Source organism: Molothrus ater, chromosome Z (genome assembly GCF_012460135.2).
Source record: "Molothrus ater isolate BHLD 08-10-18 breed brown headed cowbird chromosome Z, BPBGC_Mater_1.1, whole genome shotgun sequence".
Lineage (NCBI taxonomy): Eukaryota > Metazoa > Chordata > Aves > Passeriformes > Icteridae > Molothrus > Molothrus ater.
Genome location: NC_050511.2, coordinates 46,416,493 through 46,560,671, shown reverse-complemented (window position 1 = coordinate 46,560,671; position 144,179 = coordinate 46,416,493). Strand labels below are relative to the sequence as shown.

General features: G+C 39.0%; 2 protein-coding genes across 4 annotated transcripts; one reads left to right on the top strand and one right to left on the bottom strand.

The window, feature by feature from the left end:
* Positions 1–6,011: 6,011 nt before the first annotated feature.
* On the bottom strand, positions 6,012–55,189 carry LNPEP (leucyl and cystinyl aminopeptidase). Of its 3 annotated transcripts, XM_036403432.2 has the most exons (20): positions 54,948–55,027; positions 54,064–54,203; positions 34,539–34,645; positions 31,858–32,698; positions 29,337–29,475; positions 26,630–26,761; positions 24,356–24,476; positions 23,567–23,721; positions 23,121–23,234; positions 20,561–20,692; positions 17,740–17,871; positions 16,437–16,597; positions 13,827–13,915; positions 12,927–13,107; positions 12,062–12,218; positions 10,516–10,700; positions 9,696–9,857; positions 8,721–8,861; positions 7,666–7,747; positions 6,012–6,661 (listed from the first exon to the last, which is right to left on the bottom strand). In XM_036403432.2, the coding sequence occupies exons 4-20, from the start codon at positions 32,673–32,675 to the stop codon at positions 6,530–6,532; spliced, it is 3,033 nt and encodes a 1,010-aa protein (XP_036259325.1). In that variant the 5' UTR covers positions 32,676–32,698; positions 34,539–34,645; positions 54,064–54,203; positions 54,948–55,027; the 3' UTR covers positions 6,012–6,529. The 3 variants fall into 3 exon arrangements, with proteins under 3 accessions (XP_036259325.1, XP_036259326.1, XP_036259324.1); XM_036403433.2 differs by lacking the exon at positions 54,064–54,203 and having other exon boundaries at positions 54,948–55,070; XM_036403431.2 differs by lacking the exons at positions 34,539–34,645; positions 54,064–54,203 and having other exon boundaries at positions 54,948–55,189.
* A 28,901-nt stretch (positions 55,190–84,090) lies between these two features.
* SHB (SH2 domain containing adaptor protein B) lies at positions 84,091–142,982 on the top strand. Its single transcript, XM_036403555.2, has 6 exons — positions 84,091–84,945; positions 97,659–97,776; positions 119,825–120,040; positions 126,136–126,307; positions 130,518–130,637; positions 139,618–142,982. Exons 1-6 carry the CDS (start codon positions 84,358–84,360, stop codon positions 139,799–139,801), a joined length of 1,398 nt encoding a protein of 465 aa, XP_036259448.1. The 5' UTR covers positions 84,091–84,357; the 3' UTR covers positions 139,802–142,982.
* The last annotated feature ends 1,197 nt before the right edge of the window (positions 142,983–144,179 follow it).

The following is a 144,179-nucleotide window of genomic DNA, read 5'->3' as shown; positions in this document are numbered from 1 at the left end:
CTTGGCCCCGGAGCTGATGTCACAGAGGGACTGGTTCCATGTTCTGGGCATGGTGCTGGCCTCTGGAGGTGGTGGGGGGAAGGGCAACGTAGAGCCATAGAACAGAAAGGTCTGGATTGGAAAGTACCTTAAGGACCCACTAGTTTCAAACCCCAGCCATGCACATGGATGCCTTCCACTACACCAGGCTGCTCAGAGTCCTATCCAAGCTGGCCTCAAATGGTAACAGGAATGGGGCATCCACAGCTTCTTTGGGCAGGCAGCCTGTGCCAGCACTGTGACAATGATACAAGATTTTACTTGTCATCCAAAAATCCTACAGAATTTGCAGCAACAACAATTAAAAGCAACACACATTCAGATTTTTAAAAACAATTTGTGAAATTGTTTTCATTTTCTTTGCTTGAGACAGAAAAATCAACTAAACAAATGCAACTTGAGGCCTCAAGGAAAAAAAAAAGTTTCAATGCCTAAACTCTTTTGGGGTTGTTTAGAAACTAACTGTGAAAAATTCTAATTGAAAGTAATTTTCTTTCAATAAGCCAGAGCACCTTTACAGTTGAGCCTGTTCATTTAGTTGTTTCCATTGGACTGCTGAACAGCTTACCCCTATTTCGAGAGGTACAGCAGAGGCTGTGCATTGGACTGCCATTTCAGTTACTGCTAACAGGTTCCTCTCTTTGATTACCAAACTCCAATTTTCTTAGCTTTCATTTGATGAAGTTCAGGGAGGACCAAGAAGATGGAAGGTTTCTGCCCAGCTTTCCAGAGTCCAGTTTCAAGTTCCCTGGTGTGCTTACAGCACACACACAGAAGGATCAGATGTCAGAAGCCTAAGACACTGCATTTCCAGCTGCTGTCTCCAAGACCTGAAAACCCCTAGGATCTGCATTCCCTTATTACACTGAACCCTTGCCCTCCTCTCTGAGTAGGCAGTTCCAGCCTTTTGGAGGGACCTTTTCCCTTTGGGCATAACTTGCCTGCCCACAGCTGGATTTTGCAAATCCCAGCTCAGGGAGGCCTTGGCTCACACAGGAGAATGAGTGGGACTGCACACATGGCTATCTGTGAAAATAGGCCACTTTATTTCTACAGTAACTAAGTCACCATTGGCCATTGCACACATGTGGAGGAGTGTGGGCAGGACACAGTGGGCCTTTGGCACTGAGGCTACCTTTGGATCAGCAGGCCCCAGAAGGAAAAAGCTGTGGTCCACTGCAGCCTGAATTGCAGCCAATCAATCCCTCCCTAGCATGCCTTAGGCTCCAGGCTGCCTGCCTTCAAGCTGCAGTTTGACTTAAGCCCGAGATGAGGCTGGGCTTTTGTTTCTTAGAACTCAGTAAATCTGGTAATCCCTTTCCCCTGCCTTGGTTACAGGGGAAAAAGGAAACAAAAATATTTCAGTTTGTTGCTGCATTTCTTTGTCTTTTAAGGCAGAAATGCTCTTCATGTCATGCCAGCAGTGGTATTTTGGGCAAAGTGGGCATGAGTTTGATGCCTTTGGCTTTTGCAAAAGGAAAAGGAGAAAAAGAGGAAAAAAAAAGAAAAAATGAAAGAGAAAAGAGAGAAAAGAGAGAAAAAAACAGATACAGAGAAAAAAGGAGAAAAAAAATAGGATAAAGGTTTTCCCTGGAAAGTGTGTTTGTACCAAGGGAAGCCTGAACATCACGTGGTACCATTTCACAAATTTCACTTTTAGAGGTTCTTGAGGGCCTTTGTTGTTGATGGCCACATCCCATGGCCAAGTGTGATCTAAGGAGGTCTGCAGCTGTCACCTTTGCACATTGAAAGTTGCTGTGGTCAAAACTGCAGGGTTTTAGTTTTGCTTTGATATTTCCCCCAGTTTGGAAATTCCCCCTCCCCCCCTGCTCCTCCGTTTTTTTCCCCCTTAGGAACAGGGCAGGAAATTTATTTTTGGTCTGAAACTCTCAGCCTCTCTCTCTGTAATAAATACTTTCAGGTTCCCACTGCATTCAACATAGGTGATACTAAAGGGTGTTTTATATGGGTATGGGAAAAACTACAAGCCTGTGTTTTTAGAACTGCGCCTGGAGGAGAAGCCATGCCGAGGTGTGATGGTTATGGATTGCATGGAGGCAGGAGTGGATGATGCTTGGGAGGACATAAGAGAGCTGTACACCCCCAGCCCCAGCTTGTACCTTCCCCCTGCTATACAGATGAAGAGGCAGCAACTAACTGGGGAATGATGAGCAATGCTGTCAATACTCAGTGTGAGAAGTCAGAAGGGGGTGTCTACTAAAATCCTGTAGAAGGGCCATCAGTGTTGTGGGTCTGTCCATTGCACAAAGTCCCTGCACCTGCTGCACAGTGTTACAGCATGTGCAGCAAAATATGCTGTGATGCTACATTAATAAACAGCTATTTCCACAGGCTTTAAAAATATCAGATCTTTTAAACCAAGGGGGAAAGCATCTCCAGAAGCTCTGGTGTGAGCCTTCACCACAGGGCTGGACAATTCATAGTTGGATTTCTCACAAAGGCTGCTCCTAACTTGGAGAGGTCAGAATGATGTGATAGGGTGCAGACATTCTTCTATGATTTTTTTTTTATTCTTGAGCTCATCATCATGGGGCTGATTTGATCTTGTCACTTTGTGCCATGCAAAGATTTTTAAAAAAACCTGAATTTTTTATTTAATGAGTCATGAACAAATCAGAGTTGTTCAGCCAAAGCTGAAATTTGAGAAGAGGTTTCATTTCAGGAACACTTGCTGCCTGCGCTTGTTGCAAAGCTGGAGCAAAATGGACTTCGAAGAAAGGACAGGACTGCACCATTAAGGGATACAATAAAAATGAAATCAAGAGAAGTTGGTGTTTCCTCCTTGGATGGATTCACTGATTTAACTGTGGTTTCTGCATCAGCTGGCTCCCCAGTATCAAGAGCATGCCACTTTTTTGCAGACCTCTGAATCCTGTGCAAGGGTGTGCAGATACCACTGATCAGGCACAACCACTGGCATCATGAACCCCACAGCTGAAAGCATCAGAAAGAAGAGGCCTTTGCTCCAACAGAGCAGGACTACAGCAACAATCCACATCACTCACTAATCTCCTGGGGGCTATGTGGGCACTATGTGAGTCTTCTGCAGGCAGGTCCATGTGGCTAGTTCTTGTGAGGGACAAGTGGCATTGTTTAGCAAGATGACCTTTTTCCAGACTTTTTTTTTACATTTAGGGCAGTTTAAACACATATTTTAGCTAAACACAGCTTCCTTAGAGGGATCCTGCCTTTAAAAATCGAAGTGTGGGGAAGAAAGCAGTCTATCCTTACGCAGAGGTGAAATAGATGTTTCTCTCCCATGGCTCTGGGCAAGCCTGCACAGACCTAGGGGTAAGGACCTAGCACAATAATAATGGCTGAACTGGTGCACATCTGATGCCCACTTTGAATGTGAGCACAATAGCCACAGCAACAGGATGGAGCTTTGTCTTCTATCCCCAGGCACCCCACTCCAGTGGGTATAGCTCATCCTCAGGACCAAGTAGGATGAGCAGCATATCCCTCATGACTTGTTCTCTGAGCTGGATGAGAGCTGTATGAGAGAGGCTGAAGATGCTGAGTGGAAAGAAATGGCAAGGTAAATCCCTGCTGCTGCCTGTGATGGGAGAGAAGTGCCCACACTGGCAGTATCCTCAGGCTCTGCCTTCTGCTCTCTGAACACTTTCTGCAGCTGCAGGTGCTTGCTGATCTGAGCAGCCTTCTGCTCTTGCCACCACAGAAATTTAGCAATGGAGTTGGAGATCTGGAGCTGAAGAGGAAGTAAAAGACAGTATCAAGTGCAGGATCAAGCCCTGTGAGGCCACTCTGTCCTTGCAGAGCCTCTGAGTTGAGGAGCTGCACCACCAATGAAAGGGTGCTGCTCGACAATTGTGTCAATAGTATCAAAGACACTGATGGTAATGTGCAAGCCACATTCCTCTGGGAGTAGCCAAGCGTGGTTTGTCACACAGCCCTTCTCTCCCAAATCAACCCTGCCCCAATGACAATATCCTTTTTTGGAAGTCCTCCTGTATCTTCAAATTCTGTAGTCATCCCTCTAGCATTGCTAAGGCTGGCTCATTAAGTAAATTCCTAAGGTGTCTAAGGAAACATCTGCTTACTACACTTCAGCCTATTAGTCTGCATTTTGTACAGCCCCTAAAAGGTGGTGTCCTACATGTGGTAGTCTCACTTACTAAGTACTACTTATCTATACTGAGAATTCCATAATCCTGCATTACCTGGGTGACCCTGAACAGTTCAAGTTTTTGTCCTGCACCTATGGCTAAGCTTTATTAGCCTTACTCACACTACCTCTAACCAGAATCCAGCCAATGGGACATCCAACTCTCTCTGGCTCTCAGGGTGGAGTGGCAGTCCTCACCTTCCCTTGGAGGCTTTTTCACAGTCCTCCTAACACTGGGTTTCTGCTCACTGTCCTGCACTGACACCTCACCCTTTTCCTAACCCTCACACTGCCCTAAGCCATATCCAACATGAACTTTGCCAGCAAAGGCAGTCTGCCTTGCACCAGCTCTTCGATATTTCAGTCTTCATCAATTCCCAATACACTCAAAAAAGGACAATTGTATTTAAGCATTTCTCATGGAAGGAGGAATTGACTCCACTACAACTGATTAATAGGGCTGGAGACTCCCTAACAGAAAAACAATTTTAAAACCTCTACAACTGACATAACAAAAGTATGCATATGCTACAAATGGTAAAATGAAAAAACCTCCCCAACTTTCCAGATTTTCTTAGTACACTTTCTTGTCTAAAACTCAGCTCCATGTTATTGCTTCATACCTGTCACTAAAGCATTTTAATAGAATAGTGACAATTTTTAAAATTCCAGCGCAGAAATCAGAAGATGGGATCCTCTTCCACAGTTTTGATTTTAAATTTTTAAAGACTCAATACTGTGGCCAGGAATGAAATAAAACACATGTGGCAGTGCAGCAGAGATAGAAAAGTGGAAGTTTACAACTGACTTCTAATTTAATTTAAGAAGTGACTAGGAAGAAAAAGATGGCATATATATGTACATATACATACAAACACACACATTATATATATATATATACACAAATATTCAAAGACGGAAATAGTATTTCTGTAGAATTTGAAAGATTTAAAATACAGAAGGAATCAAAGTAATAACACACGGAGTATAAAAATTCCAAGAATATACTTAATTGCTATTCTCATTCCATAATTTAACAGTTAAAAATCGGCTAGCATGAAACCAGAAAACATACAATGGTAGTGAAATGAAAAGATAAAAAGTATGTTTACTCTTGCATGTATTGAGTATATATATGCACTGTAACTCCAAAATGGCTTTTTTCACCACTTCTGAAAGACACAGATTGCACTGCAGGTATTGCATCTTTATAGTGTTGCACATTAGGGTTTTAGCTCCTATTCTTTAAAAGATTTTGAGGATTTGTCTCACAAGATTTTTTATAATAGTAGAAAAACAAATCGTTAAGATCTAAAATAGAAGCTTTCCTAAAACTAAGGCCATGAAGAGAGAACAATGATGACAAATTACACTGTGATTTCCAAGTTATCAGGCAATGAAAGACCAGAAGCTTACAAAAATGAAGTGACTGACTAATCATCAACTGCAAATGCTCTGCATCAAGTGGTGAAATTGAAAGTCAGTAGTCAAAAGGGCACAAATCAGTATCAGTCTAACAGATGAACTAACCTGAAAAAATACAACTCTGTGCAGCTGTTGCAGAGACCAATACTGCAAAATCAGTTAAAGTTCGACAATTAATGATGAGATTCTGAAAACTATCTGATCAATTCAGAGTACAAGTTCCAAAGCCACACCACTGTTTCGGGAAATCTCATCTCTAAAATGCTTGGCTTTGTTGTTTCTTCTTTTCCATACTACCATCCAGCCACTTTTACATATCAAATTGTATATTATTAGTATAAGATTTTTTTAGTGTGTAATTCCTAAAGAACACCATGAAAATAAAAAATTCAAACTTAAATTGAATTGGAATTGTATTTATTTCGCCTCTTAAACTTCATAACATTCACTACTACTTAACATATCTGAAATATAATTCTGTTTCACAACAGCTTCTATATCTACAAATGTGGAAACCACATACAGTTTTGCATTAAGAAAATATCTACTGCTTAATGGAGCAGCCTGCAAAGAAGTCACGGTAACTCTTTCTTTCTTACCTGTCAGTATTAACCCTCTGCCAAGAAACTATTACACAACTCCAAAGGAAAGGGCATAAGTTTCACATATAAAATTATATTTAATCATTTGTGCAGATGCTTGGTCAATAGATGAAAACAGTTTAGGGTAAGTACTTATATATTGCTCCAAATGCTTCAAGGAAAATAAAAATTTATCTGAGACATGCCCTGAGCTATCTAGATTCCTTAATAGTGCAATGTTGCAGTGATGCCTCGTTTCACCCTGGCTTTTGCAAATGAAACACAATAACTGCTCACAGAGCTCCTAAATGGCTGACACAGCACAGTATTATATGCACTACAGCAGCTCTTGCAGCTTTGCCAAGTTTCTCTCCATCCACTGGATATTGAGCTGAATTGTGTCAATTGCCTCTTTTACACAATGCAGTTGAGAACTCTCTTCTGATTTTGACTCAAAAAATGACTTGACCTGCATAGCAAGAATAAAGAAATAAAATCTTAATTAAAATCAATACTAGCCACACAAATAGGTTCTGCAGCAAAGGCTATACACACATGTTGCAGCAAATCTGTTTTTGAGAATTGTTTGTATCAACGCAGTAAGCAAACCTCTCAAAGGATTTCCCAAAATGCAAGGAAAGCATTTTTCACAGATACAGCACCAATAACTAATTTGGTTTCAATATGTCATTTCACCAATAAACAGACATTCATTTACCATATCACAAAGCCAACAGAGAGTATGCAGAGTTCTGAAAAAGGAGTGCTATTCTGTGACAAAGAATTGGTTGTTGCAAGCAACCCTCTCCAGCATTCTGGAACAGCCCCCACACCCAATCATCATTATAACTATCAATGCTAACACCTAAAATATTATGGGTCAAACCATTAACACCAATCTCTACCAAATTATCTGAATGAAAATATTAGACTAAACCGTAAACAATTCTCGATACATTAACTTCAAGCCTTGTTAGAAGACAACAGAGCTTTCTGAAAGCTATTAAACAACTCTTGACTGATACTCAACTTCCACAATAACTCTTTGGGATTGATGATGGAAAAAACCAGCAAAAAGCAGTTTTTATGGCACAGTATCACATTTCAGAGATACAGAAAGCAAATCTTGTCTACAAAATCTAGACCAAAATTACATATAGATCAAGTCATTACTTTGTGAGACAGTGTGTTCCAGTGTAGAGGAAAACAGAGCAGTATAAACCAATAACTGGGTTCAACTCTGTAATGCAACTCTGTCACAGACTCAGTATATAATCTCCCAGTGTCTATGCATATATTTACCAAATGCGAAATAGGGAAAGCAACTGATAGGGAAAGAAACTGATATACATACTCTCAACAGTATGTCAAGGATATAAATAACATGTGAACATGTGTTTTCCTCATCCTTCAACTAAATGAAAACAGCATTGGCACTGGAAAATAACCCTTTCTGGCAGATTGTGCACCAACCTCAAGCAGATGTGCCTTTGTTGCAAACTGAGAAGTTGACCAGGTAATAATATTCTGGATAGTATATGAGCCTAGGTGAAACCTGTAAGACAAACAAACATTTTCAGCTAGGAGACACTTTAAGATGAAGTTTTGGTTTATGTATGCATTCTTTTCTACTATTTCTACTTTTTTGTTTAGTAGTTCGAAAATATTAAAAGAACTTAAATACAATACCTTACATTACAATTACATACCTTATTTTTCAAAAGAAATAAATGTTCTTAGAAATCCAAGCCTCTAGCTCCCTATTTCCTCTAAAATGTAACATCAGAGCAAAAGCCATGGATTCTATCACTGATCAAACAGTAAAGAACTGAGGATACCACATAGTGAATATCAAGATCTGTATTTGTGGTACGTATGTGTTCTAAAGCTCTACCAGAATTGAACTTGCAACCAGGTTTTCCTTCAAGCAAAGTAACTCTGTAATATTGGTTATAAAGAGCTTGCTAGAGCAGAAGTTTTTGTAGAGGAGAAACTTTTCAATCAGAATGAAACTATTTAAAATCAAAGCTGGGATTTAGAAACAGGTTTCTAGTATTGTTGGCTTTCTGAAGACTTGGGGAGCCAGCTTTCCTGCTGGGTATCCTTCAAGGACAGTGAAAGACAACATATTTCTGAAGCAAGTGGGATATTTTGATTACTTGGTTTTAGGAGTGCTGTGACAATTCAGAAAGTATAAATACTGAATTATTTCCCTGGATGTCCTTTTGAATCCATTTGATCCACATAAATATCTTTCAACTGAACCAATCATCTTAGAGACAGCAACCTTTCAAGAGAAATTAAGATCAAGATTGTTCAGAATTACTGTGAGGCTCTAGGATGATTGTTGAGAGTTCAAATTTTATGTAGCAAGTTATATTTGCAAACTCTGATTTTAAAACATGATTTAGAATTTTAATATGAATATTCTTATATGAACACTCATATTTATGGTCTTGTTTGAAACAAAGAAACAGGTGCTTTTGCCACTGTGAGGCTGAAAGTTTCAGCTGCATGAAAAGCCTTACTTTCGTGTAAGCTTTTCCCAGTTCTCTTTGACGAAGTCCCAGGTCAGCAAATATCCAGGCAAACTCTGGCTAATGGTTGATATGATATGTGAAAGCTCCTGTGACCTGATGATTTCTCCTTCAAGACTGTTCTGCATTAGCCTAGGAGACAAAGCATATGCAAAGACACAGGAAAAAACCCCATGATTCATATGTTCACACGTGTTTCCTAAAAGTCCTCAATTAGATGGAAAAAATGATATAACACATCAAGCAAGCAAATTCTGGTACCTGGAAGAAATCAATGTTACATTTTATTACAACAACTGTATTTACTTACATTTAATTTCCAGAAGTCAGAATGACCTTAGCTCTAATCCAAGTACCTGAATTTTCACTGGTGTTGGAAAAGATGAAGTAAATTCTAATAATTTGTAAAAGAAAAACAACACATTGAAGATGTAAGAGAGGGAAGCTGAAGACCAAATTAGCATGACAAGTCTGTGTTGTCCATGCAGTATTAAGATTTAATCTACAGAGAGGAACATAATGTAAAGTCAAATTGTCACCCAAATAAAGTAATGGAAAAAAGAAGAGCAAAAAAACCCAAACAACAAATATACCTCAATTAGCTATTATTTTGATTATAAATATTTATCAATCTTTTAAGGCTCTACAGAGCAGCCTGCAATTCTGCTACCTGCACTGCAAAATCTGAAATTCTGTGTTACCAGTAGTGCAAAGCCTGTAAGTTAAATTCTTTTCTCTTTATGCATATTCAGAATTTGGTTTTTTGTGTTGCTCTGTTACGTAAGTTATTTTTAAGTGAAAAATATCAGGTTCTTTGTGTGTATGGAAGGCTGTGCAAAACATTTGGATAGATTTTCTTCAGCAATCAGAAATTTTTTCAACAATAGAAAAAAGGAAATGCACTTTTCCTGGAAGATTTTATCACTTGTAATTTACACAGCATAGAACTTTTTGGTGCCTTCATACCAGATCAGCTTTCTGGCATCTTCTGTGCTGGCCAAGGCTTCAATCATTTTGCTTTTCTCTGCTTCAGAAACTGAAGAGAAGTACATCTTCAGGAGGAATTCCCAGCCATCATCAGACTTGGCTCCAACTGCAAATATGGCTTTCATAACATCACTAGGCAGACTACAGGGAAAACAAAAACAACAAAACAAATAAACACAGGGGGTACAAAAATGCTCACCTGAGGAAAGAAGAAGGAAGTCATAAAATTAAAATACTAACTTGAAGGAGATGCCTCTCTTTGGAGCAAATTGATTCTGTAGCAATTGTTAAGATTTGGCATTACTGAATTCATGCCAATCTAATACTTTCAGTCACTAGGAACAAGCAAATCATTTAGCCACATGAAAACAAAGTAAATTGTACATAAAATTGAGAATTTTCTACAGTTAAAAATGCACATGAATCCACAGCAGAAGGAATTCTGCACGATAAAAACGTGTGTTTTGGCTTTGCCACTAAGTAATCTTCTTTCAGCATGCAGCTCAGGAAATGTAGATGAAAAAATACTTATGGCTGGTTTTGCAGTAAAACTAAATGAGACTGGAGACAAGTCTGGCACAGTCACCCTCTCATTGTGAAACAGCAATTACTTCTACACATGGAACAGTTAAAGACAGAATCACATTCTTTATCAATACTAAGTCGATGGTGGTGGTGTGGTGGATTTTTTTTTTTTGATTGTTCTGTTTGCTGTTGGAGTGTTTTTCCCAAGTACAATGTGGCAATGTAACAGGAAAGGGGATGGGAAAAAGAAGTAGAAGCTCAGTTTTTGTGGTACCTTACTGTTCCATTAGACTTCATCCAAGTCTGAAACATCTTAGCAGCAGTTGTTCTACAGTTTCTTATATCATGGGTGCAGGCAAAAGCCAGCAGTGTTGACCGGAGCTCTCGTTCAGACAGGGTCCCATCATCTGTCCAGTGCTGTTGATCCATTTTATCTCCAAGCAAGTGCTCTATCCTACGCTAAAAGAGGAAAAAGTTACTAGCAATAGCTAATCCCTTCCAAGAGGATTTTCTATATAGAAAATTAGTTAAAGTAAGAAAAAAAAAAAATAAAAGGTTGAGCTTTTGAACTGTGGAAGCTAAACATGGTAGGTTTTCATCTATATATTACAACTTACACATGCTATTTCTTAACTGTAGGAATAAGTACCAGATACCACATAAATCTGAAAGACAGGCCAGATTACATGTTAAACTGCACATTGAAACTGAAGACTCCTCTCTGAGCCTCCTGTAATCAGCTTACAATCACAAGCACTACAACTTCTGGACGTTTAACTGCTTTTAACTTCACCAAGTCACAGTAAATACACCTTCATTTAGCACAAAGCAACAGCTTTTGTATGTCTATAGGCCGAACACCCTTCAGTTTTGTAATTCTGCAGCTTGCCAAAACCACAGCTGGATGCCTGATCAGCCAGCACATTTAATCTGAAAATTCTGAACTTAAATAAAACTGCATAGACACTGCATTGCAACCCAGAGCTTGGGCTGTTTATAGCAGATTCTTAACAACTTTGGGTACATTAAAACACTGCTTTTTTTCCTTGTGTTTCCTTAAGCACTCACAAATTATCCTTTCCTAGCATAAAGAAAAAATGTCTGCTATTTTATCTAATAATTTAATAATTTTCTTACAGACTAAATCCCTTTACTGATGCTTTACGCTGCAAAGCAGCAAAGGTCATTTTAAACCAGTAGATGAATATGGACAAGAAGCTCCATAATAAGAAGGTAAACAGAGAAATGAAAGATATATGCTCATCAAGAACTGAACCTACAATATTGATTTCACTGTCAAGTCTGTAGCATTACATTGTATTACTCCTTTACGCAACTGGAACAGGACAATGACAGTTTCTACTTCTACAGAAAACAGTTCCAGTTTTTTCTCTTGTCTCTCTACAAAGCAAATAGATCTATGATCTCTAGCCACTGTAACTTTTGAAAATAACTTTTCTGTACAAGAAAAGTATATGGAATCTGTTTAATTACATATTTTTAGTAAACTCACCTGTATGGGCACTTTAAGATAGCCCCAGACACCACTGCACCACACTCCCTACAAAACATTTTGGGGCATATGGGTATGGTATGGAAACAGGGGAAAGAGAGGGTAAGAAGCTGGTGCAAAAAATGTAGCATTTTGGTAAGAGACCATTAGAAAAAGCTGACAAGACTGGCAACTCTCTAGAATCCCCATCCAACTTAGTGAAATTAATGAATATGTTCAGCAGTCAACATGTAAAAAGAGAATGTAACTATAAAGAACATGATAGCTAATTATTTAGAATTATCATTTATGAAAACCTAAGACGTACCATGACTCGTGCTGCCAGTTGTTGTTCACCTTTTTTGTCTAAAAGGCTGTATATAAGACTCAGCTGGAACAAAGCTTGAGTAAGTGGTGCAGTGCTGCTCTCTTTCTTGAGGTAATCAATCAACTCAAAGGCCTTTTCCAAAGACTCTCTTCCTAGACTATGGGTCAATGAACACAAACATTAAAATGGATTACAAAACAAAAGCACTCCCTGAAACAAATCAGAAAGGATGCTTTCTATTACACTAACAGAGAGAGAAGTGAATAGAAGGGATGACATAAGAAAACAATTTACATGTAGAAATTTTCATATTTTAACTTCAGCAAGATTACAACAAAGCAACAATGGCCACTAACAGGCCTCCAGTTAACAAAAATTGAAAACGGGTAAGGAAGTGTGGCAAGGATGTCTGAAAATATTTATCATAAATAAGAGTATTCAGATAGAATAGCAGTTTCTGAAAAGACAATCCAGTATGTTCCACCTTGCCTGCTTCTGATAGTGGTGGTCAAACACATGAGAGGGCACCAGTAAAAATTTAAGAGGGAAATAGCTTACTTTTCTGAAGTGAAGCACTAGAGTACAGGAAAACAGTTAGCAGGCAGATTACTGGACATTAAAGAAAGCAGTATCTTCCAGAAATGGAAACTATCATGTGACTCTCTGTGATTCAAACAAATAGATGATGCTAAAAAGAAGAGGGAGATAGCATCTAGAGCATCAGTGAACAGTTCCAACAAGGCTATTGAAGACTGAGTTACACTTCCTCTAAAGCAGTTGTCTCTAGAAACTAAATCTGGTCTTCTCTGACTTGGAAAAAACTTGAAACACATATTAAATACCTTTTCCAATACCGAAGTCTTACCGTGCAAGGTTGAAGATATTGTTGATCAAATTCGCTCTGTCTTTAGGACTCAGAGCAGTGTGGTTTTTTTTCAAGAGATCAATCAGTGTCTTCCAGTCTTCAGCATAGTGTACTATGTAATAGCCATTCATGTCCACATTGAATTTTATCCATTCCACCTCTTCTGGAAGTTCAATGACATCTAGTAGACAGACAAGATGTTATCAAAAACATTTAACAACTGAAACAAACATTTAACAACTGTTTGTCCAAATCAAAGTCTATGAAGTAGACTAGTACCAGAGAGACAGCAAATTCTTTCCCACTATTTTCCCCTATAATGACAAAGGAAAAGCCAGTAAAAGAAGGTTTTGAAATACAGCTTAAAAATTCCAGGCTGTACTTCCTCATCCCTCTTCCTACACCTGACTGAATGAACATTATCACAGTCCACCCCAAGTTGCAGCAGTTAATTTTTCTCCTTTTGTCCAGTTGTTCTTTCAAACAGCCCCACCTACAGTTCCAAATACAATATTTTCCTACACAGTTAAATAAAATAAACATTTCAGTGGAAAGTTACTTCCTAACATTTCAGCAAACTGGCAGATGAACTTTCACATAACTTGCTCTCTAAAGAACATGCAGTTTGAGAGACTGTGTGTATGCACTGTGATGAAAAGCATAGGCTTTCACAAATTTCAAACCTATGATTCTGTTCCAGTTGCTGTCATGTATTTATACACAAAATGCTACAGAGAGCTCTCTGATGATGACAACATTGGCAGTGCTCTGCTCCAGATCTCTGAAATTATTTTGTACCCTGTAGGCCTTCAGCTTCACATCTTACTCAAGGGTGCTCTCAGAAAAATCATGTACCTGTAACACAAAATTAACTTGCTACCAAAGCTTTTAGTCACATACCTGACTTCTGATCCAGTAAATATGCATTAGTGCAATGGGTGAAGTTGCACCTATTTGTTATGTAAGTGAGAGGAATATGCCACAGGTAACTGCAAAGGAAAACAAATGTTTACTGACATGTTAGATACATATTATCTCCCTTGAATGGTTTGTTTTAACTTAATTTGTTTTAATATAATTTAATGTATATAATTTTGTATACTAATAGTACTAGAATCACTGAATGCTGGGTAGAATAATAAAGTATAAATCTCACATAATCAGAATATGATGAAAGAATAAATGCACAGCATGTACAGAAATTATTTTTTAAATCCCACCATGCTGAAAAATGAGTAAATTTTATAGAACAGACTTGATTCAAAGAGACCTTTTAAGGTCATCTAGTTCAGGTTCCCTGCAGTAAGTAGGAACACCTTCAACTAGATCATGTTGCTCAGAGTCCCATTCAACCTGGCCCTGAATGTTTTCAGGGATGGGGCATCAACCAACCCTCTGGGCCACCAGCACCACTGTCTTACCACCCTTATCATAAAAATACTATTCCTTATATGTAGTCTAAACCTACCTTTTTTTATTTTAAAACCATTATTCTTTGTCCTATCATGACAGGACCTGATAAAAAGTCTGTCCCCATCTTTCCTTTAAGTACCTGAAAGAATGCAGTGACGTTTCCCCAGAGCCTTTTGTTCTCCAGGGAGAACAGCCCAAATTGTCTGTCTGTCCTTGTATAGGAGAGGTGTTATGTCCATCTGATTGTTTTCGTGAACCAACTCTGGACTCATTCCAACGGTCCATGTCCTTCCTGTGCTGGGACCCTAGAGCTGGTTGCAGGGCTCCAGGTGGGCTCTCACCAGAACAGAGTGGAGAGGCAGAATCCCCTCCCTCCCCTGTTGCCCACATAGCTTTGGATGCAGCTCAAGATACAACTGGAATTCTGGGCTGTAAATGCACGCTGCTGGCCTGTGTCCAGTACCACAACTCCCCCAAGTCCTCCTTTGCAAGGCTGCTCTTGATTTGTTCATCCCCAAGCCTGTGTTGATACCAGAGGTTGGCCTGACCAAGGACCCACTGCTCGAACTTGTCCAGATTCCTCTGGACGGTATCCCTTCCCCCCACCACACCAACTGCTTGGCTGTTGGACCACTCGGCTTGGCATCACCTACAAATTCTCTGTGGGAGCACTTGATCCCACTGTATACATCATTGATAAGATCTGAAACTGCACTAGTCCCTGATGGATTCCACTTTTCCTAGTACCTCTTTCCCAGTTCCAGCATGCTAGCAGCTAGTCCAAAATCATACAGACAGTAAATCTCTGGCTGCATCAGAAATTCATCCAGTATGATTTTTACCTGAGTCCAACGTTGTTTTTCTGATCTTTTACAAGGTTTAACTAAAATTAAAAAATGATCCAAGTACCAGACTCAAATTCCAAATCATAGTATAGAAACCAAAATTCATTGCATAGCACAAAGACTTTCTTAAGGGAACTGCAAGCTGGAAGAAAAATGCTAAGGAGGCTCATAACGATGGTAAGGACTTGGCTATTTAGGGAAAAATATAAATCTGAGTGGGATGAAAGAAGCTGCACATATTAATCTGATTTTGACAGGGGTCCTCTCTATGTATGATTCACATAGACTACTCTTTTTCTAAACCTTTTCATACATGCCCCAAATTTATATCAACTAGAAGCAGAAATTACTTAGCTTAAAAATCCTTCCCTTCTTCCCTTACCTTTCAACCCCACATTGCTTTTCTTTCTCTGCACAACAAAAATAAAACAGAGCCCTCTAAATTCCTACATTTCAAGAGACAAATTTCTTTCAGAGACCTATTTTTCTGCAAGGTGATGCAATGGACATAGCTCTTGTTAAATCTAAAAAACAGAATAAAACCAGCAAAATATCAAAAGAATTCAGACTTACATATTTTTGTTAGAAGACACTGTCAAGGGTCATAAGGTAAGTCACATTTGCAGTAAACAAAATTTTAAAACTACCAACTGCCACATCTTTGCTTCTTCAGTATTAGCGTATGTATTTCCTTGTAGGTTTTGGTACAATAGATATTGCCTCTGTTGTACATTCAGTTATTTGCTGTCATGTAGTAGTGTCATCTTAAAATTTCAAAGCCAAGAAAGCATTGATTCTAGTTTCTCTACATTCTTGTAGCAAAGCCCAAAGTATACAACTGAATTTTGGGAGTTAGAAGCAGAGGCTCTAAAGTAAGATACATACATTTTTAACTTCTGTGAAACTTCTGCAGCCTGCTTTTCTTTAGAGTCTTGTTAAACACACAAAACTTTCTCTAATGTACTTATGAGATCTGCCTTTTGGTATTGAAAACCAACTCATGATTTCAAGCTTAAAAGTTTCAGGAAAAGGATGCATGTAAGAAATTCAGATTACAAAGGGTGTCCCTGATTTTTTACCAGTTGCTTCAGTGGAAATAGACATGGACCTTCAGGCAGATACTAGATGAATTCTCTGTTACTACCTGCCTTCAAAGTAAACACTAAAAGGCCTGAATACAAGTCAGAAAGATGTACAAACTTAAGACAGCAGCTTACTTTTAATGGATAAAAGGTATTAAGAAGGTAATAACCTTGCATCTGATGTCCAATTTTCTGGTTCCGCACAATACAGAAATTTCTCTTGTTGTACTGAAATAATCTTTCCCTTTCGGACAACCGTGACTAAAGGAAATCCTTTATGCACAATCCAAGTCTTCATCATTTTTTTTACATCTAGTGTTCCATTGGTAATCTGTAAAAACAATCATAACATAAAAAGCAAATGGAGAACACTTAATTTTCTTCTTAAGTTACCAAGTAAGTGGTTGCATGATTTTGCACCTGGAAACAATCTACCTGGACAGTGGACTTGAAAATTTCCCTCCACTCTCTGAGCCCCAGCCATCCAGACAGTTCTTAACCCAATAAAGAGTGCACCTGCCCAGGCCATGAGCTGCCAGCTTTTCTAGGAAAATGCTGTGGGAGACAGTATCAAAGGCCTTGCCGACGGTCAGGTAGACAACATCCACAGCCTTTCCCCTGTCCACCAAGTGGGTCACCTGGTCATAAAAGGAGACCAGGTTGGTCAGGCAGGACCTGTCCCTCCTAAATCCATGCTGGCTGGGCCTGGTTCCCTGGGTGTCCCGTATGTGCCCTATAATGGTACTAAAGATGATCTAGTCCGTGACCTTCCTTGGCACTCAGTCCAGGCCAATAGGCCTGTAGTTCCCCAGACCCTCAGTCCTTCCCTTGTCCTTCCTGACTTCTCTCCACCCTCCTTTCCCTGGCCTCCATGATTCCCACAGCCTTGCTGACTCTAGTCCTCATTCTCTTCTACCCAAGCCCTTGCTTTATTGATCCCTTCACACTAGTTTTAAAATTAGACACAGCCTTATGCCTGCCTTATAATTTGAGCGCTGCCTGTACAGTCTGCTTTCCTAAAATTTCATCACACTTTTTAAAACAGAAGCTATCACAAAGTTAGTAGAGAGTAACCCAAGACACAACACAACACAAGACCTCTGTGAGGCTGGATATAGCTATTCCTTGAAAGCAAATCTTATCCTGAATTTTATTGCTTTCACTCTGGTCTTAACACTACCCATGTAATTCTAGAGAGGATATGTCCATCTGGATGGACAAGCAGGGCAGTACGTACTCACTCATAGTGCTTTTTTGGGATAGTATGCAATGTAGCCCTAGAAGCTTCAGTAAACTTCTCGCTATCTATATGAAAGAATTTTGGAATAAAATGAGCAAAAAATTCAGAGTGCTTACCTGTAGTTCATTATCCTATCTTTTTAATCAACAAGGAAATAAATAAAGCCTATGATACTCTTTAGAGAAGTTGAGAAAAAAAAAAGAAAAGAAGAACAGTGCGTCCAGGATGGATACCTCATTCATGCTGTCCCACAGGTCATCACTCTGGGCAGTTCCATAGCTGTGATTACGCAAGTATACCTCAATGCCAGCTTGGAAAACATCCTTAGTGAGATAATGCTTCAGCATCAAAAGAAGTGAAGCCCCCTTTAGGTAGAAAAAAAAAGAAAATTAATCAGTAAATTGAAGTTACAGAACTTTTTAAAGCATATGCATATTATAGCTCTTTCACAGTACAGGAGTAAATCAGAAGCTAGCAGATTTTATTCCAAATAATAACCTTCAAATATTTACCTTTAAACTCAGTTTCCTTGGGAAAATATTCTTTTACTATTTCATAAACTCCAAATACAGTTACAGAAAACACTAATGTAGTTTGAAAATTTTTCCCAACTGCTTTGGGAAAAATATTTTAAAGGCTCAAACTACAATTACAAAATGGACTATCAGAATTTGACATTTTTTCCAATCAATATAATCTGAAAAATATTGCCTTCTTACTGATATGTCTCTGCTGGCTGCCATTTTTCATTACTAATACACATCTGTATGGTACAGAACTGCACTTGTGAGAAACTGTTTAACAGTCATATGATGTGCATTTGAATCAAAAGCCTAAAAATACAGGAAAAATGTAAGATACACTTGGTAGGCTGGAATTGACTGCAGAAGAGTAAGTATGTTTTGATGTGTTTAAATACAGCAACATCTTGGAAAGAAAAAAAAGAACGTATAGTTTTAGTATCAAAAGGGCTGTGAAAGTTTCTATGTGAAAGCCACCAATAAGTAAATTGCCTGAGGACCTTCATATTGTAGAACAGAACACAGAGGAGCAGCCATAGATCAAGAATAGTTTAAAGGTACTCTTTATATTTTTGGTACTATTTCTAGGAAAGAAACAAGAAGTAAAGGAGAAGATTTTATAGAGATAATGCATTGTTCTCACACATTCCAGTTGCAAATTCTGTAATGTGAGTAACGTCTTATCTGAAACTGAAGGTGGCCTGGTTATTCATTACTCATCAAATGTCAGGAATAGCCCTTACTACAGTTTTTAATAATATGGCCACAATTTCCTCTCCTGTACGCATCAATACTTGACCTACAGCTCTGCTTCTTTGTTTTTCCTACTGTCATATCCTTTCAGTTGGATCTTGTCCCACATACAGGTGTTAGGTTTACTGACAGTCTGCAAAACAGTCGGACTAAAAATAATATTGTACAATTATTTCTGTTCAAGACAGTACAATGCAGAGGTCACCTCCTAATCTGTGTCAGTTGGTAGTTCAGTAAAACAAATTACATTGTACAATTCAGTAACAGACAATCCTTTGCCTATCAGGGACTACATTACATGTGTCCTCTCACATGAATTGCCAAGAACTCTACCTAAGCTATAAGGACAAGAATAGTGTAATACAGGAACTTCATGCATGAATGAAAAGCTATGCAATGAAATCCTCTGAAACATAGAAAGCAGCTGTGAAAACACTATTTCTGACAATGTGCAAAACCTCTTTTGATCAGCTCTTAAAGGTGTAGGTTAGTACAATTGTATTCAAAATGTGCACATACTTATTAGTAGCAATGAAGTAATAAAATAATTATCCAAATATAATGTTATACTAATTGACTGCAACTCCAATCCAATCACTTAGGAAACTTTTCCATTAAAACTATATAGAGAAGTTTCAATCAGTCAAAGACTGTCATAATTTGTATCTCTAAAGTTAGTTGGCTACAGACATGATTGTGCCAAATGCATAGCTTCCAGAAGCTCACCAAAAAAGGAATTACTTGAGACAGCACCTCTGTAGCATTAACAACAGCCATGCCTTTTGATAAAAGGAGAGAATCCAAATTCATCTGGCAACCAAGGTAACCTGAAAATCACACATATCTGTTCTTGCAGCTGAGAGAGCAGAGTCCAAAATAAATGGAAGCACATCACTACTGTAAGTCTACTTGGCATCCCAGACTATTCAAGGATGCCAGACAAGACGTGTTGACCAGTTGAGACTTGCAAAAGGAAACAAACCAAGACTGTCATGGGAACTGCATTCCACTGAGCAGAGGAAGATGCAGTATTTGACTATTTTCTAGCAGAAAATAGATGTCCCCATGACTTCTAATTAGATGACAGTGATGGAAAAAAATGCCAGCTAATCTAAAATGAACAAAGAAAAGGCTTTCCTCCAACACTACCAAAATCTGGCATCTAAAACCTGAGACAATGTGAATAAAAATTTTGCAAATACAGGTATTTCTTCTCTCATGCATTTTTAAGCAAGGCACCAAGATGCTTTAATAACATAAGCCTCACACACAACTCTCACTAGACATTATAAATAATCACATTGCAGACAACCAAGATATGCAGTAAAATAATTTGCATTCAGAGGCAAGTGTCCACTCTAAAATACTGGAGTTTTTTTAAACCAGAGAGAGTATAAGACTGAGTGATTACTTTGGTGTTTTGTTTTCACTCTTTTTTTAAACCACTTGTTACATTCTGCTACCAGAAGAATATATGCCTAACCGGTTATGTTGCTTCATCAATTGGTTCTCCTCTTACATCTTCATGAGTATTATATTTAGTGCTCAAGCACTGAACAAGATGTTAAGTAAAGCAACAAATACATATACATAATATTTTCCTAATTAAATGCTACATAGACCTCAAAAACATTATTGAGAAATCCTGCATTGTTTGAGTTGGGTGTAAATAACCTCCAAAGGGCTGTCAGTACATGCCTATTTACTTGTGATTCCACATTCATATTTTCAATAGCTAATGTATCACTTTCCAAATATTTTGGAATATTTTTACAGTTACCTTGATGTAAGAAAGAGCATCAAACATTTCTTCAATTTGCTCTGAAGACTGAACAGAAGAAGAGACTGGATGTGAAGAATTCAAGGCATCCTTCATCATAGCCTTGAAAATTAAAGTAAGGAAATCTTCATCCTGGAAGAGAAACATTTTTAGCTGTTTAGGGAGCTGAAATGTACATGTTAAGCAGAAAAGTAAAAGTTGTCCCTGCTTTGCTCCTCCATTGCTTTAGGCAGCAAAAGAATTGTCAGGATATCTTTTATAAAAGCTATTTCCCTGCCACATTTTAGCCATGGAATCTCACTTTTGAGTTTGCATCATTATGCAGACCTTTAAGGCCCTGTCTCAGGCAAATGTGTCAAAGGCACTAGACAAAAATGCACCTTCTAAATAAGTGTATGTCAAATTTCATATTCAATTTCACCACTGTTTTCAGTTCATTTACAGGAGGTAGGGAATACAAAAATATTACTTTCATGTCATGAAGTCTAGAGAAATTATTCATTATAGTAATGTTTGGGAAAATGTAAACAGCAGTTTATCTAGTGATTACCAAAATCTCTTTACTTCTTTTCTTCTAGAATGAGGATATTAGAATTTAATACATTGGTACCAGAACAAGAAAACCACAAACACTGAAAAGAAGTTGATCACATTGGTATGTGTCCATTTCCTTTCATCAAAACAAGCAAACAATTCTCTGTACAGTAGAGAGTTAAAAAAACCCATAAAACCCAACAACAACAACCAAACAAACCCACAAAACCCCTCTGTGAAATACAATAAAAATAACTGTTAAAGTTTAAAATGTTAAGGCTACTCTTCTTGAATGGAGAAGTTCTGGGTAATGTCTTTTATTTTCACCAAAACACATTCTAGGACCATCAAACAATGAAATGAGATATTCGTAAAGGCAGCTTGTCAGAGAGCGTTTGGAATGAAGTACGTAGATGTTAGATGTGTCCTTGTTAAAAAAGAACACTACTTTTGTGTCTCACCCTCAGCACATATATACCCAACAAGCAGAATGGCCACATACTTTTGGTGACAATCCAGCTAAGCAACCAAGCTAGACCAAATGAAGAAGTTTTGAAACATCCAGTGCTGTAAAAGAATTCTACTGGACCAGGTTAGCAACTCAAGTTTCTTAATACTAATAAGAGTGATTTAAGAAGTCAAACTCACACTTCTCCAGAATGCTGAGAAGATGATGATAATTATCAGGCAGGAAACACTCAGTACAAATCAGGTATTTAATCCCATGACTAAGGTAAATCACGTAAACATTCCTAGAGGCTGATTTCAGGGCTCAGGTATGTCCTCTCCTTGGAGCTATCTCTACCCAGAATGAAAAATTAGTCTCTCCACTACCCTCTACATTTAATTCCACTAACCTTTGTTTATCTGCCTGTCATTCTCAGTGACAAGAAAGTTTTACAGCAGCAGCTGATATCCTTCCATTGGAAAAGAGAGACCAAATTTGAATCCATCATGTTTTCCAGTGTCTGAAAAGCTAGGTCACTTAGTACCTGAGTGAGTTAGTAAATAATCACTACATTATTATATCAGAAAGATTCTATCCTTCAGCTGTATTTGTAAACAGAAGTGCTTGTGGGAGTAGTGCTTTGTATTAAGTGTAACCCAATGCTATCAGAATCCTCTGTGGTGGACCATTTGGTATTTTTATGCCAGGTCTGCTCATTTGTGAAATTCAAACTGCTTCAGACATCAGCAAGAACCACAATGATGGGAAGACAGGAGTTACTTCATGTAGCGAAAGAAAACAAAGGGAACTTATAACAAAGAGCATTTAGTTAGAAAGAAAAGACGATTCAGTCAAGGCAGAAGAGATATAACAAAGTTTTTAAAAATGTAACAAGTAGCAGATGCACAGTAGTTTTCAGAAAGAACTACTATATAAGCATTTATCTTTAAGAGAAAAGTCTGATTTTGCTATTAGGGAACTGAATAATTGGTTAGCAAATTTATGAACAATTATACTATTGGCTTTCCAGGCTCACAATGTTCTAACCCAATGGTGAAAGTATTATAAAAGCTATGTACAGTTTTAATAAATGTAGTTATGCCATGACTGGCAACTGTGCTTCTTTCATGTGATTGCAACCTCAGGCATATTTAATAACCTAATGCTTCCTAGGTCTGTTAGGAAAAGCAGAAGTAGACAAACTTGTTCAACAACATGTCTGCACTTCTAAAAAGATTTTGAGTTATAATTTGACACATAGACATCTACATGTTTTAACACCTGCTATTTTGCACAGAATACTTTAACCTTCACAAAACACAGTAGACTGCCTGTAGGTTACTATAAAAAAAAATTTAAAACCCACAGGAACAATGTACCCTTCTCAAAGCCTTTATCACTTTTTTTTACCCCTTTTATCACTTCCAATATGACAAAATGCAAAAGCAGAGACGGGTGATCTCAATGGCACCCAAAATTAATTTTAATATCAGTTTATAAGTATCAATCATTTATAGGCAGCACTTAAAAACAGCTAATAGTGAAGGTACTGAAAATGTGACTATAGAAATTACTTACTGAACGTAATTCTGGAAAAACCTCCTCCATGGCGAAGTATTCCATGAATGTGGCAAATCCCTCATTCAGCCAGAGATCATTCCACCATTCCATAGTTACTAGATTGCCAAACCACTAAGAAAGACCAAAAACATCATTATTTTCTTAGAATTAAAATCAAATGAGAAGTACTCCATCCATCCTCTGCCTTATCTAAAATGAAGGTAAGGTAAAATGAAGGTCAGTCAAAATCACAGTGAAGCCTTTGCAGCAACATCTCCTTAAGCATGGCATGAGAGTTGAACTCTGCCTTGTGTGCTGTAGAAAATACACCTGCAGGTTGTCTAAACAGATACAATGCACTACCCAGTCACAGTGAGGGGAGGGGCGAATTTAAGAACAGAACTGCACTTAAAAACAAAGAAATTAAAAAAGAAAAAAAACCCAAAAACTTCCCAGACTATTACCTGATGGGCAAGCTCATGTGCTATCACTGCAGTTATTAGCTTTTTATCCCTTGCTGAAGAAGTGTTATTGTCAAATAAGAGTGTTGTTTCTCGGAAGGTGATCAAGCCCCAGTTTTCCATTGCACCAGACTGAAAATCAGGAATCGCTACCAGATCTGGAAAAGATTTGAAAGAAGATTTTGAAAATTGCTAGTTAAACCAGTACTATCTTTCAAGACTACCTATTTTAATTATTTAAACCCTGCAGTGTGGACACATACTCAAATCCCAAGTACAGATGCCCCATAGATTTATAATGATTTTTCTCTAGCAGTACTCTGACAAAAACAACTTAACAAGACCCTGCCTATGGATCCTGCATGAACAAAAGTAGCATGGAAATGAGATGGCCTGAAAAGTACACTACTGAAAAGCAGTGTCTTAGAAGACTGCATTTCACTATCTTTCCAGGCAAACTAATGCATGTAGAGGAGTCAGGCTGCAGATCTTGCAGTTGTGAACATGGTTCACAGATTGAGAATTTCCTCACTACTAAGGTGAGTAACACCAAAGAAATTCTTCTGTGTAAATTTATGTAAAAATATAAGCAATCTGTTTTCAAATGCTCACAAAAGCTTTCCAACTTGGGAATCACTTAATACTTGCAGCTAGACAAACATATATTTAGTTTTTTTATTTATCTAATAATTGTAATACTTTTTTAAAAAATGAAAATTCCCATGCATTTCTCAGATCAGAGCTTCTTCTTTTTTTTTTTTTTAATTAAAAAAAAAGTCCTAAAGAACTTACCTAATTTTTCAAGAGGGTATTTCATAAAAAAGTATTTTTGGTAAAATTCCAGAAGCTTCACTGCTGTGTCTAGGGCATACCCAACTTGGTTTAGATGCTGCGGTATGGCATAGACAGATACCTAGTCCAAACAGACAAGCGAAAATATTTTTAAACTTATAGCTACAAAAGATTTAGAAGTGAAGGAGGAGCTGGCAGGAGTTCCTGAAACAGATAAGACACATTTCTGAAAGTGAATACACAAATTACATAGAATAGTTATGAAGCTGCTCATAAAAAGCTGATTTTTCTTGTTAGAGCCTATTAACAGGTCAAAATACGGGGACACTGTCCTGTGTGTATGCAAGAACAATTCAAGGATGAGAGCTTTAAGGAATGTGTCCAAGAAGGGTCTACATGACACAAATTTTAAAATCCCTCCTGAGTTATTAAGTGACCCTCTCTGTACGCCTCAATCTTTACTCTATGATAGCATTTATATATAGTATGATAGCAGTAGTATAATCTGCAAGAAATTTTCTCTCTCAAAAAAAAAATTGGCATAAAGCTCATCCTTATGGCCACATTAGACACAATGTAAGAAGCATTTATATAAAAATTGAGAGATTACAATCTCCCCCTATTTATGTTGAATTGTCTGTATCAAGAAAACATCTTTGATTAGGTTACAGGTACGTTCATACACACCCTTCCATACACAAACAAAGAAATAAGTGGACAACCATACTCCAGTTCTATAAAAAAGGAGTCGCTCTTCCTGTGCTATAAATTAATTCAACAAATGACATTTCAAACAGATGGAAAAGGTCACCTTTTAATTTTTGAGTTTGAATGAAGCACTTATGAATAAGAATCCATTCCATTGTTCCTGGAGTACAAAAAGTATAAGCATGAAGCAACTTTACTTCAACTCTGCACTATCTTAAAGCTTTCATGACAATGAACTTCTTCTGTGGGAAGCTCAAATTCTTTGTATCTCCCAACCACAAATAGCTGGAAGCATTCTGGGTCTCTATTTCCTGCAAAATGCCAATATATGCTTCCTTTTTACTGACTTTCTTGGCCTGCTGGACACTCATGAGACTAGACCTACTAAAACTCTGGCCTTACTTGGTATTCTTATGCTTTCTCCCTTCATGGTGGCAAGTATTCTTAATAAGATTAAAATACTAATACATTTTTTAAAAAAGAAGAAATTAAAAATAATAAATTAAATATAAATAAGAAGTATTCTTATTAAGTTAAAAAGTTATCTGCCTCAAAGAGCTGACTGTATGGTTTCAGCAGTATACAGTTCAAATACAGACCTGAATAAAAGCCACAAGGCAAAAAAAAAAAAAAAAAGTAACAATCTGTTCTATTCATCTTTCATTAGAAATACTTGTCTAGATCAGAATCAAAGCCTATCTTGCATCTTTACTTGTGTTTATTTATGGGACTAAAGAGAGGGCTTCTCTTTCTACAATGCTACTAGCACTATTCCCTCTGGCATTTTCTTGGTACATAGGCACTTCTGACATTTCACCACAAAGGGGCAGTTTCCACTAACGAGTCATGCAAGTCGTTGCCTATATGAAACTTCTGCACTTTCTAAAATAAGATTAAGGAACATCTACTAATATTAACACGTTTATTCTTTAGTTTCTCTAACTGCACACATTACAGAAATAGGCCATACCCTTGCAAAGGACAAAGCTCAAGCAGGACCTACTCTTTGATGTTTGGAACCTTCGGAAAAACAAAATTAAATAATTGTCTTTAAGTGACTAAATGCAGATTTAAAGTCCACCTAAATTTGCTTTACTGTAGAGCATGAGTTTTTCAGGTATGTTATCTTGGCAGGTACAGAAAATTTTTGTGGCACTGCTTGAAGCCATGTGTAGGTGTTTCTAGAAACATGTCACATTTCTTTACATTCTCAGAACAACTCCTGGTTTGCGTGACATTACTGTTGACAGACAAAGCATTGAAGAGTTTAAAGCTGCTGGCTCCGAAAGCTCTTAAGAATTTTGCATTTTGTAAATTCCCACTTTTAACAAGACCTGATGTAGAGTCCCTTGTTGTAAAAGTGTATTCAGCCTGGTATCACCTCAGTCCACTTTATAGCATATGGCTTTTGTCCCCTACTTATGATGAGCATAATGAAACCAAGAAGATAAATAAATTTAAAAGAGACAGAGTTTGCTTTTTTGCTTGAGGATCTTTTTGTTTTGTTTAGTAGCCTGGTCAGCTTGGGAAGAGTGAAGCAGAACTTAAAGTGAAACAAACACATACCAGAGTCCCATTAGTTTCCCTGCTGACGTTTTTCAAGTCTGCAACAACAAAAGCTAGTAGATAGGTGCTCATCTTCAAACTCACAAAAAACTCATCCTGAACAATTCCATTTGTCACAGGAATAGTGGCTTTCTGCAGGGGAAATGATTATTAATGCAGACAAAAGAACACTAAGACATAAAAGAAACCAATGTTAAGTAATTATTTCATGCTACAGTTTATAGGCACACTTACATAATATCTTTGTATTTTTGTTATATTTCAGAGGGATTGATGATGCTTACAACAATGTAACAAATTTAGGAAACATGAAACATTCACACTTATATATACAAAAATTATTTGTTAAATTTTATTATGTAGTATTACCAAACTACTACTCTGTTGGAGAAACTAACCTAATTTGGATTGCATTTAAAGTCCCAGTATAATCCAAAGTCAACATATAGATCTGCATTGATTCAAGTGAGCATTAGGCTAGACCAGGGACACAGTTCAGCATACCCTACTGAAAACACTGGTGTTACATCAGTTAAGTATTTGTCTCTTTCCATAAGTCTCAGCAAAACTAGGTAACCAGACATACTTACTATTTTAAAATTGAACAAAATATTCATCAGATGCACTTTTACAAATCAAAAGAGAATGCATTTCAAAAACTGAGGAAAACCTAAGACCAGTTACTTCAAAGCAAAAAGATGCCCAGCTTAAACATACACTGACAAAAGTGACCGTCTGCCCAGTTTTCTGAGCACACACTAACATACTTTACAGAAGTAAGATACTGTACCTCAACTTACTGTCTGTGCAGTTTTCTTTAATACTAGTCCTAGAAAAGCATGCTATATGTCTTTAAGTACTTTTCTATGTATTCCTTCACAAACATGAAATACAAAAAGAACAAAGCAAAATTTTTAAAACCACTATAGTGCAGAATACTTAAGGTCTGGAAAGAGAGATGGCAGTTTATAAATTCTGAAACTTCATATATGATTTTATTTTCCGAACCCACAAACATTTAAAGAACAACAACAATATTAGTTTTAAACAAGACCATCTGAAACCAAACAATGTTTTGACATTTAACTGTCACTCAAAATTTAACTGTCAGCCTTAAAGAGAAATGGATTTTTAAACCTGAAGCCATAACCACTATAATAACTGACCATTATGTATGAGCAGAATGCCATGTTTCAATTTCTGTAGTGAATTCATAAATTTCTGCCTTTATTACAGCTTTTGCTTCATAAGGAGGTGACAGTCTGTTTAAGAAAATCTGCTGCAGCTGCAGATAAACTGGTTTAAAAATTAGTTGTTCTCATTAAAAAAAAAACAAGCAACACATCCAAACCAAAACCAGGACAAACAAAACCACAAAAGGTAGCTCCACAGCCCCAAAATACACAGTTTATTTCTAGCCTTAATCCATGTCAAGACACTGTATGTTGTCAAGTTAGTGATGTACACACTAGCTGACAAGGCCTACTTCTGAGATCTCTTGGTCACATAGGAATAGATGATTATTTCAGCAATGTCTGCTGCACACATAACAAAATATTTTGAGTTGGAAGGCACCTACAAGGACCACAGAATCCAAGTCCAAGTGAATGACCCATACAGGGCTCTAACCCACAACCTTGGCATTATTAGCATCTTGACCAGCTTGACCAGCACATTAACCACTTGCCCAGCTCCTAGCAGAGGAGAGTGAGTGAGTACCCTTTCTTTTTTACATAAAACAGAAGAGTGGTCCACCAGAGTTCATTTCTTCCTGTATGGCTAAGAATCACTACAAATCCAAATAAATGTTTGTACACTGTGAAAAGATACCTATTTCATAGGTTGCAGTTATTAGCTTGGTTTTCAAAAACAAGGCATCTGCATCAGCACCTGAGCTTTAGACAGCTTCCTGGAACTCAAGCTGCACAGTGTACATAAATGTACCAGAAACACCAAAGGTGCAATTTTCTCATTTACAGATTAGACCAATGTCAGTATTGAATTTCTGCTGGATGATAAATGGTGGTAATGTTTTGATGAGAGAAAAACTAGTTCAGACACAGACTAGGTAATGTCAGTCTTTCTCATCTGTCTAAATGAATTAGGCTTCCATAAAAGTTTGTCAAAGGCATAATGGCATAAACTATCACCATAAAATTCAGATAAGCTCCTAAAATATTTTGTCTGAAAAATTCTAGCTGAAGGAATGTCAGATTCCTTATTCACATTCTAGAGCTGACTCTGTGTTCATACCACACCTCCCCTCATTTAGCCACAGAAGCACATCCTTCAAGATCAGGCATATCTTTCACATAGACTGGTGCTAATTACACAAACTACTGCTGAAGGTACTCCAGTACTCTGCACATGTGCAGCAGCAGTAAACACAGAAAACTCAAAAGCAAACCTCAAGGGCTGTTGAGACCAACATCACCAACAACATAGCCTTTGCAAAATAACAGTTCATTTAATTTCAACAGAATCCTTCTGTCATTCAACTGTCTCTCAGTAACATCCTACACTGTGCAATGCATTGAACAAGTGTTTTCTCTACAAAGTTCAAGTCTTTGAGAACAAAACAGTTGATAAAGTCATACAGTTTATAGCTTACTCACTCAGGTAAATCCCCCAGACATTAATGCAATAAACACTGAAATGGATTACCTAGGCAGCAGCTCTACTAAAATGCCCCTACAAAAGCAGGTACCTTTGGCATATTTGACAGAGTGGAAAGCTTCTCATCCCTTTTGATCTTGATTAAAAAAGTAGCTTTAAGTGCTGGTTCATCAAAGCATGGAAAAGCAGACCTTGCTGCCAGAGGTTCAAACTGAGTTGCTGCAAACCACCTAATGGGAAGAGTGGAGAAGATCAAAATAAGAATTATTAAAAGCATAAATGTCAGTTTAGTTAGGATAGAAGAGTCATTTCCCTTCCAAACATTCTAAGAGATTGTTATGGGAATAACTTTTTGAAGACTGGCTGGGCCAGTCAGAATAAATGTTTCATTCACTTTCATTTTTTCTTTAAAACGCAGTAACATACTTATTTGAGGAGTAATCTTCTTGGTTATTTTTTGCTTTCTGAACAAAGAAGAATACACCTGAAATAATCCACTTACAAAACAATTGCCAAAATATAAGCCAGCCAGTTTCCAGAGAGCGGGAGCAAAAGGAAGATTGGAAAATTAAATTAGCAAGCATGCCTATTAAATAAGAGTGGAAACCTCTGCAGTAGATAGGACTGCAAGGGAGCTTTTTCATCTACTTGCCAGGCCATTTCCTGCAGATGTTCCCACAGTTCATCTAACTGTATGCCTGCTCCCTGTGCTGGCTAGTAGATAGATTCTGTCCAAGTTCATGTACTGTCTTGTCTCTAATCCAACAGCTATTAATACTGCAAGACGACTTCTCAGGAGTCTATCTTCCTTCTCCAGTATTTTTACACTAACTAGCCATGGAAATTACAGCTTTTGATGGAGGGCATCTCTGACTTGCACACCTGCAAGACAACACAGAGTTCAGCAAGTCTACTAATTGAAGTATTTACTGGTGCTACACGGAGAAGATGGTACACATTTTGGGTTTTTTCTTCCTTGCTTTTTTTTTTAACCTACTGCCAAACCACCCAGAAGAGTTTAGGTAGTTTATTTGTTCAGCATTATGATTCAAACATTTTTGGATATACAGCTTTTCTGAGAAGGCACACTGCTGACAACTCACAAGGTTAAACCGCATGTCTGCTATTAACTTCTTACTCTTTTCTTTCCTCTGACAAATTAATGCAGTTTCACTGCAAGATTGTGCAGAAGAAAAGCAAAGAATAAAGAACCATTCTGCATAAAAATAGAAATAAGGCCCAACTTTTTTATTTTTTATTTTGCTTTGGGCAACAAGTTAAGTGAGTTATTTTGCCATTTTGTATTTTTGTGATGATATAAAAAATACTCAAAAGAAAGTAGAACTAAACTAAAGAAAATATATTTTCTTCCAAAATCAATTGATAGTTTGAGTTTTATATAGAAATTACAGTAACAACAGAGGAAATCAGAGTAGTCTGCATTTGTAAAACTACAGACAACAGACAGACAGAGACAATGCCCCTGCAAAAGGAAAAGGCAGGCAAGGCAGTGAAAATGATGAAATCACTGAAGAGTTATCTGGAAAGGATTTACTGAAAAACATACAGGTTAAAACATGTTCAACCTACAGGTTAAAACAACCTGTTCCTGAACAAAAGCAGGTAGCACTGGACTGAAGGGGGACAAAACCTCAAAAAATTACTCACGGGTCGTATTTTTCCTCTTTGAACAATTAAGCATTCTCTTTCTACTACAGTAAATACGAAAAGAAAAGAAAGCTGCAGCTACATTGGAAAAGGAAAAAAATCCACTGAATTTCAATCACCTAGGCAATTTTTGCCTTCTGCACTTGCCACTGCACTCTTATGTGTGCTTACTTCATGGGAATTCATGTTTTTAATGCCTGCAATAAGTTGCTTAGCTGACCCACACTGCTCTTCCTGTCTCTTTTTTATTGCACCACACTGTTTCTAGAAGACCTGCATGGATAGTTACTTGCCTACAAAGGCATGAACACTCTTAAGTACATGACCAACATAAGGCCCATCTAAAGTGGGGAGGGAGGGCCAATTTTTAATAATCTTCTTGATAAAAAGCACTAATTTACTCTTTGTTAAAAAAAGTGTGATGTTTCCCTTTTCTCCAGTCATGTGAGACTGCCTGACTGCTGTGACTTTTTCATATATGATTGAGAGTGTCTTGGCACTGACATCTCTCAGTTCCCTAACGACTGTGTGATGCATCCCTTTGGGCCCCACTGGGTTCCTCTGGTGGTCTTGAACCTGGCATCTTTTTATGAGGACAGGACTTTGTTTCCTCAGTCCCTGCCTTGAGACTTAAAGGCTCAAGAAATGTGGGAAGAATTTCCAAAGAGAGAAATTAAAAATTTAACAAACCAAAAAAGCCACACTACAACCACCTATAACCTCCACACTGAAGTACATTTCACTGTAGGAGAGGCTGCCCTGACTTAAGGAACTCATCCATGAAAGACATTTTTCAGGTAGATTAATCAAGAGATAAAAGACCGATTTTTCTCAACAGGAATAAGTTGCATAAAATGTCCAATAAAAAAAGCAACCTTTTTACTTCTGTTACCAGAGCACAATCTAGAAGTGACAGAACAGAGAAGCTGTATTAGTGGGCATACCTTTGCTTAGAGTTCTCATCCTTGTAAGAAATTTTGTAGAAGCCATAGTAGGTGTCTGATAAATTAGATGAATATTCCATGTCAATAGTGTAATTCTGTCCTGCAAGGAGAGCCTCCGGTGCCATGAGTGCAATCTGGTCATGCAATGGATATTCCAGGAATTCAACTGGCTTTGCTTGCTGCCCTTGTGCCGAAGTAATTGCTGCCTTGGTGATATTAAGTCCTGAGCTGTGAAGTACAATCTTCTGAGTTACATGGAGGATGTTGACCACTATTTTTACAGAGCCTGTAAATTTCAGAGTAGTTAAATTTGGCTGCAAGACAAGATCATAGTGCAGTGGTACAACATCAGGAGGAAGTCTAATTTTTGCCCATGGAAATAGTTTTCCATTGGTTGCCAAAGGATATATTAGTTCCATTGTATGATTTTTTTTACGGCAGCCTTCTTTGGTAAATGTACACTTGGGAAGAAGATAAATCACTATTATTAATGAAAATGCAATCACAAAAACAACTGTGCAAACCACCAAGGTCCTCGTAGAGGGAACTGAGCATGATCCATTTGGATTTTGTCTATATGCAGACATGTTATTCTGCAGACTCGAGCTTCTGTTCATGAAGGACATCCCCAACAATTTTGCTGATGACTCATAATCCTCCTCATCATCATCCATTTCATGCTCTCCAAGGCCACGCACCAAGAGACGAGAGCTTCTTGGTTCATATTCCACTTCATCAGGCTCCAGTGGATGTAAACAAGGCTCTTTTGCCAGGTCAACCACATCGGGCTCCTCTTCAAACATACTATTTTCAATCATATTCCTGGGTAACTGGATTTGATCTGAAAAAGAAATGACCATATATTACATCATGAACAACAGGCTTGATTTTAACACCTCCAAGAAATTTCACGGAATTACAGAATGGGAAAACGTCTTTACAGTGTATACCATCAAGATCTCTTCCATTTTATCTCCTAAGTTTGTTTCCTGGAAATATTTCTATGCTTTTCTGCCTACACTAACTTTGCTTTCAGTATCTTCAAAAGGATGCTCTCCTTGGGCATAATCAAAAGCATCTTACACCATAACTGGAGGTCAGCTAGACCACTGCACTGCTCTCCCAGTCCACTGATGTCACTGGCTTGGCTGCATTTCCTCTACTTCAGTAAACTATATTTATACTCAACTAAATTCTTCAGGTTGGATTATTTCTTATGTTCCACAGTAAAGCACAACAGCCAATACAGTTCTTCTTGAAGTGTTTCAAATATGCTACTTTTTGAGTTCTTCAGCAGAGGAGAAAATCTGCCAATGTGAGGGCAGCCACACAAATAACACATTCATCAGACATTTTTAAACTTAATTTTTTCACAAACATTGCAAAAACAATAAAAATATTTCTCACAGAAAAATAGCAGTATAAAAGCCAGAGTTCTAATTGACATCTTCATTTAAGATAATCCTTGAAACAATCCACACACCTAAGAAGTCAAATCAGTGCCAATCAGACTGTTTGCCTCCATAAAATTTGTCCTTAATAGATAATGGACCAGTGAATATAAATGAGGAATTGAAATTCATACCAAATTTTAAAATCACATTTTTATAGTATGCAGTTACATTTTGATCAAACTTCTGATCGTATTTTCCGTATCTTTATTTATGCAAAAGGTTATCTTTTAGCTAATCAGTCTCCAGACACAGTTCTATCTATCCAAGGGACTAGAAAACACTCTTGCCCAACTGAAAGGGTTCAGAATTTAATCGAATCTCTTTTGGACACGTCTGTCTACAGTCAACTGACCAATATTCACATCACACCTCTATCTTCCACATTATTTGTTTCCAGAAGAAGAAAGCTGATTTTTGCTCTGCATGTAAACTTACTATAAAGTAGGCTAACTTGTATTAATTTCTGGTAAGAATGGAGTTCAGTAGCTGTAGCAATGAAAAGGCCTTAAAATAAGGTAAAAAGAAATTAAAAAATCCTTCCCCAAAAATCCAGTAAGAGAAAGGTACTAGCTAACCTGAACAGGAGATATAGCAAATGTATGAAAGCAGGGAGCTTGGTGAAACTTGGATCTACCTTCTCTAAGAAGGAAAAGGATCAGAGGGTCACAAGATATCTGAGACTGGAAGAGACTTCAGGAAGCCATCTGCTCCAACCTCTAGGCAAAAGGAGCTTCCAGAATTTTCTATTCTTATGCCATTTCCCAATACAGTGCTCACATGCCAGCCTTCAGGCTGTGATTGCATTCAGTGGTCTAGCACCATGACTTCTACACTGGAACATGTGCACTTGCATGTCAGACTGGGGGCCACACAGAATTGAGAAGACAGAAAGCTGAAGTTAAATTAGAAATGAAAACACATAGGCAAACTAGTGGAGGAAAAAAATGCGGAAAGAAAGTATTGTGCAGCAGAAACTCTTTTACAATTCCTCTCCTTCCAAGAACAGTTAATCAAGAATTCACTATAACTTTTAACAGAATTTCTTGATTACTCACCTCTGCTGGTTGCTTTCAAAATCTGCTGACTAGCTTCAATCAAATTTGAAAACAGGCTCAAGACCAAATTTCTTCAAGACCCAATGAAATCCCACCCCAAAACAACCAGCAGCTGGTAGGAGACACCCAAATCTGTATCTGCTATGTAGAAAAGGCAGGTATTAAAACTCACATCTTAACCACTCCAAAAGGTAGCAGTCAATCAGTGCACAGCTCCAACCCCAGCCATGGCATGTGCAGCTGCATGGCCAGCAAAAGAGGTAGAAGACAGGGGAGGCACTGCAGAGGGAAGGAGGAGAAAGATAAAGTGCATAAATCTAGCAGAAAGTAGGTTTCATCAGCTCTGAGGTTTAGAGTACAGTTTGCTTTTTGAGGAACTTATTCTCTAGTAAATTACTTCTAAAGACAGTATTTTCAAAGTCGCATGCACGTAGTAACAACTTTTTCAGTGAAAAAGAATTAAACTAAAAAATCTCAAACTAAAACTAAGATAGAAAAGTTAAACTAGAAGTTAGCTTCAAGACAATTCACAGTTTTAATACCTAGATACATTAATTTCTAGGAAAACAAGAATTATAGGCAATTTCTACAGAAATATTTGCACAAATTGGAAATAATCAAAATCTGTAAGATCAAAACTTTACTGCATATCAATAGCATCACCAGACTACTACTCTCCACTGGAAAGAACGTAGACCAAGTATCAAAAGCTTACTAGAGCTATTTATGCTGACATAAAATCTTTTTATCCTTTATTCACAGAACACATTTTTAGGAGATGAACCATAGAAAATTTGTTTAAAACTTTAACACTCAGATCAATTCTGAACTCTTTGCTTCCTGCTGGTTCACTGGCATTGATAACATGATAGTGTGAGTGAACTGAACTTTTATGATATTTCAATTTTAGCCCATGAGCTGTTACAATACGAGATAAACAGCCATAAACATGAAGGGGAAAACCCCAGTATTCTTAAACTGAAACATGTCACAAGGAATAAGAAGCATCTTGAGGAGCATGATTGCAAGCATCACATTTCACCATCACCTCTCATACCATGTATGGCCAAGCAGCAAACATTCCCATTTTAAAACACATACAAAGCAGATTAATTCATATTCCAAATATAACACAGGATAAATTATTATAAATTTAGGAGTAGGAAAATTAACCTGGAAAGAACTTGCACGGTTCCAGTGAGCTACCACTGTCATGCCAGAGGTTGCAGGTGCGCTAGAGGCATTTGCGGTCACATGAGTCCACAATAATGGAAGTACTGATGTGAGCTGCTAAAATGTGTTACAAAAGCCATCCGCCATCAAGCATGGCAACTTGAATCTAAATCTCTGCTAAACACAAGTCTAGTATGAGAGTAAACAAGGAGGTAAAAGAAAAAAGTCTTGGAAATGAGTCTTGCAGTTCTCTAAATAGTCCTAATAAAATGCTAAGAGCCCAAAGGTGAAAGCTTAAGCTTTTAGCTACATCAGCTAAAAGCTTAAACATACCCAAACAAAAGTGATTTTACACAATTCTTCTACAAATTTTTATTCTGAAAGCAAGAGACTTTAAACATCTTCCCCAATACATGATCTATTATCACATTTAATGGTGAATAATATGAATACTGACAGCTAGAAACAATTCTGAGAAAAGATGTGAGGTTAACTACTATATGATTGACAAATCCAGAAAACTAATCTTCCTTATAGTGAAAAAATGAAGGAAGGTGGATATTTTCTCAAAATTGATGGTTCTGAAAGTTTCTTTACAGCTGCCTCCTACAGCACAGATTCCCAAAAATCTATTGCAAGATATCTCCTCATTACAATACTCAGCGATGGTAAAAAGCTGGGTCTATTATTTTCTTTGAAGAGGACAGAATGCTTAGGATGAGAACTTCAAAAGCAGTTTGCGCCAAGACAACAGTACAACGAGCTTGCTGTATGTACTGTGGTCTTTGACCATGTAATCCCCACAGGCTCTGATAATGTGACCTAGGTGGTAAAGAGTGGTGTGAATTAAGGACACAAAGGCAAGCACACAGCTTGCTCCTACAAAACATAACACTCTTCACTTCTCACAAATCAGTCCTCAAACTTATGAAGCAACTTCACCACAATACTGATGTTCAGCATGACACATGATCCTACAGGAACAATCAGGTGTTGAAGTAAAACACTAGTCTAGAATTTGCTCCCAGTATTTATTCTGTCTGAAGTGGTCCAATCTCATTAAGGAGAAGAATGTTTTCCTGAAATTTAATAGAAAACACAAAGAAATTATTCCTTTATATTTCAGAGACAGTATCTTCCTGTAATACTACCGATATCTCTTTTTAGCTCTAGAAGCATGTACTTTTCCCTTGCAAAACAAAATCAGCAGTCTTTTGTCTATGTCCATCATGTCTGGGTATTCTACCTCAGAGCAGAAATCTCAATAGTCAAAAGTCTTATATGGATCTAAGTGACCTATTGAGTTCATTCCTTTTTAAAAGATATGCAGAAAATGCTCAAAGGCATTTTATTTTTCAATTTCTCAATTCTGATTAAGAGGCTAAAACTAAAAAAACCCTAAAAATCCTATTCAATCCTATTCAATTCAGACAGATTGTTACTTCTTTCTGAGACTGAAATTCACCACAATATGATCTTAAATTAGTGAGAAGTTATAATAAAATATTTTAACTGAAAAAATGTTAGAGGAATTACAGTAACACCTGACACATTGTAGCAGTCAAACTCCCACTGAAAATAAGTGAGAACCTTTCTGTAATTCTGGAATAACCTAAGAGCAAAACAACTATTGGGTAGCATGTACCAGCAGAAGTAGCAAAACCCAGACCAAACTTGTAAAGGGGTATAAAGTGTGGCAACCAATTGGAATAAAAATGATTCCCACTGAATGTAAACTACTTCAGCTACATATAAATAATAGGAGAGAAGGTGCAGAGTTAAGCCTGCCCAAAACAAGATATTCATGCCTTGTGAGTCAAGAAAGAAAAACAGAAAAACCATGAGCCAAGTTACCTGTTTTGCTCTCAAGCAACTCACTGATAGTAGGTCAAAGAATAATTTTGCCCAATGATTTCAGGAATAGATGTTTAACAATGCCATTAGCTATTAAGAGCTATAATACTGTTTTGCATACATAACTTTTATGTTCAAATTTAAAAGCATTGGCCCTTTTTTTGGCAGAAGCAGCTGCTGACAAAACAGCAAATTCCATAAACAAACCACATAAATTTGCTCCTATTAAAAGCCTGGTTGCTTTGGCTAAAGCCATTCAGCAGGGCAAAAATCAACTCCAAGATGGATTTTTTCCCTTTAAACATATTTTTTATCTTTATCTACCTGTCTCAATGCCACCTCAGCTAGAAGTAGTGGTGAAACACTTGCAAGGTTTCAGCACAGGTACTAAGATCAGAGCATGTTACTCCTAATACATGAATGAGTTTACCACCAGGACAGTAAAGTGAGTTGGAGGAGAAGATGCTGTCAGGCACAAATACTGTGCGACACAGCCTAAAACTAGAAGAACAAAGGCTCTACTAATACTTAGGAATCGGAGAATTACTTCTACAGTGTTAATGTTTGGCAAACGGCATAAAATTCTTTGTTTCCAGGACTCTGAGGCACTATCTGAAGCACTTATGAGCACTTGCAAATATTTTGTGTATGGCATGTAAGCATGCTCCAAGCAGAGAAACGCATGCTTGTATGTATGTTTAACTCATCAGTAAAAATAGTAAGACTGGTTAGAGTACATGGAACCTGACCTTCTCTCCCTTACTTGGTCTTTGGGACAAGCAGAAAGAAATGCGGTAGCTACGACTGAAGCAGGTCACTCATACATAGCCATGGATACAAAACTGAACAAATGCTACTCCTCTTTAAGTTGTTTGGTCCTTGTCAGTACTGACAGTAGGTCACTTGGAAAAGCCAGAGAAGGAATTCTGCAGAAATAATGACACATATAGAATCACTGCCTTCTCTCATATCAAAAGCAGTAAATTTAGTACAACTATTTCCCAGAAAAAGAAGAAAAAACAAAGGTTGAAAATTAGATATCAAAAAAATGCTTTCACTGTAACTTAAAATTTATACTTTACTTAGTGAAATAATAATTTCTCATTGCTTCAAAAAAAAAAAAAACGAACTAGAAACAGCACAAATTTAGAAGAACCTATTAGCCATGACAGATGTAGTGACGTTTTTTGCTACAATTGCACTGTCTTTAAGAGGTAATATGACTTGTGCAGGCATGGCTCCAGAAAGTGTGCAAATAATAGGTATACCTGCTACAGAATCTGTTATTTTAGGGAAAAGATTAAGACATTATTCACAGCACAGTACTCATTTATATTTATGAGAGGAAACCAAAAATATACCTATTTAGTGATATTTCTCACACATATCTTATGTCTGTAGTCATGTCAAGCTAGTGACCAGAACAAGATGAAATATGAGACTCAATTAAAACCAGATGTACTTGCATGGTACAGTTTGCATACAAGAAGGAACAAAACAAGCTATAGGAGAAAAGTACAATGAATATTCAAAAAGCTTTCAGAAACATTAAGTGTTTCTATTATTAGTTTCTATATGAATTTAAAATTACTCAATATTTTAAATCCATAAACCACTAAGGCTGTCACTGTAAGAAAAAAATCTTAATGCTCCTTTCTTTCCTAGAAAGACTAGACTTGACTGTAGAAACAAAACTGTGATTTTTTCACATTAAAGAGTCATCTAAAATGTGCTTAAGGACATCTGAGGCACTAAGGATTTGGAAACACTATTAAAGGTTTACACTTTTCTTCCTGAACTGTCTGATGCAAATCTGCACCTTCAACCTCAAATAGGAGGAGGGTAGAGACAGAGAAATGTTTAATACACCAAATCTCTGAATTGTCCTATCTAAAATTCCAGAAGTGTTGATGCGCTATGTAAGTACATAGAAGTACTATGGAAAAGCAACATAGCATATGGTATTCAGTCACCTCTTTTAAGTTTGGGGGATTTTTAAATTAAATTCAGCATAGACCAAACTTCCACATATAACTTATGTATTTATGCTGAGTTACTTAGTAAAAATATAATTTTAACAGAATTGTAAAAATTTAAACTATATCCTTGGGCTCTGCTCTTACTAATGGCAGTTCACCAGTTCTACTTTACAGGAAGCAGCAGATCAATCACCCCCGTTCCAAACTGCAAAATATTAATGTTTTTATAGAAGACAGAAAGGAACACGCACTGTAATTTGTGCACCTTATGCTGGACTCATAGCTTGAGACTTTCTCCAAATCTTACAACCTATCCTCACACGTAACTATTGTCCTGGTTATTGTTCTAAGTTGTCTGAGAGGAGAGAAGAGAGATGGACAGCCCAAAGGGGAGTTCTAAAACAGATTCATTGTCACAGATACTCAAACTGGCATACAAAGGCATTCTGAAGAAAATTTGGTTCCAAATACTACACTGGAAATCCAAAGTTGAGAAATATTTCAGAAAGTGCAATCATTTCCTCAATGGAAACCATAAATCACTAGTTCCAAACATCATTAGTTACGGGTTTTTATTACTGCAGATCAGCATTAGAGTTTTAAGTAAACAGAAATAAGAACATCCAGGGGTATAGATAAACACAATTGTCTATCAGATTAATTTTTCAACAGATGAGGAATAAAATGGCCAGCAAAGAAGAAGTTTAATTGACAGCTAAACATCTGAACTGGTAGACTTTGAAAATGGACACTTAAAACATTAATTATTAACATTTTCTTAGATATAAACTTCCATCTTTCTAAACCTAAAGATGAAATAAGGCTGGAAACTTTAGCTAATGCTGTTTATGAATTGCATAACCTAATATGACAAAAATGAGTTTCAAAAATCCAGCAGAGATGGAAACAACATTCTACCCTACCTAAGTACTTCAGCAAATGAAATCAAAAAAAACCCCCAAAGATTAAGAAACAGAAGTGACAACTTAGAAAACTAACAGTATTTTGTATCAATAGTTTTGCGGAAGATAAATATTTTAAGAATAAAACCCTCAACACATTACTGATGCAATATGGTTTTTTGGTTTTCAGAGTCACACTTCCCTATTTATTTAGGCACAATTCAAATCCATATATATCTATTATGTCCCATCTATATGCTGTATTGTAAGATATTTGTCACAGGATTTGAACACATAAATGACATTATCTCATCACTAGGTGACATCTATTTTTTTACCACAAAATTCTCGAAGAATACAAATAATTGGCATTGATTGACCTCTGGCAGTATATGCCGGTAAATGCTCAGTCTACAAATAAGTGCTTACGATGAGAAAACCTCCTGCTATCAAAAGCCTTCTGTTACGTTTGGAATGGAGACTCAGAATTTCAAAACCTACTGGTCAAATCCGAAATAACCGCAGCTCTGCAATAAAGCTTATGACAGGTTGCTTGCTCAGGCAAGCACTTCAAAATCTGAACAATTATACAAGAGACATTTAAATCAACTGGCTAAAAGCAACCATACTGGTATTTAACCTTTAAACTGTAATTTAAACAACTTCAGACAGTTGAAGCATCAGCAGCTAGGAAAAGCAAAGCCAGGCTTTCTCACTATTGAGTATTAATATGAAGCCTAAATTTTTAAAGGCAATTAAGAAAAAAGATAAACAAATATATGTACTCATATGCAGAAGTGATTGTCATCTTAATGTTCATGGCCAGTCCAGAACTATGGGTTGAAGCCTCTCAATGCAACTGAACACTAAGTACATCGAACCTGCATTATCTTTTGACATCTGAAAGCACATCATCTCCAAAAAGAGGAGAAGCAGAATTGCATCCTATCTCTGCTCAATCAGAAAATTTAACAGTAGGAGTACAGTACTGACTGGACCCAGACCGGAGCTATACAATACAGTTTTTGTCACAGACATGCAAAACAAGTGATGATCAATCAGAAAAACTTTACATGCAATTCCATTCCCCTCAAAAGCAAAAAACTATGAATCTCAAGCCGTATCTCACAACCTTTGCATACAAAAAAAAAGGCACACTGAAAAAAAAACATTTAGTAGCATCAGTAATGCTACAGACAGTCTTGGAAAGTTTCTGTAGTTTATTTGGTAGCAATATTCCATGCTCAGCATGCAATTACTCCCAGTACTGCTGGCTCCCTGCTACTACCTAGCAACCATTCTTTAAGGATTAAATTTGCCTTTTGTATGAACTGTTAATTGCTGTGGTCTAATGTCTTATTTTTACTTGATGAATTGTGTACATTAGCATAGTCAAAATCAGCACAGTGGTTGATGTAAATTGATTAAAAAAAAAAAGAACAAAAGTGTTGAAATCAAGCAAAAAAAAAAAAAAGGCAGACATTTTATACATTTAGCAGAAAATGGTAGTAATAGTTGATCAGACCTGTGCTTATAAACGTTTAGGAGAATTGCTATATGATTTTGTCTGAGAGGTATTTACTTTTGAAAGAACTTAGTTTTGAATTTTTCATTCATTGCTTGCTGATAAGCTCTTCTGGACAGTCTGAGCAAGCAGCATTCTATAAAAAAAAGAAAATCTAATACATTTAAAATTGCTTTTCCTAGTTTGCAAACTGTTTATTTCAGGACTGATGTAATTCCTCTAAAAATATTTGCTCTTATTTTAGCTGCATTTAAAGTAAGTTGCTCCAAGACAACCCTTGGCCTACAGGTTTAGTATGTAGGCCTGTAGCTTAGGCTGCAGTGAGAGTAGACACCTTCAGTGACAGCTGTTAAGCCAGAAGCAGCACTCAGAGGTTTGAGCAAAAGCTAACTGAACACAAAAGGCTTCTAGTGGCTCAATAGGTCTTGAAGTTGTAGAATAAGTAGCACAAACTTATCTTCACACTAGTGCTGAAAATTGCTGATGCAGACAATAAAAAAATAAAATCAAAGGCTGTGCTTAAAAACAGCTGTCTAATGATGATACCAGCTCTTAAAGACATAGGCCTCTCTTTTCTTTTTTAAAACAGAGGTTTAAAAAAGAGATAAAGGTGTTACTTGATAGTTCAACAATGATCTTTTCTGGGAGGAATTACTTTGAATCTCAGAAATCCAGCTGAAAACAGCATCTCATCTGAGCTCTCCTCTATGTAGCAGTTTTTTTGACGTCCTCAAATTTCTCCCAAAACAGTCATGCAGTGTCTTGTGTTCGTGGATCCTTTTTTCTTGGCTCATACAGCAATTTTCCCAATTTCATTATATGTAAACTCCAGATAAGGCCAACAAAAATACTCAGAAAATTATTTGTTACTGACATTTCCACTTTTCAGCTGGTCTGCTTTTGTAGCTGTCCAATTCAAAACTTGTGTGAAAATATCCATAACAATAACGATTCTGCAGTTCAAATACATTAAATATGGGTAAAGAATAGGTTATTTAAAAGAAAAAAACAAGCAAATGGAAGTCTAAAATTAATTTCTTGTTGAAAAACAAAAGCCACAATTTGGAGGCAATTTTTCCATTTGCATTTCTATAACCAGTTCTCAGAGAGACTGAGCTACTGTATGGGCTTGGGGGCAAAACACCTAAAGAAGTGTAGCTTAAACATTCAGTTGCTGTTACTTCTGGAAAAAAAATGATGATCAGTAAGCAGTTTCTCTTCATAGGGATAAAAACAAAGCAGAACTTTGGTTAAAGTTGTTACCTCATCAACTCACAGAGCCACTGCTGAATGATGAAGAACTGAGGTCAGGATAGAGATTTAATGTCTTCTATCCAGAAATTTAATTCCTATTTGGTTAAATCTGGTTTAGGATATTTCTTTTTTGTTTACTCTATCAATGGGTAAATCACTCTAAATCTAAGTGACTTGAAATAACAAGGGAAAATTTAGAGCCAAAATGCTGAGTTAAGTTACTTTACGCTAGTTTCTATACAATATAGAGAATTCCCATTTTTACACCAGATTTCAACTACACATTCTGGAGAAAAACAAAAACCACATAAAAACACAAATGACAGTTAAGCAGGACAGGAATTTTCCAAGTTACACAGTTTCTCTCCAACCTACTGAAAGTTGGCTAGTGAGGTGGGGTGTTGGTCTCTTCTCTCAGGTAGTAAACGACAGCACAAGAGGAAATGGCCTCAAGTTAGGAAAAATTTCTTCATCAAAATGGTTATCAAGCTTTGGAACAGGCTGGCCAGGGAAGTGATGGAGTCATCATCCTTGGAGGTATGTAAGGACACATGGAACATAGTTTAGTGGTAGGCTTGCCAGTGTTAGCTTAGTGGTTGTAATCCATGATCCTAAAGGTCTTTTCCAAAATAAATGATTCTATGATTTGATAAACAATTGCTTAGCCTGGGGACTTCTAATATTAGGTATAAATTCTATAAATCTAATCTAATTAAGTAAATTGTACAATTTGTAGACCATCTCAACTTATTTGCTGATGCCATACTGTATTCCTAGCTGTTGAAACTGCCAAAACATCCCTCTGAGCATTACTGAGCCTATTCCCCCACCCAGCTCACCACTTACTCTAACAGAAGGTACATCAACCCCTCAGCATATCCCACTATCCTTTCCCAGATACCAGTGTTGAGGATAATGCAGACAGTGTTTTGTTTTTCATCCTCTTCTTTTCTCTTTTTCTCCTTTCATAACAGCAGTTTTGGACATCCAGCTGCTGCTACCCAGCAGAAGATTAAATAATTAAAAATGTGAGCAAGCTCTTCCTACTCCTCCTCTGAGCACTACATTCACTAACTTACTGTAGGACTGTACGCCTATTTCCAGGAGCAGTTAACACAGGAATTAGTGTAGTTCCTTATTCTGAAAGCTTGCGACAGTCACAAACCCTTAACTACCGCCTTCCTTACCTTGGTTTCCATGCAAAGATACAAGACCCCCCTAGCTCTTCTAATTCCCAGCTCTCCCTGCTCTGTCACTGTATATGTCTTGTCTGGTCACAGCTTGAAAAGAAATGCCTCAAAATTTTGGAAGAAGCAATTAGGAAAAAAAAAAAAACTTTGAAGTGGAAAAAATACTTAACTAACAAATATTAATTTTTAAAATTGCTTTTCTGTTCTTCTAAAATATCACCCCACATAAGTTATATCAGTTTTGCTGAATTTTTCTCACATACAATTGTTTTACAGCACTGTCAGTAAATAACCCCTGTTGCCACCTGCCTGCTCTTTGGGACAAAGAAATTCACTTGCAGAAAGCGTATAAGGGTACTGGTACAGGCTGTTGATGAGCCCATGCCAAATGTCTGAGTATATCAAGAAACCCATTCAAAATCCTAACTAAAACCTCAAGCTTTCATGGGTCAGGCAAGCAGTGGTGTTTGTAGTCCTATCCTCCCTTTCACAGAGGAAAGGGAAGAGTGAGGAGGAACGTCAAGCAAAAAGTTATATTTATTCAAAGTCTTCATGAAAGCAAATTACTCATGGCATTTCTGGACCCTGAACTCAACATAAAAACTCTGAAGATTGGCTGCATGGATCTTAGAGGAGACCAGCCCAACTCCTTAAATTGAAGACATGCTCAAATTTGAGTTCACACATTTACAGGCAAAAAAAAAAAATCCTGAAGCTTTACTTATGAAATCTAATTTTTGAAAGATAATGTACTTTGTTAGTGAACAGTGTGTAAGTAAAACATAAGAGTAAAACAAGTAAAAATCTTCATGTTTTCAAAACTTTCAGCAAAATTGTGTCTAGAAGCAGTGAATAATGTCACTGTATTAACACTTAAATATTGCATTACACTATTTCATCTTGTGGGTAAGTATCAACAGATACATCACATCAGACATTAAAAATTACTGAATTGTAGAAAGCGGTGACTTTTGACAAGGCAGCTTTTTAATTTTATAATAATAATTATTATTATATAAATATAAATATATAAAAATAATATATAATGATATATAATATAATGATATATAATAATATATAATATAATAATAATAATAATTTCAGCATGCTTCAAGAATTTGTTTGCTTATTATTATTATTCCTTGTCATATCAATTTAGCCCTTCCTTCTATAATGTGAATTACTTCCTGCACTGTTATGCCCTGGGCTGTCTCCAACTCATCCGTTAAAAATTCTGTGTTTGGAGGGAATTAAGAAAAGCTTATCTTATCTCTTCCAACAAGCTTGTTCAGCAAACAAAGCCCATGTCCACAAACACATTAGTTATGCTAAGATTCTTACTAAAGATTTCCTTCTTTTCTACCACGTCTCCCTAATCATTCCATATATTATAAGTTCCTCCTGAGCAAGAAAATAATTCAATTCTACACAGAAAAATTATTTGCTCTTACTAAAGCAGGACAGTACACAATTACTGTACAGTCATTCATGTAATTTCAAACCTGCATCTGTCTGCAGTAAGAAAACAGTTATAACCTTTACTCAGCTAACAAAGACAAAGCAAGCCACTGGAATGTCACAGAAATCCCAAGTTCTACTGGAAAGCCCTTTGCCTTCATTTCACCATGGTTTCACTTACAACTTTGGAGCTGGGGCTTCTTTTTGCTTGCACGTACACAGCTTTTGCTTTCCTTGTCTTCATCTCCTGACTTTTGCCTTTTTTTACCCTTGTGATTCTTTCCTCCACCCTGCTGCAAGGAATTAAGCATTTGGGTACATGGGGATTAGCTGCCTATCAGGGTTTACCTACAACAAGAACATTTAAGCAGAATTTTTACTTACTGGTATAGTCAGTGTAAAGGGTAATATACAGCCACTCAGAGGAAAACACAAGTCTTTGCATTTAGGAACAATAACTGTCATGCCCGCAGTTATTTTAAATGTGTTAAACCTTACTTTAAGAACCTTTACAGGAGAACAATATTTCTGGGGAAAAAGAAAGGTTAGGCTGCTACAAAATAGATGTCACCATTTTTCTCTCTCAAATTACTGAATTCAGACAAAAAAAGGAAATAATCCAATGGCAAAAAAAACCCAAACAAATGAAGAAGTATTAGACAATATGAAGCACTACTTTCAGAATCTGAATTATCCACAGGATTTGCCTGCTCTTTAGAGACAGAACAGAAGGAATAGGTAAGCTAAGAGCAAGTTCTTAATTCCCACTATGCAGCAAGATTACATATGCATTGCATATTTTTAATAGACCAAAACTGGACACATATACACTTATATATACTTTTATATGCTGAATGCAACTAAAAAAACATGAAAGAAGAAATTTAAAAAAAGGCACAGACTCCAGTAAAACAAAAGAGGGTCTGTTGTTTTTTGTAGTATCAACATCTACATGCAAACAGATATGATGACTCCATATGATCTTAATAAATACTGTTATACTCTTTAATAAATACTCTTAAAAGACAGACAGTACCTAACATCTGCTCACGACTTGAACCACATATGCCACTCTGTAAGGGCTGATTTCAAGATACAAATAACTGGTAGAGGTTTAGAAAAATCTGTATAGTTAAGTATATATCCATCTAATGGACAGACAAAAGGTCTTCAAAACAGATGCTGGTTTTGGGAAAAAAAAAAAAAAAAACCTTCTTTCTCAAAAAAAACTCCTAACTTGAAAATTAGTAGATTTTCCTGTATTGCAAAGGCAGACAAATTTTGCTTTTCACTCCAAACTACACAAGGGAACTCAAGTTCCAAGCCTTACAAGGTCACTCGCCTCTTCAAGCTATACTCCAAGGTCTACTTCTGCTTTTTACTTGTTTATGTGGGTTTTAAAAATTAATGTGAGATAAATACTGCAGTGACAAGCTTCTGTACATAGACTGGAACAAAACCCTGCCAATTAACTGTATAACAGAAATTAAAACAATGTGTGATTACGCATTTTAAGACCCTCTCTTATCTGAAGTTGCCATAACAAATATGAGCGAGGAGTGTAATTTCAAGGAAGTCAGTGTTTATTAGTCTTGGGTGCTTCTAAAAACTAAGAACCTTCTAAAAGATTCTCTTCCTGATTTTTAAGCAAAGTACCATTGCATTTGCTTTATCAGGACCTCAGATTGAAGAATTACATGGATCAATTACATTTCACCATTTACCAGTTAGATTTAAATGTAAATAGCCAGGATACTATGGAGCCTTCTATGTTATCAGCAAAAAGAAAATATGCTAGAAGGGGAAAAAGTGAATAGATCATTTAGTGAATACTCCACCTATACAACTGGTAAAAATTATAACTTATTTTTGTCATAATTATTTATTGGACATGAAATTAACCGACAGGTGTTGTCCATTAGCAATGAGGAGCTATGAGGAAATAAGAGGAGAACTCAAGGCTAACCAAACCAAGGTTAGTCTGGATTTTGATATCCAACAGATGCAATATCAGGTCTGTTCACATTAACATAGATTTTCAAGTTTAAATCTGGTACCAGTTAGGTTTCCTATGAGAAAATGCAGGGGAAACGGAGGGAAGGAAAGAGGATGTAGTTATAAATCACATTTTCCTCTTTGGATACTTCTGAGAAGGAAAACCTTCCACAAGGTTGAGGCAGTGTTCAATCCTCAGCCACTGGTTGAACAAAAAATGGGATAGGAAAGAAGTTTCTGGCTTTAATTACAGAATATGGTTGCTTTAGTTTCCTGCTTCCAGTCTTACCAAAGGTGTATTCTGCAATTAAAATCACATAAAACGTTTAACCACAGGGGTCTAATGAAAAGGTCCTGAATCTTAAGAGACACACAGGAAGTTGTGTCTCAGATTTCTTGACCTACTCAACTCCCATATTCAGAACTGCTGACAATCCTCTTCACAACACCTGTCCATTAATTTCATGTCTGATAAATACCTCATTCATCACTGCTGAGAATACAAAACATCTCTCTGCTGGTACCAGTTGTTCTGAAGAAAAAAAAAATTTGAGAGTTTTCTGAAACATCTAACAGTTAGGTATAGAACCTGACAGACTATATACAAACTGATGCTTGCTTAATCTTTTCATTCTCTTGTTTGCTTTTAGCAATAAATGAATGGAATCATATCCTCTTGTCTTGAACACTCTCTACAGAGGCAACCCAATATGCCTTCTGGATTACTACTGTTACTTAATACCCACTTGACAACTCCAACCATCCCAAACTATCTGCAGTCACAAGCACACGTTACGTGTTCAATGCTCCGTAACTGGTAGTCCGGTTCACAGAAAGCAAGATGCAATAATGGCCAGAGGTTATGGCCTAACACACTAAGTTTTGTATCATCTTAATGGAGCAAAAATACATCTATCTACATTTTTCTCAGTCTCATAATACAACAAGACAAAGGGTATTGATAAAGAAAGAAGTAGCAGTGTGTCTGCCTGGTAGCTTAAGACATACTGAAATCTAGATTGCTCCAAAAGCCTATCCAGGTATCATATATCAGCTTTGAAATCATCATAACAACCATCACCATGAGGGGTGTGGGAAGCTCAGAGACCAGACACTTTTCAGGAGGTCCCTTGCAAACTAAATCATTCAATGATCCACAATTATGATTATTCCTTTGTTCCAAAAGAGACACTAAAGCCCTCATTAATATCTCCATCAATGATAAAAAGTGCAGATTTGGACAGCAACTGACAGTTTATATATGTTGTATTCACAGCCACATTTTTCTAAAAAGCTACTGTTTGTTGTTCTCTTATAATAGTTTACATGTCAGAATTATGAGGCCTCTAAAGCATATCAAAGCATTTTGGTCTCCCACTAACACAAGTCAGAACTTTTTCATGCATGAAAAATAGTAAAAGTGGTTCTACTAATGTGCTACCAGCTCACTGCTACTGAAGAAACTATATACAACAGAAAGGCTTAAATAAAAATCACCATTAGGCCCTAGAATAGTAGGTGAATTAGGCACATTCTTAGTTTTGAACACAATCAATTCTCCATAAAAGTCAATGGCACTGTGGTAGAAGTATTGTTACACAAGAACTCCAGTTAACAGAATATATTCCTTCAATGTCAGAGCGATTACAACCAAAGGAAAGCTCTCTGCACACAGTTATGCTTAGTAAAGCACGCTGAAACACTCCTCCAAACATCTTGGTGGGAGTTTTGATTGGAATAAAAAACAAACCCCAAAATCAAAACTCACCTTATTTCCACACGAACAAAACAACTGACTGAAAGCATCTTGTGTTTCAGTGGAATCAGGATTCCACTTCTTCACTCTCCACCTGATGTGGTAAAGAAGAGCTGGCTCTAAGGTCTTCCTTGAACATCTATTTTGAGACAACACTCATGAAGCAATAAAGGATCAGCTGTGCCCTAGGGACACGAACTGCCCAGAACCCAACACACCATATTACCCTGAAATTCCTGTCTCTTTGATCAACCAGATGAGTTTTCCCGACATGTTCCCTCCCCTCCTTACTCCAAATTTCCTTCAGGAGTATCCATCTTTCTGTGTGCAAGAAGGCACACAATTTTTTCGTGATTATTACATTTTAAGGTTAATATACTTCCACTATGTAAAGCAGTATCATAAATAGTCAAAACACAACTTCAAAAGGTATATATGTACTCTTTAAAATACTTTGAGGCAATTAAAACCCAGATCACACAAGATCTTGGTTTATTTTAAAAGTTAATATGATCTTATTTTAAGGTACTGTTGGATAGAAGTCTAAGCAGCAGCTACCATGCATATATTTCTCTGATAGACAAAGGAATAGTACTGCTCCCAAACATAAAGAAATCTCAATGTTTTTGCTCTTCTACACAATCTTTGCTTTTGTACTCAATGAAAAAAAAACATTGTGCAGGAGTACTGGAAATTCACTGGACTTTCTTAAATCACTGAGTAAAAGATGAAAAACTTGAATTCTCTGAATTCATCACTACTTTAATCAGAGAATACATTAAATAAAGATAAATTCTTTGTATGTAATTGTTACACCAATGCCCATATAATATGAAAAAGTATTCTGACTAGTGAAACAAACAGAGGTGGTTTTATCCTTGCTTTTATTTGTTTGTACTATTTTTATGGCAGTTGTTACAGGGCTTTATGCAGCATTCACGTAGCCCCAGCAATGTGAAACATGGTTGCTCAACTTTACATCATCTTCCCAAAAAAGATGACAAGACACTCCTGGAATACTTTTACAGGTAGATACTGAGGTCAGCATAAGCTTTCGTTGTTTTTTACTTATGAAGTCAACACACAGATACTCCATGGTTTCATTCTGCAAGTGTAAGACCAACTGCTTAATGGAAAAATACCAACAAATGAACAATAATGAGCACCTATACTCTCATCTTCAGACATTCTTTAACTCACTGAATTCCCCTTCTGAACATCCACTGCTTGGCAGCGAGTTCACAGAGAATCAGTAAAAGCAAACACATATCAAATACATTGAAAAAACAGGTTTCTGCTCAGCTGACACAGGAACACAAGCACAGATACTACAACATGGCTTTGCGGAAAACTACAACCCAGCACAATGCACTTGGATAACGTAAAACTCACACCCAGGAACAGATTAAATTAGTATTTTTTTCCAGTAATAACTGATGGGATAGGCAAACCACAGGGCAGAAAAAAAGACACTAAGAACAGACCTCTTTGATGTTTTCTATCTACCATTATACAAAAAAAATTAAATTATTCAATCTGCTGTTTAGGACTGAGTAACAATTTAAGACAAACAGGAACCCTTCTGCTCCATGACACAACACTGTAAAACATTGGCAGTCAAGGTATGCCTGCTGTCCCCAACAGAATTAAAGCTATGCACACAGGAACATGCTCCTGCAACCTCCAGTACACTTCTGTACTGAAAAAAATTAACACAAAGAACAAAAATATTTTAGAATTGACAGAACTACCTGAAATAACTAGACTTTGCAAATAACATTTTCATTTTGTAAAGAACGTTACCTAGCTTGTTTTATTTCTACTTTCCAAAAACCCCCCACTTCTTCCCATGAGAGTCTTTTTATTTTGCCCATCAATTTAGTCCTGTAATTAATATCGAAGATTGCATCTGTTGTGTATGAAAAGGATAAAAATAATTCAGGAATGTCAGTGAAAGTGAGTGTTATTTGCACTTCAGATCCTCACAAGTTATCCCATCTGCAGTTGCAAGTTCATGCATGTCACCTGTCTTAAATGAGAAACTGTAATAACTCACTTCTCTTTTTTTCCCTGTTAAGTAGAGAAGTGACATATTTAATGTATTAAACAGGAAATTATGAAATGACCTTTCAGAAACACATACAATCTAAAAAATAAGCAAAAGACTTGCAAAATAATTTGTACTGATGTCCAAGATACAGATGTGCAAAATTACATCACATATTTCCTTTAATCTGTATTTCACTTTTTTCACTTGGTTTTTTGTTTCTTTACATTTTAGTGAAACTGTTTAGGTAACCAATGACTAGTCAAAATAAAAAAAAATTCTGCTCACTGATTCAGAGCAGAATTCAAAGGAATGGAAGACCATACATCTTAGGTGGAAAAATTCTGTGCAACAAATAAACAAAACTTCCATGAGCTTTTAATTAAACTTTGATTATTTGTTCTTGGGGAAAAATCTCAAATTAAGAACAGTCATGCAAATAGAGGAATCCATCTCAAAAAAAAATCCTACCAGTAACCATTTCTGGAGCATTTACTACTTTATAGCATTCATAACTTTCAAGAAGAAGTGCAGATGGGACATCAGGAAAATGTCATTCCATTCACTGAGAGGGTGGCTGGTCACTGGAACAGGTTGTGGCATCAAGCCTACCAGAGATCACGGAATGTCTAGGTGCCACTCTTAGTTACATGGTTTAGTTTTAGGTAGTCCCAAGAGGATCAGGGAGTTGGACTTAATGATCCTTATAGTTCCCTTCCAACCTGAGATACTCTGTGATTAACTCAGCTATTCCAGGTGCTAAAAATTAATACGCAATTAACTGCTCTTCCAGAGCTACAGACCTCATACACCACCACCACCCAAAGTCCTAAGAAGGGAGGAAGACACAACCTAGATCTCTTCAGAGAGGTCCCAAACTAAGTTTACAGTGCAGGGATGAGGGAAGAAGTAAAAAAAAAAAAATCCTAAGTTTATTTACTTTATCTTAGCATTTCCCCAGGAGAAACTATTCAGACAGTGAAGAGTTCAGCACAGCCACTAGGATTTCAAGGAAAGGATAAAGGTTTCTTTGACTTTTGAAATGCATTATGACTGTGTTTTTTCTTTTATTTAAGAAAAAAAAATTCCAACCAAATACTGAACTAGAAAAGCTGGAATTTATATCCACTTTAGTACATTTGCTGCCTTAAAGTCTATTTTAAGACACATACTCATTCAGACACAGCTCTACTTCCATAAATAAAAACAAGAAATTGTCTCATTGCTAGTTTGCCCAATTGCTATCAGAGTTCTGAATCCAACTAAAATGCTTTTGCAAAATCTTAAGATCCAGTCTGTTCCCTCTTCCCCACCTTTTACAAGGGTAAAACCCCCAAAGAACTGAGAGATCTACAAGTATAATATTGTAAGCCTCCTGTGATAGGCATGCTTTCTTCTCAATTTAAACAGCGCTTTGCACAGGAAGTCAACACAGACTCACAAACAGAACTCATAAGTATTGTATAAGACAAAACAAAAATCCAGTTTATTTGGAAAATTTGATGCCTACAAAAGGTTCCAGACCACCAGGCATGAAAATGAAAATTCTATTCCAAAAGCCAATGATGTAAGCACCCTCTTCACTTCAGATTTTTTGCCGCTGCTATTGAGCACCAAATATGCCCCAAGATCATCAGAAATAAGGTGCAACATTTTTGCTCTAATATTTGCATATTCTCTGTGGTGTTCATTCCAGCAGAGCCAGCCCTCAGGAAGAAACTTATTGACCAACTTCAGCTCCAAATTTTCTTCCAGTCTTACCACGATCTTTAGTATTTTCATTTCAGGGAACAAAATTAGGAAGCTCAGTGCATGAATATTGCTTCTCGGCACCTTAAGGTACATGCTAAAGCCCACAGGTGCATTTCTTCCAGTTGCATGGAGCAGAATTTTTAAAACATTTTATTGCACAGTGCAGCAATAGCATTATGCCAAACAGACCTTTAAAACATTTCATCTCTTTGAAAAGGAATGGCCTTAGCAAGATGACTTCAAAATGAAATTTTCCCCCAAACTGCATTACTCTTAAAGACAAAATCTTTTTATGATGCATACAAGAATGCAGAAAACAACCCTGTGACTGAAATAGGCTGTAGCTGAAAGACCTTACACTAAGGCCAGGATTAACTAGAGAACTGAAACATCAACTGCTTGTAAAAACTGTAATTTTAGCATGACAATACAAAGAGGGGGGGAAAAAAAAGGGGGGGGAAAAGGTCGCTCTTGCGAGTTACAACACCAAAATATGCCCAGAGCTCATGACCTTCAGTTTCTTTCAGATTCTAAACAGCAGCATCCAATGGCAGGGGATATTTCACGTGTTTCAAAACAAGGGAAATGCAGGGCAGTGAAGATATATTTATAGATTCACAACATAGTTCATAGAACCGTAGAATGGATTAGAAGGAACCTTAAAGATCATTTCGGGCCAACTCCTTTGCCACGAGACAGAAAATTTATTTTTTGGCACACGGGTTTTTTTTAAAATACGATGCAGCAAACTCTACCTGATACTTTAGCGATGGCTATCCAACATGCTTGCCATTTAACAGACCAAATCCCACCTGTAACAAAAGTGCTGCGTTTTCAGCAGGAAGGCTGTCGTTTTATCCACTGTCTAATTCCATATTTGGCCATGGTTGTGAATCTAACCAAACATACTTCAGTTTCAGTTTGATCTGAGAGCTTCATTTCCTCCTCTGCCCTGGACGGGTAGAATGTGTTACTATTAGTAGAGGCAGAAGCAACACGGACTTTTCATGGCTTCATTTCAGGCACAAGCACAGGATGCACACACACTGCTGTATCACGATGCCAGCAAACGCTCCCGTATGCCTATCTCTGAGCATATGCAACCACGTCGGAATTTCAAGCACTTCTGTCAATGCATGGGCAGCTCTGAAAGCTTTCTTGGTTTCAGGAACACCCTGAAACGCTATTTTGTACACCGCTTATACTTCTGTATTTTATTTCTCCTTCCGCTCGGGTTTGGGGGGGGGGGGGGGGGCGGGAGGGCGTTTGGGGGTACGTTCTCATGAGAATGCCCCGATCAGGAAAACGCCATGAGCAGGGGGTCTGGTTCCTACTTCCCATCAGAATCATGACGGCTTTGGAACTCCAGACACCTATAAGGCTCCCTCGGTGGCGCCACACACGGCGAGTGTACACCTGGTGTTCAAGTGGCCCCGCCTTCCCAGTGTCAGTGAGACCCCGGCCGGGCAGTGAGAAGCGCAACAGCGCCGAAAAAGCGAGGGAGCTCCTTTCACCTCTGTCGTTCAAGACACCTATTCCTAATTAACCTGAGACAATTTTCAAGCCGCGAACAACGACGGCAGCAACACTACGAAGCCTCTCGTTTTCCTCTGGGCAAGCAGCTCCCGTTGGACGCGGCTCCGCCGGGAGGCCCCGCGGCCCCGTCCCGGGCTCCGACGGCCGCCCGGGTACTCACCGCTGGGAAAGGGCTCCATCTTCCTCCCGGACTCCGCTGCCACGGCTCTTTACTCCTCCTCCTCCCGCCGTCGCATGCTCCCAGGACGGGCTCAGTCCGTACCGCCCCGCCGGGGCCGCAGCGGTATCAACCCGCGGCTCTCTCCCGGCTCGGCAGCTTTTTCAGGCGAGGCAGCTCTGGCCAACCACCGCCCGCCGCTGCCACAGCGCTCGCTTCCTCCTCGCCCCTGGCTGGGCCCCGCGGCACCGCCTCCTCCCCGCATGGGCCCGCCTCACGCCGGGGATGCCGGGGCGGGCTCCGGACCGCGAGGAACCGAGTGTCAGATGGCGGCGTCCCGTGGGCAGCTCCGCAGAGTGCGGTGACCCGGCCGCGGCCGCACCGGGCCCGCCGCGCAGGCTGTGGCGCTGCTGCGGAGCCGGCTTTGCCTGCGTGTCCCTGCCGTGCGCCTTCCGTCGCAATTTAACCTTACATTTTATTTAAACAAATAATTCCCTTATCATCCGGTAGTGTTCTGCTGTGCAAGACGCAGGAATCAAAAGGCACAAGCGGTTGTGTGAAATGTGATCAAACGATGCTACAAAGAAAGACTGGATAGTGTTCCAGGAACCAAACACAAAAGATCAAAACAATTAATTATACAAAATGGACCTGGTATTTGGGAAAGAGAACCAGCCATACACGGTGGATGTCACCAGGAAATACAGAAGTATTGAAACATCATTAGAAGTGGCTGCTGTGGGAAAAGTAAAGAAGTATAAACATCTTCAAGAACAAATTCAATAACTAAAAAATTATACAAATATTGTATTTATGGGTTTTCCGCTTGGCTCCTGTGGGAACTGTGAACTTTTGAAGGCCCTGGGTCTCTCCAGCTTGAGGAGAGAGGACTGCCCATGCTTTGGTTTTCAGGGCACTTTTTACTTCTGTGGACATTGTGTACGTTTGCTGGTAAAGCACATAGCATGATATCATCTTAATCTATGTAATATTTAATATCTACATAACATCTTGTACTACTGAGTTTATTGTAGTATGTATTAATACCTATAATGAAGTATTGATAGGTGACAGTAACACCTACTGCCAAGCCCTGTACCCTCAGAGGAGTTGCGTCATGAGAGACAAAAGCTTGTGATTATGGCTGAACATCAACAAAGAGCCATGAGATTGAAGGTGAACACCATGATCCTAAAGCCGCTGCGATCCTCTTGGCATGTAGAGATGACAAAGGAATCATGGTGTGATATATCACATACCATCAATTTGGGACAAAATTTTTCTGATGTTTGATCAAAGTGGCCAGGCCATCTGTACTTAACTTGGAAAAGAAACTTACATAAATTATTATGTGCTCAATACCTAGCCTCCTTTCTGACTTGCTTGCCCCCTACTCCCTTACAGCTACGCTCCTGTTATCATCTGACTGGCTACCTTTTTTTCTTAACACAGGACGATTTTTGGGAAAGGAGAAAATGGAAATTGATTACTCCCAAAGAACACAAATTTAATGTCCCATATTTATTTTAAAAATGAAAAAAAAAATTGAGGTGAGTTGTTCAGGGATCCACAAGAGCCCAGGCGCTGTGCAGCTCTGTACCTCTTCTCTCTGTTTCATAAACCAAGAAGTGCCCTTTTTCACACATGATCATGTTTCACAGACTTAGTTATGGTGACAACCTTGTAGCACAATCTAGGTCAAAGTCATGTTTCACACTAAATCCTTGGAGTTTAACACTGGCTTTAATGTCAGCACATAGCTAGGTGAGTTTTAATAACCATTTACGTATTCTCTTAACATATCACAACAGCCCATCATAAAAAGAAAAAAAGAATTTAAAGAAAAAACTTCTTTAAATTATTAAATCACCAAATCATTTCTTTTAATAGGATGACAAGTCTCTAGATCTTTTTTTTCAAAGCACTAACCCTGTCTGGCCTATATTTAAATATATTAGAGAAACATTACCTATGTAGCTAACTTTGCTGGGTTTCTACACAGTGTCATGCAGAGGCTGCAGAGAGGCCTGAATGGTGTTTTTTTGAGCACCTCATCACATGCTTTCACCATTCTTCCTTTCTGCCAATCAAAAATCCTTAATTAGTATAATACATCTTTGGGAAGTTAAAAAGCTAAAATAAGATCATGGTCTATTACGTGTGCAGAGATTTCCATATTGAGATTTTCCTATTAACATCAAAGTTTTAAGATAATACAGTGGGAATTAGTCATACAGAATAAGTCAGGTATAGAGCTCATTTCACAGTAGCACTGCTTGTACTATAGTAGAAGAATAAGGGTTTCATTGTAGTTTTGCATAACATCATTCAGAAAAAAAATTATTGGATTTGGTCCATCTTTACTTGTGTTGGTAAAAAGCTAGAATTTCTACAAAAAGATTTTCTTAAAAGTGCCTAAAAGTTACAGGTCCTTTCCACTATAAAATATACCCAGTTTTCAGTTATAGCTTGTGAGTGATTTGTAGAAGTGAAGAACTTTAAATTGTTTCTTTTTCAGATTTTAAGTCAACTATTACCCCAATTTCTCTCTTTTTTTTTTAAAGCAGAATAAAACATTTCTGTTATTGCTCAAAACCCTAAATATATCCTTAGAGCACCTGCAATAACCTGTATTGTGTGTTAGTTTGGTAGCTGCCATTCAACAATATCTTAAGTGAGACCTTTCCATGGGTTAAAATATGTTTGCCAGCAAACCTGCACCTTTTTAACTTTGAAGACAAGCCATCTCTAAAGAATGCTTTAGATCTTCCAGCTATTAGACACCTGGAAATATGACTCAGGCTGTCTTTTTGCAGTTTATTTTTCTTGTGAAATGCACAGAGATTTCATGAACAGTACAAGTGTCAGTAGACATGTAGGTTCTTTTGACCCAGTGGAAAGTCTTCAATTGTTTTTAACCAGATCTGTACATCAGAAGCAACTACACACAGTAAAGCTTTGTAGCTGAGAAGTTGCCAGGCCTCCAGGGGCTGGAAGGAGAGGAGGGTTCATCAGTCTTGCTAAAACATGTCAGAAGTAGCACAGACTCAGGCATAGAACTGGTTTCATTTGTCTGACAACCTTAAAATACGATGAAAAAATTGTCCCAACAAATACTTGTGCCTAAAGCTTGAGCTGAGAGATAGAGAACAGGGAAGTTCTTTTTATTCACTGACTGAAATGGTTAATCCTACTGATTAATTTGTTAACTTCTTCCTGAATGTGAGGTTTTGTATTTAAAGCCAAAATTGTTTCTTTGGTGTACACACCAAAGAACAAACCTGACACCCTCATCCCCTGTCAGCAGGAACTACAGCCACTTGTAACCACTTTTTGCACAGAGTACTGGCCCAAGCAATCCATAGCACTGTGTTTGCAAAATAAATATCCTTATCTATGTGTCTGTCCATTTCTACAGGTGTAACCAGTTAAATAATTAAAGTAAATAATTTTGTGAATGGCAGAGCTAAATGAGGCATGATTGTTTTCACATATCTCATTGCAGATTCTTGCTGGAAGAAGCAGCTGCTTCCACAGAAGTGTCATTGCTATCTGCTTTGTGTTGTCTTACAACCTGCCTTTCAGCAATACTTCCTAGATATACGCTCCTCTTCTCAATAGAATGTGGTTAAGTTCACACTGTTACCTTGCCTCTGCATCTGTAATGCTACATTACAGATAAAAACCCACAAGCTATTGTAAGGAAGAGTCATAACAGGTTAGAACACTGAAGCATTTTATTGTAGTATAGTGACTTCACCATAAATGCTTTTCTTGCTTTGCTGATTTTGTTTAAGTCATAAAAATTAATAACCTACTGTAAGCACTTTGAGGTCCTAAAAGTAAGCCAGTATATTTTTATCTTTATCTTGGAATATTGTTAGCATGTTTATATCTCGGTTCTAAAGACCTACATCTAGTGTTTCATTTCTTTAAAAAAGCATGTACTAGCTAGAAACTATCATGTAGTACAAACATATCCACCACATAGCTCAGAAGTAATTTGCCAGTTTTTGTGGCTGGAATGCTATGGGGCATGATTCAAAAGTTGCTTTTTCCACAGGAGAATTTAGGATACAGTTATGTGTGATGATTTAGGCAGATCTAACAGCTTGCCGCTTCCCAAAATGGCAGAGTCCTTTTCCCCTGCTCAGTTCTTGCCTCATGTTTCACTGCTTACCTTACACCAACTCTAATGCTTGTTATATTCCTCTACAGGCTGATTTCAACTTTTCAGCTGCCTAATCTGGCAGAAAACTAGTTCACCAAAATAGTGGATAATTTAATTTTGGGTCACAGAGTTTTATTGGAATCTGCAAAGAATCTGGAAGACAATAGCAGCCGGAGGGCTCATAAATATGCAGCTAAGCAACCTCAGCTCAGAATTCTCTTCTGCTTCCATTAATAAACTGTCTATGCCAGTCTGCCCCTTAGGGCTCTGTTCATCAGCTGATCCATAGATCATCCCTAGTTTTGTCTCACTTTCCAGTGATTCCATTCTCAGCTCAGCTCAGGAAGCAGTCATTTCCTCTTATCCACCATAAATTGAAGCTATAGAGTATTGAAAATAAACATTCTTATATACTGAGAAAAAATGGTAGCAATTTGATTCACTAAGACAGAAGTTTTGTAAAGTAGGAAGTCTGCCAGAATAAATCCACACTGAGCATTTTAAAACCACTTAGTATTGACAAGACTTATTTCTTCTTGAAATCAACACTAAATGACATAAACGGTAGTAAAGCAACAATGGTTATCGATTTTTGAGAGCTTCAATTACTGTTCTTAATGAATTAGATATAAACAGGATGATTAATAAATAAGATACAAGCATAAGTATCCCATTTTTTATAACCAGGATAACACTGAAATTTAAGAAGTCATCTGTGCTCATGACTCATATCCGAAGTACTCCATTTAGCAATTGAATAGTATTACTTTCTCCTTTTCAAACTGGAGAGCTGCTGAAGAGCTATGATCTGAAATTATCAGGCACTTATCAGATGCAGTGAAAAACTAGCACTATCTATTTAACGTATTTTTATTAATGTATTTGTTAATCTTTGTCTGGTACTACAAAGTTAGTGAACCAGGCAAGTATTGAATATGAGAAATATTAGACTGATGAACCATCAAAAGTAACTTTGCTCCTGATACACTGAGTTTGGTGAACACGCCTACCCTAAGGTACTAAGCTAGTTGATGTGTTCTTGATCTTCCATAAAGCAGAAGTAAACACAAAGTGTAGTGGAATGCTCAGTGCAAAACATCCATATTATTACACATACCTCTCTGAAGTGTTCAGTGTTGACACCCCTAATTTGATTCTATTTGCATTCAGGCCAATGAGGGCAAAACCCCTTGCACCCATTAAAAAGATTATAAAAGGAAATTGTGCAAAAACAGTGTGACTAATACTTCTGTAGCAAAATAGTAGTGATGCTCTCTCATAATCTTAAATTATTTAGTAAACTGTAGAACTTTTACTTGCAACAAAAATGTAGCCTTCAGGTATAGCATATGTTAAAAGATAGAGAACATACCATATGCTAAACACAGTGCACATGCCAGGGGCATCTATTAAGCCACGGTTCTCTAAACCATCTCAAGACAACAAGAAACAAAAGTCTGGACAATGTGTTTGACCTCTAATTCAAGTATTTATTCAGAAACTAGAGTTCTTTCCGTTTGCCTGTGGTGAATTTTTCAGTGGTGTATTTATTTCACTGAAAGTATATCCCCATATTGGCAGTGTTCCTTTAAGAGCAAATCTTCATGAAAGGCAGGTAGCAAATGACTTGATAACACTGTGTTGAAGAGACATATCCTTGCTTCTGGTCAAACATTGTAATTTCTCTACTAACTTTTTAAATAAAAATTGAAAACAATTTCAAGTATTAATACAATCCTTTTATTTTCTTTCTTTTAAAGAATAACGCTTAAATGGTAATGCTTTCATGCTAAATGCTAATGCTTAAATCTTAATGCTTTTAGCCCCTTTTTATTCCTGTTATCCATTCTAAGCAGTAGATTGAACTTAATGGGGCTTTTGTGCTGTTGCTTGATGGTCGTTATGTGCTATTGTGAGAAACTAGTTATAGAATAGTTGCTGATATTAAAATTATCTGTCTGCATCTATCCTTTGAAAAGTCTCTGTTCACACATTTTATCCACAACCACATTAAGAAATACTGATTTCATGTGATTCTTCATATTAGACTAGCAGTATGTTTACAAGATTTCTGCAGAGAAAGTAAATGCAGTCTGAGTAACAAAATAATGGCATGAATCCTCATGGGTAAGAAATATGATCTCACACACACAGGTATGTGAAATTTGCAGCTGATGGCAGATGGGAATGATAGTTCTAGGTGGAGTACAAAAACATTAATTTAAAATTAACTGGCCATTTGGTCAGGCTAACTTTGACCCAGTAGATGATACACATGTGCCCTGATAGAGAATCCAAATAGCTGAAAAGTAACATCATTTATGGGACAGCTACCACTATCAATTAGAAAAACTTGATATGGATTAGAAACTCATAATCCTCCCACTTCTGGCTCCAAATACAGGGAATAATTACCAGTAGTGAAAGCACCATTAATGTACAAAACTGTTTCTGGGCATAAGACATAGTACTGAATAATGACATTTTTTCTGGAATACTTTTCAAGTATTGACAAGCCCTTGAACTAAAAAACCAAGTAATTTTGTAGTTCAGCATTCCTGAGGGGATTTATCTGAAGTTGTTATGCACTATAAAGAGGTTGGTGCTTCCTTTATTTTCTTGACATCTTTCACTGTGGTAGTTCCTTTAAGACTGAGTCATACAATAAAAAAAGATATTGTTGCAGAGGAAAAAAAAAAAGCCACAAGAAAGAAATAGAGCATAACTTGTTTAAGAATCAAATAATAATAAAGGTCAGCCTAAGGACTCAGAGTTAACTAGTCCTGTCTACTTTTATTCCTTTATGCAATACTTTAAATGTATCAATTTTTGAAAACTTATTAGATAGACCGCAATTCTCAAGACTGTGCATATACTATAGTGTTAACAAGCCACACTGCTGATATGATTGGGTAGACTGATGTAGCTCAATTGGCTCCCAGTAGTTTTACAATTAATTATGAAAGCTAATGATTTAACTCCATAATTTCCAGACTGAAGACTAGCTTTCCCATTGACTTGTATGGGAGAGTAAAAAAATTGCTATCCTGAAAATTGCTATTCCTGAAAATGAAACCATGGGAATAAAACATATGACCTGCACACTTGAAAGATATGCTCAGTTCTCACTCAGATAATTTCTATGCAAGTGTAGAATCATCATCACTATGATGCAATAACATGTCTCCAGGATAGCTGCCAGTCAGGGAGAGGAGAAATAGAGCTCTACATTTCACAGTAATTTTAATTATCATGATTTGGTGAACTAGGATAGTCCACTGCACCAGTACATTTCCAACTCAGGAGAAGGCAAGGCAAGGCAAGGCAAGGCAAAGCAAGGCAATCATTCTCTAGAACAACTAACTGCTAGTATACTTAGGCAATTACTAACCTGATGTTGCAACATCCTAGCTTGTTTTCCAAAATACCCACAGCATGTCTGCACTTATCAGTCCCTATCATAATTAAAATGCCATTCTTTCTATCGTACTCTCTTCACCCATTTCATTAACCTCAAGAGTATAGGAAAACTAGACAGAAAACCTAAGCTACTGTTCAGAAACCTTGGACCACGCTCCGAAGAATGGTGTATGGAGATCATCTCAGTTGAAGCCTACAGCTTTGAACTTTTCACACTTAACCCTGAGTCATCCGCAGTGATGCAGCAACAACAGTGACCAAATAGTGGTTATAGTCACTTCAACAGTCTTAGGAAGGGCATATCTATTGAAAATAGGATAGATGGCTGTGAGTAACATCCAAGAGTCTTGCAGTCCTGTTTCTGAGGAATTCACATGTCTTGGATTTTAAGTGCAGCAGCCTGTTTGTGCTCACTGTTCTGATAAGTTTAGCACTCACCAGTGCTACCTTGGAAAAATATCAATTTCTTGAAGGAGGAGAACTGTGTAAAGGCTATAAGAAGGCTTGTAAGACTATGCTGTAGGTGAAATTTTCAAAGTACTTTGCATGTCTGGAGGGAATTTTACAAAACCCTCATGAATACCAGGAGATGCAGGCAGTATTAGAACAGGATGATGCTTGATAGGATGTCTGTCTGGAATGCAGAGCATGCATTTTGAAACAGCAATGTTCTGTGAAGAGATATAACACTAGGAATATGCAATATAATCAGCACATAACAATGTCAAGGGTAGTCAACTGAACATCCAACAACTGCCTCAGATCACTAAGTTCTGATTCACAGCAGTATGTTTCAAACATAGATAATGCTTTACAACTGCCAAATGTGAAGACAAACTACAAACAAAAAGAGTCACATTAATATGAGAAGGCTGCTAAGGAGAAAAAAGTCTCCATAGGCAGCAGACAAGATGTCACTTCCATATTTAACAAAAAATACTGTGAGACGAGTGTGTGCCTGAAGAACGCTGGTATCTAATAATAGCATTGCCTCACACGATCTCTTTCTATGGCAAAGGTTTCTGGGCACACCCCATGAGGAGAAATCTGAGCTGATCATAAACAAGTGAGGCTGGGGCTGGGAAGCAGCGGGAGCATACTGCCTCCCCGAGACAGTCATCTTTATGGCACTAATGTGGCACCTGAGCTGAATTAAACTCTTGGACAAAATTCCTCAGAAGGCACTGGAGTCTTCTACAAAGGAATTTTCTTTCATCCGGATTCCCCTTCAAAAGTGTCTTGCAAACACAGATGTTTAGCTTCTTACAAATCCAAGTGAAAAAGAAGTCAACTAGAAAGACCTTTCACATTCTTAGGCATCTGAAAGGTGTGAACTCTCTATGTATGATGAGATGGTTTTACACACACTCTTTATAGGTGATGTTAGTTGGTTTTACAGTGTGTATTTGTTTGAGATTTGAATATACTTAGTTTTATTTAATTTTGCTTCGATTGCAAAAACTGCCATCCAGAAAATTCCATCCTACCAAAAAACAAGTGCCAAGCAAAGGCACAGAACTTTTTCTCCATTCAGTTTTGATAAGATACCATAAAGAAGTTGGATTAAAGAAACTTAAAAAAAAAAAACCCTGAGGTTATGCTAGCAAGATGAGGTGATGTCATGATGTCACATCAGGGTTTTTTATATCCCCCTTTCAAATGCTGACTGATGAATTACAGCCAGAAGTACAATATTCTTAGAACAAATTAATGTGTCATGTGCCTGATAATATTGAAATATTCCTACTTGCCTAACTACTTTTGAGATCCAATTATTTGGTGTATTTCATCTTATGGACAATTTCTTTAAGCTACAGAAAAAACTGTAGGCTTCAGCTGTTAAAAAAATTGGGGTACACTGACATATGTCTTGTACATTTATGCTTGGAAATACTGGGAGTGATAAATAGCAAAATATGAGAGGAAAACTCAGGCACTTCCTAGAACCAGTTGAGAGTTTTTAGAGTACAGTATATAGTTTGGAAAAGTATTGCTTGCCAAACTGCAATTTTCCCCCAGAATATGCTGTTAGCAATAAAATGTTAGTTGGCAAAGTGTTTTGACATCCGATGTGGAATTCCTAGATGGATTTAAAGATAAATTAATCTAATTAATTACTTTGCAGTTACAGTAGTCGTCTAAAATGCAGGTGTCTTAGGATATTTCTGCATTGGCTATTTAACTCAGCCTGAAGAAGGCAGTCTTTGTCTGTGCTGAATAAGAGGTACCAATGATTTGTTCTGTCCCTGTTAGGTTGTCCACTCTGTTCTTCTTTCTGTCGTATCACTATGGGCAGAAACTGGGGAGCAGGATAACTGGAGACAGAGAATTGTAGAACTTGGTTCAGCCATGTTCTCTGGTTTAGGACATGCCTGTAAAATACTCACAAAATACTCATTGTAAATCTAAAGAGTCACCTGATCCATCAAGATGTTACTGAGATATGGTGCTTAAATAATATATATCAGACATAATTTCAATAATTTTTAACTTGGATTCAGCAGCTGGTCTGAGGCTGTTGAGATTTTTGCCCAGCTATCTGATGCTGCTAATGATGATATCTAATGATAATCCCATTGATTTACAGCCATAATCCATGGTTCTCCAGAGGCTTACAGACAACTAAATAAAGACATGTCAATCAGTGCCTGATCTGGGTCAGCTTTAGTCAAGCACCTCTACCAGAAGAACATTTTCTATCAAATACAGTAGACAAGGTAAACCATGACTTTAAAATATGTAACCACACTTGTGAGTTTTCCTTATCCTAACTTCTAAGGCTGTGCATGAGGAGAGGATGTATCTTCCTAACCAGTGATGTGTGAAAATTCATAAGATCACAGGAGTAAAGTAAGCTTGTTTTTCTGCACAGCAATGCTCCAGCCCATTATGGCTCTTATTTATAAGTTCTGCTCATGTCTTTTGACTACCTCGTTCTTGCGATAGGTTTTATATCAAAGAACAGAGGATGTTATCCTGTCATGCAATAGAGCACCTACTGAGTTTTGTATAACTTTTTAATAGTCATTAAAATAGCTCATTCTAGGGCAGTTTTCTCAATAAGAAATTCACTTTGATTTTAATAAGAGCTCACTAGTGTAAAAATTGCATTTGGTTTTAAATCCTTTGGCACAGTATATGGTCCCTAAAGGTAGCCCATTTCCAGTGCTTAATAAATAAGTATAGGAAACAAAGGAATAAATACAAACACGACTTTTCAGCTTCCAGAGAACTTGTGCAAGACAGTGATTATTGATCATATGCATGTCTGTTTTGTGAGCTATGTATATTTTCTAAAGTAAAGCCTGAACACAAACACAATTATCAGAAGATTAAATCTCTTTCTGTATAATTTAAAAAGGGCTACACATACTGCAGTAGTAGGAAATACTGGCTATGGCAATACATTTGGAAGACACTAGCTCATATTATACTGCATAGATGAAGACTGAACCAACAGAGACTTTGTGCTTAACTGTTACCCTTGATTAGCTAAATATCCAAACATCTTTCCTCAAATCATGCAGTCATGCTCCAATACTCTTAGACACAAATTTAATGGGATTAATTGTGGTATTCTGTGCTTTTGGTTTTTTGGTGTGTGTAAACATCTTTGAACTCACCCCCAAGAAAAAGTAAAATGCACTCCCAGAATAATTAGTTCTAACAGAGAAAAAAGCTAGTTCAAATGTGTGAAGATGAATATAAATATTTTTCAGCAATAATTATAATATTGGAACTGTTTCCTTGCAGTGTTTCTCATAATTGATTTTCTTTTTAATTTCCTTTTATATACAGCAACATAATTCTAATTAAAAGCACTTCTTTACCATGACAGCCAGTGAGAGTGACTTGTTAGACAAAGTTTTTGTAAAATTAATTAATTTGTTGTTATTAGAATAATTACTCTATATTAGTTTGATCTCCCTGTAAATTAAGTTGAAACTGTTGCCTTTATCTAATTCTTTGTTCATTTCCCAGAAGAATATATGGACTGATGCTTATGTTTCTTCTGCAGTTGCAGTAGATAATCACCCATACTTTCTATTTTATTTCTCTCTGCCTCTATGATAGAGACAGATCCTTGGTCCTGACAGCTGTTTGCATTATGAACTGATATTTTTAAAAGTGCAAAAGAAAAAAAGATGAAAATATAGTTTATTAAACTGACTTACCTTGAAAAAAAATAAAGCTGGAATCACATTGAGAAGCACTTCTCAGTAGTAAATCTGGCTAGTAGCTAGCTCAGTAGCTATCTATCTGTCCCAGAAGGCTGATGCAACTTGGATTACACTACATTGCTTGTCAGAGGTAATCTAAGGAGAAGAGAAGAACCTACAGCTTCCTCAGAGTTTCATTGGAGAGATGAACACTGTCTGTGATAATCAGAGCATTATCATGTCAACAGGATTTTAGAGATTTGACATCATTTTAGAAACCTGTATTTGCAAGTGTATTTTTCCTTTGAAGGTTCAAAGAGCTGCAAATCACTTAAATCAGGTGAGAACATATGCCATTGAGGACTACTTACTGAGCAATTCAAAGTACAGGCTGCTTATTGGTACTAGTCATCTCCAGCATTTTTAACTCTTTTGAGCTGAAGGAACAAGAAGCATACAGTATTACAGTAAAACATCTGTCAGGAAGTAAAAAAAAAAAAAATTACTAAAATATAAATGAATTGAGTTAAAACAAGTCACACAGAGACCAGAGACACAAAGAAAAAGGGAGATTCCCCTTGTTAAGTCACAAGTTTCAGAACAGGTCACCTTCCTTTCTAAACTTCTTATGAATCCTAGGGAGGGCTAAGTCCAATCTTAGTGTTGGGTTTATGTGCAATGAAATTAACCTATGCAACATTATTACTACTATTATTATTATTATTAATAATAATAATAATAATAATCATCATCATCATCATCATCATCATCTACATGGATTAGCAACATGTCATTGCTATTAAATCAGTGTTATTTCAATTGCTTACCATGGATCTGTCAAATATAAGGGATCTCTCCACCTTGGGTAAGAAAGGCTATCCTAGTCCAAGGTAAGGAATTTCAAACCTCATGAGGCATCCATGCTGAAGAGGGGAGTCACCTGCCATTCAGTTCAGCTACAGTTCAGGGAGAGCTCAAATTGGGCCCATCCTGACAGTGATATTTGCAGAATGAAGTAGTTGGCTGCTAGTCAGTAATAAAGACAAGACAGATGTCTTCATTTTCGCTGTACCATCTTGTTCTGTGCTTTAGCTGTCATGTAATTTTGGGGTTTGAAACCATCTCTGGAAATATTATCATGAGGCATTTTCACTCCTTTATACATGAGCCAGGAGCTTAACGGCATTCAAGTTCACCACAGGGCATGAGGCCTCTTGCTCCTTAGTCAGTCTGAACAAAGGCATGGGTGAGGGTCAAGTGTGTCTGTGACAACCATTTATATAATATTTGCTATGATTTTGTTTAATGCACTTTAATGTACTTGATATTTTTCTCTTATATTGACTTTGTGGTGAAGCATTATAAAAGCCCATCTTTACATTGAGAAAATAGCTTGCAGCGAGATGGCTGTCTATGATTTTGTAGGATTTTTCATGAAAATAATATGAAAAAAAAATGAAAAACTAAAGAAAATACTCAGAATTTTAAATCTGCAAAGTAAATATTTCACATGTATATAATAAGGTCATATTTTCACTCATTATTAATCTTCCATTGCATTTACACTTGACTAATACAAAAGGCAGCCAAGTTTTCATGTTAGGAGCTAATGATTCCAGTTCAAGTCAATAGCTGAATGAACACACATACTGCATTTTTTCAAGGAGATGGAAATCTAATATACAAGACAGAGATGATTTCACCGGACATTTATTGCTCTGCCTTTCTGGCAATCTGTCCTTCCTGAGCAAGCTAATTGTTAGCAATGTCACTCACTGCTGAGCTGGGGTAGCTTATATTAACACATGAGCTAAAGCCTCTCAGTACATGAGATCACAGGAGCAGGAACAGTGTTCTGGTCCATAAACAGAGTGGTGGACAGAAGAAAATACCTGATAAGTTTTCATCACTCACCAAGCAGCAGAACTCCTACACTGTACTATATAAACATACCAGCTGGCAGAATCAAGGAATAAGAATGGTCAATGAAGGCATTTGCATTCCTATACTACATGGCAAGCATAAGAACTGCAAATCAGAGAGATATGGTACATTGGAAGTGGCCTTGTTTGACATTATTACAGCTGACAAGCATCAGATGGGACAAAATAAGACTATACCTAAGGATAAACTGTTATTAAATATTAACCAAAATGTCAGTTCCTTTACTGTAACCACTCTGGGAAAGTTCAGTTTACCTTCTAACAGAAGGCAAATTATTTCCTTGCCTAGCTGACCAGATGTTGATTTTTCTCTTTTCTCTTTTAAAATTCTTATTAACAAGTAACTTTCTACTTGCTTTGCCTTTTGTGATTATTTTGCCAGGCATCTGTTACATAATCCATAGTGTACTAATGAGAAGAGTAGCAATATGGTTAAAATCCATGTACTTTACCTTAACGGAAAAATCCACAAACCATAGGAAAAATACCTAAGAGGAGGAATACAAGAATGCATGACTTCTAAGATGCAGCCGCAGTTTGCAGATACAGGGCTGAGGTAGCAGATCTTGGTTCAGCTCCAAGGAGTCACGTGTGATGTCTGTGTAGTCTCTTTCCAGTCAAGTACTCCAAATAATCTGGAAAAATTTTCCAGAACATGGGAAAGCAGGAAAGAAAAAATTATGAATGGAAAGAGGGAAATTGCTAAAAAGTATTTGATAATAATATATGAAGTTTTGATCTAATTGTAATTAAGACACATGCCCAAAGGTATTTCTCATTTGTTTCCTAATAACACATCTTTATGACTGCTTGAAAAGTAAACCAACTAGAAGGCCTTATTTCCCACAATTTCCAATCCACTTACTGAAAAAATAACTTTTTAATTAAAAAAAGAATGAGGGAGAGGGGAGGGGAGGGGAGGGGAGGGGAGGGGAGGGGAGGGGAGAGAGGAGAGGAGAGGAGAGGAGAGGAGAGGAGAGGAGAGGAGAGGAGAGGAGAGGAGAGGAGAGGAGAGGAGAGGAGAGGAGAGGAGAGGAGAGGAGAGGAGAGGAGAGGAGAGGAGAGGAGAGGAGAGGAGAGGAGAGGAGAGGAGAGGAGAGGAGAGGAGAGGAGAGGAGAGGAGAGGAGAGGAGAGGAGAGGAGAGGAGAGGAGAGGAGAGGAGAGGAGAGGAGAGGAGAGGAGAGGAGAGGAGAGGAGAGGAGAGGAGAGGAGAGGAGAGGAGAGGAGAGGAGAGGAGAGGAGAGGAGAGGAGAGGAGAGGAGAGGAGAGGAGAGGAGAGGAGAGGAGAGGAGAGGAGAGGAGAGGAGAGGAGAGGAGAGGAGAGGAGAGGAGAGGAGAGGAGAGGAGAGTGAGGGGATGGGAAGAGTGGGAGGCAGGGGAAAAAGAAGAGAGTGAGGGGATGGGAAGAGTGGGAGGCAGGGGGAAAAGAAGAGAGTGAGGGATGGGGCGGAGGTGCAGCACACCCAGAAATTTATGATATGCTAGAGGATATTTTAACCCAGAAAGCGTGTCATTAAGAAAGACAAGAACTCATAATCGGTTTGGCAGAGCTGAATAGCTTGAGAATTGTCCAAGCAAACCTTCAGAAGACTGTTTGTCACCAAACCTCTAAGGCAGGAGATGCGAGAAGACTTGCATTGGTTTTGATTCAGTTAGTGCTCATGTACTGGGATTGTGTGGCCAAACTTTGGTAGTGGGAGAGGTACAGTCACTTCTGTGAGAAGCTGTTGGAAGTTTACCCTGTGTCTGACAGATCCAAAGCCATATGTCTCCAAGACAGACCCACTCCTGGCCAAGGCTGTGCCAATAAGAAATGGTGGTAATGCCTCTGTGATAACATATTTAAGAAGGAAAAGAAAGTTATTGTGCAGATGTAATTGTGGATAGAGAAGGGAGGGGTGAGAATATGTGAAAGAAGTGAGAATATGTGAGAGGAATCATTCTGAAAGCACCAAAGTCAGTGGAGATGGAAGGGTAGAAGATGCTTCCGATGCTGGAGCTGACATTCTCCTGCAACCCATGGTGCAGACCATGGTGAAGGAGCTGTTCCCATGCAGCCCATGGAGATCCATGGGAATGTAGAGATTCATTTGCATGCCATGGAGGAGCCCCATGCTGGAGCAGGTGGAGGCTTGAAAGGAGGATGTGACTCTGTGGGATGCCCATGCTGGAGCAGGGTCCTGGCAAGGACCTGCAGACCCGTGGAGCGAAGATCCATGCTGGAGCTGGTTTCCAGGCAATATTTGTGATCCCATGGGGGACCCATGTTGTAGCAGGCTGTGCCTGAAGGACTGCATCCTCTGGAAGAGAGACCCACATTGCAGTGGTTTGTGGAGAACTGTTGCCTGTGGGATGGGCTCACATTGGAGAAGCTCATGGAGAGCTGTCTTCTGTGGGAGGGACACCAGACTAGAGCAGGGAAAGGAAAGGATGCCTGTACCTGAGCAGCAGCAGAAACATGTGGTGAACTGACCACAACACCCATTCCCTGTCTCCTTTTACCTCGGAATGAGAGGAGTTAGGGCTGGGAAGGAGGGAAGTGAGGGAAGGTGTTTCTAAGGTCTTTTTTTATTTCCCATGATTGTGCTCTGATTTTGTTAGTAATAAATTCAATTAATATCTGTAATTCAATTCTGTTTTGCTTGTGATGGTATTTGATGAATGATCTCTCCCAGTCCTTATCTCAACTAATAAACTCTGTTATATTTTCTCTCCCCTGTCCAGCTGCAGAAGGGAGTGAGTGAGCAGCATTGGTGGGTGACTGGCATCCAGCTAGGGTCAACCCATTGCAAAAAAACTTCAAATGAATACTACTAACATTTAGACCTTCTCATTCTTACCAGTTTCCCAGGCAAAAATGTTGTCCAGCCAGGTGTGGTACTCAGACAGACATATATAAAAATGTGAACTGTGGCAAGTTCCTGAGGTCACCAAAGTCCAGTTCTTAGCTAAAAAAGATAATCATGTTACATAATTACTTCAATCTCTAGGAAGAAAAAACTTCTGCAGGAAAATATGGATTAAGTCTGTTTCTTTCCTCTGTAATTTTTTTCAATTAATATTATTACTCTTTGAAAATAGTTTTACGCCAGTTATGCCATATGAAATATATTTACTTACTTAATTTGCTAGTTATGTTAAGGTTGAAAACAACCTTAAAGATCATCCAGTCCCAAGTCCTGCTGCCATGGGGAGGGACACTTCCCATATACCAGTTTGCTCCAGGCCTTATCCGACCTCACTTTGAATAGTGCCAAGAACACCCACAACCTCCCTGAGTAACCTGTTCCAGTGTTCCATCTCCTCGCAGTAAAGAATTTCTTTATAATATCTAACCTAAATTTCCCCTCTTTCAGTTTGTACCTATTACTTCTTGTCTTATCACTCTACTACCTTATCAAAAATCCCTCTCCAGCTTCCATCTAGGACCCCTTGAGATAATGGAAGGTTGCCATAAGGCGTCTACACAGCCTTCTCCAGGATGAACAGGTGCATGTTTCCCAGCCTGTCTTTCTGGGGGAGGTGCTCCAGTCCTCTTTCCTACTTTATGGCCCTCCTCCGGTCTTGTGCTGAGGACCCCAGAGCTGGATGCAGTGTTCTGGGTCTCCCCAGAACACAGCAGAGCAGAGCAGAGGGCAAAATCCCTTCCCTTCTCTGCTGGCCACGCTGCTTTGGGTTCAGCCCAGGATCCCATTACCTTTCTGGGCTGGGAGTGCTTATGGCTGGGTCATGTTGTGTTTTTCATCAACCATCACCCCCCAAAGTCTTTTTCCTCAGAGCTGCTCTCAATCACTTTTCCATCCAGCCTGTAGCTGTGGCTGGTATTGCCATGACCCAGGTGTAGGACCTTGCATGGCAAAGTAAATAACCCACCTTTCACCTTTGATATTTCAAGAATGTTTTGGCTTTTAATGATGATTCACCAATTATATAATTAGGAAATGTCATTGTTTCTTATGAAAAATCTTCTCTTTTCCTCGCTGTTCTTTTATTACTAGAAAGGCAGCAATTACTTTGACTGCAACAACACATATATTGTTGCAGCTGTGCAATTATATGAGGATACTTCTTCCTCTCGTAATACCACATCACAATTTGGGAAAGTGGCAGATGACTATATGAGATTGCAATGAGACAGGATTTTCTTTGTTTTTTTTTTAATTAAATTAAAACAAATATTCAGACTCTATTAGAATGACTGGGAAATAATACAACTTAAAGACATAAAGGCTATTACACGCCTTGAGTTAGGTAAGTTTATGGTCATAACTGAGTAACTCCTGGAAAACAACTGTCTGGACTCAGGGCCAGGAATTAAAAGGATATTAAGCTCTGGTACCTGAAGTAATAATGTTTTACTGAGTCAGTATAAAAGGCAAGTTCATGAGGGAATGTAATTTCATGAGTGAAAGAGTGATAAACAAATTGGTTAATGTGTTGAAGAAGTTTACAAGTTGCAGTCTTGAAAAATAAATATATCTATACTTTCTAGTTAATTTTTATGACAGGAGTTATTCCTCAAAGCTGGGTTCAGTCATCAGAGACTTGCACATATGATGCTTTTTTCAGCAGTAGGAAAGTCTGTGCCAGGAACCTCTGTAGTGTTCCACAATCCAGACATACTCTAAAATCCTACCAAAACCTTTGTGATGGACAGAAAGCAGATTCATAATCCCAGCCACCACTGTTGCGCTGCTGAGCACGTGGTCAGCCAGCTTTCCAGTGGCCTGTGAGTAGAAGTGTTGTTGAGGAGAGGAAAACTGCGGTGTGGATGCAGAACATGCCTTTTCTTTAGCAGTGCTGGTGCACTCTGGTGCTAGAGTACAGCAGATCCATGCTGGAGCAGGTGGATATGTCTCAAGAAGGCTGTGACCCTGCAGAAAATGTGCAGTGGAGCAGGCTCCAGGCAGGACCTGTGGCCCTGTGGAGAGAGGAGTCCATGCTGGAGCAGGTTTGCTGGCAGGACTTGTGACCCCATGGTGGAATCATGCTGGGGCAGTCTCTTCCTGAAGGACTTCATCCAGTGAAAGGACCTATGCTGGAACAGCTCATGATGAGCTGTAGTGTGTGAGACATTAATGAAGAACTGTTTCCTCTGCAAGGGACCCTACACTGGAGCAGTGAAGGACTGTGAGGAGTCCTTCCTGTGAGGAGGAAGAAGTGTAAGAGATGAGTGAAGAACTGACCTCAGCCCACATTCCTTGTCCTTTTGTGCTGCTAGGAAACAGAGGAGGTGGAGAAAATAGGGAGTGAAATTAAACTCAGCAAGGAAGGAGGAATGGGAGAAGGTGTTTTAACATTTATGTTTATTTGTATTTATCTTACTCTGATTGGAAATAAATTAAACAAATTTCCACATTTCAATTTTATTTCTAATGGTAATTAGTGAGTGATCTCTCTCTGTCCTTATCTTCACACATGAGCCTTTGGTTAGTTTTCTCTCTTCAGCTGAGAAGTTGGGAAGTGATAGAATGGCTTTGATAGGCACCCTGCATGAAGCCAGGCTCAACCCACCACACTGGCTACCGAAAACTGAGGAAGCATCTGTATACACTTGAGATCCCCTCTTCCAGGCAGCTACATTATGACCACAGTTGTGACATTGTCTCCTCTGGGCAACAAATGGCACATTTCTTCTGTCTGTTCATGTGGGAATAGTAGCAAAGTCTATTCTTTAATTCTTTTTGCCAGCAGATGTCAAATAATGTCAGAACTAGTATCACAGATAAGGCTCCATGAGATTCACAGCCTGCAGAAAAAGTTTCTCTGTCAGTTCACTTTGAAAGCTTCTGTTGCACCTACTCTCTGCTTCCAGAAGATGAATGATTGTTTGAGAAGCTAAGAATGAGTAAATTATTTGCTGCTTCAGATTATTTGCTGCTTCAGTAAATTATTTCTGCTCTGCAATGCAGAGTGCATGTACACTCTTATCTCATAGTTTCTGTCCACAGAGCATTATGTCTCATGGCTAGCAATAGGCAGATAGAACTCCAGTTTTGGTAGGTCTGTTCCTTCAAAGTGGGTGACTGTTAGCACTGACAGGATGGAATTTTGCCAAGTTATAATAGTTGATGTAATACTTCTTGCTTACTGTTCCACACATAATATTTTATAGGGGATTGAGATAGTTAAAAAGATGCAGTCCTTGGGAAAATTTTTGCAAACACTGGTTTTTTTTTTGCTTTGGTCCATTCCAGAAATGATCAGTTTGAACATAGCTCTGAGCAGCTTCATCCAGTTGAAGAATGTCCCTGCTCAGATGTGTTGCAGGGCTGAGTTGTACTGGATAACCTTTAAATGCTCCTTCAAACCTTAACTATTCAAAATATTCAATACCTCATGTTGTGTGGTTGAAGAGGAACATCTAATCTGTATTCTTTCAATGTATCATTTATGTTTTGAGGTGAAAGAACACCCTAAAACTGTTTTTTATATTTAAAAGCCCACTGCATTTCACCATTCTTTATTAAAAGTCATCACAGACACCAGCTGACAGACATTCTTCACTCAAATTTGCAATGATAGTTTTAAAGGGAGATAGCAAGGGTCACCAACACTTTTTCGCAAAAATAAATATTTCTTTGCTAATTATGGACTGTTAAGAAGTCCTCAGTAGATAATCAGCAGCCTCTGGTCTCTTTGTGGTTCAAACTATGAATATTCGAAAACTTGGTGAGCTCTGGGGGTTTCAAGGTAACAGTGATATGGTAGATTGACCTTGTCTGGGACACAGGAGTCCGCCAAGCTTATCTATGATTCTCCTCTGCACAGTGGGAGCAGAAAGAAAATAAGATGGGAAACAAACTCACATGGCTTGAGATAAAGTCAGTTTAATAAAACAAAAGAGAATGTTGCATGTGTGCTAGCAAAGGGGAGAAAAAAACCAGAAAGACTTTATTTCCCATCAGTGAATGATATCCAGCCACTTCCCAGGAAGGAAAGCTTCAGCACACACAGCAGATGGTCCAGAAAGCAAACACCATAAGCAATGAAGGCCACACCTTCCTCCTCCTTTCCCTTAGGTTTTGTAGCTGCACAGACATCCTATGATGTGGAATTCCCCTTTGGTCAGTTTGGGCTGGCTGTCCCAGCTACGTGCCCTCCCAGGACCCTGCCCACCCCCAGCCTCCTGGCCTATGTGGGATGGAATGTTGGAGAGAGAGGCTGGTGCCATGCCAGCACTGCTCAGCAGCAGCCAAGGCACTGCGATGTTGACAACACCTTTCCAGCACTAATGCAAGGACAGAGCTGGGGGGGCTGCTGTGGGAAAATGAACTCCACCTCAGCCAGACCAAACACAAGTGTAAAGGCTGTAATAGGTGTGTGCAGAAGTCTCTGGCATTTGGGTGAGCTTTATTATTTGTGTGAGTTACATTATCCTAATTGAGAAGTCAGCCATTTGACTGCATTTGAACAATCTGATTCTGTTTAAAGCTCCTTTTATGGTTTCCAAGCATGCTAAAATGCAAATATGCATCTGGATTACTTGCAAGGCAATTGCAAAATTTCTCATTATGTAAAATGGCCACATTTGGACATCCATAAGCCAGCAGACATTAAATGGGAGCAATTAACCTTATATTGAGTCCAATGGAATGAAATGTCAGAGAAGAGGACAGTGACCTAGGCATAGGAGTAATTTATTAAAAAATCAGAGCTGTCTTGGTTACCTTGCAGCATGCGCCAGTATACAAGTCACCAAACTATCTCCCTCTATAGAATCAGAATTTCAGGCTTCAGCAACTACTGTGTGTATGCTTCCACTGTAGGAGCTTGATTATGATGAAACTCCTCAGTATTTGGTTTGGCTACAGATAATTTTTCTCTTTTGTACAAACTACAGAAGAAAAATGACCTAGAAAATGTACTTATAGGAAAGTGCAGGTGTTGAGAGGCAAAGTCCTTGTTGTCAACACAGTGCAATCAGGAGCTACAAACACGGTTTGTGTTCCTGATGGATATTCAGGACCTGACAATAAAACTGTGAATCAGGGAACTTGTGAACCAGACAAAGACCATAGAACTGTTTAGTGCACAGAAGAGCACAAAGACAGACAAACGTGTTGTAAATTACTGTTGCTGGCCCTCAGAGGCTGAAGCAACACTTGACACAGATTATCTGGAATAGAATTCTTTTTCATTAGATCCACAAACAGCAAGAAATCAACAGCAAAATCTGCAGGCCCATCTTCCAATATCAGTATTAGGGTACATGTATGGCCAATCTGAAAAATTGAACTGCAGAACTGTTCCTCTTTCTATGATAATGAAAACCTCATAAAAATGAGGTAGGACAAGACTTCTGAGAGTCATTAATTCATTGTTCTGCTGGAAATAGGGAAATGTTACAACATAACCAATAACATAAGAAATACTCTGTCTGCACTGTAGATTTGGAAATGTTAGAAACTTAATTCAATATCCTATTTGCAGTTGCAATGGTTTAGCCTTTAATTTCAGAATTATGCTTTGTGTTTTCATGGAATCCAGACTCAATTACTGCACCAGCTGTATGGATTGCTTGTTGGAAGCCTGTGTTCAATATTACTTTCCTGCTTCATACAGACCAATTTGAAAAGAAGATTATGAAATTTCTCACATCTCTTGTCCCAGTAGTTACCACTAATGTATTTCAGAGGCATGATTACTGCCCATTTGGTGAGTACTCACTGTGCTGCAGTGTCTGCTTCAGCCTTTCAGAGGAATATTTTTGCGTGCATGTGTTAATTTCCTGGAGTCTCTGTACTTGAGCCATACCTCAGTTCCCTGCAATTGATCACGGCAGTTAAATATCTTTTTAGCATGCAGAACTGTCTCTGCTTCTGTTCTAATCCTCTGCTGAGAAGCTCATTATGAAAAAATTTTTCCAATCTTTGACCAGTGAAAGTTGGTCATTAATAAATGATGAGGATTATCCTGACGAGGAATTATCCTGATGCTCTGATATCATTCTGATAATTTTCTTGAGAAGTACACAGGTTGATGCCTCTGAAGTACTATTTCTTCTTCATTATCATATTGAAAAAGTAATTAGGTATTCCAAGCCTGATGTGAACAAGAGTTAAAAGGAATGGAGAATTTTTTCAGCAAATCTGGGAGCTCTTTATGAGTCTCCAAATTGCTGCTTCCACACATTAGAACAATATGATGTGAAACCCTTTAAACCAGATGTGTTTTCTAATTAGAAAACCTATTTAGCCCACAGAAACTAGAAATAAGTTCAGAACAAAGGGGAATTTTTTTATAAATTAATTTAATTTTTTGTTACCAGAAGGCTCTGGAATTTAACTGTAATGATTTTAAAATTATGGTTCCTGAACCATGTATACCTAAAGCAATGCAACAATACCACTGCCAGCAGGATCTTACATCTATTCCTGTGCTGTATCAAAATTTTCCCTCATTATTGAATCTAGGAGTCTGTTCTTTCCCTGCACAATTTCTGGTGCCCCACTCCTGTGCTCCTGACACATGGCAATGTGGCTAGCATGACTCACGCCATTTAATATGGCAAAGAGCTGTTCCTGTGACTGATTGGTCACGTGTCAGCTCCCTTCCTCCCCCTTATCAGCTCTTGAAGATACCACACACCAGGCAGACTTATCCACCTCCATGTCATCCTCAATGTGCCTGGGCACAAGCCACCTCTCACCTCCTTACAGCCTTGAAGGTCTCAGGCACCTGGACAAAGAAGTTGTAATGACTCAATCACAGAAAAATGTAACACCACACAGAGAGAGAGAACTATAAAATGGAGAAGTTACAAGCCCCAAGTGGGACTTGGCCCACAGCTGCTTTTTGACAGCAAAACCCATGATCCCCCAGTGGCCAGGGACTCCTCCACTGTTGTCTGCTTCCTCTGAAGATTGACTATAGATTATGATTGTTTTATTTACAGTGCAAGCCAGCCACCCAATCTGCAGAGAGTCCAGGTGATTAAGAAACATCAATTAAGATGTGATTTTAAATTTGGTGCTATGATACTTATAAAATCGTGCTACACTGATACCATTTACAAAAAAGTCCTGTGCTACCATGATCATAAAATTCTATACTATGCTGATCATAAAATGATGTTTTTTAAAGAGATATTTAACTGTAATTACAATCTAGTGCCATCATTACCTGATGATTACCTGTTCTCCAATGGAATATGTTTGTCCTTACAGTTGGTAAGTGGAATTATAGGAAAACCATTTTCAATTTAAGGTTGAATAGTGGCATCTCAGTGGGGTAGAAATCAGGCATATTCATATGGAAAATTGTCCTGTTGTGCCAGTGAGGGCTTTTGGTCTGTATCTTGCCTTATGCAGCACAGGAACACAAGAACTGGAAAGAATATGGATAGGAGAACAGCTTCATTTTAGTTTGAATGGAACTTCCAGATATCTCTGGACCACTGTCTTGCTGAAAGCTGGGCCAGTCTAAATCAGGGTATTCAGGGCCCTCTCTATTTGAGGTCTCAATTTCTGACAATGGAGATCACATTACCACTCTGTACCAGTCCTCAACTTCTCTTCACTGTGCGGGAGGCCCTGTTACTACCCCAAGGTTCTGTGTTGCACTGGAACTCAGAGCAGGAAGGTCAGAATACTGAGATAATTGCACATTGCGATGTGTAACTGCAGGAAAAAAAAAACCCCAAAAAACCCCAAAACCAAAAAAGAGCAAGGAAAATTGGTTGCACCAAAATGACTCCTTGCACCATTTATCTGCTTGAGTTCAAGCTAATTCAAGGTCCTAGACAAAATCTGCAATCAGTGGAGAACACTGTGCTGTTACAGCTGCATCTTTGCCAGAATTTGCCATTGTCATTTGCCTAGCTACTGAAGAGTAGCTGGGATTGAGGTACATCATTCCAATGGCTACGCACTACCGGTGCTCAAAGCAGATCTATGATCCAGATCATAGTGGTCACTTGAGTCAGAGCTTTCCAGAGGGGCACCGAAAAATGCAAGAAAATGACAAATGGAATCCAGCTGGCTTTATGAATCTGCTTTTGCAAATTCTGCAGGATATCTGTAGGTGACAAAACCCTCCAAAATCTGATTTTGAACAGCCCATGTGGTTTAAGAAAACTAAAGATGATTGATGTGAACTGGTTCTTGGAGGCAAAGCGATCATCACAAAAGTAGAGTTCAAGAGGAGTGTCTGGTTAGGTTTTTTTCCCTGCAGCATGAGAATATGAGACAAATTGGTTGGACTTAAATAACTAACACATGCTCACAGTATAAGAATTTCTCCTTACTTGGGAATAAACTAATTGCAGGAAGATGTCACCCTGGAAAGTAGAAAAATCAGAACTTCCTAATAATCCTATTTTTAGTCATACATATGAACAAGAAGGAAAACATTCAGCATTCTCATGGACTATGGACAACAAATTGATCTCTAATCATTACCTGGGTATGATTTTTGTGATGCAACATACACAAATAGGAGGAATCCGAATGTGTTATGGATGCTACATACCCTTTCTGAACTCACACTAGTGACTAGGAAAGAAGTGCCTCAAAAAAGAGAACATTTGTCTGTTTTGTGATGGCTTAACATGGTGCATTTGATTTTTTTTTTTTTTGCATAGCCAAAAGCCATATTAACAACATGAATTATCTGCTTTCTATGTTTCTTGTGGATATCTCAGTGTGAAAGATTGATCAATACTAAAAATTTTGGACTTATTTTCTTCGAAGATAACTGTAAAGTTAGACTTTGCAGCACTGCTTGAGTGTTTATTAATACAGAAAGTATTTTGCTCTGCATGTTACTTGCTACTTTTTCTTCTTTATCTTAATTTAAAATGCACTGCATGTACTGCAACTCCTATTATACATGGAAATCAGGAGTGTGAGAGGAAACAGGACCTTATAAATTCCAGATTAGATGGTACTTAACTTCATTATTTAATTAAATTAATATGATTAGGAGTGTGAACATTAGCACAAATTAGTGATTTGTGTGCAAGGATATGCCCGTGTCAAAAGGTAAGAGCCTCTTTTTTACTAATTCCCTAAGTTGAAAGAAACTGTGAATTATGCTTCAAGAAAAGCAGATCTGAGAAGAAGTAGATTTTCTATTCAGATAATAACATTTTAGGATTTGTAATTTCACAGAAAAAGTTCACTTTCATAATCACCCCTTCCTCCTAATGTTTGGCAAAAAAAATATGCTGGAAACCTGCCAAGCAGAACTTAAAAATGTGGTCAAAGTTCTAGACAAAAAAAGACAAAGCCCGTTTCCTTCAAAAATACGTGTGAAAATGACTCAGAGCGGGGACTAGGAGTCCTGCAGGTGTAGGTGTACCCTGCATGAGCAGACTGAGATTGGAAAGCATCTTGTGCACATGCAAAAATATTGTGGGCCTTGCAGATTTGTGTTGGAATAATCTTTGAGACTAGAGAGACAATGGAATTCTTGATTTTACTTCTCTGCTATGCTGGTTTTACAGATTATTCTGTAGGTATTCATATTATTAATTCGTAGGTATTTATCCAGGTTTGCGTGTTCCTAGGGTTATCCTGTATACCCGTAGTTCCTATCCTCTCACACTTCTGAGTGGCAACTTTAGACAAATTCTGAAGTATTAGAGTATTTAGACAAATTCTGAAGTATTCCCTGCATCGATGTGCTTTTGCTCGCTTGTCACTTCACAAGGTGCCTGTAAATGCCGGGAAGAGAACGTCGTTCCTCAGTGAGCCACAAGGGACACTATCAGGCTGAGTTTGGAGCACTGCCGGGGCTTTCTTGCCCCTCCCCTGACTGGCAGAACAGGAATTAGGGATCTGCTAGACTTCTGGGTAATGAGATCCTTTGAGTTTTAAAGAAATTGAGACTCATCTTGCCTCAGGGAAAAAAAATCTCTCTCATACAAAGGGCCTAAAATATAGAATTCCTGAATCAGCAGCTACTGGGAGCCTTGCAACCCCCTGAGAGACGCAGGTACTAGCCAGTCAAGAAACAGGACACTCACTGCTCAGGCTCAGGCTGAGAAGTTGCTCTGAGAAAAAAAATCTCTGTAGTCACATAGGATGAATATGCTGAGCAGAGACAGGAGACTAACACTAAGGATGTAAAAAGAAAAATTTGCTAATGACAGTAAAGGGAGCATGCAACCCTCCTTTCCACACAATCTGATGAAAATATTGCAGGAAAGAATTACAATTGAAGCCTGTGCTTACAGGGGAGGAGGTTTGTTCTCAGGTGCTCACTAAAACATACAGATGTGCCTATGTTGAGCAAACTGCAAGGATAGTGCCCAAACTCAGAGAGAATGAGGCTTCTTATACAGAAATGTGTAGCCAAGAGCAAGGTTAAAAGGGTACATAAAACCAGATAAAAACTTCATATGTAAATCTAGTCCATCTTTATTTCATAAAGAGAATTAACTCATGAATATAGCTGAGTCCATTTTGCCTTCATAATTCATGACTGGCTGTGGGTGTGCAAATACATTGCAGGTATGTGTCTGACATTGGGCTTCAATAATGCCAACAGGGAGCTAGACAGGTGTTTGCCAAAATGCAACGGGGCAATACAAAGATGACTTGTAGTAACAAGTAGATAAAGATTTCCTCTTCCCCTCCCTCCACTATTCTGATTATAAAAAGGTTAAAAGAGCTGCAAGTCCCAAATAATTAAAAACAACAGTGCAAAACATGACTGTGCCTGACATCTTCACACCCCTCTCCAAACTGTGCATGACATTGCCTTTCTTATCTTCAAAACAGGTTTGCATCTCAAGTCTAATTTTCAGCCACCCTTCTGTGCAGAAAGCATGTTAGGGAAGACAGATATTAACACTCTGAACATCCCCCCCTTCCTTCTTCTCTCCCTAGTTTTATATGCTGAGTGTGATGCCATATGATATGCAATCATATGGTTGGTTGAAGTCAGCTGTCCTGGGTTGTGCCATCCCAAGCTTTTGTGCACCCCCAGTTTGCTTGCTGCTGGGGTGTTGTGAGAAAACAAGGCCTTGGCTCTGTGTAAGCACTGCTCATCAGTAACCAAAACCACCCTGTATAAATAATGCTGTTTTCAGCACAAATAGCCCTGTAATAGCTATTGTGAAGAAAATCAACTGTACCTGAGCCAAAACCAGCACATCATATTAGGAATATGTCCACAGCTCCTAGTCAAACAGCAATGCTGTTGTGCAAATTTTTGAACTATATGAAAAGGGTTCCCCTTCTCGGTCATCTCTCTGCATTGATGGACTTGATAAAGCAACGGGGAAACGATGCTTCAGATGAAGGTATAGCTCTGGAAAACTCTGTCACAGATTTGCATTGGAGGAATTAAAAACTTTTTTATTTCTTTTATTGATAGATCTGAATTCTGATTTGCAGAAGATTTTTAAAAATGCAATTGTGAGGCATTCTCTATCTCTTCATTTGAAACTGCATTCCACTATGCAGTGTAGACAGAACAAAACTGCAACAAATCTCTCCTGTCACTGATCATGCACAATTGAAGCACCACAGGCCAAGCTATCATCTGAGTAGTTCTTCTGTTTGCTTAACTTTTTCATTGTGGCAGAGGCCAGAGTTAGGCCTGGAGAGATCAGCCTGCAGGTATTCCTATCCCCACTTGAACATCCATTCAATGCCTGTAGCATTCCCTAAAACCAGACCAAATCAGCACTAGGACGAGGACTAAAGATATAGTGAGACTATCACAGCTGGGCAGACAGAGCTTGGGAAAACCTGCTGTAGTATATGTTTACCTTTGGGCAGATGGAGAAAGATTAAAAGAGCAATACTAAGTGGCTGCGACTGTGGTGGCCCAGCTGACAAATCCTTCTGGCAACACACAAGCTGAGCAGCACGATTCACACAAGTATCATCTCTGCATTTGATTTACTGTATCCCTTACCTAGGAACACACATGGGAAAAGTACCTACCAAGAAATATGCAACATCCTGTTTGTTTAGGCTCAGCACTGGCCAAAACCAGGGCTTTGTTCATTTTTAGGCGCCAGCTGGAACCCTCCTACCCCACCACGGAGGGGAAGGGGCACACACAGGTAGCAGTACTAGGGAATTCAGAGTTCAAACTGTGCAGGTGTTGGCTGCAGGTCCCATGGCCCCTCCAGACGGCAGGCGGAGGCACCTAGGAAAGGAACGGGAAGGCACCTCAGTCTTCCTCACGGCGGCAGCTCCCCTCCCCCGCCCGTTAGAGGGCGCAGCGGAGAAGCCCCGGCGGATCCCGTCGCGCCAGAACGCGAAGGGAGGCTGAGGCGGCACCGGCGGCAGCACCGGCAGCGGCAGCGGCACCGGCCCGCGCAGGGCCGGCCCATTGGCGCCGGCCCATTGGCACCGCCCCGCCGGCACCTGGCGCGGCCCCGCCCGGCCGCGGCGGTGGGCGGGCCCCGCATGCAGATGCGTCCCCCGCCTCTCCGGTGCGTGCTGAGGTCAGGCTGGGCTGCGCTGCCAGCGCGGAGCAGCGGGGTTGAGGTCGCGGCGGACCCGGAGCCGCGGGGGCGGGCGCGGAGCTACGGCGAGTGCCTGGCTCGGGCCGGGAGCGGCTCCCTCCCGCCGGGAAGCCGGAGGGCTCGGCGGGGCCCTTCCAGCCGCTGGCAGCGGGAGAGCGGGGAGTGCGCGGAGCGGGGCGCCCGGCCCGCCCCGCCGACCCGCTCCTCCATGCGGGCGGCGAGCGGGGCTAGGGCGCGGGGCGCCGGGGGCAGCGCGCAGCGGTGCTGAGGTCGCGACCGGGAGAGACGATGGCCAAATGGCTGAATAAGTACTTCAGCCTGGGCAATAGCAAGACCAAGAGCCCTCCGCAGCCCCCGCGGCCCGACTACCGGGAGAAGCGCAACGGTGCCGGCAGCGCGCCCCGCCCCGAGGGGCTGCCGCACCTCCACCTCCACCACCACCACACCTCGCCCGGCTTTTCGCGCCGCCGTCCGCGCGACGACACCAGCGACCTGCTCCGCGCCTATCGCGCCCAGAAGGACCGCGACTTCGAGGACCCCTACAGCGGGCCCGGCTCGTCCCTGCGCAAGCTGCGCGCCATGTGCCGCCCGGACTACTCGGCGCCCGAGGACCTGGGCGAGGGAGCCCTCAAGGCTTCCTCCTCCTCCTCCTCATCGTCGTGCTGCGCCACGCCTCCCACCACCGGGTCCCCGCACCTCTTCCGCAGCCACAGCGAGCGCCGCCCGGCGACGCCACCCGACGTGAAGTACATCTCCCCCAAGCACCGGCTGATCAAGGTGGAGAGCGGCGGCGGAGGCGGCGACGGCGCGGGCAAGAAGCTCAACAAGGGCTCCAAGCAGCCGACGGTTGCTGCCCCCTCTGCCATGAAAGATAAAGTAAGTGTTGTGCTCCTGTTCCTGCCCCTGTAGGCTAGGTGGTAGGGCTGGGGCTACGTCAGGCCCTGGAAGGACTTTTGGCGAGGGGACTAGCTACTGTCCATCTGGAGTTGCCTCTGTTCTCAGCCATCCTTCATTGGGTGGCCTGGCCCTCTTTAATGCTTTAGGTCATGCGGGGCATGTGCAGGGGTAGCACGTGAAGTGATGGTGCCTTGTCCTTATGGCTTCAAGCTCACTTTCCTTGTGATGGGACACGTTCCCAGGTGTGTCTGGCCCTCCTTTGAGGCACAGTTCACTGCCAGCCTCATGATGGGTACCAAGGCTCTTGTTGTGACCCTGCAGAACAGGATATGAATCGTTAGGGGGATGCTTGGGGAGTGCTAGAGGCCCTTGAAAAGCCTTGTGCTTGTGACCCCAAGCTGAGGCCTCAGCGCCACTGCGTGTGGTATTGGACAGTCATATATAAAAATTAAACTGGTTTTATGGAGAGGATTTGTCATTTGCTTATTTATAAACTTCTTACCTCCTAGTTCAGTGTTAAAGGTGGTTCAAAGTCCTGTGTTACAATGGCAGGGCAACTTCATGATAGCTGTGTTTCCAACTGGTTTGTAGCTGAAGCAAATTCCATAGCTACTTGCCCTGTTGCAAAAGTTATCCTGTCTTTTACTGGTCATTCTCTTCAAATTTTAACAAAACATTCTAGACACAACACTGGAAAGTACTAGCCTTGGGAACTCAAGTTAGAGAGGGCATAGCATTAATTGTTTTTTAAGAACAGCACATCCTCCTGCCTGTGTTGGTCTTGGGAGTATAGTTCAGTTTCTCTCATGTATTGGAAATAAATGTTTCTCTATTTTGTTAATTGGCATTTTCAACTCCAGGATAATAGTGACATCACAGGAATTTCAGGTATGTTCTGAATGTTATCAGTCTAAATGATCTCTGTGTACCTGTTTAAATATGTAACATGATTGCATTGCCACACTTCCATGACAACTTGATAAATTATATCTGTCCAGGTGGAATTCCGAAGAAATCTGCTTATGATGGTGATGATATAGGGTGAAAAATCTTGGATTTATTCTGTTGTCTTAGTTGGTGTTCCTGACTGGAAGCAACGTTTTTTGTGGAAGTGATTGATTAAAGGCTAGCATCTCACTATGTTTTCCACTATATGTTAGAATCTATTCAGTCTTCTCTAAATTTCCTACATTGGTATTAGGTATCCTCTTTTAGGGAACGCCTTTCAGCAAAAACAAGTGCTTGGGGCCGAATGTATTTTTTCTTTTTTTAAAATCTCTGTTCAATTTTAGACCCTACTGAAGCAATTTTTATCAGGAAATACGTATTTGTTGCTAGGTAACGTGCTGCTTTGTAATGGTCATAAGTCTGGATGCTGATCCCAAGCCCTTGTTGCAGGTTCTGAAACTTGTAGGCAAAAATTCTCATATTTAGCGGGTTTTTTCCAATTATTGAGAGAGAAAACTATATGTGACAAGCGGGAAATCTGAATGTATCTGAGAAAAGCCAACTGTGGCTGCCTGCAACAGCATTTTTATGCAACATAGCTTGCCTTTTGTTCAATTGTGTTAGTTTATCCCAGCAATGGATGTGAAATCTTATTTATTTCGCAGCCCCAAAATGTAGAGTTTGACAGGTGAACTTGGTAAGTAGGGGTTATAGTGGGCCAGCAAGGAACTGCTTCTCTTCTGCACCTGTGATTCACTGAGGAAGAAAAATTGGCAATTTTAGTTAACTGAGTGTCTGTAGTTCATTAGCGAACAAAGCAATTGAAAATAAACTTCTCTAAGATATAAGAAGACAGTAAAGATGGAATAAAACCCCCCAAAGCTAGAGGTCTGCTGTTCATAAGAATTCACAGACATGCTCAAAACATTTTAAAAACTGGGTTTTTTATGCTGTGTGTAAGATAGCATAAGCTGGTAAACAGTTTAGGAATAAAAAAAATAAATAAGGGCCATATAGTTCTGTCTTCACAGAAGTATGTTAGTGTTTAATGATCCAGTAATGCCTGTTAAAAATGTTTGTGTTTCATTCCAGCATCACTGTTTCAGTGTTTTGGCAGTGTTTTTTTTTTCTGAATTCATTTACAAGGATAGAATGCTGTTTTCCTTTATGTGTTGATGGAGAAGTGAGAAGCAGGGGTTTCAGCAAATTCAGTGAGCAATTTTATATCTTCTGTGATTTGTCATCAGTAAAGAATTGGATGAAAATCTCAGTTTTGTGTCATACTTGAAAGAGTTACTGGAATGGGAAGGGGATTCATGGAGGTGCTTGTTTGGTGTGGCTACTTATAAAGGGCAAATGGCAAAGTACAGAGAGTGGCAGATTGGTTAGCTGAAAATCCCAGAGGAAAAGAAAAATTGTAAACTAGCTGATTCAGGGAGTAAAGGGGATGGAGATTTAAAGTGGTGGCAGACATGATTATATTATGTAAGATTTTAGACAAAGGCTGGTAAAGTAGCCAGAGAGATATAATCTATCTGGGATTCAGGAAGTTTTGATATGTAGCAGTGGAAATATCAATTAAAGCTGAAGCAGACAAACCCAAATTGCCACGCACCTTTTAGTAGTGAGGTGACTAACCTCTACAACAGATGCAGTGAGAGTCATCATTTCCAGATGTCTTTGAATTCAAATTGTTGGGTGGATTTTTTTTTTTTTAAATTATGTAGGTAATACAATTAGATGGGTTTGGGGACTTAAACTGTGGTGTTTACCTTCAGACAAGGGAGAGCAGGGTGTGTTACAATTAATGGCTGAAGCAGTTCGGGTCCTCCAGTATGGTGGATAAGGAAATTATTGGCTTCCATCTTTAGTGCTGGCTTGTGAGAGCTTAAGTTATTTGCTTGCAACAAAGAAGCTAGGGAGTTTGGGCAAGTTGAAACAACGTGTGGTTTTATTCTGGATCAATCTAGCATCTCCTGTATTTGTGTAAGCATAAACACAAGACTTTGTTTAAGACCAGCTCACTAGGCAAACCACTTGTGAATGGAGATCAAAAGAAATAAGCTGAAATCTTTCTGAGTTATTATCTTCTATCTGGATTTACACACACTTGGTGTGTGTAAATCCATGACATAAAAACTGAGGGGGAAGTGTCTGTGTGAAAGAATACTTCAGATATGTTTTCACCTATTATGTATTTGAACCTAACCATTTCTCTGCCAGGTTTAGCAGCTGAAGAACCTGGGATATTTCCCAAAAACAGCTGCATCATACTTCATCACAGGAAGTTCTTAAGATGTAAGCCTGGGTTCGTAGCTCATTGTCCTTTAAAAGACATTTATTTCATAATGAGCAGCGTTTTGCGCTATCTCTGTTCAGTGGAGACAGAACAATGTAACAATTCTTTATATTGAATTCAGAAGACACTGCAAGTTGCAAGATCCATTTCCACAGGTGTTAAAGAAATTTTTGACATTAATCTCCCTTCTTTATTAGATAGGTTTGTTGGCACAGGTCAGTTATGCTATCTGGTAGTGCCTCAACACAGGGACTCTGAACAAATAAATCCCTAGGCAATTATACACTTACAAACCAAACTCCCTATCCCTCACATGACAGTCTGGACAAACAGCAGCATTGGGGTCTGGGGTCTTCTTACTTCTGGTTTTCTGGTTTGTTACCAATTGCTTGCTGTATGTTTAGTTGGTTCTGCCATCCTTGTTGTAATATGGTTGTTGCAGTCCATAAGCTGTGATCTATTATTTTTTAAATAATATTTAAAATGCTAGTTTTGTCCAGTTTAATTATTATTAATGTACATATTGTTAGCTCCAGCCTGTACTATAATCTCTGTTCAACTTAGACAACATAACCTTATAGTTCCAATAAAGTTCAACCTACAGCCTAACAATTCTAGCTATTTTTGTCAAGCAAGCACTCAGCTACTTTCAAATAGTACAAAATTTTGAATGGCAAGACAGGATGTGTCTGATGCAGTAGAGAATAACTTGATTCTGCACAGTCAGAGTCGATCTAGTGCAAAATCATGTGAATGTTGTGCAGCAGCAGCAATCAACCAGGCAACTGTTCAGGACAGCAGAGCTGCTGACTTGATGTACAAAGTTCTGAAAACACTGTCTATGCATAAGAAACACATGCCTTTGCAGTAGACTAGCAAAGTAGTGTACCTTTTTGAACTTCTGACATCTTGCATAAAAGTGATTAGACTCTGTACAACATTATTAAGATCTTTATATTATTAAAATACTGTTTTAGGTTTGAGCAGATGCTTGTCTTATTTTTGTATATGGAAGGTCTATATTTTATTTGATCTTTAAACTGAGAATAAGTCATGTGCATTTAAAAGAATCTTGCAGCTGGTATTTCAAGGTGAAATACTGAGAAAACACTTGAAAGATGTCTAAACAGTGTTGGGTTTATTTGTATCAGAGAATATTATTTCTAGAGATCGTAAACTACAAATGTAACTCAGTGTCTTATTCCCATGTTTCATCCATTGCAGCAGAGTTCCAAGCTGCCTCTCCATATGGTTGGTTCTGAAATAATCCTCCTCCCTACATGTGGTTCCCATTGTTATATGGCTCTGTCTTTGAGTGAAAGCAAAAAAATAGTCATGGCTGCTGGTTGTGCATTAACTGCTTAGGCAAGGCCATACATAAAGGCAGGAAATTATAGTTTTTCTGCGTATCTATGTTGTTACAGGGCAGCTATAATGCAACTAGAAATGCAATTTTTTCTCATATGTCAGTCTTATGATTAAGGGACTACAGCAGTCTTGCGAAGAGGAGGATATTTAGATACAGCCTGAGACCTTGGAGTCTTGGCTTCAGAACTTTTTTGGAATGATGTGGTAGGCTGTTCAGTTACGAGTATGCTTGGCATCTGCACTGTATGCACTGCTTGGAATGCTCATGGCTTTGGAAGCTATCCAAATTGTCAGACTTCTGGGCACAAAGAGATACAAGCAGAGAGAGACGATCAGGAAAGAGTATGAAGGAGTTGGATGATGTGGAAATTTAAGAAGGGAGTGGTAGACTTCTGGAAGAATGTATCATGTGTATGTCTTTGCAGTAAGCATCTCAACTCCATTGTAAGAAAGTTCCTCAGATACTGCCTTTGAACAAGGGGATGGACTTGCTGTTCTGCTACAACACTGGGGTCACTGTAAATGCAGCTTTCTTACTACTGCATGATAGCACACATGTTACCTGTAGACTTTCCTTCAAAACTGTCCAGATGAGGATAGACTACAAGTACTACATTATTTTACATATCCAACTTTATGTAAACTTGCACACCAACTGTTAGCATTAGACTGTTGTAATGTGTATGTGGCAGTAAAACCTTCTATAGGCTAAATAAGGTTATGCGATTTACTATGATTCAAAGGGTATTCTAACTCTAAATGAGAAATTAGGAACAGCAAAAATTGTATGGGAATTCAAGTAAGTATTTTAGCCTGATTAATGAGGAGAAAGGATCTAGAAAAGAAAAAGATGAAGCTGTGTTTCTCTTTTTAAACATTAGGTTTGCATGTAATCTTGTAGTTTGCTATCTGATCTTGTGGCCAGTTTACCATTTTATTTGCTTGGATCACTGAAGAAGTGTCTAGTTTTATAAGATTCTTTGCTCTCCAAGCTCACTGACAATGGTGTAAGAGATATGTTTGTGTCTCTAAACACCTTTGTATATGTCCTTGCTTGTGCTAACCACTGCCTGGTGGCAAACAATTTGGTTTGACTTTTTCCTCCTTTGCTGTCCTGTGTCATTGTGTTTGTATCCTTAACTAACAGTATGGTAGGCATGGTTTGGAAGTGGAGGAAGTGATATGAGACTAAGCAGTTGAAACAGCATAATGGTGGATTCTAGCAAGAGATAGGAAAAGACTGTGGTGAAGATCTTCCTGGGTAGGCCGTTGTTTTTGTAAATGTTACTGTTAGACAGTCTATTTGCAAGGAAACAGACATAAGGTGTGGTTTTGGAGTAGTTCTGCATTGTCCAGGAAGTGTGGAAAATTGTTTAATTGTTTTACAAAATATATTCTCCTAATGACATAAAAGGGGTACAATTTTTTTAAGCTTTTTTAAAAAAAACTTTGTTTTCTAAAGAGAACAATATATCTTAATTTTTCTGCTTGTCTTTCCTTCAACAACTCTTAGATCTACTGAAAAATCCTCAAAGCTGTATTTTCAGATTTAAAATACTTTAATGGATGGGTCAAGGAAGCACTTGTTTCTTTCTGAGGGGAAAGGTACAAATGCATTTTTAAACTTTGAGCAGGAAGTGCTGCATTGCCTGCCATGTGAAGAGTGGTCTGCATTGCCCTTTGTGAAGCAGTGACACATACGGGATAGCAGGGGACTTCAGTTACTGCCTGGGAATAGAGGAGAGAAATGGAGGGCAAGAAGGCAAGAGCTGTTATTTGTATCAACTTATTAGCAGTTCAGTTCTGTCCCTGTGAGTGTGTGGACTTATAAAAATTGAACAACAATTCACCTTCACTGAGCACCAAACCTTGTATGTGGAAGAAGAGCTCTTGAAATCCTGTTATTAAAAACTGGGGGTTTTTCCCCCAGCACCTCACTATCAATTCACAACTCTCTGAGAAATTTAGGCACCACATTCCCTAATTTGTGTTTCAATTACCTTTTAGATGAGATCTGTCATTCTTTGGAAGTCACCGCTATGAATGAGGTCTGTGATTCCTTCTGGGGTCAGAGCTAGTGTTGGTCTTTCTTAATACCCAAATTTAGGACTAGGAGGAAAAGCTCTTCATACATTTTATCTGTAGGGTAGTCCTCTAGAATCATACCCTAAATTTCTGACTTGGTAGCAAGGTATTAAATACCCTTGATTTATTTTTCCTGATACTTTCAGGAATCCGACCATGTACAGATCACTCTATTAGCATGTTTTCCAAGGCTGTGAAATTTATTTTTAATAAAAAGTGGTCCTTGGGCTACAGGGAGGGTTATCCAACAGGTTCTTGAATTCAGTGCTTCATGGAAGAAAAGTGGAAGTCTTTATTAATCTGGAAAATAAATCAAGACCAAACTTCACAGTCCTGCTGTATGCAGGCTGAGCTTTGTCCAGGTTTCAACAGCCGGAGATGTCTAGTTGCCTGAATTTTACATGAAAATATAATTATTTAGGAAACATCTGCTTAGGGCATGTTTGAGATGTGAGACCTGGAGGTTCCTTGGGGTCAAAGAGAAAAATCTGGCATTTGTCAAAAATATCATGTTGTGAAAAAGCCCCTAACATACCCCTGCAAAAAATCCGCAACCAGTACAACACAACACCAACCAAACAAAATAACAACACAACTGTCCCCATTTAATATTGTTAATCACTGTTGGCCACCATGATGATTAGATGGATAGAGCACCTCTCGTATGAGGAAAGGCTGAGGGAACTGGGGTAGTTCAGCTGGGAGAAGAGAAGGCTTTGGGGTCACCTAAATGGAGCCTTCCACTATCTGCAGGGAGCCTACAAGAAATCTGGAGAGGGACTTTTTTACAAGGGCATATAGTGAAAGAGCAAGGGAGAATGGCTTCAAAATGAAAGTAGATTTACATTACAGTTTAGGAAGAAGTTCTTTACTGTGAAGGTGGTGAGGCCCAGGTTGCCCAGAGAAGGTGTGGATGCCGCATCCCTGGGAGTGTACAAGGCCAGGTTGGATGGGGCTCTGAGCAGCCTGGTCTATCTAAAGGCATCCCTGTCCATAGGAGAGGGGTTGGAACAAGATGATCTTTAAGGTCCTATCCATCCCAGGCCATTCTGTGATAATTTAGAGTGACTTCTACTGTAGCTAGGGACTAGTCTTTTGTGAATACAAATTCTCAGAGAGGTTTAAGAATTTTCATTACATTGTGTTAAATGTGTTAACTGTGGTGTTTCAGAGATATATTCACCGTTTTTAAGTGCCCTTGTCTTCTGTATCTTTGCTGATAGACACATGCTGTTATCTGCGATATTGGTGGGCTCAATTGCAACTCACAGAAGTTGAAAGAGGAATATATGGTCTGCCATTATACAGTTATTTAAGTATGTGCCTGCCCATGGCAAGGAGTTTGGAACTAGAGAATCTTTAAGGTCCATTCCAACCCAAACCATTCTATTATTTAATACTGATAATATAATAATATATATTATTTAATAAAAGAAATCTTTAAAGTAAATGTCCCCTAATAAATTCCCCAAAGGCCTGGTGGACAGGAAAAGTATTTTAGATTTTTTGCTACGTGTTGTTTATTATAATTTCTCTTGGATTCTTCTAGAACAGTGTGTCCTTAATCACAATAGCCACTAAATTAGTGAAATAGCTAACAGTTCTGTGCTGATGTTGGTGTTTTAAAGATAGCTTGATCTTCTGCATTTCTGTTCAATTAAAAAAAGAGATTACCTCTATTTTTTCAGAGTGGTGAGTTCTCATTTGTTTCCTTCTTTTTCATTCCCTTGAAAATGTTTGGTTTAGTCAGATAGAGACACCTGTGAAATTATGCACTTAGGTGTGTTCTTTGGTTTCTTCCTGTGGCTGCATATGCAGATTATGCTTTTGTATGCAAATACTCATTTAAACTTGTGTTTAATATGATAATATTTGTCAGACTTTTTTTAAGACTGTAGAAGAACAAAGACTATGCATCAACAGTAAAGCTTGCAACTTAGTTAATATACAATAGAAGGATAAACCAACCGCAATTTCAGCTTATATGTAATTTTCTGGGAGGTGGAGTGATTATTGGGCTTTTGATCTTGTATCTGCTGATGAACTTTTTAGCTAGAGTTATGGTTTTTAATTTGTCAACTTGTCTGGTAACTGAGCTGTACTCTTTTTCTCTATCTTCTGATTTTTAACTAGCAACCTGCAAGGAAGAGCCCCTGTGAGTGTTCTTTAAATGGTTATTGACTTCTTTTAATAACTGTACTTTTATTTATGTGTTAAAGTTTCTTTTGCTTGATGTTACTGATGCCTCGAAGTACTACATCTACATATATACAAAAATAGAAAATAGTATCATGTACGTATGGGATGTCATAGAACAGGCTTGAATAGAGCAGGAATCAGTAGTTGTAGGAGCTCCTAGTCCACACTCAGAATGTAGATCTCACATTCTCTCAAGAGATAAGCCATAGGTCTTTGACAATAACCCTGACAAATGCAACTGATTTTGACGTTAATTTGGAATCTGGATGACTGCCTTCTGGGGATTCCTGATAGCTGTGTTTTCATTTTGACAGACTGGACCTGTGAGGAAGGTGGCTGGATTTGGCAGAGCAGGGAGCCAAATTAAATATGTCCTGCTCCAAAGGTCATCCTCTGCGTATGAATGCTGTCTTTAGCTGTGCATAGAAAATTTCAACATGTTGCCATTCCTCTGATTATGTACAGGGTAGATGTGGCAAGTACAGCATTAGATCCTGGATAATCTAACTAGCTGAGACTTCTAGGAGGGATGCATTGGTAGACATGCATTGGTGGATGCTGTCCATTATCTTCTACCTCCTGTCCAGTGTTTGTCAGTCAGTAACATGAAAGATCAGTTTGGAGACCAGTCAAACAAGTTTAGCCATTTGCCTTCGAAGTGCACTAAATCAAAGCTGTGGAAGGGGCACTGCATGCAGGCCCTAACCTGAGATCTCCTGTGCTCGCCTTGGCCTCTGGACTGTAGAAAACAAATGCCTGACTGAGACCAGTTTGCTGGGCAGTGGTTGAAAGGTTGTTGGGAGAAATATAAACAAACAAAATGCCTCTTTCTGGAAAGCTAATGAGCTCTGCTGAACACAGGAGCACATTGGTTGTCGCAAGACCTGCTCCTACATGCCTGTGGGGAAGAGGTGACAGCATGGTGTTCTCACAGTGGATCTTCCCCATGTGGCACGGAGGTGATCAAGATAATGATCTGCAGAGCCCCCACTGCATATGCAAGGCATGTACCTGTGATATTTGTTTAACATTGGAACGCTTTTTCTTTCTCAGGATAGCATGAAAGCAGTATGAGAAGAGTGTATTAATACCATCTGTCATGAAGCAAGTGTTTTGTTTAACTAGAAAATTCATGTACTCAGAACCTTCTATTTCATCAAAAGTTTTTGTCTATACTTTGTCTACCAAGCATGGAGGCTTGGAAGGTGAGCTCATTAAGCTAAAAGTAGCTTATGTGGAGATGGCAAAAAGACTTGCAGAGTAGGAACTCTTTTTCTGCTTGAGATTTCTGAAAACAGGAAGAATAATCCTCTGAAATAGGGTTGTCAAAAGCAGTTCAGACACTTACAGTAAGTATGTTATAATAAAACCGGCAGTCATACTCATTTGAGGATTTTTTTGAAAGAAGTAGAAATACTTGAGACTTCCTAGAAGTGGAGAATTTATAGCTGTTAGCAAGTATAGAAGAAATCAAATTCTGGCACTGGCCAGCTGCTACATCTAGGATGAGAATTACTGAATTTTAGTATATATGGAAACAGTAACAGTCAGCTGGGGAGTCCTCTGACAGCTCAGCATTGTAAATCCACTTGTAATAAGATATACAGTTCCAGGAATGGTAAAGCAGATTGCTCCTTCTGCCTGAGTGCTGAAAAGTGGGTTTGGTATTTGCTGTGAAAGGGTGTTGTTTAGGTTGGAGGTTTTTGGGTGGCTTTTTTTTGGGGGGGGGAGGTGGGGGGGGTCTTGTTTGACAGCATCTTTTATGTATAATTTTCCTCGTAGTATACTTTGGGCAAATGAAGAAGAAGAAATGTCAAATAGCTGTGCTAAGTCTGCTTTCTGTTTTGTGTTCTAGTACAGTTATGCAAAGGATCGGCAAGTACTATGTGTCAACATTTGCAAAGGAGAGCAGCACAGAGCAATGCAACCACCTAGCAGCTCTTGACAGGCTCGGGCAGAAGGCAACATGGATGGCATTTCAGCTGCATCACTTTTGGAAATAAAACTGCCCTTGTGACTAGGAGAAATTACTACGTGATACACGTTGTCCTCTTTGTCTCAAGGGTGTGCAGCTGCTGTCACTTGATTGCTCCTTGGGCATATGTTGCCAGACAGGGGGGAGGGGACTTTTCCCCTTTGTGTTAACTGTTTTTAGAAATAATGAGGGAGTAATTTTGGACACCAAGTGAAAGAAAGAATTATGTTTTCCTCTCTTGATGATCCATGTCAGTCTGGTGATTTCTGGTAAAAAAAAAGCTTCCAGTCACTTTCAGCTCTGAGTGGAGGAAAACACAAAAAACCCATAATTAAAACGTCAGTCTTGGTAGTAAAATAAGCAAAATAAGTAGTATAAAATTGCTATGTGCCAGTGTTACGGGGCCTGAGTAATGACTCTGAAGTGTGTTAGATGTTTTGTTTCCTAATCTTAAAGGAGATCTGTCTTTCCTAATAGAGTGCTCATTTATTCCATGGCATTCGTGCAGGTGTTTGATCTGTGAATACTTGTGTGTCCTGTTTTTCTTCTCTGACTGGTGGGATATGCTGGCAGCAGGAGACAGAAGCAGATGCAGCCTCAGTCTCTCAGCTGGCAGTATAATCCTGGTTCTTTGTTGAAAATATTGAAACTGTTGGTTTCAATATAGCACTGTGCTGTAACTCTTACTAGTGCTTGTCTTAAAAATGTGAAGTAACTCATTTGAAAAATCCCTTGTAAATAAAGTAAGCAGTCAGGGCAAAACCCTTTAGGCTTGCCTTGCTTTGAGTGATGAGTTGGATAGGGTGATCTCTTGTGGTTCTCTCCCATCTGAATAATCTTATGGTTTCATAGGGATTCTGATGTTGAAGCCTGCCTCTGCCTGCTTTTGTTTGCTTCAGACTGTTTTGCCTGCTGTAGATTCTATCTCTGTGCTCTGCAGTATTTCTCATAGGAGGATTTCTGCCTTTGTCCCAGTCCGCTTGTCACATCCCAGAAACAAAGATTAGCTCTACCACTTCAATTATAGGGAGGAATGATTCCTGTGACTTCAATTGACTGATAAAAAAACCCATAGATAGGTCCTACACAGCATACAATGATTTTGCAGTTGTTAGGAAAGCAGAGTAATGTAAGGTCAAGTGTGAGATTTTCAAACCTTGAGATTTTTTTAGTCTCCTAGTGGAGAAGAAAATGTCTTCTGACAGATAATTTCTTTTTGTTATCTTTTGTCTCAGTTCACAAAATATAAATAAAATAATGTTCCTTTGAGCGAAAGAATGGCACAGATGGTTTTGGGGGTTTTGTGTCTTGTTTTTTTCAAGACCTAAAATTAAAAGGCTTCTTATTAATGCAGTGAAAAGGGTAGCATTAGAATATTTATTTTAAAAGTTTCTAGGATTATTTTCAGTTGTAGTTCGTAAACCTTAAAAGCAGAGGAGATGAAATATGTGCAAGGGAAGAAGGGAAGGAATTTTTTTTTTCCTGAATATTAGCAGACTTCTCTGATAAGATTTGCACTGGATTGAAGTTGCTGACTGGTTGGCTCTTTCTAATCTTGTGCTAGTCAGAAATCTTTTTGACATGGAGTCTGCCTTCATGAGGTTTCTGGTATAAATAGGCGCACACTTGTATTTCAGTACCATTTAGTAACTAATCTGTGGCAATTGCGTATTTATCCTCTGAACCAAGACTGTACTTTGAAGATGGCATAGGATGCAGCCGAGTGAAGGTGTTTTTATTTGCTGATAGGATGTCATTGCCTTCTGCTTTGCACATCTCACTGGAGACTTTAGTAACAGGCTCCTTCCTGTCTTTCAGGTAATGATAGCTGATGACTACTCAGATCCGTTTGATGCCAAAAGTGAATTGAACAGAATGGGAAAAGGGGAGAACACCGGCTATATGGAGCCATACGAAGCCCAGAGAATAATGGCTGGTAAGAAAAGACAGTTGCATGTGTGAGCTCCAGTTGCATGGCAGTTCACATGCATATTATAGCTGCTGTGAAAGAGAAATGTCCTTTGGCATGGAAAACCATGTTTCTGAAGATGCTTAGGTAGGCAGCAGCAAATGCCATTTGCAGTGCCAGAAGCACTGCATTTTCCTGCATATGCCTTTATACCTAAAAATACTGCTCTGTACCTCGCTTTTAAATGTAGAAGTTTTGTACTGTCAGGTGATAAGATGAAAAAATAAGCGCAATGGGAGTTGGAGTGTGTATTCCTCTTCTCGGCAATGTGAAGGCTGTCATCTGTGTATGTGGGTGAGATGGTCAAAGCATGACATTGTGTTATTCCACTTAAAAACAGTTGAACAGCTTGCTAATGGACTTCTTTCCTCAATCAGATTTTCCTCAATCAGATTGGACTTCTTGGTGTTGGAGGAGGGCTGCAGATCTACATCTTTCTGTAATTTCTTTCCTTCCTTGCTTCTCTGATGTTTTTTTATCAACAGTCAAAATGAGACACTATAGGATGCCTGTGAGCCTTTAATTGCTCTTCCTGATAGTGTTCTTCCTTTTCTGTTATGTAGGAAAATGGTTAGTGGTGATGTTGTTGTATGCCTTTGAACTATTTAAATCTCTGGTACCAGCAGTGTGCAACTCTATTTTTTCTGTGTATTTTCTTTATCAGAATCAATATCCTACTTGTTGGCTGAGCAGTCTGTAAAATGTTCTGAGGTATTGGGCCATATGTTTTTAATTTGTGATGATTTGACCAGTCAATACATATGTTTGTGCAGATCAAATGTACATTTCTTGGATTTGTACAGCAGGTCCTTTTTTTCTCATTTTGCGGTATAAGTCAGTCTTGTGCCCAGTTAAGTTGATTGTATGCTTTCCTTTTCTATTGGCAGCTCCTGTTTTGGGCCCTCAGGAAAGATTAATCAGTGGGGGAAGATGAGGCTGTTGGATGCAAAGATCCTTTTTTCATGCAAGTGTTCCTATTTTTCTTTTCTTAAAGCATTTCTGAAGAGAGACACAGGAAATGACATGGAAACAGTTCTTTGGAAGTTTTCAGTACCTTATAGAAGGGCTGGGAGCTGTTACTTCTCATTAGTGTAAATCTATTAATTTTAAGTCAAGGAATTTCTCAGAAAATCATATTAGTCCAAATAATTTCTTGCTCTTTATACAGCAGTGGTGAGCACTTTTAATTTAAATTATTAAGCTTATAGCGCATTGGCTTGTTTCTTCCTGCATTTAGGACTGGAGTTTGTTCTCTCTTCTTTTCAGATTAGTCATAACAAATGAGATATTTAGTTGGATGATACTGGATGGCTTATCTGCAGAAAGGGACAGTAGGTTCATGAGCCATTGCAATTACAAGACATCCTTTTGCCTAATTGGTACTTGGTGCAACTGATAAGCTGTTATATCTGCTCCATGTCATTATAAAGGAAACATGAGGAGGTCTTCAAGATTCTAAAGACACTTTTGAAAATAGGGTTTAATTGATTATAATGATAGAGCAAATGTTCTATATGTTGAATATTCATGTGACTGAGCAAGTAGAAGATGATTGATATACCTGTGAAGATATTTTGTGTTTTGAGATCTGGGTATTTAGTTTCCAGTCATCTTGTCCTAATGTGGATAGAGAAGGTCTCCCCATAAACCTCCATGGCATCAGGCTATGTTGACTGTATTCAAGCACATAGTTTTATGTGTGGGGATTTTGTAATTGCTCAGGTACTGCCTTTGCACTTTACTTGATAAATGAAAATCCAAAGGCATCTTGTTGGAGAATTTTTAAATGTTCTGTTTATACTTACTGAGTGAGTTCTGTTATGTACCTGCTGCTACTGAAGAAGACCTTTTGACTGAAGTTTGACTTGCCTCAAAATATTTACAGCTTTGTTACATTTGTTAGTTTTGTTATCTGATGTTCTTCTATTCATCAGATAACAAAACTAACAAATGCTATCAGATGGCTATCCGTTAAGCCTGACTAATCTGATTAAATCCTTCTGATTGCATTTAAAGTGGCTTAATCCTAGAGAGCACAAATTTGCATAATCCAGCGGAATGCACTGTAGGAGAGATAGAAAATAAAACAGTTTTTTATCAGTTATTCCATGTTTACTGGTGTACCTTAACTCTTGAACTCTGGGGACCCAGTGTAAGGGTCGTTGAAATATGACCCTAAAACTTTTGTGCATGCTATGTGTTCCTTGAGTTAGTAGAGGATTAGGCAAAAGCAGGTGTCCATATGAAATAAGACCTTGTGATTTCAAGATGAGAAAGTAAGCTTATATCTGAATAGAAATGTATGATGTCTGAAGTAAGTAGTATTTTAATTCAGAATTTATCCTTTCTTCCTAAAAGTTCTGTGGTCTTGCAGTTGTCAGGCAGTATGTTCTGAGCTGATGTTTAATTTAAAAGAATAGGCAGTCCCTGAGTTGATTTACTTCAATTAATTATTGAAATAAATAATTTTATCTGTTCCCATGCTGTCTGTGGTTAGAATTGGGTTCTGTCAGGCTTGAAGTTTCTTCTGCTGATAGTGCTCCCCAAAAATCTGCAGATTTGTGGTTGTGATGACTGGAAAAAAGGGCAACCTTTATGACAAGGTTTAGAAGGACTTCTCAAGGAAAGACTTGACCTGAGGCCAAAGTAGAATGTGTTGACAACATGATAAATGCATGTTGATAAGAAGCTATCATCTTTTGTCAGCTGAACACATCTGCTGTGGTATTGCCATTCCTAAGTGTCTGTCTTTGTCTTCAGGAAATCCATGCCAGAGGTTCAGAGAGTATCCCTGGCAATCCAGTTCCTGAAGTGCTATGTGGTGGGAATCTCAGCTTGGCTGGGTGTGCATGCAAAGCCACAGCAACAGTTGTTGCATCTTTGCCTTGACCACAACCTCTCTGGAGATTTCATGTCCCAGAGTAACTACATGAGTATATAGGAAGTTCTCTGTGGTATATGATGTGAAGTATCCTGGACTATGCATGGAATTGGCTGAAGATTCTGGACTGGCTGCTACCAAGCATGCAGTGACAGCAAATAGAGATAGCTGATTTCTAAGGATCCTGAGTAGTAGGTGGACCTTACTTCTCCCCTGGCATCAGTTTGTAGCTGCTGCAGTGGCATGTGGTCTGTCACAGAAACAAGCCTGTGCTGCTTTACCTAGGCTGTAGCCAAGCATCACTGCTTGGATCAGGTGTAGTATGTTCTTCATGCTTGAGAGAGAGCTCTGCAGAGAAGCAGTGGCTGGAGATGCTGCATTTGAACATTCAAAAAGTGAATGGCTGAGATACTGTCAGGTCAGAGTGCTGGTGATCATAATATCCAGGCCTCTCTGTCATCCATTTCTCTCAGGGAATGCTAGGAGACGAGAAGTTATTTCCACTTGAGTATTTACTCTCATCAGCCTGCGCTGAATGTCAAATCCTGAAGAAGTGTCTGTTTTCTGTGGTAATCCCTTACCTGAGAGGAGAGAGGTTTCCTTAGTTCATGGATATGACTATGGCAATGGTTGGGGAAAATGTGTGCATTTTTTTCACCTTAAAATCCCCTAAAAGTCAGAAGGCCCTGTTCCAGCCTTACAGCCATGCCTTTCCTCTTTCTCCTGACAGCTGTGCATGTTGACATAACTCTTCCAGGCATCTCTGCCTTTCAGAAAGAATTAACACTAGTCCTCAGATTGCATGAAACATTTGCCATCAAATGCCAGATCAAGGCTGCCTATACCACAGCCTTCTGTGTGCTGCATCATGGAGTGCATCTAAAACTTGCCTTTGGAGAAGGATCCAATTTTAGATCATCATTCAAATGGAGATATGCTGATAGGCAAATTGTTGCACAAACATTGTGTTATTTTAAGGTATGATAAGGAATACTGCCTTTAGAGATTGAGATAATATAATAAACTGCATCTGTTGTCCTACTTGGCGCTTGGATTTGAAGAGAGCATCTTGCTTCCAAAACGAGATATTTTATGCCCTGTGTAACTTCTAAAGTTACCCTCATCAGAACAACTTATGATCTCTTGAGTATGAAGCCCCTAGCATGATACATACTATAATATATAATTCAGCTTACTCAAACCACCATAAAATTAAGGTCATTTTAAGTCTCAAAATAATTTGAAACATAATGAAAAATGGCTGGGTAAGGGGCAGGGATGTTTGGTGAGAGAGGAAGTAGAAAGCATTATTGGGATATGAGGCCTACCCTGAGAAAAGTGTGTTGGCAAAATCTCTTCTCTTTTTTTCTGGATCAGGAATTGTATCTTCTGTTCTGTAGAATGGTCAGGGAAGGAGAAATTAAGCCCTTGAATTAGAGCAGTGATTTGAAAGGCGAGATAAGCATGCGGTGCATCAGTGCCCTGATTACTTAGAGATCTAGGAATGCCTCAGGTCTATGCCCTGGTAGTCTTGATGTACATCACGTTTTTCCTTTGCTTTTATAGATATGACCTAGGACTGTGCCAGAGACATCAGCCTCTTTATGAAGTTCTGGCCTCTAGTTCATGCATCTGCCTCAATGTGGTAGCCAGGGAGAAAACACTCTTCTTGTGTCTCATAATTCAGAAGATTTAAATGGGTAGCATTACTGCAAACAGTTGATTTCCTTGAGATGTAACATACCATGTGGTATTCCTCATGGAGCAAATGCTATGTTATGTGCAGACTTAAAAAGGCTGCCATAGCACTATAGATAAAACATACACTGTGCCTCTGTTCTGATCTGTGTAACTTGAGAAGTTCCTCAGGGCATAAAAGATCTCCTTTTGGACAGTCAAAGTAGGTGTTACAGGAGGAAAGAATTCAATTTGTTATTGATGTATTTCTCACAAGAGTCTAGTCACACAATTGTCCTGGGGACTGGACATGTTAGATCTTGTAAGTGGGATGTGCCAACCCATGAGATTAGGGAAAGTGCTCACTGTGCATTTGGTGAGTCTGAAATTGACACAAAAGCATGCCGCCACTACTCCTTGAACATTGGAAAATCTAAGTCATGAAAAGGCTTCTGGCCATAAATGGAAATCTGAATTCAAGTTTCAAACTGAAAAGATAAGCTTGTATGCACACTCCAGGGTTAGGTGAGTGATGTAGCAGAAGGATCTGTGTACTGGACTGAAGACCTGGAGAATCCCTAGAGCTTTTCCTAGGGATTCTCTAGAGCATTAGAATCATGGTACAGAGATACTTGTTTTCTTGCCTGTGTTGTTCAATGCTTTCATCAACCTGAGCAATTACATATTAGCAAAAGTGAGCACAAACTAAGGGAAGTGTGTGATGAGGAAGGACAGGATTCTCATCTAGAGGGGCTTTAATGCATGTGAGCATTTTGTCAACAGGAGCTCTTTTAAAATTAAACGAGGGGTTATTAGAGAGAATTCCAAAAGAAAAATCACAGCTTTGTTCATAGGCTCACAATATTAGCATCCTCTTCTTTTCTTCTTTTTCTTTGTATTTATCATCCTGTCTCCATATGCATCATCCTGGCTCTACCATAGAACAGCAGTGAACAAGTCTAACTAGCTCATACTTAGAGATTTTGTGCTGGGCTTCTTTCTCTGAGGATGCAGAAAGCTGAGACTCCTCTATAGGTGCAGACAGTGCTAGAAGAGTAAATGCCTTCTTGCACTTCACTACTTCCTTCTAGGGACTGAGGTAAGAGTCCATAGCTGCATCACAATGGAATCTCTAATGCATGACAGGCGGCCTAGCAAAAACAGTGCACCTGCCTTAACTGGGAGCTTCCCATGGACATGCTGGGAGAAGTAGCTCAGTCTTCATGCAAGCTATCACAGAAATGCTGGGAATATGGAGAAAACAGCATTCCCATGAACCTGGACCTACTTCAAAAGGTCTTGGGTGTCAGTTTCCCTTGTAACTAGAAAGGCTGTCTTTTTGTTCAGACATGTAACTTCATCTGAATAGTCACTAGAGCACATTGGTGGTGAGTCAGATCTTGTAAAATTCTTTACCAGGTGGCCTCTGGCATGTTGCTTGTTGGCACCGGGTTTGCAACTGCAAATAATATAAGAAAAGCAATGATAACTACTTTGATAAAGGCTTTGATTATGATGCCTGGATTAGCACGTACAGATGGGAAGTTTAGGAAGAATATTTTTGGCTTATTGAAAATCACTAAGCCTAGCAAGCTAACCAGATCTCTAAGCACTGTAGTGGCTCTGTGTAAGATTTGCTGTCTGTCTGTACTTGAGCATGGCAGACAGCTGTAGTGAACACAGGAGAAGCAGTGTATTTGTCCACTAACCTCAACAGCTGGCATCATTTTCAAAAAGCTTTAAGCTCCTTCTTTTGTTCCTACATTTATGTGTTTCAAGTCTAATTCTCTTTGAGGGTCTAACAATAGGCTAGCCATGACTGGAAATGAGCCCCAAATGAGAATCAATCCATTGTGAATTCTTCATTAGCACTATTATCATCCGGTTTCCAGATGATGTGAATAGACCACATGATGGTCATTCTAGTAAAAAAATTAAGATTTTTATTTTTACCTTTAAAAGTCTAGAAAAGTGCAAGGTAACACTTCACTCTTGAAATTTAATGCGCATGTGCTCTCATCTCAACATTTGCAATGTGGAGAGCCACTGGGTAGGATTTGAAGATCAGCAGCACACCAAAGTAAATTTGTGATTGATAAGAAGATGGTTTTATTTGGTGTTGGGAGTTTCCTTTGGAGCAGCACTGGAAATCTTGGGGAGCTCTTCCTAGAAGTGACAAAGGAGGAATGTCCGATGTGTTCTGAGCATTCCCATCATTTGGAGCATAGTGCTAGTGTTACTGTCACCTGCTGCCATCCTGTAGTGCAAAACTCCCTGCAGCTTGTGAGAAGTGAGGACATATGCTCTGAACAGCTGTGCTTCTTCTTTAAAGTATGCTAGATGCAATTTTAATTAGAAGCCTCCTGGGCTTCAGCATCTATTTCAAATTGTTTCTTACTTAATTTGGAATTTGGACAGACATTCCATCGGGCAATGATTTAAGGGAAAGAAATTGTCTAAGAACAATTACAGAAGAGAACGTCTTCCTTGGCATTAGGTCTAAAGTGCATGAATTGAGTGATGTTTGAAATAGTGCTGGACCTGCTTCAACACAAGTCCTTGCGTTCTCTGAGCAAAGCAGCGTGCTGTGAAACCCTACCAGTTTAGAAGCATGTCCAGTTGCCAGGATCATCAGTACTTCTCTTCCTGTCTTCATGAGCACTTGTACCCCATCAGTGACTGTGAGAAGATAAAGCCAGAAAGGGGAGAACCTAGTTTCTCATGTAGTGAGAGACTGTGATGTGCAGTGGTTGCTGCAGCTGGGTGCATCACTGGGCTGGAAACCAGCTGTGCATAAAATTAATACAATTTCTTTATGTATAAAGATGTTTCCTCCCTAGAAAGATTTAAGGTGGTCTCTCTAATGTTTAATACTACAAGTTTAATTTAATGTTGGTTTTGTTTGTGTTTCTACACCTTCATCTTGCACTTTTGATTTGATATAGTTTGGAAATGGACTAAATGTGAAACTTGAATCACAAGCCTGAATAAAAATTGAGTTTTTCACAGTTTCTTGACTCTTGTTCTCATTAAGACAAAAGTTTATGCCCAAAATAATGGAAACAAGATGTCTAGAACTTTGGAAATGTACATCAGAATTATAGTAAACTATCTGAGGATGCATGTTGAAGGACTGTAACTTCATTCATTCAATTTCCTTGCTCACTGTCTGATGAACGTGTACTTGCATAAAAAGCAAGGTGAAGGAATGGATGTTTGGGAAAAAGAAACCAATGAGGTCAAGATGCTATTTAACCTTTGCCTGCAATCTGGAAGACTGGTGTTGGCAAAAAAGCAGTCATTTCGAGACACTTTCGATGAAGATGGTTAGTTCAACAAAACCTATCTGCTTTCCTAATATAAGCAACGTGTGTAATGTATGCAGGTGCTTTTTCCTTTGTGCTTACCTGTGCTTTGCATGCAGTGTTGCCTGTGGCATAGGGAGTTAGATTTGTGTTTCTTAATATGCTGCTTTGATTCTGTGTCTGTTTTCACCTGCCAGTTACCACAGGGCTTCCTTCTACTCCATCCTTCTCATTCCCAGATAAGTTTCATGATTTTGGACTGTTCTTCTTAAGAACAATGATACTTTTAATATAGGATGTGAATTGCCTGTCCTTTCAAGACAGCAATGCTTCTGGCAGCAGTTTGAGTAGCACTGAGGTCTCTGTCGTCAAAGAGGATCTTTAATTGTAGCACTCCAGCAGCTGAGTCTTGGAAATATGAAAAAGAGAACTGTGACCCTAAAGTGAAAACAATTCAGTCAATTGGAATATTGGTATTCTTTTGGTTACAAAGGTGAAAGAGCTAGTGTTTTTTCATTTTGTGTCCTGCTGATCTGTTCAAATCCTTTACATCTCCCTCCCACCTCCCCTCTACCCTCCTCTCCCCAACTCTTACCCTCTAGTACCACGTATGTTTAATTTGAAGGTGTCTCACTTCTCTGGTCATCTATTTCATCTTGGTACAAAGGATTCTCTTAGGTAGAACATGCCTGAATGAGAAAGTATATGGACATGAAGGGATCCTCTGCCTGCCCTGTAGAGATTGGTGTGAGTTGTATAAACCCTTAAATTGGATAAAGTAAATAAAAAATGAAATTGTTCTGCATTTTCCCTTGTAATCAGACCTCTGTAGACTGTGATTCCTTCTGATTTAATCAGTGTTCCATCTGTTCTTTCCATGTCTGGAAAGGCTTAGAGACAGTGAACACAAACTGAAATAACAGGTTCATTGAATACAGAGGGGGAAAAAAATCTCACTATGAGGACAGTCAGATTGTGGAGAAGGTTGCCTAGTGAGATTTTTGTAGTCTCTGTCTTCAGAATTTTTCAGGACTGGACTGAGAAACCAGAATGTGAGTAACCTTGTCTGACTCTGTAGCTAAAACCTGCTTTGAGTTGTACATTGAACAAGATTGCTTCCACTTCCTGAGATTTTGTTTAACCTAGCTTATTTTATGATCCTGCAACTGATTTGTGAAAGTGAGAAGTGGCTGTGAGAGTCAGCATATCCCAGACTTGATTGCTGGAACCCATGTTTGTTTAGTCTCAGTTGATTTCCAGCTTCATACCATGACAGTATGTTCCCAATACTGATCCTTTTAAACTTTATCTCTGGGAAGACCAGACAGGTGACTGTGAGGCACAAGGACACAGTCTGCTGAGATGTAGCTTGAGCAGGGGCTCATGCACAAATACTCTGGTTTTGTGGAGGTAACCCTAGAAGGGCAGACTCCATGCTGAAAGCATGCTGTTGAAGCAAGGAAGTCTGACTCCTGACAGCTGTTCACTATCAGTTTGTGGGGGGGATGGAGCAGAGGCTGAACAGATGGGTTTCCAGACTGCACTCAGCCTGTACGTGCACTTCTGGACTCTGTTGGCAGGAATTGTGCTTGCTTTCCAGGTGGAGGTTATGATGGAAGCATAGGTGACTGATGCCATTGTGCCCACAGCAAAGGAGCACTGTAAACTCATTTTTGGTCTGACTGGGAGGAGTGCTATTTTATTAGATAGGGGGACATCAGAGGTACATCTTGCCAGCATATCAGCTCTCAATCTTCTCAAGCTGGTGCCAGCTCTATTGCTTCTTGCAACATGGCTCAAAAGCAGAATGTGGAGAATTTGTTACCTGAATAATCAGCAATGTATGGGAGATGTAGACTGTTGCTGATGAGTTTTACAGGGCTTTGTTATATGGACATGTAATAGCGATATTAAAAGAAAAAATGAGACATGCACTTGGGACAAAAAGTGATACAAAAATCCCTTGTCACTCTTGCATGTATCTTCAATTATGCTTTGTTTTCCTTTTCTCTTTTATTCTTTTGCAAAGAGGCTTTTAGCCAAAGGAAATGTGAAAATGTTTAAGAGCAGCATGTTAATAAACAAGCTAGTGTCGGGATGACACTAGAATAGATATTTCTAGCCTAACCCTGATTTATTGTTTTTTAAAGGCAACTACTGGACTTTACGCATGCTATCAAGCCAGAAGGAATTTCTACCCTTTCCCTAGCTAGCTGTGCTCAACTTAAAGGTCCTGCTTGGGGGTCCTTCCCCCCCCCGCCCCCCCTCCCCCCACAAACTAGTGAGATTTTTTTCTCAGAAGAACTTTCTCAATCATCCTCTTTCATATTATACTCTCACTTACTCAAATCACTTTGGGTTTTTTATCTGTGCTGTACAGAAGAGTTAAGTAGGCTCAAAAAAGCTGGTACAGGAAGTATTAGTTAAGCATGAGGTAAACAGAATAGTTCTTTGAAGGAACAAGATAATCTTTCAGCCCTGATATGTTGTCATCTTTATTGTGCTTAGCTTGCTAGTAAATGAATAAAATTTTTGCCTGCTGTTTTTGCTTCCAGACTCTGGAAATCCCAAGTGACAAAAATTTGAGTGAAACCTTCAGTAAATTAGGTCTGTTTCTTCTGACATCAGCTGTAATGTAGTAGCTAGTATGCTTTTTTCAGTTAGGAAGCCCAAAACAGAGGAGGGCTTTCGTATCCTTAGAAGTAAATGACACTTGAAGATTCAGCCGGTTAGTTTTGTGTCTGCTTTTGCCACAGAGACTGTACATCTTGCCACATCAATTTACCAACAGTTTAATATGGCTTCACAGCAGTGTCATAAAACAAACTTAAAACTTCAGTGAGAAGTGGTGAGAAACACAGTTTTTGTGCTCTTTGCATTTTATGTTGGGTCGCAAAAACGTACAGCTTCTCTCTTTCTCTGATTTCTGGCTATGAAGAACTCTGGTTGAAAATGCTCCTTTGGAGGAGCTCAAAAATCTATGCAAATCCAGCTGTTCTTTATCATTCTGGCTGCTAAAATTATTAGAGGCAGTTGTCTGCAGGAGCAGCCTGTTCCTTCTGGCTGAGGTCAGGTAAGCTTCATCTGGTTTTGGTGTGTGTGTTGGTGTGCTAATATGTCCATTAATCTTTGTTACCCCTACTCAGGTAAAGACCTAGGACACCTTCAGTGTGTTTCTGCTTGTGATGGACTGTGTTGTGCTACTGTGATTAAATTTGTTGAATAATACCAATGTACAAATAGAAGATGGAAATACTCAGTCTTCATCTGGGCTTGAGCAAGGCTATTCATTGTTCAGTTTCATGTGTAGGTGTCTTGGGAGAGTCCGCATACATCTTGGATTTATGAAGCAGGATGTAAGCATGCAAAACTGATGCTATAGCAGGTTACACTAACAATTAAGAGCAACACAGGTAAACCTGGGGGAAATTAGGTTTGCCCAAAGGAACTCAGCTTGCTTTCTGCATTCATTTTCTGTGGATAATTTGAAAATTCACTGATGAAGTAGTGGGTTTTCTGCTGTTCTGATTCTTGTCCTTTGTACAGTTGAACAACAGTTGCACTTGTCTGGGATGGGCTGCAAGACAGAAAAGCATGAGCTTTTTCTAAGCAAGTCCTGCAGCAGCAGTTATGACTCTAATGCAGCCTGAAATTGCTGTGAAGGTGTCTGTGCTGCTCAGTTGAAATAGAAAGGGAAGAGTGAGATGAAGTTTAAAAAAAGGTGATGTCTTTCATATATACTCTTGATTTTGCATTATATTTTTGTAGAGTAGGACATACTATAGCTCTTTCCTTTGGCTGTGACATGCACCATCACTGAGATCCTGGCATCATGGTAGAATAATAGAGCATAACAAGACAGCCGCTCTTAACTATTCTTAAAAGATCTTTTTGTATCCGTCTCTTAAAACAAATAACAAAAAAAAAACCAGCAAAAAATAAAGCCTTCCACAGTTGTCTCCATGGGTGTGGTTTTGTGCATGGTAAATGTTTCCATGTTCACTGTTGGGTGGTTTAGAGATGCATATTGAAAAGTAAGAGTGTAACTGGAAAATTTACCAGAAAGTGTTGACTCAGTTACATCAGGATCAGGATTGCAATGAATTTTTATAACCTGACTTTTTCTCACTTGACCTAATTGGAAAATATTAAATATTGCTCTTCCAGATTTGTGATACTTCCATTGCAAGAAGTGAAAAAAGTACTGATTTATGATGTTTGCACATGACTGTCATTTGCTTTCTTAAAGCACCTGTTCTTAACCATTCTGTGCTGAATGCTAACCAGATTTATTTGCTGTTATGTATCAGTGTAAGCACAAATACTCTTGAGTGATGATGTGATAGACTGTATACGTGCAAACACTGCTGCATGTTCTGTACTGTTGCATAAGTCTTGTCCAAGGGGAAAACCCAACACTGTGTAAATGACAGATTACTCTGCAGGTGGGCTTCTAACTAGGAATGGACATCCAATCAGGGTTTACCTGAGTAGTATAATAATTACAGATACATCTGGAAATACAGGCAAAGTACTGAATATTAGCAGCTGCACAGCTCAGCACAGAGTATTTGAAACTTCCAAATGCTTGACACAAGTTTCTCCTTCCATCAATCCCTTGCTGAACTACTTGACATAATGAGTAAAGAGATCATAGGCCAAAGAGGATGAATTTTCCCAGTAATTTCAGTGTTCATATCCCTGTCACTTTTTCTGTGCTGTCAGCTGTCATTTAATGCATGCAAGGCATTGGATTGTGATAAGTAAAATCAATGGTTGCATGTAATGACAACCGAGCAGCTTTCTTCATCTAATCATGGGAAGGTAGAATTCTAAACTAAATCATTTTTTCTCCAGGGCTGAACAGCAAATGCAAACCATTTTTTATGTCTACATTAATGATCCTTATGGCATGCATGTGCAGAACTGTGCTAGATTTTAAATTTACATTGGAGTTACACAGTTGGAGTTATATTTGGAAGCTTGTATGTCCAAGAGGTGGTGATTCATCTTCATTAGGTGCTGAATACAGTTGCTAGATTATCCCCGTAACTCACTTTGAATGGCAGAACAGAAAGATTTCAACTAGGACAATACTTCCCTTGGGGAAAGCGTGTAAAAGTGGGGAAAATTGCAAATAACCACAGTGGCTGATCTCTGCTGCTTGCAATTTGCCAGTTGGAAAATTGCAAATGGTCACTGTGGCAAATAATCACTGTGGCTGTTCCTTGCAGTGAACAGGAGAAAAACCAGATGGTTTAGCGTGCAGATGCTGTGTGGCTTTTAAGTCCTGCCAAAGGAGGAAACAGTACTGATAGTGCCTGCTCTGCCTGGAATGCTGGTTGGGGAAAGAGCTCTTACAAATGCATCAGATATTGCTTCCAAAGCTTTGACTTCTCTTTGTTTTCATAGCATTTTTCTTTTTAAAAATTACTAATAAAGATAAAATAATGGACATTAGTCACCAGGAAAGTTTCAGGCTATGTTTTCAGCTGGCAGTTGTGGGTTTTGGGGTTTTTTTTGGTTGGTTGGCTGATTGTTTTTTAATCATGGTGATGCAGTCATTCACAGGCTGGATGAAAACAATGCATGATTCACATTTCTGTGTTCCTCTTGATGATGTGGCCACCAGGTCTATGGAATAAATCTGTTGTAGGAATTATTAAGTAGCAGTTCTTCTCCTTGCTTCTATGGCAAATGCTAGCAGGCGCCTAAAAGAAGATAACATGTCTCATCTGGCTGAAAATACATCTCACCTGAGTTTGTTAAATCAGATATGGCATTTCTTCTGGCTACAAAAATCTACTGCCTTACTGTATCATGTAAGTTGTACCTGTAGGGAACTTCTTCCCACTACTTGTATCAAAGGGAAGAAGTCTGGAGGGAGGCCTCTATCTACTTACCTCTCCCACATCCCTAGGAGGCTGTGCTCAAAGCCAGTAACGTGCAGAAAAGAGAACTCCTTTCTGCATAATCTCGTAGAATTAAACCTCCAGCTCTCAGGAAACAGTTCTCTATTTTGTCTTGGTCATATAAACTCCCTTTTGCTCCCATCTGGTTATTCCTTGCAACATCATCCTGAATATATAAAAATATATATTTATACTCATTAAAAATAATTTTGATCTCATTTGATAATTTGATTCTTTTGACTAAGCTTTCAGCAAACAGAGACTCTCACAGGCAGACATGATGCAAGAAAATATCTTCCTTCTGTGTGAGTCTTGAGGAGCATTTAAATTATGAATGGTTTCTTCTTCCACTCCTGCCCTCTCTCAAGATAATTCCTGTGAAGGTGAGATTTTTTGTTTGTGAAGAGCAGTGGCAAGGGCATAGGGGGGCATCAGTAGCAGTCATGAGCAGAGCAGGACTGATCTAACTTCAGGAAACAGTCATATTCACTATAAACTTCTCTGTCCTGACATGGGACAGCTTTAGCTTGTTTAAAATACTCATTTAGATGTTGGTGTTAGGATGGCTTTCAAGGAGAATTTATTCTGTTTGTGCTAATCTTAAAACAAATATTTTGGGACACTGTAGTTTGTGTCCTGGGCTGATGAGAACTCTTGTACTAACTGGCGTACGTGGAAATTCCAGCACAGTGTTCTGTTTCCCAGAGGGCTTCTGTTCCCTCTTACCTCAAGAAATGAATGGTCTTTTACACAGCTTAGAAGTTTCAGAGTATGGAAAGGGGATCTTGAATTTTTTGGTTTGCACTGTTGCCACTTGGATTGCTCTGTTTAGGCCATGAAACAATGATTCTTGAATCCCAAAGATCAGTACTCCAGGCAGGTCAAGAAAACCTACAAACAAACCAGGAATGTGATGTAACTGGCTGGAGCAGCATCTGGAGTTGGCTCTTGGTCAAGCAGCAGTAAATGTACAGAGTTGCAGAGTTTTTTGGATTCTTTGTCCCCTTATCTAAATAAAAAGGGCATCCCTGCTCCTCTTCTGTCTTACTGAAAAATGTGCAAGGAGTAAGTAGGTCAGCAGCATCAAAGCACCTCCAAAGAGGCAAAGTCTGCAGAAATCAAGAATTTAAAACTGACAGTTAAACACTGCTTATTTATCAGAAAATATGGTGTTGAGGTGGAAGGCTTTATAGAATAAATTTCTGCCTTCAGGGAACTGGAGAAAGTTAATTTTTTTATTTCTTTGCCTCTGCCAAAAGAGAAATACATCTCCAAAGATAATCTTCATGTCCTTTAGAAACAGTAGGCTGTCCTTCCAGGCCACCAGGATTTAGGTGTTCTTCCCATGTGTTTTGTTTTTTTAATCAGCATCCTTTGACTCCACCAACACCCACCCCTCCTCTTCCTCACGCTTCCCACCCACAAAGACAAATGTGTACTTCCTGTCTTCTTGGGCAGGGTAGTGGTTACTTGTTTTAATTCAGTACATACCTTCTGTGGAAAATATTAATGGGGGTTTTTGCTGATTTATTGATATTTATCATAAACGGTCTTCTCCCTGCCTGCCCCTGCTCTGACTGGCCTAACAACTTTTCTTTATCAGAATTGCTGGAATGTAATGTTGCTTTGAATGCTTTTTCCTGGGGTAATGAGTCATACTTGGACTTTAGTAGTATTTCCGGCGTGATGCAGGCAATGTGAAGATGTTGGTTTTCACATCATGTGGTTATGCCAAGCCTTCACAAGGAACAGGGGAACAAATGTCTGTTCATTCCTGGAAAGTGGCTCACTTCTGAGTCATTTGGCTTCTGTTTGGAAGAAAAGATGAGGGAAGGAAGATCTTCTCATATCCAGCTTTTCCTTTAGCAAAATCTGGAATAATTACCATTGGGTGGCAGTTGCTGCAGTCTCAAAGCAAAACAGCTCTCCCTGCCCCTGGAATATAATTGGTACTCCCTTGTATCCCAGCAGTTGGAGGCATCCAGCTGGATCTGGAAGTAGAGGGAAAAGCAGTTTGATTTCTGGTGACCTGAGGGTAAAATTTTGAACAGAGGTGAAACTTAGCTTCTCTAATGAATAGGCTTTGTAGTAATAAAACAAGAATTCTGCATCACAAGTCCTAAAATATTTTCATATTGTCTTTCCAAAATGGATTTGAAAAGAAGCAGTAATGGCGAGGCTTGGATAACTAAGCAATTGGCTGAGTATTTTGACCTGTTTATCTGGGAATTAATTCAATAGAAGCAAATGTTTGTATCAGGGTGATCTTTGCATTAATCTGTCTTATGCCTGTGGCAAACTGGCAAGTTACTGGTTGATTGCTGCCTGCCCATACACCTGGACCAAACAGCTCACTGCCCTTCAATGTGATTACTTGCCAGTTCAGTGATTTTCCATTAGAGGCCTCAAGAGCAGAACATGTGTAAAGCAGAGGTTTGAGCATTTCAGAAAAACTTACGCCTTGATAGCAAGCACTCCTGCAGATGGGTCTTTGTTGTCTGTGATCAGATCTGGCTCTGATGTGACCTTTACCTGCTAGAGATTGCCAGGCTGTCAGGATAATGTCGGGGGGGGAAATGCATCAGATGCTCAGCAATACCTCTCAATGTGAACCTGAGCATTTTCAAATTTCTTTCTGCTTCCACTGATAATTTCTGGTTTTCAGTGGTAGGTTAGAATACAAGAAATGAAATTGGCTGTTGTCCTCAAACAGGCCTTGTTCCTGAGTTATGTTCTCACATACTTTTTTAAATATGCTATTTTATTTTTCCCAGACTTAGCCACAAAAAGCCAGTGTGCTCATAGCAAGTTCTCCAAACACTTTGTGGACTGCCCTTTTAGGGCTTTTGAATATAAAGTGTTTGAATCCACATTCCACAAGTTCTGCTGTTCATAATTCTTCTTTGAATATCCTACTTAAAGACAGGTTAGCCTGTTCTGTCATTGCAGAAACACTCCCTCTCCCTATGGGGAATTTTGTATATATAGGAGGAAAAGATGCAAGAAGTTGACTCTGTTAAGGCTATAGTTGCTTGCTTGCTTGCTTGCTTTAATTAAATACCTGTATCTTTCTGATGATAAATCTTTGGTCTGTCTATGTGCCTTGAAAAGTTTTGTTAGTTCCAGATAAAGTCGCTTCAGTATTGAGATCCTTGTCACTGGAATTATCTGGTAGATTTGAGTATTCAGTGAGAATAGCAGCACAGTATATGTTGTTCGCTGCAGGCTGGCTACAGTTTTGCTCGTAGTCAATAGCAGGTTGTGTTTTTATTTGGTTAGTGGGAAACTAAATCCAGGTCAGTGGGATTGAAGTTGTTTAAATGCTGACTTCTGGAAAGAGAGCAGAAAAAAAGGAGCCATCTGTAGTCTGAATCCAGAGGTAGGAGGACAGAAATTCTTCAAGCTGACAGCTTGACAGCTGTCCTCTGTACAATCTTATTCTAGCATAGTGTTTACATGTTAATGGGCGTTAAATAGATGAATGAAAAATCTACTGGGCTTCCTGCAAATAACTATGTATTTGAACAAATTTAACTGCATGCCAAAATGACCTTGAAAATCATTATACTTATATTAAAGGGTTTCTAGCAACAGCTGCTTGTTGGAGTTAGGAGTATTTCCAAGTATTTTGTTTCATGCTTTCTGAAATAGGATGAAGATTTATTCAGGAATGTGGCCAGCTAAACTCTGAGTTCTGTACTGCTGAATGGAGTTTAGTGCAGCTAAATGTCCTCTGTAAAATCCCTTCAATAGAATTCTGTTCTCTGTCCTGAGTATTGCTCTTAGGCTTGTCAGATACAAAGGGCTTTGATAACCCTTGTACTTTTCTTGAAAGTCAATTTTAGTGGTAGCTTTTCAGAAGTTGACCTTGCATCTTTGTACTATTTCCAGCATGAGACCTTCATAGTCAGATTTGTCTCACTAGGACAGGGCTTTTGGCTAGAGAAAGCAGCTGAGGAACTGGTAGGACTATCATTTTAATTTGGCACTAGTCTTGAAAGTAGCTGAGATGGAGATGGGTCTGGTTTTTCACTTTTGCACCTGATATGCGTGGGCCCGTGCACTTTGAAATCTGACATACTGGCAAGTAAAAACAGCTTTATTGTGCCTCTCTTGATCAATCTGTAAGTTAATGTAACTATATCAAATTCCACTATAGTTTTCCCCGGTTTTCAGTGGAGCATGCATAAATTACAGATGGCTGTCAGACTGATAAAGAATCACCTATGTCTGTCTTACCACTGATGCTGTGATTGGTTGCATGCAATTTGTTTAAAAGTTTTCCCAATAGAATAACAGGGGTTGAAAAACTCAGGCAATTGATATAAGGCAGGGATTTTGTCTCCTGCAGGTTTAGACTCTTCCTGCATATTAGATGTAGACGAGCAAGATGTGCTGTTACTGTGATGCAGGAACCCCAACCTGCACAGAGTCATTGTTCATTGTCCTTCATCACACAGGAGAACAAAAACTCTTGCAAGCCCTTAACTTCAGGGAACATCTCTGTAACTAACATTCCTTACATGATTGTGACAGTAAGACTCCTGCATTTTGCTTGTCTAGTGTTTCATCAAAAGATATGTTAAAAATGGGCTGTAAATGGCATTGAGTTTATTACTGCCTGGTGACATTTACAGATGTGCTTCATTTTGGAAAATGGGCTTTTACATTATCAGAACTTTTTTTAACGGTGCAACTACATTGTTTGACCTCTTGTTACTGCATGCTTGAGTTTGAGATGAAGGAAATAGCTATTGGCATCTGGCCATTATAGAATGGTTGTTTTTTAGTCTGCTGCGACCTTTTGGAAGGCAAACTGTAGAAGTTGACCTGTTTGGTTTGGTAAGCAAGTAAAGAAATGTTGAAAACACTACTTCATTGGCTTCATAGCTGTTCTCTTCCCTTAATGATATATCCCCTAATTCTCTTCAAACTATTTTCAGAAATATAGTGCAATTATGTGTAATCCTGTTCAGTTTTTTAGGGCTATTAAGGTGTTTGGTGTAGCTGATGTGGCTTCATGTCCTGTGGAGCTCTGTTGTGTATGTGAGTATCAGAATTGTTCACCAAGTGGGAAGAACAATGTCAAGTTGAGTCTTGTATCTCACAGTGTTGTTTCAGTTTTGGTACCTCTCCTAGTCAAGTTCTTGGTTTTACGCAGGAGCCCAAACTTCTGGAGCCTGATTCTGTAATAACTGCTGATCTGTGAGAACAAGAATTATCTATGGGAGTCTTCCAGACTGCTAGCAAAATTAGTGCTTTCAAAACTTCAATTGTTACCTCTTCTGATAGCTAGTAACTTAATGCTGAATTGTATACAAATGTACTTTTAATCAGCAATAAGAATTCCAATGATATAGTTCATAAAAGTGAATTTCTAAACAAAAAGTTAAATTAACAAAGTTTTTTATTTCCTAATCTTTCCAAGGACTTTAGCCCTTAGAGCTGTCACTTTTAGAGGCTGTAGAATTACCATGAGAAAGGCTTCATCACAAATGTGCTGTTGTCTTCTATTATTCGATTATTGAATATCAAGTTTGCACTGAGCTATCTGTGTGTATAATGCTAACACTGCTTATGGTACAGATTCAGCTGTGCTGTCATTCATTGAAAGGAACATTTTCTGACTTAGCTTTTAGTAAAATTAATAAAAGTAAAATTACTTTTATTTACAAATACTCTCAAAGGTGAATTTTCAAGCATATTTATACAAAGCTTTAAAAAAGAGATTGGAGATATGTGTGTAGAAGTGTGTGTGCATGCATGCATTTGTTTTCATATATCACAGAATCACCGGCTATGGTGAGTTGGAAGGGATCCACAAGGATCATTATTAAGTCCAGTTCCTGGCCCTGCACTTCCCTCCATCTAGGTTGTAGCTTTTCCTAGAAAAGCTTTTCTGTTTTAGAATCAAATATTCATAATTTTTCTAATTATGCTTCCTGAACATGAACCACCTTCTATTTACTGGTAATCTTTTCTGTATGGCCTGATGCTTTGGTTTTCTGGGTAAAAGAAAAATGTCAGGCAAGAGTTCTTGTATTGAAATATGCTCACACACACAAAGAGCCAATTGCATAGCTGTATTTGGCACAGAAATTTGTGTTTGGCACTTCCAACTGATTCAGCTTCTGTTCCTCAGAAATGCACATTTCTTAGTGTAGCATTGACTGGGTCCACAGTGCGAAAGACAAAAAGATACATGCCACTTTTCTGACTTCAGAAAAAACCAAAATGTTTCTCTTTCTGAACCAAAGTATTCAAGAGAGCAGTGTATTCTTTCTATTACAGTTTTTTTTCTCAATGCAGCATTTTTTCTTGATGTGATTGTTCATAACTAGAAATGAAGAGGATGTGTCTTGCTTGTAGCATCAATTTTGGTGTATATTTCTTCAAAATTACCGTATTTTTAATGCATAAATGAAATAATTTTTTTTTCAAGGAATAAGGGTACTGTCATTTTGCAGACTTTTCAGTGTGCTTTGAAGGGGTTTGGAGAAGTTACTTGATTATAATATTATTGTTGATATATTACTTGATTTATGACATTTGTTGAACTGCTCTAGATCTGTGTTTCATTTGTAGCTTAAAAAGTTCTCTCCCTGAGTCTTTTCATGACTTTGCAATTTGCTATATTATTGGTGTTCTTATTTTGTTGTTGCAGTGATCAATATAATCACACAACATCTGAAGTTGGAAGGGACCTCTTGATATTACATAATAAAAAATCCTGGTCAAGCAGATTCAGCTAGAATAGACTGCCCATAACTATGTCCAGTCAGATCTTGAATATCTCCAAAGATGGATACTTCACAGCCCCTCCAGGCAACCTATTTCTTTGTTTGACCATTACCACAGTCAAAATGTGCTTTCGTGTGTTCAGGTGGAATTGCACATTTTTTGACTTGTGCCTGTTATATCTTGGCCTGTCACTGGGCACTGTCAATAAAAGTCTTTCTCTGTGTTCTCTCTCTTCCATCAGGTATTTTTATGCATTGATAATGTCCCCACTCAAGCTTCTTTTCTCCCAGCTAGCCAGTCTCAACTCTTTCAGTCTCTCCTCATATGAAAAGTGCTTCAGTCCCATTATTGAGCTTCATGGCCTTTTGCTGAAACTTCCTGCAGTATTCTGTGTTTTTCTTGTGCTGGGCAGATGAGAACTGGACCCAGCAGTCCAGATGTGGCCTCTCCAGTGCTGAGTAGAGGGGAAGAATCACATCTCTTGAACTGCATTCAGCACTCCTGATGCACCCCAAGTTGGGTTGTCCCTCATTCCTGTAAGGGTGGATTGCTGGCTTGTGTTTAACTTGCTGCCTTACAGGACCCCAAAGTCCTTCTCTGGTGAGCAGCTTTCTAGCCTGTTAGTCTGCCATTTTCCAGCCTCCCTGGGTCCATTTGAATGGTAGCACAGCCACCTGGTCTGTCATTCACTCCACCCAGTTTTGTATCAGTAGATGGAGGGACTGTGGCTTTGCCTAACCAAGGCTCTGTAAACTCAAAAGAATGAAGACACTTCCCATGACCTACCTGGTAACCTGTCCTGGGGCTGCCCCTCATACAAGGGGAAGAAGGTACCCACAATGTATCACTTGGATCTCTTGAGCTGCCTCTTGTGCCTGTTCCTCCTTACTGCTTCTTCTGATTCTGCCCAAAAAGGTTTGGTTCTGACTGCTTTTCGGGCAGCTGAGAGCTGCTGTTACGACTGCTTTGATGTGAGATAAGCTCTAATGTTTTTTTTTTTTGTGTTCTTACTCTAGTTCATTTTTTGCTGATATTCTGTAGGTGTAAAGGCAGACAACTTTTTTAAATCAACATATACAATAGTACTGTGGCATTTTTTTTTTCTGTTCTTTGTGTCTTCAAATTTCGCTTTGGAACCATCTCTTCCTGAAGAACTAACTATACACAAATTTCAGTGTTGTTGGGAATTTATGTAGAGTTGCTTGTGAATGTGCTTTTTAGCAGCTGACGTGGATTGTGTGCTTCCTTCAATCTGGCTCTGCATAAGCTGGGAAATGTTGGTGGAGGCATGAAGCTGTGGTGGTTAACTGGAGCAAACTTTTGCTTCCAGCCAGTTACCAATGTAGAGGTAGAATTTAGAAGTCTTGTACAAGCTTGTCATCTCTATAATTATGTGCCTATTAAGAAATGGGTGGAAGTTGAATGCTCTAAAATTATAGACTGTAATGATAAGACGTGGTTAGTAGTGATTCTGATGCAACTTTCCTCCTTGCCAACAGAGTTTCAACAGCAGGAAGGCATGAAGTCCCATCAGAAAAACATGCAGCTCTATGACACACCCTATGAACCAGAAGGCAGTGGTGTGGAATCGGATTCTGAAAGTGTGGTGAGTCGCCATTTACGAGAAAGCAAATTGCCACAGGATGATGACAGGCCTGCAGATGAGTATGATCAGCCGTGGGAGTGGAACAAAGTCAGCATCCCAGCTTTGGCAGGTAGGATTCCTAGATCCCAGCCTCAAAATTCCCTCTCACAATTATACTATATATACTTGCCTTTGGGGTAAATCAAATAGTTATGCTCTTTTGTATATATGTGTGTGAAGAAATGTCTGTAAAGTGAATGTGGGTCATCTAAATCTTTACCTACTGCAGAAGTACGAAACTGCACTTTTTGTTTGGTATTTCAGCCAACCTGTTGTCAATCATCTTAGCAACTTACTTCATAAAAGTTCTGATTCTCCTGCTCCTTCTCCCTTCCTACATTTTAATGGATGGGATGTAGATAGTGTTTATTGTTGAGTATCTCTGTGGTGAGGAACTTGCTTTGCAGGGTCCTGAAATTGTGGAGCTATTCTCAAAGGGACAGTGTGATGAAGTGTTGGGGGTGAGGCAGGAAGAAAAGAGGTGTGCCTCCAGGACCAAACATGGAAGAAGCCTGAGAGCAATGATTAGTGGGTAGTCAGTGTGCATTTATCCTAGGTAAATCCTGCTTGACAAACCTGTTTGCTTTCTGTGTTAAAACTACTAGATCTCTTAATGGAAAGAGAGCAGTAGGTCTCATCTGTGTAGACTTTAGCTTTCAGGATGTTGTGCTGTGGCATCAGCTGTGTTTGGAATGTTGTAGCCCAGATGGGTGGACTAGTAGATCTGCAAAAACCTTTCAGAGTCATTGACCTCAAAGGGTAGTGTTAGTGATTCATACTCTTCCTGGAATCTCGTTACAAGTGTGATTCCTCCAAGGATATGTTCTGAAACCCTTCCTGTTTAGCATAGTTATTAGTAACCAAGAGCAGAAGGAGAGGAAATGCCCCTTATCAAGCTTGGAATAACAGCCAAGGGAGGGGAGGGGCTGCCATTCTGAGGGACTTGAACAGGCTGGAGAAATGGACTGACAACAAGCTTACAAAACCTAATGAGAACAGACCTAAAGACTTGCATCTGGAGCAAGCTAACCCCCTGCAATGATATGGACCTAGATCTGGTCGACTTGCTGGGCTACAGTTTTGCTAGAAGGGGCTTAAACAGTCCTAGGGGAAGTGGACTAAATGTGGCTAGCAATACTCCTCACCATGATGAAGGCTAGTAGCATGCTTGCCTGTGTGAATAGGAGCAAGCCAGTGGATGAAGCAAAGTGACTGTCCCTCTTTACTTCATATTTCTTGAACTATGCATAATGCTGTGGTAGAATTCTGATATAAGAGGGATGTCGATAAACGTTTTTGTTAGCATAGAGCCAACAAAGTGACATGAAGAGATGCTGAGAGACCTGGGCTTGCTTAGCCTGGAGAAGAGAAAACTTTGGGTGGGTCATAGTGGGAACTTTCTAATGCCTGTGAGGAGATCCTCTATAAGACGGAGCCAGTTTCTTCACAAATGAGCAGTGTGTGATTGGAAGATGAGATATAAGATGAATCAGTAGAGGTTCTGACTCAAGTTGTTTTTTTCTCTGCAAGAACAGTCAAGTATTGGAAGCAATTATTCAAGGAGCTCTTGCAGTCTCCATTTTCAGGTTTTTTTCATCCTGTGGGAAGAAATGACTGGATAAACAACCTGATCTGATCACATAACTGCCCACAAAAGGTCGGTGTGAAAAGTAACTTTTCTTTCAAAAACCAGCAACTTCACTGCTTAATGATGCTGAGATGCAAGTTGTGGACCAGTATGCATCTGTCTCTAGTGAGATCACATTTCACAAATTTTTCAAATATTAATAAAGCAGCTACAGAGACTGGATTTTAAAAGTTAAGTCTAAAGAGTCATATATGGGCATATGTAAATTATTATCCTTCATGTATTGGTCATATAATATAAAATCTATGCGTTTTAATTAATTTGGATCTTGTCTTAACCTCTGTATTCATCTTTGTGTCCACTTTTTTGGTCTTTATGAGGTAAATTCTGAAAGAGGGTTTTTCTGAGTTGTTTTAAAATAAAGAATCCTAGTTTTGTTGTTTTTTTCCTTTATATCTACTTTTCAGTTTTTATATGTAACTGTAAATTAACAAGGTCAGTCCAATACAAGATTTTATCATTGACTTATGTGTAAATATTCTTTCAAGTGCTATGCAGTTACGAAAGCACACAGAGCAAAATTTTGCTTTACCGAATTAATAGACTAAAGAGAGGTTTAATTAAATGGTATTATGATATGATTGGTTTACTCACAGGTTCAGCATAGAGAATTGTTATTTAAAATAAGGAGAGTAAACACTTTTTGAGATTAATTAGATTTCTCTCATTATGGCTGCCATTCATTATAGATTAATTTGTTTTAGGTATAAGGTTATTTTAGGTACAAGAGTTTCTTTTGTCACAAAGAAATGTCTAAGGATTGGCCGCAAGCCTGATTGCAAGCTGCTGTTTCATCTAGTGTCTCTAGAAATCATCTTTGTCCTAGGAGTAGTAAATGTTTAAAATAAGGAATGAAGAGGTCAGCTCTGAAGTTTGAAATGGTGGAAAGTTTGCAATGGAGAAGTGTTGACCCCCTGCTCAGATGTATGAAGTGCCCTTCTGACTTAGTCGGTGGTTCCATAGTATAGATCTGGAAAGGAGTTTTTCAATTCTTAGCTGAGGTGGATTTTTCTGAAAAGTGCAGTGTTGGTCTAACTACTAAAAATTCTAGCAATGGGTATGTCCCACTTTACAGGCCCACAATTACCATCTTCCAATTCTGTGGAACTGTGGAGATCCTGGAGAGATCCTCTGCTGAAACTTTCCTATTTTGTGAAATTCATCTGGAGGGAACAACACACATTTGTGATGAGAGTTGCAGACAGAGAGTCTTACGAAGCAAATGTTTTTGATTTGTCAGGTGATAAACTGTGGAAACAAAACAAAATGACCAGCGACACTAGAATTACCATGAACCTAATTACTCATGCAAGTCTTTGAAGGACAAAATTGTTCTTCTGCCATGATTTCAAGATTTGTTGCTGAAGCATAGCTAAAAGCTTTTTATCTCTAGCCTGGACTTTGAGATTTGTCAGAATGAAAGTGTGCACAAGCTATGAAGTGTGCTGAGGCTGAGGGCAGTGTGTCTGTGCTCTGACTCCTAAGGATGAGGCTGAGGCTGGTGTCATGCTGGCATTGTGGATGGGGCAAGATGTACATAGCCTATGGATTTTGCTGTGCTAAGAGATGTGTCCCTGTGTAGCAGAGCTGGAATGCAGCATTTTGACTGTCTGCAGCTGGAGTTTTTTCACAAAGAATTTTGGGGTTGTTTTATTGGAGGCTGTCCAGCTGAAGCTAAAATGTGTTTTTGATGGCTTTTATGGGAAGCGAGCAGGTCTTGTTAGAACTCCTGCTGAGCTGGGCAGACTGGTTTGCCCAGAAGAGTTGAGGCTGGCAAAGCAACAGGAACAAAGTAGCTTCCAGGTACACAAGTCTGGCTGGAAAAGGAGACAGCACCAGGGAGAGCCCACTGGATAGATAGGAGATAGCATGGGCACCAGAGGGCCTATTGAAGAATGTCACACTGACACTGGCTTCCACTGAGTTTGTGAGAAATCTGTCCTCTTCAAACTGTTGTGTGGGCACAGAAAACATTGGGTAAAGGAAATGCTTGTGAAGTCTGTAAAGCCAGTCTTAGTATTGCGTTACAAAAATGTGACCCTCACTTACAAAGAGGGTCTCAATGGTCAACAGGGCCATTTGATAGCAATTTCCAGCACTGATCATGGGCTCATGGAAGAAGGACTTATAAATGCCAAACTTTTTCTGGCTTCTTCTGGTGTTGAATGGAAGGTGCTGCCTAGGACCCTGAGTGAGCTAAAGCAAGGGAATTCTGGCATGCCACTGTCACAGGGGTAGGGCAGGAATAACAGGGCAGTGGAAGAGAGGCCAGATGAGGAGTATGGAAGTAAAGTATTGCAGTCTATTCCATAACTGCAGTGGCTGGATATACTTTAGCTTTGTTTAAGAGAGGATTCATAGCAGCCAAAACTCAGATTACAGCATTGTGTGGGGAGGTACCTGAGTATCACACTTGTCACTTTAGTCTGCTTGGATAGCCCTTCAAGACTGCTTCTTCCTGGGAAAAAAAAAAAAAAAAGAAAAGGCCAGAAGTCCAGACACATGTCTGAACTTTTCAAACAGAGAAAAAGCCCCAGCATTCAAAAGCATCTGAAATTTGACTTTGTCCTGTTTTTGGAGAATAGTTCCTATGTCTTATCATCATGTTAAGTGACTTTCCACACAAGCATATAAAGATAAAAAAAGAGGGAACATTTTTAGACTAAAAGAGGAGACATTTAGATTAGATGTTAGGAAGAAATTGTTTAGTCAAAGATGGTGAAGCAATGGAGCAGGTTGCTGTTTGTGAATTGTGGATAGCCCTTCCCTGGAACTGTTCAAAGCCAGGTTGGATGGGGCTCTGAATACTGTGGTTTAGTGGACAAAATCACTGCCTGTGGTGGCATCTCTTTGCTCTTGGGGTTTTGCGACTAGATAATCATTAATATCACTTCCAGCATCAAGCCATTCTGTGATTCTGTGTTATAATCGCAAGTTGTTAAAGAGTCAGAACTGCGTTTGTTATGTGAACGGAGTTTTTTGGCATCTGAAAGGTGCTCCTTGTTTGGAAGGTGACAATAAACTCATTGGATTTCAGAGAGTACCCAAGTTACATCCAGGTGTTTTTCTTAGAGTTAAAGTAATTATACTTCTCGTATATGTCACGGGCAGGTATCCACATGCAGTGTTTTTCCTTGTTATGCTAATCAGCTTTCATTCTCCAGTAATGAGGTTAAATCTGAGTTTATATTAAGAAAGAATCAGCATATTTCCACTATGTATACTTGGAATGTGATTGAATACGTTTGCCTAAATTTTACAATAAAAAAATTGTGCCTACTTTCTCTGAGTAGAGGGGCGATTTGGAAGTGTCCTAAGCTTCATGACAAAAGCATAAACAAATTTTTAAAAAACAGCTCCAAAACATTTTCCTCATCGAACATGTCTCTTTGCATTATCATTTTGAACTTGAACATTGCAGCTGTCTGCTTTAAAACACTTAATACTGGCAGCCACATGCCTACTTGGCTGTTTGTTATAGTAAGTTCACTTTTAAGTGCATGAGGCCTATAAGTGTTGCAGGGAGTTCCTTCAGTTTTCATCGTAACGTTTTTCTCCAGTATTGCTGTTGAAACTCACACAGGGGCTGATTGAGCTGTTTGTGCTTGTGAGCACTGTGATTTTTACCTCCTGACACAGTCAAGGTTCTCTGCCTGGTCCTCTCTAGATGGCCTTAATATACAATCATTTGCAGCTGGGAATGTTAATTTTTGATGAAGCAGCAAATCATAGAAGGCAATAAGAGTCAGGAATATGGTGTGGGTAGATTCTTTCACTGTTTCTGTCAACATTCTGTCCTTTAGTATTTTTTTTTTAATTGTAGCTATGTGGAATCTGTAAGTGTGGAATGAGAATGCTGACATCATTAGTATGTGCTTAGCTACAGGTGTTGCACTGCTCTAATAAATTACAGCTTTGCAAAATAAGTTGTATTTCTTTTCTTGGAATAATGTAGTTAGTGAGAGAAATGATGAAAGAATATCTTTCTTTTGTCATCTGTTTCCTAGACTTTAAAGGCAAAAGCTTTGTGCCAGCAGCATGTGAGTGGATGCACTGTTAATTCTTTGCTGCTTGACAGTATTTCTGATATGGATGTTAGCTGCCTGATTTGCCCCCAGATCACTGTCAGGATGATACCACATAACCTGAGGCAAACTGATGTTCTCACTTATTTCCTTTTGGAATTATGGCAGGTGACTTAAGGCTCATTACTGTTACTTGTTTAACAGCATCAGCTCTGGAGGATCAAAGTATCACATGTCAAGATAAGCAGTAGTTATTATAAAATGGTTTAGAAGAGCATGAATTTTATTACTGGGAAAACAAGGGAGTTTTAGGACTGTACTCTGCATAGTAAGAAACACTTTACCTGATACATATAACTTTGTAGATAAAGCATCTAAATGCTAGTGGGTATATGTTTATTCTCTGTGGGGTGTGACAACCGCTGTAAGTGCTACAACTCTTTTGGTCCTTGCTAACCTTGCCTGGAGAGGTAATTATTGTGTATCTTGCAGCCCAGTTTAATGGAAGAGGGAAACGGCAAGCATCTCCTCCTCCCTCAAATGACCAGCACAGGCAATTAAGAGCACCTGGAGGAGGCTTTAAACCTATCAAACATGGCAGTCCAGAATTTTGTGGGATCCTGGGAGAGAGAATAGATCCAACTATTCAACTGGAAAAGCAGATGTAAGTAAGCACAGTAATTGCTCTCTAGCTCTTTGCCTCTCCATTTACAGGAGCAGTAAGTACCCAGATCCTACTGTCCAGCTTCCCTCCTCAGTATCCCCAAAGCCCCAAAGATTTACTCTTACTAGTTCTGCAAATTATAAGTAATTTTTGTGGGGTGGCAAAATAGTGTTAAACAGGAAACTCACCTCAGAAACAGTGAATTTTATCTGTTAAGTATTCAGTTATTCCATTTTCAACCTTGTTGTTTATACTGCATTAGGGAGAAAAAAGTTGTGTTTCACATATAACCAAATTCTGTTTAAAGCTACATGAAACCAATATATTTGTGGCTGCAGAGGAGCATGTTTCTAATACATCAGATTTGCCTTGCATCTGGCAGTGATTTTCCTCCAGGGAGAGAATGATAAAACCACTTAAACAGCTTTCAGATAAGAGATTGTTATTTCTACCCTTGTGCTATCAAACTTGAGAGTGGTATTTAGATGCACTTCTATCTAATTCAGGTTCCAGGTGAATTCCCTGTAGTAAATTGTCTGGTATTCACAAGAGTGGCCTCTGTCCTGCCTCATTGTTGCCCTTCCTTGAACAATTTGGACAAGACTGGCTTGTGGTGGAATGACCCACTGTCCTGTATCATATCAAAGGTGCAGCCTCAGAGAAGGGGCCAGAATTCCTGCTACACAGAGAAAAATCCTGAAAAGTAAAAAAGTAGAGCAATTTACAAAAATTAAAGTGATATTCCTGGTCACTGAGAAGCCAGTGGAGTCATGCAGTTAAGTGAAGAAGCTGTGTCTTGAATCCCTGAAGGCAGTCCACTCCAGAAACTGTCATTCTGGGTCAGAGGCAGAATTTATTTGCACTGGAGAGGGAGGGCATAATTTAGCATGGATGTGAGTATGTACTTTGTGAGAATACTTTGTTCCTTAATGCTAGTGGTATTGAAAGGATTAAGAATCCTTTTACTTAAAACCCTCAGTAGGAGGGTTTGAGAGGAGGTAGTTCTAGAAATTGCTTTCCCTTTGACGTTCTATTTTTCAGACAGTATTTGGTAGCATGAGTTTGAAACAGATAATATCATCCACATGTTTTCATGTTCAATCTTATCAACCTCAGCCTTTGAACCATCTGCCCATTCACTGATTGTATGCTTATCTCCAGTAGAGGAAGTACCAACCATTATTGTGAAATCAGTCACTGATACTGTTAGGTAAATAACTAAAAGGCTGTAAATTTAACTGTAGATTTGGTCCTTCAAGTTGGGTAGTTCCAGCTTGCCAAAGTCACTCGCCCAATCCCAAATATATTAAAAATAACTGCAGGAAGGAGAGTGTCTGTTACCTACTTTTTGACTCACAAATATGCTGTGGTGTCATTCTGTCTTTTAGTATAACTGCAGTTAAATGTTACAATTGAAAACTGCAGGTCTAGTTTTTCCTTCTTAACTATTCAAATGTCAGCGACATGAGGGGTTTTTTTATTTCTTCAGCATGATGGATCAAACCTCAAATGAATGCAGTTAACAATGATGCATCATAAAATGAAAGAGTCCCCATTTATTTTACCATAGAATATTCATAATAATTCATATTACTCATTTTAGTAGTCTGAGACATCTCCACAGCACATGCCAAGCCCTTCCTTCTTTTTCTTCAAAAGTGGGGTCTGTTTTTGCAGAAAGGAATACAAGAGCTAAAGAAAAGGATGCACACAAATTGGCAAGTGGATGGGTAGGTTAGGATATTCCCCAAACACGCAGAAATACCAAGGTGAGTTAGTATATTAAGAAAATATTTTTAGTTACTTGTGACTGAGGAATCTGTAACTCTGAACTTACTAACTCACGCACCCAGGGGAATCAAAGTAATTTGTTCTATTTCCTCAATAACAGTGTAAAGAAAAAGTGTTCTGCTGTTTCCATTGTCTTATTGAAAGTGAATCCCTCCCAGACTTATAATCAAGATCTTGTGGTTTCCTGTTTTGCTCTAACTCAGAAATAGAGTAGTATTGTGCATTATATAAGCTGTAATAACTTAGTATACTTACTGTATAATTGATGCTGCTCTCCTGTCTTCAGTGGAGTTGTGGCCCCTTAGTGGCCAAAACGTGACCATTGACAAAGTAAGGGACGTCAGGAAGAGCATTCTGTAAACCACAATCAGGGTACTTTCAAACCTGGGAGGAGATCCTGTTAAGGGTCAAAGTGTGTGATTATGTTAGAATTTTGCTTTAAGGTTTGGATTGTGTGCATGTGATTTCCAGGATATCTTAGAAGACATTCAGGTTATTCAATACTTTTGCACTGATGTCTTTCACAAGCTGTCATTGCACTTTTTTAAGACCACATTACTGATGTTTGAATTTTTGACCTTTCTTCATAAATGCTTGTATGCTGACATTTCAAAAAATGAGCACACCCAGGACAAACAGACCCAATGCAGCTGAACAGCAAATCTCTCAGGAACTTAAAGCTGATTATCGCACTTTGCTTATCGCACTAGGTAGCTGTAACAGGAGCAATCAGAGTGTCCCAATTACATGGGCATATGACTCACAAGCAATTACACTTCTGGATACTGCTGCTTACTGTCAGGTGTAGCCAAAACAGCTTCCAGGCGTCACATCTGAATCAGATGTCTCATCCACTGTTTACTTTCAACTCTTAAAAGCAGGTTTTTCTTCCTCAAACCAGCCCTGTGTTCTTGTTCCATTTCTCTCTGAATATCAGAGTACAGTATCTCCCTTCTTTTGGTAAGGTAATATTTCACTTTTGTTTTATTGGCCCTTTGGGGAGAAAAGAAAATAAAGATAATTGTAGCTAACAGGAAAAGTTTTTAAATTCTCCCAAATCCATTTCTTGAGTCACACTTGTATTAATATTATTCTGTCACACTCAGAACGCAGTCTAGTCTTTAAATTCCTTGTAAGAAATATCCTTCACCAGTAAATATATAATGGGACATGAGGAGGAGCCTGCCTGAAATAATTTGTATCTGTGTCTCCATCTTATTTGTGAAGGGAAGAAGCTGTCAGGGCCTCCCTTTCTAGTCTGTCTTGACTATACAAATATAACTTCTCTTTAGTTCCCTCTAATGCAGACTTTGGTTTTAATCAAGCACTCAATGAATTTTTAATTTGGGCACCAACTTAATTTTTTTAGCATATTCATCAGATTTGACAATGGAGTCACCAGCAAGAGGCAGTTAAGGGAATTATTTCTGTCAAAAAGGTTTATCTGATCTTTAGTCACCTATCTTTTAATTGGAGCATCTTTCTTAGAGTAAGAACAAATGGAATTAAACTCTTTTACACAAAGCAAGCAACAGTTCCTGGTAAGAACAGACAGAGAGCACTTCTGATGTGTTCATTCTTGCTTAGGCAGACGTGGTAGTGTCACATAATGTTTCAAAGTGCACCTGGCAATTGCAAGGAGGGAGAGATCTTCCTCAGAGCCACGTTTGACACAGGGCCAGACACGTTACATTGCTCTGGAAACTTAGGGAAGGGTCAAAGTGCTTACTCCTGGAGTCTCAGATTTTGAAAGCTGATACAGAGCAGCATGCACTGAGAAGCTTCTTTGTTTGCAGTGGCTAAGTTCAGTGAAGGACCCACCTCTCTCACCCAATTTCCTTTTTTCCCTGAATTGTTCACATCCACTCTACAGATCCACCAGAGATTTATCTAAAGCTCTCAGAATTGCCACAGCTATGTTTAAAATGTGCCTTTTCGATAGATCTTCACCCTTTATCACTCTTCTCCTTTTTCAAAGATTTATTTTAGCAAATCTTTTCCACTGTTAACTATTCATATGCTCCATGTGTGATCTTCAGTTTCTTTGCTTTTGTTGTTTATTTTGTGTATTAGTTTTAAAACTGATATATCCCAGGGATGAAATAGAACAAATTGTATATCATGGATCTGTTTGCAAGACAGATTATAATGTGTTTCTCTAAATGAGAATTTCTTACATAAACATGGACACCAATCTCATTGCGTGGTTTCCTATCTGAGTTTTCCCCTCAGCTGACAGGAACGAGAAGCCTCCACAATTTGTAATAACTTCATCCAGAGCTTTTTATCCATAATATATTAGATTTTAAAGGTATCCATGTGCTATTGGTAGCAATTCACACCTTAAAAAATTAAGTAGTTAAAGCAGTATGAGTGGGAATGTTTATGTATGTTAATTAACCTCTTTGCTTTTTTGTAGATGGTATCATGGAGCAATAAGTCGGACAGATGCAGAAAACCTGTTGCGTTTATGTAAGGAGTGTAGCTACCTTGTAAGAAATAGTCAAACAAGCAAGCATGACTATTCACTTTCACTGAAGTAAGTACTTTTCATTAAAACATAGTAAATGTTTTTATAAGGCCTAACTTCTCTGGTGCCATACGAGAAAATTACCCAGTTTGTTGCTGCACTGTTTTAGCTCCGAAGGACTGTGTGATGTATAGTTACAGTCACTGAATTAGTATCTTCCTGTCAGGGGATGTTAATAGATTTTTAGTCTTCATTTGGTGTCCACTCGACTAAATAAACTTGGATTTTTTTTTTCTGGTTCTAATTTGAAATGCTCCTGCTGCTTCTGCTTTTGGCTGAATAAGAAACTGTATTGTTAGGGGATTTTATTCCTTTTGTTTTGTTTGCTTAACTGGAGTAAAGCTCTACAGCATTGTTACAGTTCTTGGAAGTAAAAAGCCCAGGATTGAGGATGAAAGATCTACATAATTAGGAAATTAGCAGTATTCTAGTCTTAGCACTGCTCTGAATCTGCCTTACCTAGCTTAGGCTGAGTAGGATACATTACAGATGTCTTTAACCCATCATAATACAAATTCATAAACTCTTGGGGTTGGAAGGGAGGATTAAAGATCATGTAGCCCAATTCTCCCACCCATAACAGGATAATGAGTTCACTTCATTTTCTAGCTGAGGAAGATTGCCAAGGTTTTGTGTGCAGGAGAAGAAGCCCGTTTACCTTGGTATAGGCTGTACAGGTGCAAAGGGAAATGTTTCCTTTCTTTCCTTCATGCAGGATAGGGTCTGATGTGGAACCTAACCTTCCAAGTAGTGCTGGGGTATAGGCCAACTTACCCTTTTCACTAGCATTACTCCTGCCAGATTGGCTTTTATACCATTACTTCACAGGTGTGTTCTAAAAATACATTTTACTGCTGGGATGATGGTGATACCTGATTGTAACAAACACTTTAATAAATAGCACCAAAGTGGATCCTTTTTTTTATAATTTTAAAATTCCATTCTAGGACTTGAGAAGAAAAATATTTTGTAGGAGTGTATTTTAAATCACTATTCCTCTGCTATTATTTTTGGGATCTATCTGTAATGCAGAGGTTTGCCTTGAGCTGGAACACATCTGCTTTAGAATTGTGGTTGAGTTCCTGTTATCTCTTTTGTAATTTGATCTCTGTATACTCCGATATAGGTGTCTTCTAGATATTTTCAAACACTGAAGCATTAATGGCACAAGCTTTGGAATAAATTTTCCCTCAGGCCTAAACTGTCCCTTAAATTCAAAGTCTTGGAATATGGCCTATTTTTTAAAGTGTTTCACTTAATTCTTGCATCAGCCCAGTGATTTTTGTTATTCTGCCAGAATAACAAAACACACATCCAGAGGAAAGGTGACAGTTAAAATTATATTTTGCTGTTTTGGACAGCTGCATTCATGCCTTTAGTATCCTTTTGTAGTCTCTTTGGACAGAACTGTGATGTTTCCATTGCCTATAAAGGTGTCTTTTTGCTTCTTAGGGACCTTTAGTACCATGTGTGAGTCAGCTTTTTTTTTTTCTTTTGTTAAGTGTTTCATTTCTGCTTTAGGGGAAAAAGTAAGACTCACATCCTGATTTTGTACTGAGATTAAGTAACAGTGATTTAAAATCTATTCTTCTGTTTCATGTGACAAGCTTTTTCTAAAAACAAAACAGAAAGCAAAAACCAAACTCAAACCACTTCACTCTATTTTTTAGTTTTCTCTAATATCAAAAGATTTTTTCCCAAAACACAGCAATGAGAATCTACCCAAATATTACCTGTATTTGAAAAGTGAAAAGATGGTTGAACTTGGTCATTTTCTTTTAATATAGTTCTATATTTCATAATGGAGACATCTCTGAAGACCTTTTTTTTTCCCATAGCAGGAAGTCTTTTTATGTTCTGTGGACATTGAGAGAGTCAGACAGGCTTGACTTGCATGGTAATTTGCGTGAGATATCTGTCTGGTTCAAAATCCAAAAATTATCATTCCAAATATAATGAAATGAGTGTGAAAATAGCTTTATTTCTAAATTAAACTGCATCTGGGTATAAAACAGTCATTGAGGTAGTTTAAGTTGCTCATGTCAATGTTTATCACTTTGAGATGGTGTAGTTTACACAGTCAAATTTAATTGCATGTGGATTAGCTATCTCTGTGGGCATCAGAGAAGGTTTTATTGAAGTACACATTTATGTTACCCAGCTCAGTTAGAAACAAGGAATTGGTATTGTTAGTGACAAGTGTTTGAAGCTAAAAGCATCTTTCTATGGATTGGGATCCAAAATGGATTGGGATCCAAAGACCTAAGCCTCCTTGTCAGCATTGTTTAAATTCTGCACAGCAGAAGAGGAAAAAAATATGATCTACCTTCCCAGAACAAAATGATCCCAAAGGCATGAGGAGCAGCTGTACATTCTCTTGAATCTCCTCTGTCAGCCCTGGATTGTTCCTTGTTTCCTCTTCTCTGCATTCCTTCAGGGTTGTACATATTTGGCTTGCTCACACCCACCCACTCTTTCTTTAAACACAATTATAATTGCAGAAGGCTGGGTAAAAATTGCAGACCCATACTCCTGATAAATGTGCTGTGACAAGAAATTCCTTGCTGCTATTGAAATGCCTAGTTTTAAATTCCTTGTCTGAGACCCGTTCTTTACTAACAAGCACTCTGGTGAAAAAGGTAGAAGTAGGTGTGCAAATGAAAGAGGGAGAGTCATTTCTTACTTATAAATGTTTTAGGTGTTCAGCAATTACTTCATAACATTAAGCTCACAGAGATGCCTTTCTGATGTAGCAATAGAACAGGATCTCAGGATGGGGTTATCATATTTCAGTCTTGCTCAGTAAAGACCAGGCACCAGCTGGGCTCTACTAGCTAATCCTTTCAGTCAGGATTTCCCCCTCCCAAGGCTCTTGCAGCAGTGTGCAGCATGCCCACACCACTTCATTTCCTGACTCACATTTCAGTTTTGGCAAATGTGGCTGTTCCTAATTTTATATAGGGACTATCTCGCAAATTAACTAAATGTGCAGTCTGTGAGCAAAACAGTAATGGGCATTGCTTTCTGATCTGTCAGATAGTTCCTGCACAATCACAGCCACTGGAAGTACAGAGCTGAATTCAGAGAGGGTGGTGCCTTTTGACATCCTGATTCTGTGGATTCGTAAACAGGCCTGTGGTTTCCCTGAATAGCAAAGGAAGCTGCAAGCTATGGGGTTTTTTGTCATTACAGTCTATAGAAGTGGTCTTGATTTCCAAAGTTGAGTACATAAACTTTGAGTAGTTCAGGGTTCTGGATAAATGCTGGATTTGCACCTTTCTGTTGATTTTCTTCTTGGAAGTAAATCTCATAATACTGTAAAAATAACAAGTTTTTTCCTGTCAGTATAATTTACAAAGAGGTCGTGGGATTTTTGATGGGTCTCTAAATTAGCAATTGAATAAAAGTATTTAAAAGTGTATTACTAGTCTATTGTTAGCCTAAACCATAAAGATAAGGTCCTGGCTGTTAGCAGGAACTATGGATTCTGTCACTTCTATGGACAGCCCAACAAGCTGGGGATTCTCATTACCTTCAAAGCAGTAGATGGGAACTGGTTATAGAGGATGGAGCCTAGGCTTAGTCTTAGTAGTGATTTTCACACATTGGGTGCAAATGAACACTTGTACACCTTGTTTGTTTGTAGAGGAAGAGATGTTTATTGTATCATGGAGACGTTGCCTGATTGCTGTCAGGTGTTGAATGACAGTGTTGTGTATAATATGCTTGAAAAAGCAAAGCTAAAGCAGGGAAAACAGTTAATAGGCCAGCCTCTTAATGTCTCCAGTAAATGATTTTTCAGTGTTTTTTGGGTTGGTTTTTTTTTTGTGGGTTTTTTTTTCTTTTTTTTTTTTGGTGGGTTTTTTTTTTTCTTGGTCTGGCTTTAAGCTGTGAGATTTTATTTTATTTTCTTTTTGCTGTACATAGGCTTTGTTCAAGTTACAGCATGTAACACAAGTTAAAATTATGAAATGGAAAATCATTTTAGAGTGGAAAAATAACACAATATATATTTCCTACATTGCTAGAATTTTTTTTCTGATGATATTGCAAAGTTGTTGCTTTTTTCTTTATGCAAGTGATGTTTCATCAAAATTAATGCAGAAAAATCTGTTCTGACAAAACAGTGCTTTTTTCAGCAAAAATAGGGTTCAGAAGACTAGGTCAAACTTTCTGATTGTGAACACTGAATCATGTTTCAAAGCCATTAATATTTCCTGGAAAAAATACTAGGTTTAATATCTAATTAATATTTATTACGGCTGCTTTTATCACACTTCATGCATAAGATCAAAAAAGCACATTCTATTTAACTGTCTGCCCAATTCCTTTCTCATCCTCACTGGGTTTTGAAAACTGAAAGAAAATATGTGGGGAGGTTGCAATTCCAAGTCTCTTGGTATTATGGTTGTGTTGCCAAACATTTTAAGCAAGGTGTGACTGACTATTAGTCATCTATCAAGTTTGTGTCTGTGTAAACATCTGTGATTGAGAGTTCCAAAGAAATTTGGTGCAGGGATCAGCAATTAGCATTTTTTTCTGTGTTTGAAACTCATGGGAATGGTTGCAAAAAGGAAAGAAAGGGTAGAATATTGTCTCTAGTAGCACTGTTTTGTCACTGTCAATTGAATGAAAATGTGGTGAAGAGTTGTTGCAACATTTGAAAAAACCACAATGGTACTTAGAATTCACACAGTAACAATATCACATGCTGTAGTTCAGGTCCCAGCACCTTCTCTTACAAAATGTGTATGTCTTGTCTCTTCAAGGCACTGGCTCTTACCAGTGTTCACATATGTGAACTTGGGATCACTATTTAGGTTCTTTTCTTTGAAAACCTTGGGCCTGGCAGGTTGTAATAGTTGTTGCTGAGCTGAAAATAGGCATGCCAAAACCAGGACTGCTCAGTCAGGCACTTGTTCAGGTAGACTCCAAAAGTGCTTCAAAAACTAAGCAGAAACTTATTTACAATTACTTCAACCATGGAGCTTTTTTCCCTCTCATTACCTGAAATTTCAGTAATCTCTTTGCATACTAAAATGAGCATTTGGAGGAGAGGAAGAGAGAATATGACTTCCAGGTTCTTTTTTCACGTGGTCCTTGTAATTCTAGTCACTGGTCTAGCGGCATTGGTGTTGTTAATCAAGTGCAGATGCATCTTGCCCTTACCTGTCACTAAAGGCACTGATTCTCTGAGTCCAGGCATACCAGAAGAGGGGAAACTGTGAGACAGATTTTAAGGACAGATAGAGAAGATGAGACAGCACAGAAGGATTCTTAGTGTAGATTTGAATGGTTTCACAGAATAATTTATAGTTGAAAGGGTTTAATTCAAGGGCATGATTACAAGGTGCTAAGTTGACTTTCTTCTAGCTTAATTTGTTCTACATTATAGAAGATGAGAATTGTCTTGTTTTGATATGTCTACTTGCAACCTGTGATAGTTCATTTGAAACAGGGAAGGGCAGATAGCACATTCAACAGTGTAATTTTTGGACACTAAAAGAGGGTGGAAAGGGAGTGAAGAAGGAAAATATTTGAAAACATATTCTTTGCTTTCATCCACCAGTAAGCCTGAAACAATGCTCAGTTTAAAGAGTTCTGAACATCCAGAAAAGTAGCCAGGATAGAAATCAGGTCTATCACTAACAATGTGGTATTGGCTGCAAACACTAGCAGTAAGCAAAACCAGTTCATTGACTGAATGTTCTTTTTGCCTCTCAGTTCTCCTCCTTTACAAACAGAAAATTTGTGTGTGAGACACTGCAAAGCTTTGAAGTCAATTTAACATACCTTCCATTTGCCTAGAGAGATCTAGTTGCAAATGGATCTCTGGAGATGCCTAGTCCAATCCCCTGCTCCAAGCAGTACATGCGTTTTGCAGTGTGATGTAATACCCTGTTTCGGCTATCCCAGTTCCTTTGCCAGGTGTGCCAATACCTTCTCCCTTCCCCTCTCCTTGCCTCCTGCTGAGAGCTGTCCATCAATCTCATATTCCAGCAAGGGTGTCGTATGATTGGCAAAGTTCAAAAGATGCCTCTCAGCCCTGGGGACTTTGGGCCATCCAGGTGTCATTTGTCCCCTGAGACTTCCTCCCCCTCACCTGGTTGGTGGGACCCCTACCCCTTCCCTCCCCCTCTCCCTGGGCTTAAAAGACACGGCGACCATGCGATTTGTGGTTCTGTTGGAGCTGTTGCAACATTCAGAGGTCTGTGTGCTATGAATAAAGCTCTGGATCAAACCCTCCAGCAGGACCCAACTCCTTTTTCCTTCACCATCACCTAAAGCCTTTTCACCAGAGGTAAACCTGAGCTCCTGCATGCCTGGACCTATTCCAAGCACCCAGCTGCAACATCCAGCCAGCCAAAGGTGTCTCTGAGGTGAAACACCACAGCGCCGCCCTTGGTCAAGCAGCAAGGGTCAGACAAGCCCAGGCACGTTCCATCCAGCAATATTGGGATCTAACTCCAATACATGCTTATCAGGTTGCCGAGTGCTTTGGAAAACTTGTGAGGATGAAACCCTTCAGACCTGCCTTATCCTGCTTTCTGGGCTCTAGGACTCCTACGAGGAAGAAGTCCCTGTGTCCAGTGGGAACTCCCTTGCAGCTTGTGCTTGTTGACAGAGAAACTTCTGTTTTCTCTGTATCTCTCTCTTTTAGGCAGTGGATGATTGCAACCTGACACCCTCCATCTCACCTTTCTTTCTCCTGAAGACTAAACAGGCACAATTCCCTCAAGCCTATCCTCGTACGTCAGATATTCCCATCCTTATTCCCATCCCAGACTATGTTTAGTAGTCCTGCTCTGGATATGCTCCAGTATTGACATTTCTTTTATCATGGGACACCCTCTCACCAGATATGGGTGCAGCCTCACAAGCGCTCTGTAGAAGTAGTAGTCACTGTCTTCCAGCAGCTGGCTGCACTTTGCTGTGGAACTCAGGGCTTCAGTAGGTCTTCATGGGCAGACCATTGAATCATTCTCCTTCCCACCATGTGTCCTCCCTACCATAGTTCCTCTTTGTTGTGCCCCAGCTTGCACAGCTGCTTGGGTTTGTTCCATCCCAAGTGCAGAAGCTATGTATTTGCCTTGTCTACATGCCATTAGCCTGCTATTCATAACTTTTAGCTCATATTCTTTTTCCCTCATCCTCGCAAACAGTGTGGCCATCCAGAAGGCTCACCTGTCAGGATATATTTCCAGGATTCTTTTTGTGTGTGCTCAATGATTATGTGCTACACAAACCTGAATGTATACACAGGTCCTTCCTGGGGATGCAACAGCTGTCATGAATACGTGGCTTGTAACAACTTGTTCATACTCTCTGCATTGTCCTCCTGTTCAAAAAAAGGCTTGTGCTTTTCCCTTCTCTGCACTAAAGTGCACTTAAAAGATTGTTCTTCAGTCCTTGTCATACTTCTGAAATTAGCATGCACCTGATTCCATTAATATATCTGCACATTTTCTAGTCCTTTTGTGGCAAAGCAGATTCATAGTCAACTGAAGAAAGAGCAATACATCTGACCTCATAATAAATATTTAAAGATGTTGCTCTTATTTAAGGAAAATAATTTAGAGATTAATTATGACTTGAAAGATATATTTTCCCACTAAAAAATTGATATTTAAAGCATGACTTTAAGCATGTAGAGTCATAATTACAGTGCCTGCTATAGTTTCTGTGCACCAGGTTTCTCTTCATCAGGCAGTTGTTGAATACATTGAAAGATATGAGCTTGGTTATGATACAAGCACTTACAGAAGGAACTCTGCACCTGCTAACTAGAATATGGCAGATTTTAGAGAAGCTGGTTTTAACATAATTTTGTTTTTCTGCTGCAGCCTTCTGTGTCATCTTGAATTGGGTTTTTTTGCTGACACAGGCCAACTCCAGTTTTAACACTACTGTCTCTGCCCCTGGACACACCTAGAAGAAACAATGGCTTGGAGCCAGAAGATTAGGGATTGGGACATCAAACAAGCTGTAAAAACCTTCTAAGCCTCATTTAACATCTTGATGTGTAGGAAGTGTTCTTTGCACTTGTGTTGCCCTAGCTGACATCTACAGTCTTAAAGTAGCCTATATGTTATGTTGAGACAGCAGACACTGAAAGGTCACTTCTGGGAAGAGCTGAGGCCAGCTTTACTTCTGGTGCTGCATGGCAGTGTGGGTGCTTTCTATCAGAGTCGAATTCTGTTGGATGGGTTGCTTTCCCGAGAGCAGGCAGTGCAGTTCCATGAGTTCCATGACACTCTTCTCCTGCCTGTGTAATAATGAGCCTTCCTCAAAGAGAGTGCCTGCAGAAAGACAAGAAGACAGCCGCCCTTGCTCAGTATAGCGCGCAGTCTGAAGCAGTACTATGCCATGAACTTTGGGAACATGCTCACCTGGAGTAGCTTTCCCACCTGAAGCCACCAGATTATGCACAGAGATCTGTTCTGGGCAGTTACTGCCCGGGTGGAATGGGTGAGGTCTGCCCTGAGGCAGCCGCAGGGTAGAACAGGATAGGTCTTGTCTTGCCTAGCTGAGCAAGGTTCATGGCCTGCTTGTGCCTATGAAGGAACCCTCAGGCCTCTGACAGGCCAACACCACAGATATTTGGGTCCGGATATAATGACTAGCTATAGTGAAAATGTGTTCACAGGAAAATATTGCAGGGGCTGGAGAGAAGGGCCATGGGAGGGAAATGGATTGTTTACTGGTACACCTCTGGATCACTTTCTGTGTGAGACAGCCATGCATGTGGATCAAGGCAGCACAGGTGCTGAAAACTAAATACTGCCTTAGGCTGCCTTTGTGGTGAACTGTCCATGGGGGTTGCAACTAGCAGTTGGAAACAGTCAGTCTGACCACTGTCTTGGCCTGCCCCCCAGCAGGTACTGGCATTTTGTTCTCCTACTTTCCCCTCCATGAGGAGAGCCTGTGGTGGTGCTGCACCCCTCTTCCCTGTGCACAAGCATGAACTTACACTTTGCTTTCCTTGCAGGAGCAGTCAAGGTTTTATGCATATGAAGCTGACGAAAACCAAAGAGAAATACATCCTGGGTCAGAACAGCCCTCCATTCGACAGTGTTCCTGAAGTCATCCACTACTACACTACAAAAAAGCTGCCTATCAAAGGAGCAGAACACTTGTCCTTGCTCTACCCTGTGGCTGTACGGACTCTCTAATAACCTAGTCTTACCCCTTCCTGTGGATGGGAGGTGAGAGATAAGCCGGGTTGCACAGAATTCATTGCCAGAATTAGGAGCCTGAGTATATGATGGAGAGAAGCAGCATTTAGTCTTGTGAATGTGGGCTCTCTGCAGAGTTGTCTGTGGGACTGTGTGTGTGATACACTTGTGCTGCAGCATGCCTCTAGAATTGTATTGCTGCGTAAGAGAAAGGAGACTTATTTTAATGCAAGGAGAGCAGATAGCCTTCCCACATCTTCTGTGTGAATGAAAGTGCTTCCCAATAACAGTTCTTCCTTCGTGCTTTGAGAAGACTCAACAAGTTCTTCTCAGCAGTAAAAAATGAACAACTTGTATTCTCTTGCTACCCTGAGAAACTTCTCCATGAGAAAGAGTAACCTTACTCTGAGGGACCCTAGGGTGTTCTTGATGGATCTGAGAAGGAGCTGCTTAGCAAGCAAGTCTCTGGCTCTGGTCACATAGTTTGATGGGTTTGGGATTTTTTTAATGCAGTTTCTTGGGGTAGTCAAATATTGAACTTCTATTAGGCACACAATCTTAAAATAGTTTTGTGAGAGCAAATCATGGTCAATTACTTATGAATAGGGGATGTAATTAAACAGTAGTTTGTTATATATTTTTATCCTTTTTGGTACAATAATCTCTTAATGTTTACTGTCTTCATTTGCAAGTTTCATTTGTAGGTACAGGCAGCTAATTCTGTTTGGGCAGTTACACCATAATGTTTTAAGTAGTTAGGATAAGTAATTTTGATATGTGGGTTAGTATTTATGCATGAGGGTGGTCAAAGGCTTTTATAAAGCTTTAGTAGGCAAAATCTTCACTTGCTCATTCATGTGGATCAAACAGCTGTCCTACTCATGTAGCAGGCTAACGTGTATCACACTGCTTTTCCACAAGATGGCTTTTGCAGCTGTGAGAATTGCAGTATGTAGCAGAGCAGAATTTTGTTTTTCTGGTCTACCAAGGCATTCTTAAGCCATAGCCCTGTTGGCATATACCTTCTGGCCAGTGCTCTTTTTCACCATGAGCAGAAGCCTGCCTCCTGCTGTATTTCAGTTGCTGTCAGCCAGAAGCACTGTGGAAGCTGCTCTGTATCTTAGTCCTGCCAACTCAGTGCCCATGTACTTGGGACATATTTTTTACATGCTCTGTGTGCTCATTCAGTGAGATAAGTGAAAAATTTTAAAATTGTACACAAGCTGGAACTGGGGAATCTATAGCCTTATAGTCCTCATGTTGTGCCATCTCCCACATACATCTAGAATGTTGTGCATTAACCCATCAGCTGGTATAGTAGCAAACTGGTTATATGCAGGTTATGTATTTTACAGACAGCAATAGGACTGTGAAATTGTGTGCTATTTAATTCAGCTTTCTTAGCTACTACTATTTTTTTATGTATGCTTAGAAAGAAGTGCAAATCTGAAAATTGTGATGGAATAACCACTTATTGCCTGTAAAAGTAGTTCTTCATGGTATTGTTTAATCTGTTAAGAACCTCAAGGATGACCCATATACTCTCACTGGTGCTAAATATTGTTTCCTTTTAAGCCTGCCTTATTCTTTAAATGGCATCCAATGCAGATTGAACAGAAGTTGATCATATGTGTATGAAGAGCCCAGTGTCATTTTGTGCAGCAGTGGTAATGGGTCAAACTGTCTGTCTTAGCCAGAATCGGAAGTTGCATTGAAATAGGTTTTCCAGTTTTCTGAGGAGGGTGGCTCAGTGGAGGACAAAGAAACAACATTCCTTTCCAAGTGAAAACAAATATCCCCTTTTTGTGTACTTGATGCCTTGAGAAGGCTGACCTAGAACAGAGGCTAGACAGAGTTAAAGAATAAAGTAGGTATTTATAAAAGGCCTTAAAGGATACACCGTGGGCAGTGTAAGAGCCTGGCCAGGGCTACACCCAAGATGAACCCAAAATGGTCACAAAATGGATGACCAGTCACAAGGTGTCACACTTTTATAAGTTTTGGTCCATTAGCATATTGGAGTTAATTGTCCAATTATAGATTGAGGTTATGAACTTCCATCCTCCTTGTTTTCTCTCTTCAATTCACCATTGTTTATACTTTTTGGGCCTGGAGCTTGTAACAGTTGTCCTTGGTCAAGCTGGAAAAGGAATTGTTTTGTCTATCTACCCTGAGAAGAGAACTTACCAACATTTAATATGAAACTCAGAGCTACACACTAAAACAGCACAGAATCTGAAAAATATGAAAGCTGAAACTTAAGGCATCATATTACCTGAATGCTTTTTTTATTTCCCTAAAGTCTTTACTCTCTTAACATCACTCAACTGACAAGAGCGTACAGGCACTTTTAAGTTAGTATATTCTCTCACCAGAGTAGCAGTTTATGAAGGTGGCTGAGTTCACACAAATTAGGAATCAGGTGACATCTGCTCTGAGTCTTGGCCTTTGTGAGCTCGAGCAAAATTATCATGCCCTTTGGGACAGAAATATGTTATTTCTTCTTTTGTGTGTTGAATCTGGCATGATTGCTGTTCCATAGTCTGTTTTTCTTCTTTAAAGGGAAAAAAAAAGTATGCCCCTACTCTAACAGCAATTACCAGTAGAAACCAATAGCATCATAAACCAAGGCCTTGTCTGGCTTCCTTAAGCACTTTGTCTTTAAGTCATGGGGATAACTATTGTACCAGACCTTTCTTGTCGTGGGTCTGATCAAAAGTCAGATGAAGCCAGCAAGTGCCATTTTATTGCTGTCTGCGTATTTTGGGTTGGGATCCATTGTTTCATACAAATTATGTGAATGTGCATCTTACAAATGAGTATACTGCTTATTACAGCTTCAAGGATCAGATCAAGGTTCTTGGTTCAGGAAGAGGAAATCATCTCAGAACGTATTGGTTGTCCATGGGAAGGTTTTTTTATTATTTTTCTAAAAGACTTTTAGAAAGTACTCAATAATTGCAGAATAAATAAAACTAGGATTTTGTTTGCACTGTAATGTTGTCTCTGTTTATTTAAGTGATTGTATGATATTTTTCCAGTGAAGGAATATTCTTCCCAGATTTTTTAATGTACAGTGAAAATGCGGTGTGTTAACAGTGTGTAGTATTGCGTATAGGTGGAAGATCTTGTAGTGATCATGCCTATATTGCACATTAAAAGTTTATTTAAAAAAATATATATAAACCTCTCCCTTTTTTTCCTTGTGTACTCAGATTGTCATGAATAGCTAATAATTGAAGCAGCCTTTTAGAACAACTTGTATTTATTTGTCTCAACTGTGTTGTGAAAGTAATCACTAGGTTGTAATTTGGAGTCTGGAAAATCATATGTCTCAGTTCTACCCTGACTAATTCTCTTGATAATGTGCACCTTTACAAGGGCCTGACAAGGGTGCATGTGTGAATGATATTGCTGATGGTCCAAGGAATCCAGTTATTGCTGCTAACAGCTCAACACTGGTGAGTCACTTTTTGCAGTCTTTGTAAGAGGTGTTAATTTGGCTTCTATTTTGATGAGTATTTCACAGCATGGTGAAGGCTGTGAACATCTGTATGATGTGTAGGAGAGCTTTAGTGGCCAAGGTTGCATTTCACAGCTCCTTCCATAATTGGAAAATCATTTAGGTTTGTGGAAATGCAGTCATCACCGTGGTTTCTCTACTTGATAACAGATTATTGTCTTACTTTGAAATTGTCTTCAGAGACAGGATGCAAAGCACAGGGCTGAATTAAGTGCAAAGGTACAAACCAGACATTTTTAGCTTATCAAAGAACATGAGCTGAAGTAAGTATTCCTCTATATTCTGAGGAAAATGCTTACTGCGTGGAGGATGACACAATGGTGTGCTTCTCTTCAGCATCCCGTTGGGTTTTGCACTTTATCTTGATGCCATGGCTCAAGCTGGCAACACAAACATCATGTGGCAATGTTGGTGGAGTCCACAAAGCATGTTTTATCCAGGCTCTGATTCCATTTTGACACTGCTACACTACTAAGCTGTACTCTGGTTTACTTGGTCCTCTGCTGCTGCAAGTTATTTGTGCTGTCCTTGGGTGGCACCTCAAGTGGTGCCTGAGCAAAACAAACAAGGTCTTAACAGAATTTTAAATAAACAGATTAAAGACCTCACCCCATACACTATACTCTATCCCTGTAGAGAGAGTAAAACAAAACAGATTTGGAACAGAACTGTCTGTAGTCCTGATATGAGCAAGGAGTAAAGGAAATAGAAAGGAGATTCAACGGATTTTCATATTTTTTTTCTTTTTTAATGATTAGCAATGATCCCACATAAAATACTGCATATCGCTTTCTTTTATTACTTACTTTTGGAGGCCCAAGGAAGGAAGGAAGGAAGGAAGGAAGGAAATCG

What these genes read in the sequence shown, in the direction of transcription:
- LNPEP (XM_036403431.2), bottom strand. An exon ending in TGTGGGACAGCATGAATGAG is followed by an intron (nt 16,598 to 17,739) that starts GTATCCATCCTG and finishes TTGTTTTTACAG; the next exon opens with ATTACCAATGGAACACTAGA. An exon ending in AAGTCTAATGGAACAGTAAG is followed by an intron (nt 9,858 to 10,515) that starts GTACCACAAAAA and finishes TTTTCCCTGTAG; the next exon opens with TCTGCCTAGTGATGTTATGA.
- SHB (XM_036403555.2), top strand. Translation starts at nt 84,358, where the DNA reads ATGGCCAAATGGCTGAATAAGTACTTCAGCCTGGGCAATAGCAAGACC. An exon ending in AGCCCAGAGAATAATGGCTG is followed by an intron (nt 97,777 to 119,824) that starts GTAAGAAAAGAC and finishes CCTTGCCAACAG; the next exon opens with AGTTTCAACAGCAGGAAGGC. An exon ending in GACTATTCACTTTCACTGAA is followed by an intron (nt 130,638 to 139,617) that starts GTAAGTACTTTT and finishes CTTTCCTTGCAG; the next exon opens with GAGCAGTCAAGGTTTTATGC.